This window comes from Panthera pardus, unplaced genomic scaffold (assembly GCF_024362965.1).
Source record: "Panthera pardus isolate Hobbes unplaced genomic scaffold, ASM2436296v1 HiC_scaffold_22, whole genome shotgun sequence".
In the NCBI taxonomy this organism is placed as follows: Eukaryota; Metazoa; Chordata; class Mammalia; order Carnivora; family Felidae; genus Panthera; species Panthera pardus.
This window is the reverse complement of record NW_026526788.1, coordinates 49,049,035-49,170,930: the sequence shown is the minus strand read 5'-3', so window position 1 is coordinate 49,170,930 and position 121,896 is coordinate 49,049,035. Positions and strand designations below refer to the sequence as shown.

General features: G+C 51.4%; 1 protein-coding gene across 6 annotated transcripts; it reads right to left on the bottom strand.

Annotated features, from left to right (window-relative positions):
* Window positions 1-3,508: 3,508 nt before the first annotated feature.
* RASGEF1A (RasGEF domain family member 1A) lies at window positions 3,509-90,103 on the bottom strand. 6 transcript variants are annotated; one of them, XM_019445009.2, is made up of 13 exons: window positions 89,990-90,103; window positions 15,771-15,971; window positions 13,167-13,289; window positions 10,895-11,032; window positions 9,806-10,027; window positions 9,181-9,255; window positions 8,746-8,838; window positions 8,184-8,286; window positions 8,017-8,096; window positions 7,081-7,272; window positions 6,155-6,278; window positions 5,662-5,734; window positions 3,509-5,356 (listed from the first exon to the last, which is right to left on the bottom strand). In XM_019445009.2, exons 2-13 carry the CDS (start codon window positions 15,963-15,965, stop codon window positions 5,332-5,334), a joined length of 1,443 nt encoding a protein of 480 aa, XP_019300554.1. In that variant the 5' UTR covers window positions 15,966-15,971; window positions 89,990-90,103; the 3' UTR covers window positions 3,509-5,331. The 6 variants fall into 6 exon arrangements, with proteins under 6 accessions (XP_019300554.1, XP_019300555.1, XP_019300557.1 ...); XM_019445010.2 differs by lacking the exon at window positions 89,990-90,103 and adding an exon at window positions 45,265-45,365; XM_019445012.2 differs by lacking the exon at window positions 89,990-90,103 and adding an exon at window positions 41,227-41,299.
* Window positions 90,104-121,896: the final 31,793 nt, after the last annotated feature.

The following is a 121,896-nucleotide window of genomic DNA, read 5'->3' as shown; positions in this document are numbered from 1 at the left end:
TTTTTACCTGTTTTTAAATTGCCTTTTTTTTTTTTTTTTAAATTGATTGGTAGGAGTTACTTCTGTATTCTGGATCAAGTCTTTTGTCAGGTTTATGTATTGCAAATACCTTCCCCGAGGCAGGGGACTGTTTTCATTCTCTTAATGTTATCTGTTAGTAAACAAAAGCTGTTAATTTTAATGTCCATTTTATCATTTTTCTTTCTTTTATAGCCAGTGATTTTGGTATCCAATTTAAGAAACCTTTGCCTGCTCCAAAGTAAAGAAGAAATTTTCCTGTTTTCTTTTAGATGCTTTATTAAGATTGCTTATAACTTCCCTTCTCATCTTTGTTGCGCCATTCATACTTAGATCTATGATGCATCTAGAAATAATTTATGTATATAGTGTGGGAGTCAAGAGTCAATCTTTAAAATTTCAGTGAAGGTCTGCTGATAGCAAACTCCATTTTGGTTCATAAATATCTTTATCTCATTTAAAAAATATTTTTTGAAGAGTATAGAATTCTAGGTTGGGAATTTTTTTTTAGCACATTGATGTTATTCTGCTGTCTTCTGGCTTCAGTTATTTCCCTCATAAGTAAGTTATCAGCTTAAGGTTGATACTCCTTTGAAAGTAATCAACTTTTTTTTCCTGGCTGCCTTCAGGATCTCCTCTTTATCTCTGTTCTGTATCACTATGATATGTGTGTTTGTAGGGTTTTGGGGGTTTTTTTGTTTGTTTTTGGTTTTTTTTTTCTGATCCTGCTTGAGATTCTTTGGGCCCCTTGGATTATTATTGTCTTTTATCAGTTCTGAAAGATATTCAGCTATTATATTTCATTGTCTTTACCTCATTCTTTCAAAAGCTCCAATAACATGTTAGACCTATTGTTATATTCTCCGTGCCCTTTATGTCTCTTGTTTCATATTTTCCAATCTTACACTCTCGTAATTTCTTCAGAATTGTGACCAACAAATTTGGAGAAGAGCCTCTATTCGTTCTTTAAGAAATGAAAATGAATTTTTTAAATCCCATGTTTTTTATATACTTGACAACACTGTTTCCTCAACAGTGTTGCTTAAGATCCGTACGTAAGAGTTTGGGGTATGTTAAGATAGATATTTAGGGGAGAGGGGTTGGTAGCCCTTCACCTTCCTCACATTATCATGACTTCCTTTCTGGGAATAAAAACAGAAATCGTGTTGGTATGATATAAGGTCACTAGCCTGTATGTGGGTAATAGGTTTTTCATTTAGAAAGTAGTTCAGAATCCCCAATTTGTGGGATTTTTCCTCATATATGTATATACTGATTAAATTTAACACAAGTGACTTTTCAGTAATGTTAGAATATATTAACCAGAACATCAGTTGTCCCTTTGAGAAGGTCACTTATAATTCTTGTGTCACTTTTCCCAGGAGATTCTGCTCTGTGGGAGAAGTGGGGTTCAGTTTCATCAGGGGTGCCACTGCAAGTACCCAGCTAACACTGACTGCTTCTAATGAACCAGGCACTGCACTTTCTGCCGTGTAACATTACAACAACCCCATGAGACAGTATTGTAATTTCATGTCAATCTTAAGAAAATGGAAGCTTTAAAAGACAAACAACTTTTCCAAGTATGCCCTGCTGAGAACTGGAAACTAGGATTCGAATCCTAATAGTTTAACTTTTGATTCCTTGCTCTTATGCTTATCCTGTCTTGCCTCCCTGGAGAACAGGACATTATTTTTATATATAGGTGTAATGGGTATATATTTCACAAATAATCTTTGTTTTGTCACAGAAGTCTCTATGGCCTTAGGAGAGATCCTTAGCTTATTTCCTGTCACATGATGCTGTAACATAGACTTGTTCTTGAAATGTGTGTGTGAAGTGAAAGGCAGCATTCAGTCGTCATATGGTGGTGGTAGGAGCTGCACACCTTGCTGATCGCTGGCCACACAGCTACACAAGTGGCTCCTACTCAGAAAGCCAAGACTCATGGGCAAGACGGATGCCAATGGTATAAGGTGAGAAAACAGATGGGGCCCGGAGGAGCACAGAGCACCACTCACCCTACAGAGAAGCTGTAAGGGGACTCTGGAAGAATGTGTGCGAGCACAGGACCATAGTACATTAAAGGACGTGCACTAGTGACGTGGAGGTTTGATGTGTGCAAAGCAGAGTGCACTGGGGGAAGTGGGCTGTACCTGGGAAAGGTAGGCTGTGAGGATCAGCAGAGGAGCTTCCCAAACACTCTGGACTCCCCAACCCCGTTTTCCCCTTTAGCGAGCCTGCAGAGGGACTGTGAGATCGGTTTGACCAAGTGCCCAGTGCTGCTAATGCTGCTGTCAAAGAGCCACACCTTGAGAAGCATGCCCTAGGGGGACTACTCTGTGGGTGCAGGAGCACCACAGCTAGCCAAGAGAGCTCGCCATGCACTTCCAGCTCAAGCTCCACGGCCAAGACACACACTGAAGGATGTGCTGCCCCTTCTTCAGCTGAGGTAGGTAGAAACGTTCAAAAATGACTTTACCAGGAAATGAAGAATTCCATTGAATCATAAAGACTGAAAAAGTGTCATTTCCCCAAAACTCACTTGTGCATCCTCATAGGTGTCCTCATTGCTCTACAAACACCTAAGCACCTATTGTGTGCTGTCCATAGGCCACTGGAAGGACAGCAGGTGACAAAGCCCCACAGGCCTAGCGTTCAGTACAGTGGCCACTAGGTGTTTACACCTCAAATTAGAAATTCCATTCCTCAGTTGTATTGGCCACATCTCAGTGCACAGATGTAACCAGCAGCAATGCAGGTAGAGAGCACGCCCATCACAGAAAGGTTTCTGTTGGGCAGATGACAGACACTGTACACGTTGAAAAATGAGCCCGAGTTAGCTCTGAGGGAACAGGGTAAGGTTCAGCGAACTGTAGAGCAGACCTCGTCCAGCCTGGGCATTGTTGACAGAGTGGCAGTGGGATAGGCTGGAGAGGGACAGGTGGGAGTTTGGCTTCCATTCCGGTGTCTCAATGCTTTTCTTTCAATTCCACAAACTCTCATGTGCCTTTCAACAAATCCCTTTTCTTTAGTAGTCTTGAAGGTGACTCATCACAACAGAAAGAGCCCCCATCTAGAACTGCATTCTGCAAACTGTTCTACAGAAAGATGTCAGCAGGTGCCCCCAACTTCCCTTGCCCCAGCAGAGCCCCACAGAGCCCACTGACAGTTCTGACTAGTCCTGTAGTAAAGGAGCATTTACAGTCTTACATGGGTTAAGTTTGCCAAACTTTTAGGACCATGTGATACAATCAACTAGTGATACAGTTTTGGATCTTTCCTTGAGGAAAGCAGGACCAGAACACAACTCTTCTACAACCTGGTCTTGTTTTGCATTATTTATTTGAAGCCCTTTGTCAGAATGTGTTGTGTAGGTGGGAGACCCTTGCTCCTTCTTTGAAGGGCCGTATAGGACCTAGACATCCTCACACCTCTTTGTCAGCAGCCAAGCCATCAGGCCTCACCAGCTACACGCAGAGAGCAGGCATGCAAGGGGAGCAACATGTTCTTTTATTGATGCAAGTACGTCCAGTCACACCAACAACTGACATCCTGTGTTACGGTACAGCTTTGTACTCAGAGTTCATCTCAAAATACCAAAACATCATAAGGTGTGTATCAAATCAGGAAAATAAAGTAGCAAACATAGACACTGTATCAGGTAGGTACTAGGACTGATGACCCCGTGGAGTGCACACTGACATGAAAGCTCCTTAACTCGCAAGACAAAGTGTTCTAACGTTGTATTCCAAATATATATTCTCAAGTTTTTAGCCTTTCTGTATCTCAAATACATAAACAAAGCAATATGTACTACCAAGATACAATATGTACTATCTAGAACATCTGAAAAGTGCAAAAACACTGTGACAATACAGTGTAAATAATCTTGTTCCACCCAGGGCTGAGGGCGACGTCCATATCGGATTGGGGAGCCACCCCTTCCTGAGGCCTCACCTCCACATCTCCAGGCTCTCCTAGGAGCTTTGGGAATTAGCAACTAACTGACCCATCCTCACTTGGGCATCTCGGCTGCAGGCTCCTGGGAAGCCAGGCATACGGAGAGAAACAAGGGTGAGTAGTTCTGAATCTGCTTGTGCAGAATGAAAGCCCTGCTGTGAGGGAGAGAGAGTCAGAGCAGATGGCCCACCTCTGGCTTTTGAGGGATCAGGACTTGCCCTCCCATAGCCAGAAAGACAGAAAATGGAGTGTACTCAAGTTTGGGTATGGAAAATACCTCCAAATGCTGGGCAGTTTTCTGTGAGTGGGCTCCAGCAGTCTGGTCTGGCTAATATTCTGTTTCAGATTCCCTTAGGGGAGCCCCCCACCCAGAGGGAAGGAGGAGGCAGTCTGCTAGAATACCGCTTTGTAAGTTGCTTCTTTTCATTTTGTACTGGAGTTTCAGGAACTGCTTTAAATGTCCCTATCCTCAAGTCTACTTTGTACCCTCTTCATTACAGCTCAGTGTACCTTTCCGTTATAGCCTGGGAAACAGACAATTCCACCACACCCTCCCCCCTTACATTTATTTTAGATTTTCTCTTTTCCTAAAATGTAGTTGAAGAACAATTTGCCAGACATATTCCAATGGAAATATGCTGCCAGATATCCCCCTGCCCCTCCCCGACCCCCTAAATCCCTGATAAAGGAAAATGAAAATGTAAACTTTGGAAAGCCTGTACTCAGGGTTTGCTTCTAGAAGTATGCAAATGAGGCCCCTTGGCCAGCCAAGCCCTTCTTGCTAGAACCTCTCTGGCCTAGGTTTTGAGGGCAGGTACTTTGTGGCCCAGGGCAGAGCTTTCCTGGCATTTCCCTGGCACTGGCTGGCTGAGGGCTAAAAGAATAGAGTGGGAGACCAGCCCTCCAGTACTCTCTAAGGCACTAACCCCGACATCAGAGACACTGGCTGGAAGGGCGTCCAAGCAGGCAGGGCTCACATTGGTTTTGGCTGGGTTTTTTTTTTTTTAATATTTTTTCGTAAGATGTTAATAATCAAAAGTAGAAAATAAAAATCTACATTTCATTAGAATAAGATGTTATCATGGATGCCATCTCCCATGATACTCTTTCCCCACCCTCCCCGAAGCAGGGCCCTGCCCTGTTATTTAAAATAAACAAACAAAAAAACTTTTGTAAGTGCCAAAGGTTGATGCATGAAATAATTACTTTTTTTTTTTTTTTTTTCATAAAAGTTATATACAAAATGGACCCCAACCAGTGAGGCCTCCTCATCTCAACCCTTATCAATCAAGATTAAAACTCAGTGCATGTGTGTGCTTCGTCCCGCGTCTGCAGGCTGCATCCGTGCCTTCAGGCTCTGTTAAGGAGAGTCGTCCTAAAGGTAAGCAGGGCACAGAGAAATGGTCAGGTGGTTGGCAGGCCCTTCCCCTGAGCAGGCAGAAGGCAGGCCACGCTATTTGGGGACGGCCTGGATTCAAAGATCCGGCCAAGAGGGGAAGCGTCAGCGACACTCAGACCCAAGTCCTCAGCCTCCCACCGACTGGCAGCCTGTGTAGAGACACCCCTGGCTGCCTTTCAGAAGGGCAGATCCATCACGCTCCCCAGTCCTCTCCCTTCCAGCAGACTTGGGCACGGGACTGGTCTCGGGGGCTCACAGGCCCGTCCTGGGGGTTCTCCTACCTGAGAGTCTTCCAGCTATCCTTCTCCATGTGGTTTTCAGGACCTTCACTTTCAAAGGAGGCGATGAAGAGAGCTGAGAGAAGAAGCCCCTCAGAACCCACGTCCACATGCAGTCAGTCTGCCTACCACACCAGTTGTCCCTTCCTTTCTAGAGGTACAACTGGGCCTGGAAGGGACAGTGACTTCTGGTCTGGACCTGTCCACAGGTCTCTGCTCCCTGGGGTTCTAGAGCTCGCAGCTTGGCGACTGAGAAGCTTCCTGGTTATGCAACACTATCAGGGGGCTTCCAGAGCCACATCTCTCCTTGTTCTCATCCTGTCACCTACCCACAGCCCACCCTCACGTACTCAGCCCTGTGGGCTCAGCTTCCCCTGTGATCAGGCCTGCCTCCCAGGGCAACCCCCCATGAGAGGAGAGGCCCTGGACGTGGGGAGTCAGGTGACATGTACAGTGCAGGGAGGTGGATGTGCTGCCCTGGGGAGCCGGGCCTCACCTTCCTCGCTGTAGATGGGTGCCGTGAGCAGGTAGTTCTGAATCTTCTTGTCCTTCTCGAAGGGACACTCTACCTGAGTCCATGTCATGAACTCATGGATCTGTCTGGAGATTTCCCAAAATTTCTGAAGGCACAGAAGACCAACTGGATGTTCATTTGTCACCTTAAGCTTGAAATCCTTGGTTTGGGCAGGGGATGTAGGTTCCGGTTTCATTCTGTGCCCCAGCAAGATGGGACGGTGACCCTGCTCAGCTGACTTTGTGGCCACGGCAGCACTTTATGCAGCATCAGAGCCAGTAAGTGTCCCCAAGACCACTCGGTCCTGCACTTTGCCTAGGCCCGAGGCTGCAGCAGGGTCTGTGCCTCCCCCGTGCAAGACCCCAAGAGGGCCCCATCGGGGACTCCAGGCTGAGGCAGGTATGCCAGCCATGCACAGCACCACCAACCTGAACGTGTCATGATCTCATTCTCTGGGGAGCTGTAGGGGAAACGGGGCTGTCCAGTACTTACCTCACACAGGTAAGGGGTAGGAAAGAATTGTGGATTCTTACACAGGCCCCCATAACCTTTGTCCTACCTTCCCACCATTGGCCAGCTACCCTTGGTTTCCATCTGGAATTCTGCTGCCTCCTCCCTGCTCAAGTACCTTCTTGCCTAAAGCCTTCCTCACTCCCAAACCCCCAGAAGTAGCCCCTTCTGTGTCTCCCTGGTGGGGTCAGTGTTGGGGCCACCCTTATACTTCACAAACAGCACACATAACCCACCCTGGAGCTTTCAGTCCTAAAGGCCTTTCCGCAAAGGGCCACTGCTTTTCAGCTCTAGTAGCAGATTCTACCCGCCCTAGGATAAGGCTGAGAGGTCTGTTCTGCCCGGTGTTGGGACAGTCTGGCCCCCCTCCCCTCAGGCCACAAGGGTGCTGAGCTCACCTTAAAGTTAACATGCCCATTGGGCAAGTGATTGGTATGGATTTTGTGCAGGAAGTAAATGTCCTTAACGAAAAGGTTGAATACAGGGATAACAATCTTCTCTCTGCTGCTGTTGGCCATCTGGGACCTTTGCGTGGCCCCCTGCAGGGCAGTGCGGTAGTTGCAGAAGTTGCTGGATGGGTCCATGTGGTGCTGTGGGCAGACAGGAGGACCTGGTTGGCTGTGTTCTCCCTGTACCCCTGACTTGTTCAGAATGCCCCTTCGCAGAGCAGGAAACAGCGATGGGGAAGGCATTTCCCTGCTGGGCAGCCCTGGACCGTCACCAGAAGAGACCTCCTTTCTGGGAGTGAGCACCTGGCTGAGTACTGGGTTTGGATCCAAACATGAGGAAAGTTACAGAGAAGTCTCACAGCTCACACACACCTCTTCCCTGCCCTGCTAAGCCTGGGTCTCACTTCTTTCCTTTCAAAACCTTCCTTTGCCCTTCTACTTGGACCAACACCTCCCAAAACTGACGAGCTCTGTAGGACACATTTGCAGAAAGCAGATTCTGTGATCAAATACTTCAGGGAAGGCTGCAGGTGAACCTACCCACTCTTGGGCCACCCGGATGATCCAGGACCGCAGGAACTCAAGCCAGGAAAAGGCCAGCCTCTGCTTCGTCAGCATCACCCAACACCCCAGCAACACCCTGGGACCCACTTTTGTCAAACTCTTTCCTAACCACTCTCTAGAACTTGCCTTAGGCAATGCCAGTTCTGCCTAAAGTTCCAAGGGCCGAGGCGAGCTTCAGCTACCCACCTCCTAGAGCAGCCAGGCCAGCTCAACATGCCCTACACCAGATGGCACTGTGGGCAGTGGGTTCTGAGCAAGGGGGCAGAGTGGATGAGGCTCACCCCTCCTCAGGCCAATGTAGGACATGGCTGAGGTGCTTACCTCCAAGACGTCAAACTTGGCCGTCTTGACTTTGGACCATGTTTTCTTCAGCCTCGCCACAGGACTGAGGTTCATGCCAGCTGCAGGGAACAGCAGGTGGAGTCAGGGTGGGGTTAGGTAGGCCATGCAGAAGCTGGATAGGAAGCCCCTGGGGCCTGGCCACTCACAGATGATGGCCATCATGGAGTTGAAATTCCCGATGTTGAAGCACTCCCGGGCCACATCAATAAAGAACTCTAGCATGCGGGTCCGGTGCTTCTTCTTCACCACCTGGAGAGCAGCCAAACAGCTTCAGGGTGAGCCCCCTACAGGAGTAACCCCCCAACCAGTCCCTGAAGAGCAGCCTAGACAGGAGCTACACTGGGCCCTCAGAGCTGTCAGACCCAGGGCTGGGGAGATGCTCATTGGCTGCAGAGGCAGGAAACGCAGCTGTAGCATTTTCGGTGCTGGGCACAGGGGCAGGAGTGCAGTCTGAGAGTACTAAGGGAGTCCCAGATAAACTCACAGAACATGCCAGGTACACTCCATGGATGGGTGTCTCATAATTACTGTGAGATTGGCTGGAGGGTAGGGGGGAACAGGGATGTTGGTGCCCCAGCAATGGAGACGTCTGTCTCCACTTTCAAAGTTTTATCATCTCAGGGGTGTAGAAGTCAGAGCCTCAGGAAGCACTGTGGGTCCAGAGAAGGGACAGTGTCACCCCACCCATATGGGCCCTGCAGCACTTACCCGGCACACCTCGGTGGCCACTAGCATGCTAAGGCAGTTGAACCAGTTGTCATAGGCCTCCAGGCTATAGGTCTTGGTCAGGTCCCCTCGGCACTGGGAGAAACACAACAGGTCACAGGGAACCTGAGGACCCTGCCAGCAGGTGCTGCCCCAGCCCTAACCCCAGAAATGAGCAGGAACCATGGCCAAAAGAGACAAAGTGATGGTGGGGTGTGGGCAGCTGACAGGTCCAGGTCTCCCAGGATGCCCCATCCCCAGGCTCCTGGGAACAGTGGCCCCCTTCCAGTATACAGCACCCTGAATAGCTGTCTGCTGACCCCTTGGGGCAGGCACCAGGCCACACCCCTAACATTTGGTTGTAAGGCCCCCACCCTGCATAGGTATAGGTGCTAGGCCCACCCTAAGGCCACCACAGAGCACACAGCAGCCCCTCACCCGGTGCTTGTCCCGAGAGTCCATGTGGCTGACGATCTGCATCAGGTCCTCAGGGTGAATGCTGCTGACCCTCTCCTAGGATGGGCGAGGAGGTAGCACAGGAGGGGTGATGAACCTGCCATTCTCCGGCAGGCCCCACACTCGGGGTATAGGCCATGTTTAGAGTACCTGTGAAGACCTTTCTGCAGGGGTGCACTGCAGGCCCTCCTTGATCAGAGCACCCAGCCAGTGGCAGGCCCTGAAATGCACCCCAGGGGTCTGCAAGACCCTCCCCTCCCAGGGCTTCATGGGATGAGGTGGAAGTCTTGGGGGCAGTGGCTCCTAGGTGCAGGGTACCTTCTCAGCCCAGGGCATAGGCAAGATGAGGTGACAGGGCAGGGGAACAGGCCCTCCCCCTCTAAGCCTTTCACCTCCTGGGCCAGTCCCCATCATCCCAGCCCCTCCCCTATACGTGGGGTTGCTGTGATCCCAGGGACCCAGGAGCTGACAAGTGAGCTTCACCTGACACCCCAGTCTGACCAGCAGGGGAGGCCCTGCAGCACTATGTTGAGAAAGATGCTGGGGGTCCAGCATTGGTGAGTGCACCCCCGCCCCCATGCCAGGCAGGGCACAATGAAGCACTGACCAGCTCGATATGAGTCAGCTGCTGGGCCAGCACCAGGGGGTCACAGCACACACCCAGGATGTCCTTCTGAGTGGCTGGCGGCTTAGTCTTGAGGACAGACCCTTTGTCCATCGCCGGTGAGCGAAGCTTGTCCCGCAGCTCCTGAAGCTGGCTCCGGGCAGCCAGCGACAGCAGCAGGCTCTGTGTCATTTGGGCAATGGCCTTCTTCACTGTGCCATTCTCCTATGGAGGTCAGGGGACAACAAAGGTGCAGGTGTGGGCCGGCAAGGCCACCACCTCTCCAGAGAAACCCATTTCCTCTCCAGGGATGTGCCCGACTTTGAATGCACTTCCCTACTAAAACCTGCCATGAGTGTTTGGGCTTTTGAAGGTAGAATGGAACACAGTGTGGGCTTCTCTGAGTACCGTTGAGGAGGGTGGCTCAGCTGGCTGTCCTGTGGGGATGGGAACGGAGGGCCAGGGCAGGGCCAGAGGTAGTCTTCTGGGTCTGAAAACCATGGTTTTCCTAATGCTCTCTAGCTGAAATACTTTTGGCCTCCCCACAGCAGGGAGGAGAGCATCTGGAAGGGCTTCCTCCAGGACCAGGAACCTTTGTTCTCTGGGTGGGAGCAGCCCCCCGAACTCTCCCTGGGCTTTCTGAGCCCTCCAGCCAGACAGAAACTGCTGAGCACACAGAGCACTTTCATTGTGGAGGCCCAGCCAGCCAGGTTTCCTGTCTCCACAGAAGGCCAGGAGGGAGCTGGGAGCCAGAGATGTAGACAGGCTCTTAAAACCTCTTACTAGGTCCCCACTCCACTCACCCCAAGCCCAGGAAAGGTGGGGCCTGGGCTCATTCCAGCCCGTCACTCGGGACACAGGATTTCCCACATGCAGAAGATGCCAAGGGCAAGTCTGGCCCATTGCTGGACAGCTGAGCAGTCTTGTGGGGAGGGGCAAAAATGGAGCCATCCAGCAGTTGTCTTGGGAGGGTGACCGCATAGAGGACCACATACAGAGCTGTCCCTGAAGACCTATCCTCCTGTGAGAGTAGACCCCCCTTCCCCAGACACATACCCAAGGGGTTCTGCCAGGGTCTAAGGAAGACCTCACCTCATCACACTGCGTGACCCGGTGGGTAATGGCCTTCAGTTCAGCCATGGCCTTCTCATCCTGGAAGTCGTAGGGGAAGGCTTCTGTCCACTCCTTTAACAGCTGCACAATCTTGGCTGAGAAGGACTTCAGCTTGGCCTGGGGTGGCAGGGTGTAAAGTCACCCTCCAGAGTGGGCACAAGATGACCAGTGGTACAAGCCTCCCCATCTCCCCCAGGTCTGCAACACCCCCACCCCCATTATCCCTCGTGGGACCTGCTCCCCAGCCCCATGCTGGGGCGAGGGTTCTAGAGAAGGACATCCCCACTCTGTCTACCTGTGGCTGTGTTGTACCTGCTTGGTTTCATATTCCCCCTTACGTCAGCATTCTTTTTCACTTAAATTTATTTTCAAAAAACTTGTCCTCTCATAACCATGACATAGAAAACTAGTTTCCTTTGCTGTAATTAGAAGTTAGCCATTTAAAATGACAACAATGAAAACCAAGGAAAATTATTAAAAATCAGAGACTCTCAGGGCACCTGGGTGACTCAGTCGGTTGGGCATCCAACTCTTGATTTCTGCTCGAGTCATGATCTCATAGTGTGTGGGTTCAAGCCCCGCATCGGGCTCTGTACTGGCAGCGCGGAGCCTGCTTGGGGCTTTGTCTCCCTCTCTCTCTACCCCTCCCCCACTTGCTCTGTATCTCTCTCTCAAAAACAAAAATAAAATTTTTTTTTTTAAATGAGAGATTCTTGCCTGCCCCCTCTCAGTTAGCAACAGGTTGGCAAGTGCCGGGAAGGGGTGCAGACACTCAGAGGCATCCCTCTCTGGACCTCCTATCCTTAAAGATGGGCTGGGCACCCCTGCCGTCACCCTGGGTCCACACACCGGTAAGCCCTGAGGAGGATGTGCCAAATGCTTGGCCGCAGTATCCCAGCGGGTCTTCAGGGTCCAGCCCCACACTGTCCCCCACACACACATGTGTCCACACCCCTCCTGTGCCCACCACAGCTCCCCAGCACTGACCAGCTCCCTGCCTGCCCAACCTGGACTGTTCTAGCTGCCCTGTGGGCCTCTCACCACCCTCCACCCCCACTTCTTCTTGCCCACATCTGCCCCCACCCCTGCTGAGCTGCCTCCAACCTGCCTGATTCTGGCCATGTCCCCAGCTGGTCCCCTAGTGATGGCTTCCCATGCCTTGGGGAGCCTCTCCCAGCTGGCCCCTCACTCCCTGCAGCCACTCCTCCTGGCCAGAGTCCAGTGCAGACGGCATCCAGGAGGCCTTGCTGATACTTCCCCAGAGGACCACACCCCACACTCAGCAGGAGCTAGAGCCTTGAAGCCCCTCAGAGGCCCTGCGGTGCATGTCACCATGAACACAGGCTGGCGGGTTCATGCCAGGCTCCTCTTAAGCTTCTGTCTCCATGCTGACCTTCAGCCTATAATTTCATCCAGCCACCCCGCTTGGACTTATTTCCACCTGTCTCTTCAGGAGCCTTTCCTAACCCTCAGGCTGTGCTCAGTGCCTGTCTTCCTGTATCCAGGGACTCCAGGAGCGCATCCCCGCATCCCTCCAACAAGGAGACTCGGTTCACAGGCCTGGGCTGCACACCTGCAGGGGCAGGTGGCCTAGCCTGGTAGAGGGAAGGTAGAGGGGAAAGTCACCAGCAAACAGGGATGGGACATGCTCTGCCACAGCCCAGACTAGGCTCTGCCAGCTCTCTGATGGCACACTGACCACCTGGTCTTCTGCACCGGACCCTGGGCTTCTAAAAGTCTCATCTGAAGCACATGCCCCCAGGGACAGCCTGTGGTTTCTTGACTATCCCGGCTGCCCAAAGCCTGGCTCAAGAAGAGACAGCAGGGGCAGAGAGCCCCATTTGAGTCACTGCAAACCACTCTGAGCAGGAGTCAGCCTGCGAGTGCTGCCACCTGACCCCCACCCCGGAGGGGTCAGTGACCCAGGTCCCACTGCGGCCTTTCTTCCAGCGGGGGGTCCCGGCACTGACCAGGATTGCTGGCAGAGCTGTCTGCCGTGGCTCTCTCCTGGAAAGGGGTGTGAGTGCCCACCAAAAGCAGTTACTTTCAGCATCCCATGAGGAGTACCCGGCTCTGTGTGCACCCCATGCCGAATGGGGCGCCATGCCCCAGGCGCATGCACCCCATGCTCCTCTGCCAAGGAGGCCAGAGACCAGCCAATCTGCCCCATCAGGGAGGGCCCCCTGCTGGGCTCAGCCAGACCTGACCTGCCAGAAGCACGGAGACAGGCAGTACCCATCTGCTCCTTTACCTTCTCAGACCCGGTCTCCAGCTGCTGCCTCTGCTCCAGGCAGATCTGCCCCACGCGGGCCAGCAGGTCATGAGGGGGGATGAAGACCCGGGAGCTCAAGAGAAATGTAAAGATGTATGTCCTCTGAAGAAGAGACAGGGAGAGGGGATGAAGAGGAGGTCAGGCCTGTGCCGCCCCCTCCAGCTATGGTCACAGCCTGTCTAGCCACCTGCCGGGCCCAACAGCACCATCCAGCAGCCATGCCTTCTCCTGCATGGTTTACTCCACCTTGAACGTCCTTCCTTTTCTCTCACTGCCACCCAAATTCCTGCCTCCCTTGCAAGGCACAGATCAAACCCCACTTCCCTGCAGCTCCTGGAGGCTTCCCCAGACAAGCTCAGCTCCCAGCAGTCTTGCTCTGCTGGGATTCTCCCCCACCCTCCGTCCTACCCCACGGTGGGAGCTAACACCCAAACCTGGATGTTGGTGGGACTCTCCCAGCCTGTGTGAGCCCATTGCCCAGCCCACAGGGCCTCCAGGGTCAGTCTCCAAGCCTTCTTATCCAGATCCTTACTGGTCTTGCCAATGGCGGGCAGAGTGGGGCATTTTTGGACCCAGCACCCAGCGTCAGGGACTGTCAAAAGCCCCTGTGCTAACAACCAGCTCTGGGCCTTATGTCCACCTGCTGTACCACAGCCCCTCTGGCCCACATCCATGTGCCCTTGTCCCTGGGCTGTGTGGTACAGTTTCTGAAGGGCCCTCATGATCTGGACTAAAAGGTGTCAGGGAACAGGGCCCAGGGCCAAGGGTTCTCTGAGGCCTTTTGTCTGACATGGGTCAGCACCTGGGAGACCTTCATACTGGCTCCTGCCTGCAGACAGGTTGGACCTAGGAGTGGGGCAAGATGCTTGAAGCTCTTCTGGGGACTCTACCCCTACATGGGTGCTGCAGGCTGGGGGGCCTGGGACCCTTTGCCCTCACCCTGGGCCCAGGGGCAGGTCTTCCTTGTTCCAGCCCAAAGCAAGTGGGCCATGTTTGCTGGGAAGCGCAGGCCTTGCAGATCAGGCCTCAAGGCCTCAGGTCCTCACTGCCCCCCTGCAGCCTTCAGATGCCACTTGAGGAGATCCTCCTGGGAACAGCAGGGGTTCCTCCAACCCCCAACAGACTTCCCATGCCCTGTCCCCAGGCTGTGTAGCATGGGTGCTCAGGGATCCCAGCTGCGTGGTGGCCCCCTTCTAAACAGATGGCTCAGAAGTGTGATGTCACCCAGGCATCACACCTTGGAGTTCCTAGCCAAGGCAAGAAGAGAACCCAGGGAGGAGCTGTGCATTTCCAAGGAGCACAGAGACTCGCTGGTGTGTGTGTGCATCCCCAGCTGCCCACATGCACAGGAGAGGGGGACAGTGGGGGGAGGGAGGGAACCCAGGAGCTTGGCAGAGAAGCTGATGCCCAGCTGGACTCTGCCGGCCCTATCTCTGCACTTGCACCCCTTTACTCTCTCCTGGAAAGCGGGGTGATCCCAGGGCATAGTGTCTGGGGGAGAACACTGGGTAACAGCTGAGGAGGCCCCTCGGGACACACCTAAAAGAGAAGTAGCTCCTCCCACAAGGCCACAGAACAGTTCTGGGGTTGGAGGTGCCAGCCCCTGGGAGGCTGATGCTCTGCCCTAGGCTTCTTCAGGAGACCTGACCCTCAGCTGCAGTGTCTGCACCACCAATTCCAGCCCCAGCCCAGCTTTGGGAGGGTTTTCAAGCAGCATGGAGTAGACAGCCCCAGGAGGAAGGTAGGAGGCCTGACGTGTTGGGGGGGTTGTGCCAGGAGCACCCAGAAACTGAGTTGGCTCCAGCACCATTGGATAAAAGCTGGAGAGTGGATGGGGGCAATTCCTCCCCGACCCTCCCATGCAAGCCTGTGTCAGACGCCAAGGCCAGCAAGCACAGCTCTGTCCTCAGGAGGGAGGGGGCACCTGGAAGGGGACTGTTGCAGCCTGGCCCTCCAAAGGGAGCAGGCAGGCCCAAGACCACTGCTGCTAAGAGACGTGACCTCTCAGAGGCAAAAGGGAAGCCACACATGACAAGGGAACTCTTTCTGCCTGTTCTAAGAATGTACCAGTGGCATCTTGAAATGAAGAGGGGGATCCGAATTGTAGTGGAAGGCCAGTCCTGCCCACGCAGGCATGTGCCGTGGGGTCTGCATGCTGGCTGGGCATCGCGGGGCTGTCCCTCTTTATTCTGGACCATGGCATTTCATGCACAAAACAAACTTCCCAGCTGGGTGGACCCTCACCAGGACCCCAAGGCTCCAGTCTTACTCCTTAGACTCTTCCCTAAGGACCCTGTTCAGAACTCTGACCCCTGTTCCACCCCTTGTGTATCTGCTTCCTTGTGCCACCAAGGCTATCTCCCAGCTGCCTGGGGTCAGCAGGGACATCCCTGCAGATTCCTCTCCCCTGCAGGGGCAGGAGGGCAGAGCAGGAGGTAGGGCTGAGACTCCCTGATGGCCTGGCTCTCCCCTGTTGCTCTGTCCAGCTCTGTCTGGGCCTCCCTTCCCATCCCCGAAGCAGCTGCCCCTGGAACCTAGGTGACCCCGAACAGTCCCACCCATCTCCAGGCCCCAGGCACTTACATCCGGGTAATAGTCCACTGTGGGGACCAGGTGCTCCATCAAAGCCTCTAGGGACCCAGAGATGAGGCGTCCCTCTTGGAAGACGAGGTCCCCGGAGCTGCTGGCCCCACTTCCTCGCTCCCCCATGCCGGGCAGCACCTGTCCACTACAGCTGGGCCCAAGTATGCTGGAGAAGACGACGGACGTCTGGGGCATAGTTTCCTGGGAGAGAAGAAAGAGGCGTCACAGGCCTGGTCACCCGCAGCCTGAGTGCAGGTGCACAGTGAGAGCCCCAGCAGGGCCAGGAGGGGCACCCCACCCAAGGGTGGGCATTGAATGGCAGCTCAGATGGGCAGGCAGATTCCTCAGCAGCCCTACATTCACTGAGTGTCTGAGAAATATTTCTTGAACACCTGCTCCACGCATACCAGGTCTCATTCCTAGAACCTAGACACACAGAACCCTGCCTCCTGGGGTCACATCCCAGTGGAAGAAGAGAAACTATGGAGAAAAACAATGCCCGTAGGAGAAGGATCTGGAGCATTTCAGGGTGGTCACGGCAGCCTCAGGTAAGATGGTGTTAGTCATGCAGCCGCCCGGAATAAGAAAGGAACATTCTAGGTATAAGAGACAGCAGGTGCAAAGGTCCTGAGGCCAGTGTGTGTGGAGGGAAGGAGCAGGGAGAGTGGTCTGAGTAACAAGCCAGACCCTGCACAGTGTGGGCCAGGGGGCCATGTCTATTCCTCTGAGACAGGAGGCATGGAAGCTCTGAGCACAAGAATGACTTGACTCAGGGTGAATGTCACTATTTCTGCTATGCGGAGACCCAGCAAGGAAAGGATTGGAAAACCAACTGGTGGGTTTTGCCATAACCCAGGGAGGGATTGCTCAGGTCAGGGGGTAGCAGAGGAGGGGAGCAGGGTCAACTCCAAATGCTGCAAAAAATGGTCTCAGGCCTGAGTGATTGATCAGCACGGGAAAGGACGTGAGAGTGGGGTTTGGAGAAAGATCTGGAACTTCATTTTGACATGCTACATGTGAAGTGCCCATTAGATGCACATGTCAGACAGCAGTCTTGGGGGTGCTCAGTGGTCCCACAGTGGCCTGGCCTGTTATGGCCAGGAGGCTGAGGGTGCCCACCTCACCCTGCAGCAGAGCCTCTTAGTGGAAGTCCTCAGGAGGTCTACAAGAGTCTGCAGCCCTCCTGGGCCTCAGTTTCCCCTTGCCCAGGGGGCGGCACCTGGGAGGTGCTGCGTGGGGATCAGAGTGAGGAGCGTTTGCCAGCCTGAGGCCTCCGAAGCTAGTGCCCACGAGTCTACTCTCCCTCCTGCCGGCCAGAGTAGCCTGCCCTGCTAGCTTGACCAGCCTCATCCTCTCCCCACTTAGAGGGCAGGCTAGGCTGGAATAGAGCAGGGCCTTCCTGCGCCCTCTCCCACGTCGGGAGAGCACTGGCAAGCAGGCACCACCACCCCAGCACCTCCATCCCCAGGCCACCACGCTGCCCTGCCTCCCAGGGGCGGAGGCTACCTCCTCGTGCTTAGGGGCCTGGGAAGTGCACACACTCTCCTTGGGCTCCCGCAGCCCTGAGCACTCACCTTGCTCCTGCTGCTGGGCTGCTCCCAGCCCTAGCCTGCTTTCTGACTCAACCTGGGGCAGGCTTCTGAGCCACTGTGGCCTCAGTTTCCCCACTGTGCAGAGCAAACAGTAGCCCTGATTATTTTACTGCCATGAGAGGGGCAGTGAGGTGTCTACACAAGCAGATCTGACTTCCAGGCCACAGCACATCAGCTGTGCTTCACGTGAGAGAAAAGGGGCACTCGGCCCAGATGACCTGGCTTCCCTGCCACACACACCTGAAGGTTGCCTTGGAAGTCTCACAAAAATCCTTCGTAAGGAGAGTAAGAACTCAAGGAAAGCCCCTGAGGTTGAGGTGTCCGTGGTCCCCAGGCTCAGCTGCCTCACTTGGGGATGGGGTTTCAGACTCACAGAACACTCTCCTCAACACGTTAGAATTCAGATTCTCAGGCCCTGCCAAGTCAGAAACTCAGGGATGGCCCTTGATCTGTACCTTGACAAGCTGTCTGAGGGGTTTCTGAGGCTGCCCGAGTCAGTCAGAGAGCTACTGACTTGGGTAAACCCTTCATTTTTCAGATAATGAAATAGTGGGAAGAACTCAACTGAGGAAATCCTAAGAGTCCCAAGTGCAGCCAAGGTGTCACCACCTCCAGGAAGCCTCCCTGGGTTAATCCCTAGACTGCTGACTGCAGGACTGATCATTTGCTTTCGTGCTCTCCTGCCTAGCCAGAACCCAGCCCATTAACCATTTGTGGGATAGAATGACAATGGTGGGCTCCCCAGCAATCCTTATCAAAATAACACCAGCATTCTTCACAGAGCTAGAACAAACAATCCTAAAATTTGTATGGAACCAGAAAAGACCCCAAATAGCCAAAGCAATCTTGAAAAAGAAAACCAAAGCTGGAGGCATCACAATTCCAGACTTCAAGCTGTATTGCAAAGCTGTCATCATCAAGACAGTATAGTACTGGCACAAAAACAGACACTCAGATCAAAGGAACAGAATAGAGAGCCCAGAAATGGACCCACAAACATATGGCCAACTAACCTTTGACAAAGCAGGAAAGAATCTCCAATGGCACAAAGACAGTCTCTTCAGCGAATGGTGCTGGGAAAACTGGACAGCGATGCAGAAAAATGAACCTGGACCACTTTCTTACACCATACATGAAAATAAATTCAAAATGGATGAAAGACCTAAATGTAAGACAGGAAGCCATCAAAATCCTAGAGGAGAAAGCAGGCAAAAACCTCTTTGACCTTGACTGAAGCAACTTCTTACTCGACACGTCTCCGGAGGCAAGGGAAACAAAAGCAAAAATGAACTATTGGGACCTCATCAAAATTAAAAGCCTCTGCACAGCAAAGGAAACAATCAGCAAAACTAAAAGGCAACGAATGGAATGGAAGAAGATATTTGCAAACGACATATCAGATAAAGGGTTAGTATCCAAAATCTATAAAGAACTTACCAAACTCAACACCCAAAAAACAAATAATCCAGTGAAGAAGTCAGCAAAAGACGTGAATAGACATTTCTCCAAAGAAGACATCCAGATGGCCAACCGACACATGAAAAAATGCTCAACATCACTCATCATCAATCAAAACCACAATGAGATACCACCTCACACCAGTCAGAATGGCTAACATGAACAAGTCAGGCAACAGCAGATGTTGGTGAGGATGTGGAGAAAGAGGATCTCTTTTGCCCTGCTGATGGGAATGCAAACTGGGACAGCCACTCTGGAAAACAGTATGGAGGTTCCTCAAAAAACTAAAAATAGAACTACCCTACAACCCAGCAATTGCACTACTAGGCATTTATCCACGGGATACAGGTGTGCTGTTTCGAAGGGACACATGCACCCCCATGTTTATAGCAGCACTATCTACAATAGCCAAAGGATGGAGAGAGTCCAAATGTCCATCGATGGGCGAATGGATAAAGAAGATGTGGTATATATATATATATATACAATGGAGTATTACTCGGCAATCAAAAAGAATGAAATCTTGTCATCTGCACCTATGTGGATGGAACTAGAGGGTATTAGAGCAAAATTAGAGAAAGACAAATATATGACTTCACTCATATGAGGACTCTAAGATACAAAACAGACGAACGTAAGGAAAGGGAATATAATAATATAATATAAAAACAGGGAGGGGGACACAACATAAGAGACTCTTAAATATGGAGAACAAACAGAGGGTTACTGGAGGGGTTATGGGAGGCGGGATGGGCTCAATGGGTAAGGGGCATTAAGGAAGCTACACCTGAAATCATTGTTGCACTATAGGCTAACTAATTTGGATGTAAATTTAAAAATAAATAATTTAAAAAAAATTTTAAGTATATTTTCAAAGCACAATTTTGCTACAAAACATGAAAAAAAAAAAAAAGTGGGCTCCCCAGGCACCCTGACGCCCTCAGCTGCTCTTCTGTGCCATTGCTGGCTCCCAAGGGGACCTAAGTGCCAATCCTTCACCTGAGGCCCATGCACTATGGGGGGTCTTCCCCAAGATCACACAGTTCCGGGTTCAAAAGGTGACCCAACAATGGTAACCTTGGTGAGTTGGGCCCCAAGATTCTTGGTCACAGAGATGGCGTTTTCCTGAGCCGCCAGCCCCTCCCACCTTGGGGGCAGCAGGGTCTCCGGTCAGGACGGGCTATGGGCAGGCATGCTCAAGTACTCCACTAACTCTCACGGCTGGTGCCAGATCCGACACAAAGCAAGGCCACCCTGTGTCCAGCCTGCAGGGAGACCCACCCCAGTGCTAGGGAGGCTGCCTCGAGCCAGCCTGGGGACTCAGCACCACCCCCTGCTGCCCAAGATGGACCAGCAAGCCAAGGAGGCCAGGGTGCTGAGCTCTCTGCTGGACAGCAGTCCACAGCTGCACCCTGGGGAGCCTCAGCACTCACTGTCACTATGGACAGGTAAGGGACAGAAGTTCAGGGTGGTCACCTGCCCCAGGAGGGTGGGTCCCAGTCCATGTGTCCCAGGCAGCCGCTGGACTCTGCTTCCCCCCGACCCTGGCCAGCCCAGGAATTATCACACCGTTGCTCCCCCAGGGCTCCCTGCCCTCATGGGGGCCTCAGTCCTCCAGTGACTGCATCCCACCCACGTCCCGCCCATCACAGCCCAGAAGGCCACAGGAAGGAGCAGCCAGGAGGGCCCCATCTCTTCGGCTTGGGGTGGTGGCCCTTCCTGCAGCATCTGGGCTGAGGACCCCATAACTGGACTCCCCAACTACACAAGATCCCATATTGCTCATTTTTCAATGACATCAATATAAGTGTACGTAAATGCACAGAAACATGTGGCCGTCCATGACCACACTAGTTACAGAGTTTACTGCAAGGGAGCTGGACAAGGAGGAGACTTCCACCTTCCTTCTACACATTTGTAAACTATTTGGTAACTTTTCTAAATGGCACATCTATTTTGTCAGTGTTAAAGCAACTTTGTTTTTCAGTACAAAGAGGCTGAGTTTTGAGATCAGCAGTTTTCATAAAGGCATGTTAAAGAGGCTGGGCCTGTGAATGGAAGCGGTCACTGCCGCGGGGCACCTTCCAGGCAGGGCCCACAGGGGCTGCGTGGGATGGCCCCAGCGCCTACCCTGCCCTGGGACCCGCCCAGAGACGCTGCCTGGGGCTGGGTCTCCATGACCTGGTGTCCTGCCCACGTGTCCTCCTCTGTCCTCTCCTCTGTGCCCTGAGTCCGTGGGCCTCTCAGAGCCCCTTCTCTGCCCCCACTCAGTCCCTAGCGGAGCCTCCCCCACCAGCCTTGGGCACTGAGGGGGTTCTGGGCTCTGTGCCGAGTGGGCAGGGATTTAGGGCACCCTCAAGTTTGAATCCCACTCTTCAACGGCCAGCTCCTGGCCCCTGGACAAGTGTCCCTAGCCTCAATTTCTCCAGCCATTAAATGGGGATGAGGGCGACCCCTGCCGAGCCCCCTGCTCAGTTCTGCCGGCCACCCCCACCTGGCCCCGTGGTCCCTTCTGTTCTTGCCCATGGGCTCCTCCTCCCAATCCCAGCACCAGCAGGCATCGCGATCACTGGCCACACCCCTGTGTGTCCTCCGCACCCCTCCTCGGGAAAGGGCCCGAGTGGAGCCTCCAGGATACCTGGGCTCCTGTCTCAGTGGGGAACACACAGCAAGCGCAACCATAATAAGAAACGATACGCTCTGACTACCTCACACGAGCCATCAGGGACACTAATGCCAGCACCAAGTCAGCTCATTAATCCTCACAAGCCTCACAAAACCCGTTATTCTCCATCTGCGGCAGAAGAGGACAAGGCACAGAGAGACTAAGCAACTGGCGCAGGTCACACAGCTGGATTGCCGCAGGGCCAGGATGGCAACGAAGGCAGTCAAGGGGACCCGAATCTGAGCCTGGCTCGGCCACTTGCAGCTTGTCAGGATCCTCGACCTCCCAGAGCCTTAATCTGCCCACCTGTGGAATGGGCAGAGGGTGCACTACTTCAGAGATTTGCTGGGAGGATGAAATGGGCACTTGGGTAAAGCATCGCACAGCAGACATGGGATCACCTCCCCATCCCGGAGGAGCCACCTCCCCAGATATGCCTACTCAGCACCCCACACAGGCCATGTGGGTCGTCTGGGACAAAGGAGCACTGGATTCTTGTAGACACGCAGGCCCCCAGAGAGCCCGGGCCTACACGGATGCTCGAGAGCGGGTGCCAGCGCGTCAGCACCACCGGGGGGCTTGTGGGAGTGCGCTCATCCTGAGCCAGAACTCACCCTTTCTCGGGAGATTTAGATCCTCTTCTAAAGTATCGCCGCTGCTTCGAGTGGGGCTCAACCAGCAGGACCTTCACCTGGCGGCTCACTAAGATGTAGGACCTGGAATCCCAGCCCAGGCCTGCCGGCTCAAGGCTACGGTTTGTTTTGGTTTTTTTTAATTTTTTTTTAACGTTTTATTTATTTTTGAGACAGAGAGAGACAGAGCATGAACGGGGGAGGGGCAGAGAGAGAGGGAGACACAGAATCGGAAGCAGGCTCCAGGCGGGGCTCGAACTCACAGACCGCGAGATCGCGACCTGAGCTGAAGTTGGACGCTCAACCGACTGAGCCACCCAGGCGCCCCTCAAGGCTACGTTCCTGAGGACACACTTGTCCCTTTGAGAGCGTTAGCCTGCAGGTGAGCCAGCTTCCCCTAGGTCAGTGCTGCGGCTGGACACCAGAACCACGCGGGTCTTTAAAAAAAACACTTCGCCCAGCCCACCCTCCGCCCCAACGATACAGATTTAACTGGCCTGGGGTACGGTCCACGCACTGGCGGTTTTTCAGAGTTTTCCAGGTGAATATGGGAGCAGGAGGCACAGGGAGCCCCTCTTCCACCTCTGCTGCCCGTGGCTATGTCCAGACGTGGCTGGAGGCTGTGGACACTGGGAGGAGAGCTCTGGAAGCTTCCTGAGGCCAGGCCCCGGGGGTGGGGAGGATGGAGCTGGGCCCGGCCAGCTTTCCACACCAGCTTCCTCCACACCAGCTTCCTCCACACCAGCTTCCTCCACACCAGCTTCCTCCACACCAGCTTCCTCCACACCAGCTTCCTCCACACCAGCTTCCTCCACACCAGCTTCCTCCACACCAGCTCTAGGTCCTGAGACTGGAACCCGCACCTCTGCTCCCAGTCAGCTGGGGCCAACCCGGACTCACACCCAGCCTCCTCCGACTCTCTGCAGCCCCTCCTCTGTTCAGGCAGGAAGGCGAGCACCTTCTAGTTATAGCCGCGCTCAGCTCCCCGTGAGGCAGGTGAAAGCGGTTCACCATCTCCTGGAAGCTGGGCCTTGAGAGCTTCCCACCTACCTCACAGGGCCAGGTGGGCACAAGGGCAGGCCCACGTGCACAGGTACCCAGGTGCTCCTGCTCAGGGGAGACCCGGCCCTGAGTTTAGAGACAGCAGCCACGTGCCAGCGCTTGCCCATTCCATGCCTGGTTTTAGCTGGCTCTCTGGGGGCACCATCTATGGAGGAGGGGAGTCCTGCCTGCCTCTGGGCCCCAAGTCTCAAGGGTGCCAGGGTGCCAGGGGAGAGGCCAGGCCACTGCCCCTCCCGGGCAGAGTGGCACTTTGGGGGCTGGCGTGGGATGGGGGCAGCAGGGCGGAGAGGCAGAGTCCGAGGGCCCCTTCGCTACCTGCCAGCGGCAGTGTCCCGCAGGCTGGCCGTAGGTGAGGTGGGCCAGGCGGGCAAAGCGCTGGGGCAAAGCATCTGGCCCGGCCCAGCTCCATCCTCCCCGCCCCTCCCCCGGGGCCTGGCCTCAGGAAGCTTCTTCCATCTTCCTGCCCTTTCCCACCACGCCCCCTACCACTTTGTTCCATCCAGCACATCTGTGGCTGCTCCCCAAACAGGAAGTGACTACAGAGGGGCCCCGGAGCTGCCGCTGCTTCAGGGCTCACACCTGCTGCCCCTCCACGGTCCAGTAAGGGACACGACCTTGGGGGACCCCCAGCCCCCTGCAACTCCATCCCTAGAATGCTCCTTGTCTGCACCCCCGCCCACACCCACCAGCGTCCTTTCATGTGGGCTCAGGTCTGGGACTACAGTGCCAGAGTCCAGAGTGGAGTCGGGAGGCACACACTGTCTCAACGACAATGGGGAAGCCTCTGAGCTGCGCTGAGCCTCAGTTTCCTCCCCTGTCGATTCGGTGTGTAGTTTCTTGTTCCAGGTCCCTGGCAGGGCAGTGGTGAGGGCCATGGAGGCTCAGAGGAAAGGAAGGAAGGAGGCTCAAAGGAGGAAATGGCAGCTACCATCCTGTGAGTGGCACCTGATGCCACTGTGGGCCACCACATCTGTGCTTTGCCTCGATGACACCGGAGTGGCCCAGCGCTGGCTGCCATGGCTTCGAACCCACTCCCTCTGGCCTGGGGCCTCACGGCCATCAGCAGACCACACGCCTCCTGCCCTAGGCTGTGGGCTCGCGCTGAGGCCATGCGCTGTGGATCCATCCAGGCCCTGTGAACAGCTCAGAAGCCAGGGTGTAGCCAGGTTACCCCCCCAGGGGCGAACTTGGACCAATGGGACATGGGAGGCAGAGGTAAGCTCCCCTTCCTTACCCCAGATGGACTGTTTGAGATACAGAAGCCTCACAGAGGCTCCCCAAAGACATCAGTGAGACCGACTCCTACAGGAAGGCATCCCGCATCCATTCACCCCCTCCATCGCTCGTGCTTCCCTGGGACCACACTCCCCACTAAGTGCTGGCACATCCGCTCTGGCTCAGGCTCTGATCTCTACGGAAGCCGGGCTTGGAGGAGAGCATCTGTTTGTCTTGTTCCTGCGCCTCCTTCCCATGCCTACAATAGGCACACGCCTGTGGCCGACTGTCAGATGAGGACACCGGCCTCTGAACTTCACAGCGAGGGTGTGGGAGTGCAGGAGGGGAGAGCGCATGGAACACGGCTTCCAGCCCAGAGCAAGTGCTCACGCACCAGGCAGTCAGAGTCCAGAAAGTAAACGCTGTTGTCTGGGTTCTGCTCAGCCTGGCTGAGGACTGCTTGCACGTGGTCCTCGATCCCTGGGTACCTTCCCACAGCGCAGTCTGGAGCTCTGCGTCAGTGCACCTCAGCCAAAGTACTCAGCTCCTGAGTACTCGCAGCTGCCCCGCGTGTCGCGCACACACACGCACACGTTCTAAGGAACACACTGACAAAAGCATCGGCAGCGTGGATGCTGCCTGGACGGAGGGCCCAGGAGAAGACAGAAGCACAGTGAGCGGGGCAGACGGTCTCAGAGACCTCGAGAGAATAAGTGGCAAGAACGCAGGCAGCCCCAGGGCCACGAGAGACCTGGCAGAGATGGGGAAAGGGTTTTGAGGGGCTTTCTGTAGAAGATTATGAATCAAATTCCCTTTTGCAGCCTCCTAAGAGACGTTAGCTAGAGATCTGAATGCCACTCGCTGCCACAGTGCTTTTCAATATGGCCCTAGCAGCAAACTCGGGCCTTGAGGGCTCCACGCCCCTCCATCGGGCAGCAAAACAAAGGAGGGCATCTGTTTCCAGCCACACGAGTGCAAAAGCCAGATGCGCCCTGGGAGGGACGCACACATCATACCTTCTGTGACCTGGGACACAGATGATCTTCTCCAGCTGGGCACAAGATGGCCTTCCCAGACCCTGCACCCCACTCACATCTCCCCCCGACCTCTCCCGGCCCCTGGGAGCTGCAGCTCTGACGGAGGCCCAGAACCTGTTGTGAGCACCCAAATTGCCCATCGCTCCTCGCCTCCATATGCTGTCATGTCTGCCCAGGCCTGGGTAAGGGCTACACTCCTTCCTGAGTGCCTTTCCTGCTTTCTGTACTGAGATGCCCAGCAAGGTCCGGGGGAACGGGGGTGGGGGGGGGGTCACACTGCCCAATGGTCTTGTAAAACACTCCCACAGCTGATGAGCTGATGTCACAAACAATTTACTTGAACATACTTGAGTAAGGAATATAAGTGACATTGACTCTAGAGAAACATCCAGTTGCTGCAGTAACCGTATGCAGAGGTGTCCGTGTTTGCAACTGTCCCGGCAGTGCTGTGCACCTTCTGGAGGTGTTCTCATGCCCAGGGTCTGCTCTCATCCGAACTGGCCTTCATCCCTGGCCTCTCAGCCCCGGAGGGAGCCTCCAGTTCACTGCCTCATCCCACAGGGGCTTTACCCTCCCAGCTCTGGGCAGGAAGGGACTCAGGGCGGCCAGGTGGGGGCAGGAGCCTCATCACAGGAGGGGCCATGGCCTGTCCCACCGCTGGGCGCCCTGGGGCTCTCAGGCCTCCTGGCCTCTGATATCCAGCTACCTGCTCCCAACACCAGCTCTGCCCCACAAGGCATCTTCTGGGAAAGAGGAGGCAGGGCTCAACCCCGACCCAGGGCTTTTGCAGGAAACAAGCACTTCCTGCAGCCCAAGAGGGGCCTAACAGAAGACCGCCAAAGATAACTGGCTACCCTCAGCCACAGCCAACTTCGCCCCAGTCGATAGTGGGGACGGCAGCCCGTGGAGGGGACGGTATCCTGCATAACAGGACAGGAACAGTGTCAGGCCTCCATTCAACTCTGAAGGAGAAGAACTGGGGCAGGTTCCCAGGGCAGTCAGAACTTTAGGACCTCTTCCAGATCCTGGAGCCTGCAACTCTTGAAATTTCTGAGAAACACAGAAGCAAAAACAAGCTTTCTTTTGACTAACCTTGTTGTACTTCAAGTGTTTGTCATCGGGACTTGGAGGCCGGCCACATGCCGGGCATCACGTGTCTCACTTGATGCAATGCCCCCTAACCCGGTGGGGCGGGGCAGGGGGTGGGGGTGGGGCAGCACAGAGACACCCATTTCTCAGATGAGGACACTGAGTTCACAGCACTTCTATAATGTTGCTCAGGTAGGCAGCGGCGAGTATGTCTGTCCCACAGCCCTGTTCCTTCTCAGGACTGTCACTTCTGCTCACCAGTGTCCCTGTCTGGGGCATGACCCCCTGAGCATCAGATGTAGGCTGAGGCCCTCACCCCGGACACATGGATAAATGCACATTCCCACAGCATCCTGCATATAATTCCAGGGATTGATGGGTTCCCAGAAGCTCATCTATGGATGCAAAGTTAAGAATCGCAGCTTCCTGGAAAATGGGGACAAAAATGGCCTTCAGGGCCCATCCTGCACGAGTCCCCAGGGATCTGCCAGGAGGTGGAAGAGGGACCCCGATCGGCCCTTGCCTCTGCCAGGCTTTGCAAGGGGTGCTGCTTTTGGAGGCAGCACATGGGCTTCTATTTTTTAACCTACTCAACAAAAATGAAGCCTATTTTTAGCTCAGCAAGCTGCAGGGCATCACAATTAGCAACTGAAAATTACACATCTTGCCAGTCTCCCCTCTTTTGGCTGGAGGAGAAAGAGAGAGAGAGACAGAGAGACAGAGAGAGACTGGGTGGGGGAAGAGAAAGTGCTCCTGGAGGGAGCTGGGTCCAGCCTGTGATCCCACAATGGTGGGCCACTTAACCAAGAGGGTAGGATTTGGCAGAGATTTCAGAACGAGTGTATTCATGGAGCTATCTTGGGTTACATCCTGGCTCCAGAAAAATCCAGCCTTAGTGGGAGCAGGCAGGAGCCCCACTGGCACTCAGAGGCCGCATCTGGGGAGAAAACCATGCTGGCTACTTGGACAAGGGCCAGCAACAGCCAGGGCTGGGGAGGAGCACCATGGACCCCATCACCCTTCTAGGGCTGTCTGGTTCTCTGAAATCATTTGCACTGGGGTGGGGGAGGAGGTGAGGTATTCCACAGAGCCCTTCCTCCTTGCCCATCCACCCACCCATCCATCCATCCATCTACACAGCCAGCCAGCCAGCCAGCCAGCCACCCACCCACCCACAAACGTTAACGAGGACCTGCCTAGACATTGTAGACCCACCAATGAAGGAAACAAGGCTCTCTGTCCCCACTAAGCCCCCCGGAGCAGGCTGTGGCTGCCATGCATGATGATCCATATCTGTGGCTGTGATATTAGAGGTCAGCCGGGGATCAGTGCTCTGGAAGAGAAGAGGGTCAGGAGTGTGGGGACAGAGCAGATGGTAACCTATCCGGGCGGAGAGACAGGCCTCCCTGAGGAGGTGAGGTCTGAGCAGACTTGAAGGAGACTTCTGGAAAGGGAAGAGCACTGTGAGCAGAGGGAAGGGCTGGTGCCAAGGCCTCTGGAGCCTTCCATCTCACTTGCCCCCTGGAGAGTCTTCCCTGGAGCATGTCCTCCTTGCTCATTTCCAAACAAATACTTCCTGATCATCTATCTTTCAGCCATGCAGGGCTGCCGTGGGCGGGGTGCCCTCCCTGCCTTCTCCACTGCCTATGTGGGTCTCCAGGGAGACTCTTCTGGCCTTTGTCCAGGATGAGGCACCCCTTCCAGGAGGCCCTCCTGGGATCCGAAAGTGACCCCCCCTTGGGGCACAGACCAGGGAGAGGAATTGGCTGAGGGGACCTTCACTTTACACAGCAGGGAATTCTAAGCAGGAGGTTGCAAGGCAAATCTGTGAATGAAACGCTTGTTTCAGTGCATGCCCCCACCCCGCCCCCAACCACTTCTACAGGATTCCCGGTGCATATGAAAACCTTCCGGTAAACCTTGAGTGGGTCCTTGGCAGCCGTGAAGATTTTGGCCTACTCTTTGGACCCTCACAAGTCACACCGCCTAAGTGGGGGGCCAGCAGTGGGAGGGGGCTACCCCTGCCAAGAGAAGGCCGTCAGGATGCTGAAGGTGGCCTGGATTCTCCAGAACGCTGTGACTCTAAGTTATTAACTTACGAATCTGCCTGCTGGGGGTGGGGGAAGAGTAGGAAGCTGTGTGTTCGGTGAGTGAACCAAGGGGCCCAACTCACCTATTGGCTCTGTCGCCCACTGGGGAGGGGCGAAGGGAGTGGGGAGAGGTCCAGGAGCCCTCCTGGTGAGGACAGAGGCTCAGGGACTCACATGCGTTGTGTCTCCATATTCTGTGCCTTGAGGCCACAGCCAGCATCTTGGGGCCTCCTCCCTTCCCCAGCAAAACTAAGGCCTCACCCCCAACTCAAGCAGGACAGGTCAGGTGGCAGAGGCAGTGCCTCCTTCATTTCCCCCATCTTAATCTTAATCTTAATCTTAATCTTCCCTATCCTGCCATCCTGCTGTCTCCCAACTAGTATCACAGACCAGAAAATGGCAGCAAAAGCGGGAGGGCCAGCAGTGGGCAGGTCACTTCACCGTGGCCTCTGGAGTCCTATCTTCATTGCTGGGTGCTGGGGGAGGGGGAGAGACCTGCAGGGCCTTCCCTCCCCCCACCTCCTGGATCCCACTAACTGGCCGGAAAACCCTAGTGGGAGAGCCCAGACTAGCTGGGGGAGCTGCGTGCCAGACCCTTGGGCTGGCGGAGGTGGGGGGTGGTTGGGGGCTGGAAGCCCAGAGGGCGTAGCGCCCACAGCCAGGGAGTGAGAAGCGGTGGGGGGTCTGAAGGGAGACAGGGGGAAGAGGGGTGCCTGCCCCAAGCGCAGCCACCTCCCTTCTCCAGGCCTCCCTCCTCTCCCCACTTCTCCGATAACACCTGTTATTCATGACAAGCTCAGTGTCCCCGCCTCTGCACCTCCCCTTCCCACTCCAGTGCCTTGGAGCTGGAGCTGCACCCCTGCACTGGGCATTCAAACCGTCTCAGGCAGTCTCCATCCCCACTAGGGGCCACGTGGCACTGGCAGCTGCCCAGGGACCTGCCAGTGGCCACAGGTCCCTCGGGGCATCATCTGCAAAGGGCACAGGTCACACCTGCTTGAGAGAGTCTGTGTTTGCAGCCCACAGTCACTTCCAGAGATTCTGGTGGGTGCAAGAGCTTCCAGGAGCCAGGACCCTGAAAGCCATACGTCGTCCCAGCCCCCCAATAACCCCAGGCCTGCCCTCTGGCTTAGGGGGTTGGATCCTGGGCCACTGGGGAGCAGACCTGCTACCCATTCGTCTCTGGCTCCCCCAGCCCCAGGAATGAAGGACCACCCACCACAGCAGAAGGGCGTGAGCAGCCTCCAGCCCGAATTCAGGTACTCCTAAGGCAGGAACCTCCCTCCTGGGGGCTGTCCTCCCCTCCTCAAACCCCAGCCCTTAGATCTCCCTAACTTGGAGTTGATATGTGTCTCCCTTAAGCACCAGAGAGCTCTGGTCCTGTCCGCTGGGGCCACACGCTGCAGATACTTGGGGTCTGGCTGCAAGCATGAGCTGGGGGTCCAGGACACTGGCAGCTGGAGCCCCACCCTCCTCTGTAAAACACCGGCACCTCCAGCACCTGTTTCAACAGGTGGTAGCAAGCGCGCCATGAGGCCACCATGCTCGGGACATGCTCAGTACTCGCCGGTTTGGGTGGACTTGTCAGTTACCCGCTTCCTTCCTGACACAGATTGTGGGTGGGGCCTGGTGCTGACCTCTCCCTGATCTCACCTCTCCCTCTCACCTCCTCATGCCCAGGTCAGCCAGTAGGCCCCCTCCTGCACACAGGAAGAAAGTGGAGAGAAGCTACCCCCTGCTTCCAGGCAGGCAGACCCATTGACTTGGCTGCGCTGCCCTGCCCTGGCCTGAGGGGGCTCTGAGCTGGATCTGGCCTCGGGGAGGCTGCTTGGCCCCTGCCCAGGGTGGGAAGTGGCAGGGGTGACACGCCCCTGTGGACAGGTCCTCATCCCTCCTCCCTCTGCACCCCCATGGACTTTCTATCACGGAAGTCCTTGGGAGGACATGGCCTGCCCCCTCCCCGCAACTCGGGCCAGGGAGCACCCTGCAGCTCCCACCTCTGGATCCTCCCAGCCGGGTGGGCATCTGGAGCTCCTGGAGGACAACGAGTGACATTCCTTACATAAACCAAGCTTCAAGAAATCACCTTCACAGATGCCCTGAGGAAGGGCTATATTTACCTCGGCGGACCCTCTGGGCCTGGCAGGGCGGTCCTGGGGCCCTGGGGCCCGGTGGAGGCCTGCAGGCCGGACCCCTGCCAGGAGGTGGCTGCCATGGGAACCAGAGCGAGGCAGCACCTCGCGGGGCGCCTCCTCGACAAAGGCCCGGCCTAGGGAGCGATGCTGATAATTAAAGCTTTGTTACGGACGGACGCATGATTCATTTTTCTCCCTCCGGATTCCTTCCTAGCACCAAATACTATTCGAATTGACTGAAAGAATCTTGCCGTCTCCTCTTCACACTCCAAAGTACAAATTCCGCCGAGCCCGGCTGTTTTCCTCATTTTTTTCCTCCTTCTTTTCTCCCTTTCTGTCCAGTCAGCTTCTTCTGGTGGCTGCTCAAGGGACAGAATGTCATTGTCCACCAATAACCGTCCCATTATTGAGGCCGGAGAGGCCCAAGGACAGAGCAGGTAGGATTTCAGAGAATCCCTGCCCTTTCCCGCAGGGCGGCGGCTGGCATGCTGGCCTCCCACTCAGGCCACTCGGGCCCCGCGTTCCCCGCCCCTTCCCCTCTGGCATCCCTCCCTCTTGAGCCAACTCCACCGGATTCCACAGGGGTCACCCCAGCACTTCTGCACATGGGCGGGCGACTTGGCCTCCTGGAGGCTGAGTGGGGCACAGGCTGGGACAGGAGAGAATGCAAACGGAGATAAACTTGGGAGCCAGTCCTGTCATGTCTGGGAGCCCACTCAATGTGCCCCGAAGGAGGAGGGCTGGGGGACCAGGTCACAGACCCCCACCTCACCTGAAATCACCCTCTAGGGCCCCCTTTCTATGTGGAGGGTCCACTTGCAGGGCTGCTACTCAGAGCCTGCATAGTCACTAGAGAGAGCTCCGGCCATCAGGCAGGAAGAGCCCCGGCTCCAGGAGGGAATGGGACAGTGAGGGAACTGCATCAGAGTTGGGGGTCTTTGAGAGGCAGGGAGTCTGGGCCCCTCAGAATGGATGGGTGCGGTGGGGTACAGGCCACGGCTCAGACCTTTCAGGAGTGAGTGCCAGCCTCCACCTCCGAGGCTGCCTGGGGTTGCTGGGGTATGGAAAAAAAAGAACACACAGTTCCTTTATTTTTAAATGACATCTAATTAGGCTGAGCAATGATTTTCCTTTGTGTTTAAAAACAAATAAAAATCAATTTTCTTTGCTTGAATTGTCATCCTCTGGGCAAACGTCCAGAGTGACGCCCCTGGGACCCCGCTGCGCTCCAGGAGCAGGAGGGTTCTGTGCCCCAGCCTCTCTGGTGGGCCAGGGAACCACGGCCTTGGCCAGGGGCCACAGCATCTCAGAAAGACCAAGGCACATGTCTTGACCCTCCAACAAAAAGCTCCCACTTCCTGTGTCCACTCCCTGGACACAGCAGCTTTCCCGCCACACACCCTGTGTCCCCTAGGCTGGGGGCTCATGACCAAGTAGCCAGAACCTGGCCAGCCCCCAGGAGTAGGAGTGGCACCGCTGCCTCTATCCGTCCCCAGGGCAGCACGCTTGCCCACACAAGGCACTTGCTGCTAGCCAGGCAGCCACTGTCCCATTCTCCAGATGAAGGAACAAAGGCTGAAAGGGTGTAAGTCATCAGCCCAGACCTTACAGATCCAAAGTGGAGGGCTGAGATTTGAAGCTTGGTGGGTGTAACCACCACGATCCGGCATAAACCCTAGAGCCACCTGCATGGGCTCAGGAGAAGGGAGAGCAGGTGCACGACAAAGGCAGGTGGGAGCCAGCCAGGCCCCTGCGAGATGGACACCGCCCGGCCCACATGGAGCCACCTGCTTGGAGTGTGCACAAAGGGGCCCGATGAACTCAGCACCGCGGTGGTGTCGGCAGCGGGGAGGGTGCCAGGCCAGGGCCCAAGGGCCAGCCACAAATGTGCCCCCAGAGTCTCCAGACAGAAATGTACAGGTGACAGAATGTTGTGGACACAACGCAACAGCCGAATATTAATAAACAAAGGATGAACCAAAAGTCTACCCGCTTGATTAAAAAACTTCCCTAAAACATGTTTTTGCTAAAGAAGGAATGAAAACTCCAATTACAGGGGCTCCTAGGTGACTTAGTTAAGCACCCAACTCTTGATTTCGGCTCAGATCATGATCTCACGGTTGTGAGACTGAGCCCCACGTCTTGGGATTCTCTCTCTCTCCCTCTCTCTCTCAAAAATAAATAAATAAAAGCTTTAAAAAAAAAAAAAACCCTCCAATTACAGATACATTAGAGAAATAACCCTTATAAAAAAAAAAAACTCCTCATGAAATTTGTTATGTCCAAAGCTACACTCGGAGAAAAATTCATACACTTCAATATATTTTAAGTAAACAAGAAACAACGAAAATGAACTAAGATTCAAAAAGAGCTTCTCAACAAGCAGAGCCTGCAGCAAAGTAAACTGGAAGAAGGAATTACTAAAAGCATATTTAACGAAAGAGAGTGGAATTTGCTGGTTGAATTTAATAGCTGATTTTCTTTAGAAACCACAAAATAAAAAGGTAAACCTCTGGCAGTTCTAATCAACAAAAGGGTGCAAGAAAGGGAGGGAGGAAGGAAAGCAGGAGGTGGGGGCGGCGGGGAGAGAGGAAATCTAAAATGCAGCTCCTAAGAATGAAAACGGGAATCTGGCCACAGACAGGGACAAGAAACTTTAAAAGAATCGACTCTATAAATCTGTGCTAAAAGATCCGAAAGCATTTTGAGCTGGGATATTATTTAGAAAATATAAATAACCAAAATAGACTAAAAACGCTTAAAACCCCAAAAGACCAATAACCATGGTGCAAATTAAGGTAAGCTGACAGCCAACCAGACCTTAGGGAAAAATTAAACCAACTCCTAGCTGAGACAGTTTCCAAAATGAATTATTTCAAGCCTTGGAGAATAAGATAATTTTATACGATATTTAAAGTATTTCAACTACACAATTCATATTGAAAGACTTTCCTATTCATTTTACGAAGCTGACACAACCATGATTTATAAATGTGACAAATATGTCCTGTAATAGAAAGTACATATAAATTCTTACTTATGAATATAGATGAAAAATACCCTAAGCAACTTATCAGTCGAATGAACCTAGAAGCATTTTAAAGCACAATTGACTCTGACCCAGTGGGATTTATTCCAGAAACATGAGGATGATTTAGCTCAGAAAAGCTAGTAAGTCAACACATTAATAGGTCCAAGGAGGAAAGGAATTTGATGATCTTGCTAGATACAGGAAAGCTTTCAATGAAATTTAATATCCATTCTTGGTGAACACTCTTGGCAATTAATGCAGAGGAGCATACTGTTCATGATGAAGAGTATCTATTGAAATTTAGGGCCAATTTCAGACTTAGTAAAAACATTAGAGGCCTTCTCATTAAAATGAAGATCAAGCCAAGGACAACTGCGATTATTTAATGTTGCTTTGGATCTTTCAGAAAACACAATAAGATAAGAAAATAAATAAAAGATACATTAGAAAGGAAGAGGCAGAATGCTCCTTATGTGCAGGTAATATGATTAATCTCTTAGGTTTTCTAGGAAGCCACACTGAAAATCTGTTCAAACTAATAAGAGTGTTCAACTACCAATTACTTAACATACATTTTTAAAAAATAGTTTGCCTATCTACCTCTCCCTGGTGCAAGTGTCCCTAACCCCAAAGATATCCTCACTCAGTCTATTTGGAGCAGGTGCTGTGACATTCGTTCCAACGGCAGCAGTAGGGAGAGGTGTGTGTGAGCACGCCCAGGTGCCCTGGGACCCGCCAGCTCAGCAGGTGTCCCAGCCTTTGGCCAGGGACACAATGTCCACCCAAGTCAGCCGCCTGGCCCACAGCCTGCTTTCCTGGCCACACACCCATGACACTGCACCATTGTGCCCTCTGGGCTGGGCGCTGCCTGTTTCCACCCTCCTCTGGGACCGTGCCAGCCCTCTTCTTTTTTTTTTTTTAATTTTTTTTTTAATGTTTATTTATTATTTTTGAGACAGAGAGAGACAGAGCACAAGCAGGGGAGGGGCAGAGAGAGAGGGAGACACAGAATCTGAAACAGGCTCCAGGTTCTGAGCTGTCAGCACAGAGCCCGACGCGGGGCTCGAACTCACGAACTGTGAGATCATGACCTGAGCCGAAGTCGGACGCTTAACCGACTGAGCCACCCAGGCGCCCCCTGCCAGCCCTCTTCTAAGGATGTTGCTCACAGCCCTGCTACTCACAGGAAGTCCAGGCTCTGTGATGAATGTCAGCTCCTCCTGCCTCCTGGTGCTGCTGCAGCCTTAGACCTTGAAGCCTCGGCTTCCACTTGTGTCGCTAGTACAGCGACCTCCTGAGGGTTAAGGGAGACCCATGAGCTGGCCCCCAAGTCCTCTGACTCATACCTGCCAGCCCCACCTCAGGCAGGGGTGGCTAGTACGGCAGCCACACTGACATTTGGGAAATGCCGTGGGCTTGGCCCCAGCCAGGCAGGCGGGTGTGAGCAGGATGGCGAGGGCAGGGTTATTCCACCGGAGGCAGAGGTGCAGGGCAGTGGGTTTGTCAGAGAAACCCTGCCTATGACAAGGAGGCCACAGGGCCAGAAGCTGCAGGACTGCAGAGAGGGGAGGGCAAAGAACCCCAGTAAAGGCCCCTGGCTGCCCTCCTTCTCCTGAGATCCCAAGACCCCGGTGCCTTCGGCCATACGCTCCCACCCGACTGCTCACCCCACGGCCCCTCAACCTATCTGCCTCTGGGATCCCCCACAGGGACCAACCGGCCCTGAACCTGGCACAGTGGAGGCATCCTGGTCTGGGAGCCAGTTCTGCCCCTGACCTCCGGGCTGAACTCAGGTAAGCCAGGACCCCGTGGGCCTCAGTTTCCGCATGTGTAAAACAAGGAGACAGAACTAAGTAGTCTCCACAGGCCATTTCCAGCCTTCATATTTGTTCCTTCCTTCCCTCACTTAGTCAGTCAACAAACATCCATGAAGTCCTACTGACCTGGGCTGCACCCTTGGAAATGGAAGAACCCACGGACCTCAGCATCTGCCAGGGCAGACAGATGTAACACCACAGAGCAGTACGAGCAACTCAGGACCAGGGTCCGTGCCAGATACCAAGGAAGCACAAGGGTCGGGGGACTAACTCTGTAGAAAGAGGTTAAGGAGGGCTTCCTGGAGGAGGTGATTTTGAGAGGGGCTTCCAAGGATGACCAGAGGTTTTCCAGCAGCTTAGGAGAAGAGCAAGGAGATACAACTGCTCTCCTGACCGACACAGCCCTCCTCTGCTCACTCACCAGTGGCTGCCCTGGAGGGTGAGGTCCAAGAAGCCCCGAGGTACGGAGGGTGCAGACAGCTTCCACAGATACAGCTCCAACACAGGCTGTGTCATTCCTGAGCAAAACCCTACCCATTCCCCCCAGCAGCCCTCCGTACAGCCCAGCCATTGAAGACAGCACCACTGTGGTCCTGTGCTTGGTGGGTACAGGACCTGCCAGCAGTGCTGAACCCAGTGCTCTTGCACCCTGGCCAGCCCCCTGGCCCACAGCAGCCAGGTCAACACAAGATTCTGCAGCTCCCTCAGTCCGTCCTGCTGCCCCTGGTGAAGTTCACACAAAGGGTCCCCGGCCCAGCAGGCAGGCCCAGCAAGACGGTGGTGTGGTGCCTGGGGCAGCATGGGCCCAGGACCAGGCTGTCCTGAGCCAGCAGGCACAGGGGTAGCAGTGTGGCCAGGGGGCAGCAAGGGACCCACAGGGTAGGGCAAGCTGGGGCTCCAAATTAGCACTCTGCGCCAGACCTCTGCCCACGCGCTCTCTCTCTCTCGCCTGCCCACCCCATTGCTAGGTGACCTCTCCCCAGGGGATGTCAAACTGTTGCTGCCTCTTGCCCACCCCCCACCATTCCACCTGCATCCCTTCCCACCTTTCGCTGAGACCAATGCCCTCCTTCCTGGAGTCAGCCTGCCTCTCCCCGTCTCCAGCACCACATCTCAGCCACGAGCAAGGCCTCTTGCTCTAATTCAGAGTGTGTCCGGATCGGCCCTTCTCTCCCCCACCCCTGCCTCCCTGGTCTGAGCTCCTGGGCCACTGTGCTGGCCCCACTGTCCTCTCCCTCTCACCTGCTCTGCTCCTGACATCCAGCCTCTTGTCGGCCTCTGGACACGCAGGCCTCTTCAAAGCCCCGCCTGGTGTTGTCCTGGTGTGCCCCTCCACTCCCATTGCCATCTACCTCCTTCCCTGCCCTCTGTCAGGTCCTCATGCACACGTCACACATGCAGAGACCTCCCCTAACTGTCCTACCCAAGGTACACACAGCACCCCCTCAGTGGTGGTCCCTACACTGGGCCCTACCTGCCAGGCCAAGCAGGCTTGTCACTATTGGTCCTAGTGAGACTGAGTGAGGCCACATGACTCGTCCGGCTCAAGAGCAGCAAGGAGAAGTGACAGGTGGCGGTCTGTGCTGGGGCATTAAAATACTAGTGCCGGAGACCGTCTCCCCCTCTGCCACGGAACCTGTCAGCCTGAGGCCTTGAGTGAAGAAGGCTTGGAGCAGAGTCCAATTTGCATTGTGTTGTTAAAAGCCACTAGATTCCGTGGGTTTTTTTTTGTTTGTTTGTTTCTGCAGATAACCTAAACTATTCTGACTGATGTTCCCGCCCTAGATCCTATTCCTCTTTCTTGCTTCACTTTTTCTCTTTATCACTTAGCCACCATGCAACATTCCATATTGTATTTAAGTTTTTCCTAAGTTTATTTTTTTTAAGAAATCTCTACACCCGAACACGGGGCTTGAACCCATGACCCCGAGATCAAGAGTTGCACACTCTTCTAACCGAGCCAGCCAGGTGCCACTCACATTGCATTTATTGACGGGGCTTTCTCCCCATCCTCAAGCGCTAGAAGGTGAGCTCTATGAGGACAGTGACTGTCGTGTGTTTGTTCCCCTGCTGAAGTCACAGTACCCGCACACAAGTGTTTAATCAATTCACCAAATAGGTGAATTAACGAAGCAACAAATGAGTCCCGTATCTTTGGCACAGCCAGGGCCGGCCAGCTCAGCTGAGGCCCTCTTCCGTGCCCTCACCCACACTGGGCCTGAGCTCCCAGGTCTGTGCGGTCTCAGCTACACGCTGAGGGGGCTTGGGACAGCGACAGCACCCTGTACCTGAATCACACCGCCAGTCCATCTCAAAGGGTGGCTTCCAACAAAGAGCCACAGAAATGCATCACATTGCCTCATGCTCAGGATTAAGTCTCAGTTCCCTACCTGAGCCATCCAGAAAGGAAGCTGCCCCTCACCTTGGAGCCCATGCTCCTTGAAGCCCCTCCCCCAGCCCCAGCTCAGTCTCCTTAAATACGCAGGCATTCATGTGCCCACACAGGCACAACCCTGCCCCCATACACACCTCTCCCTCCTCCTCTCCCGCTCTCACTCCCCATATATAAACATGCCTGCATTTTCGCATACTCTCACTCTCGCCCACACATGGCACACACACAGACACACCTCCCACGTACCCACTTCATCACAGACCTCCTCCTCTCCCCCACCTCCTCCAGGGCAAACAGGTGGTTCTGTGCCCGTCAAGCCTGGGAAAGGATCCAGGGTCGTCCTGGCTCTAACAAGCCTGCCTGCCAGTCCCAGGGCAGCCATCCCGCTCCTTGCCTTGCTGCCGGGGGGTGCTGTCTCCTGCCTCTCTGGCCCTGTTCACACCACAGGGGCCCCCACTAGGTTTGCAGGAACCCCCCAGCCATAGATGACCATTGGCATCAGCAAGCCATACCCGAAAGAGGGCAGCGGCAGCCTGAGCCACCCATGGGTTCCGAGCCCTGGGCGCCGCCCACCTGGCAGCAGGTGCCCCACTGCGGACACGCAGAGGGAGTGGTTCCCAAGGGCAGCCTCCTTCTGAGCCGAGCCAGGCCACAGATGTTCCGGATGGTCTCACTAGTTGCCGAAGGTCAGCGCCTCTTCCCGAGCTCTCGGCGGCGCAAGAACCCCCTGCCCCCGGTCTTGCTGCAACCAAGGGGTTGCCTTGCGTGCTCACCCACGTCGCCGCCTCGCGACCCGCTGCCCCGCACCTGCCACGTGCCGCATCCCTACCTGGGGCTCCAGAAACATCCTGGCTGCCTACACCGCGCGCCGTGCCCTGGCGCTGCAAGCGCCCCGCGTGCGGCCGCTCCTCTCCTCGAGCGCCCGGGAAGCTCCCGCCCCCCGACCCCGCCCGCGGGCTTCTCCATACCCGCTGCCCTCCGGCTCGCAGCCTCCCGAGGGGCGGGGCGGGGCGGGGCCAGGGGCGGGGAAAGCGGAGGGGCTGGGTGGGGCCGAGGACCTCTTGGCCCGGCCAAAAACGGGGCGGAACCTGGGCCGCGGGCGGGGCCGGGAGGGCGGGGGCGTCGGGAGTGGGGCGTGGCGCGGCGCGGCGGGACTGGGAAGGGGAGAGGGCCCGAGCGGCGGGTTGCCGCTGGGAGGGTGGTGGGGAAGGGACAGGGGTAGGGGCACCGCGAGGGGCGCGGCGAGGGCAGCTCGCGCGGGCCCGGCTCTGGGTTTCGGGCGCGGAGCGAGGCATCAGTCGGGCGGCCGCACCAGCGCGTCGGTGCTGGGTGGCGCCGGTGTGCCACCGCGCGAAGCGGTGCTCTGTGGGTCCAGACTCCGTGCGGGACGCGAGCAGTGTTGGTGAGATGCCGCTCCCGGGAGGCCCCACTGGAACCCCATCTCCTCCCTTTGAGCCTCTCCGCGACCTTTGCGACCTCACCTCATCGTAGATATTCACTACAGAGCTAAGGCAGGTGCTCGGCCAGCACTTGGCTTGAGTGCTTCCCCTGACGGGGCGCTCACTCTGGCCCCAAGCGGCACACGTAACTCTGTTCTTCCATTTCCTTGCGTGAACACAGGGGACACGGCAGCTGCTTTTGTGGGAGGACTAATCTGAAACACGGTTTAGGGTTGGGCCTGGCACATGGCAGATTCAGGCGTCATTCCACCCCCAGAAGCCACAGCGTTCGGAAGAAATCCTGTCAGGTGACAGGTCACCCCCTCCACCGTGTGCCTGCCGTGGACCCCAACCCAGGCTCTCAGAATCTGTATGGAAAAGATGGACTGAGCAGAGAGCACCCTTCCTGGGAGATCTGGAACTGGAGAGCCCAGAGGCTGAGTTGGGAGACCAAGCTGGGGTGGGACTCTGAGGGAGTCACCACTAGAGAGGAACAGGGACATTCTCAGCTTGCACGTTATAGAGAGGAGGAGGGGATGCTCAGAGAGAGGCTGACACAAGCCCAACAGGGCTCATGAGGAAGCCCGGGGGCACAGATGGGCAGAGGTGACCCTGTCTGTGTCCAGACCAGTCCCTGGATGTCTACCCTTTGCCCAGTGAGACAGCCATCTCTCCTCCCACTACCCCTTCTTCTTTGCCTGCTCTCTTAGCAGTCCCAAGATTGGCCACCAGGCTGAGTGCCGGTGGACAGTTATTTCTGTCTTGTTTAATTAGGGGCTGTGCAGGGTCCACTCGGTGAGTGCAAGAGTTTGGAAACAGGTGTCTTTCTCTTGGAGCTCTGCCCACCGCCCCCTCATTTTCTCCGCTAGGACTGGAGCCCAGCACCCACTGCTCTAGCACCTGCACGGTAACTACAGCCTGGTGTGGCTCCTGTGGGCGGGCAATGGGGGCGGGGAGGAGCACCAGGCAGCGAAGGCCAGGGCCACAGACCACTGGCGCACCAGCCCTCCAAGCTTTCACACCGTCCTTTCCCCCTGATGCTTCTGCATCCCATTTCAGGCCAGCTGGAGGATACGGAGTTCATGGTGGCCTCTGCAGGGGACTTGTAGCACAAGCACCAGCCTGGGCTTTTAGGTCCTGGGCCTGTCTGGCCACCTCACCCCTTCAGATGGCTTCAGAGCACCAAGAGGGTGAGGCCTAGGTTCTCGCCCTGGGGAAGCCTGCCAGACACCCTGTGGTCCTCAGCTCTAGCCCACAACCCTGCCTGACATCTGGGCCCTAAGCTGGCCACGGTATTGTCTCAGGATGTCCATGTGGGCAGTTAACACCCCTGCTGCCACCTGCACCCAGAGCAGGCCTTCTCCTCTGCTGCTCTAGATGGTACAGCCCAGAGGAGGTGGCTGAACTGATACCCAGCCCCACGGCACCTTCTTATAGTCACAGAGCCATTTCCCCTAGGTGCTCACTCACAGATTTCACCTGCATCCCCAAGGACCTCAATAAAGTAGATGCTTCCCCGGGAGGAAGGAGGGCCCCTCTGCCCATTGTCTCCACAATGGGAATGTCCTTGCAGACACAGAGGACACTTTCTCCTTTGCTCACAGGTGTGACATCAGCATTCTGTGTGTGCCTGGGCTGCATTTATATCCTTCCTGGTGCCCAAAGAGGCAGGGAGATGGGCATGCCAGGGCTGATGCCTGCTGGAGTGTTCCCTTGCTTGAAGCTGTGGGCGGGGCTGGATGCAGGGAGCAAGATCTTGTAGGGAGGGCTTGTGGGGACTGACAGAAAGATCTTGTTACCTTGCCAGATTTGGCTTTAAACGTGGAGAATGAGCCAGGTGCGGTGTGGCAAGTAGACCTTTGCTGGAGGCTTCTGGAAAGACAAAGCACACAGAAGAGAGGCCCCAGATGATGTGGATATGGGCCGGACATGAGGCCAAGAACAGCACGTCAATCCTGGGACCATGAGAGGCTGCTCCGAGGATGGCAGAGCAAAGAGCAGAGCAGCCTGAGTCTGGGATGATGCTGACCCTGGACGTGCTCACAAGTGCTGACAACTGGGACAGATGGGACAGCTGGACAGGAGCCCATTGCAACAGGTTCCTAATCAGTGTCCCCGCTTCCACCCACGCTTGCTCAGCACAGTGGCCCAAGGCGAAGGGACTTGTTAAATCCTGAGTCAGGTCCAGTCCTCTCCTGCCCAGAACCCCCATGAAATGCAAGCCAGAGTCCCGGTGACCTGGTGACCTGCCCCCATCTGAGACCTGCCACCTTCCACTCACCACTCGCTCACTCTGTACCGGTCCCCACAGGCCTGCCCGCCCTCCCTCTGCCTGCAGTGCTCTTCCTGTAGGTCCTTACAGACACGTCACCTCCTCGGTGACATATTTACAGTGTTTAACCTCCACCCCCGCACCTCCTCCCCCACTGAACTTTTCTCCTCACTTTACTGTAGTCCACACATCCTTTCCACTTCCTTATTTGTTAGTCTCCTCTAGGGAGAGAATTCGGGCTCCGTGAGTTCAGAGCCTTTGTCTGTTTTACTCACTGCTGTGCCCCAGTGACTGTGACGTTTGTGCATGGGGGCACCTGGCCCTGATCCGTTGAATAAATGTGTCTCTGTGTATGACTGTGTATATATGTGCAGATGTAGATGTAGATATCCAGCACGGGCCTTGTACCCAGAATATATAAAGAACTCATACAAATCAAAAAAAAGTCAAGAGACCCAATTTTTAAAAAACGGGCGAGAGAGTCGAAGAAGCATTTCACGAGAAAGGATCTCCAAAATGGTGATGAACGTAAGAAAAAGGAAATGACACTCCACTACACTCGTCATCGGGGAAGGAACATAAAAACCACAGTGTGACATTACCGTATACCCACCAGAATGGCTCAAGTGAAAGGACAGAAAAGGCCAAGTGCCGGTGAGACCGTGACCCAATGGAAACTCCCAGTCACTGGCAGCAGCAGCAAGACCAGGTAGAGCCACATGGGAAGACGGTCCGATAGCGCCTGGGAAAGCCAGGCGCACGCAGGCCCAGGACTTCCTCCCTGCGTGTAGCCCCACCAGAAATGCTTACACACTCACACCAAAGGCACATCCAGGAGCGTTTAGAGCAGCGCTGTTCACGATGGCTCCCAACTGCGAAGCAGGCTGCCCTCCAAGTGAGCTGTGGCGTACTCATCCGGCGGAGCCCCCCCCCCCCCCCCCCGGCAAAGAGCTTGACAAAGTCAACCACCCACAAGGACCAGTCCCACCACATCACGTGCAGCTAAAAAATCGAGGCACGAAAGAACATCTAATCAGGATCCCATGCATATCAAGCTCCGAGGGGGCTGCTGGGGCTGGTGCCAGTCACCCATGTCTTCATCCCACGAAAACTCACCAGAGCCGCACACTTATGACTCATGCGCTTTTCTGTATGTACATTCTACTTCCAAATTATTTATGTTGCAAAAGTTGAGAAAGAGAAAAATAATAAATGCAGGTCAGGCAGAAGCCACCTGAGCTCAGGGACCTTCTGAGTCTACTGTGGGTCACACCCGAAAGAAGCTGACTTGAGAGAAGGTGCATTTCAGGGACACTGGGGCCTTGGCCTCCCTCTCCTCATCTGCCCAAGACCAAAGGCCCCTCTGTTGAAAACACTTGCTCCCTTCTTTTCAAAGGGATGTTGGTTTGGGAAGATGAAAGGTGGCCTAAATTGGGTGGGCTGATCTTGCAGAACAGAGGAAGCAGGATCCCAAGTGCCTCCACGGGATTGTTGATAAGGACACAAAGACCTTGCAGAGGCTAAGACCTCAAAGGCTTGGGCTCCAGCATTGGGGGAGGCCCAGCTGCCAGTAGGCGCGGGTACAAGTCTGTATGACACCTGTGGGATCACGCAGGAGCAAGCACTGAGAGTGAGGGAACAGACGAAGGTCGGGCTCTGCTTCCTGCACTGACTCCCCTCCCCCTGCCCCTTCATCCTCCAGGGCAGCTGTACAGGCAGAGCTCCAGCTCCAATCCTCAGCGTGAGGGGGGGCAAGGCATGTGACTCTCTCAGTTACAAAGCAGGGTTCGTGACACTCAACTACCAGGGTGGTTGGTAAAACACAAAGCAAAACAAACCAAGCACTTCCAGAAACTTCTAGAAACTTCTAGTTCCAAGGGCTCACACTGTGCAGAGGCTCTATGCCTCCCCTGGGAGATGGCCTGGGCTGTCTACACTCAGAAGCCCTTGCTAAGAGCATTTAACAGGAACCCGCATGACACAGTGTGGCCTGTGGACCCGTCAGCTCTCTTAGAGTGGCCACTGGTCTCCCTGTGGAGTTCAGACGCAAACACACCCATAAGCTCCATGGCAGTTGTGCCCAACACCCCGGGAGGGGAAGGGAGTGCCAATTCTCTTCAGCTGCTGACCCTATCCCCAAGGAACCTGGACAGGTTGGGCACTATTTGATGTCCCCTGGGGAAGCCACTCAGACCTCTGCATTTCCCTAAAACCATCCCATTAACACTCCCTTTTGAAGAATAATATTCTAAGCAAACAAATCACTAATGGATTTAGGCACCACTGAAGCAAAAGGTGTGGGGGTAGGGTTGGGGAGGACAGCTAACCCTTCTGATGTCCCCTCAAACAGAGGTAACGGCTCTGCCTAAATAAATGACACCCCACCCCTACCCCAGGCAGGAACCTCCCAGGCCCCTCCCTACAGCCTGCCTTTGTCCTTGGACTGTGGCCCTCCCCTTGGTCCTGACCTGATAGCAGATTGAGGGAGAGCTGCCCACCTGCCCTGAGGCTGTGTTACTAACAGTGCAGTACAGGTGTAACCCAGCATGTAACTAACTGTAACCCAGGGCTCCCATCCCCTCCCCTCTGCCCAGCCCTTCCTGCCCGCTGCATGCCTGCCCTTGCCCCTGCCCCCTCCCCACGCACAGGGATCCATGATGGCAGGAGTTCAGAGGGGTGAGGTGAGCTACGTGGGGACCTGATGCCAGGGATGGGCATCACCCTTGGGGGTGGTGCTGGGGTCCCCGGGGGCTTCCTCACCTCTGTACACCTCTCTACCTCAACACCCACTTTGGGGAAACAGGATGTTTGTTACCTGGAAGGGCCCAGAGAACCCTTGCCACTGAAAGGCCCCCAAGGGCTAGAGGCCCTGGTGCACCTCCCTCCACTCGGCCTGGCTCCCACTCACCCTCCGATCCACTCTGCCAGTGTCCTGGGTCTGCATCTGGAGGGCGCAACTCCCCAGGGGGCCTGGGGGCTGGGAAGGGCCTGGGGGCCCCTAGGGCAGAGGCTGGGGGGACACAGAGATCCTGGTTCTCCGGAGGGGACCCTGCTCCTGCAAAGAGAGAGCACTCGCCCTTTGGAGAGAGGGCTGGGGTGGCTAAGAACAGTCTGTGCTCCTAGCCTGGCCTCCGCTTCCGGAGAAGGAGAAAACACAGGTAGGAGGGTCCTCTCTCCATCCCGGTGAGGTACCTCGGTGGGACCCAGGCCATCTGCGGAAGGAGGGAGGGAAAGAGGCAGGCCTGGCTGTGAGCACCTGTGGGTCCTGTCCTCCCAGGGAAGGGGTGGGAGTCAGTTCCCAGCAGTGCCCCCAGCCTGGGCATGCTCCCCGGGTCCCGCTGTCCCTTCGCACTGAGTCTCCCCGAGTCCTGGCTGGCAGCGATGGGCGGAGCACGGACCACAGCCTGCCACACAGATCGGATCCCCAGGCAGAGGTGGAGTGAGCCACCACAGGACTAGAGGCCTGCTAGAGGCCACACGCTGGCCCTTTCCCTCATCCCACAAAAGACCTCTGAGGGGTCATACTCAAGATTCCTGCTCATGAAGAAATAGATTAATTTCTTACCAGCCAGGCTTCCCTTTGGGTGACACTCGCTGGCCGGGCCAGCTTACGGAATGAGGTGGTTCTCCTGTCTCTGCGTGACACCAGCGGCTACCATTTATCTCCTGAGAACACAGGAGCGATAACACGTCCCTGAGGAAAGGCGGGGATAGAAGCACCCCCGAAAGGAAGCCCAGACGTGCCCCCTTGACCAGTGCCAGCGGTGGCGGGAGCTGCAGAGGAAGCCGTCTGCTCTCCGCCGTCGGGTTCCCGCCAGGCCAGAGCGGCAAGGCCCTACCTGCCAGCTGCACCCCAAGAGCGTCCATTCCTCCGGCCTGGATGTTCAGCCCCGCCGAGAGGCCACCCCTGACGTTGAGGGGCCTGGTTCCATAATGGACGGTGGTTGTCGTCAGAGAACATTTCCTTTGCTGAGGGGATACAGCCTCTAGGTTTGGCAGCCATGCTGCCAGAAAGCTGACCCTGGAGCCGTCACAGGGAGGTCGGGTCTGAGGTGAGACTTCTGGATCCTGCAGCGTCCTGGGGCTGGCGGGGACAGAGACCCTGAGGATGGGCCCTCCAGAGCTGCGGGACTTCGGGCTGGGCAGTCCTCTGGCCTTGGGGGAGAAAACAGGCCACTCCGTCCGGGACAGTGGTTTGTCTCTGGGCGGTGGGGAAGTCGGAAGTACCCGGGACTCATGGCGAGCTGCCCACGGACTGTGATGTCATTAGCAGACAGTCCTTGACCAGGTCATAGCTTCCGTGAGCCTCAGTCCGTCCCCCCCGCCAACTCTGACTGAACATGACATTCTTTCTTTCTCACCAGATGGAGCTAAGAGCCAAATCTGATTTGGGTGGACCCCGGTTCTCATGCAGCCCTTTGGCCGAGAAGGCTCTACGAGTGCCCCCGGGGAGGGCAGTGAGGGCAGGACGTGTGGATGGCACAATTGGCCCAGTGGGAGGGGGGCATCTGGTGAACACCAAATCAGGACAAGGTGGGGGGAAGGCGCAAGGGCAGAGGGAGGGGCCACTTGGTCTAGCGTTTCCCCTTACTCCATCCTCCAGGGAGGCAGCAGAGGCCCAGAGATGCGCCCTGTTCCAATGCAGGAGCTGGGAATCCATCCGCAACAGAAGGCCCCGGGGGAGCGTGAGTGCGGGACGGCCCAGACCACTGTCCTCTGCATCTGTCACGGGGCGTCACTCCCACCCTCTTCCTCTGACCTTGCCGTCACACCTGCCCCAGCCCTGTCAGTCACCATGATGACGGCACGGAGCAGGGGCCCCTCGGGGGAGCTGCTATCTGGGTTTGCACCAACCCATAAAGCAACGCAGTTTGGACACAGCCTCTGCACGACTCACAGGTGAGAAGATGGGGCCCAGGGCAAAGCTGGGACCTGCTCCAGGCTGCAAAGCGGGGTGCTGCCAACAGGGGGCCAGCCTGTCTCCCGAGACTCTTGTGCCCCCCCTCTCCGCCGGCAGTGCTCCCTGCTGGGCTGCGGGAGAGCAGGGTTCCAGGGTCAACACCAGGCGACACTGGGCTCTCTACACAGGGCTTTTCAGTGTCTTGTAGATCCAAGAAGGGCTGGGAATTCTAGTCCTTGCCATGCCTTTGTGAGAATTACAAAAAAGCACCGCTTGCTCCAGGAGGGCAGGGTCATAAGCAGAAAGCGAGCTGGCTCTCAGCCCGCTCACCCCTGGGCCTGTCACCCTTGTGTGGCAGCCGTGTTCTGGATTAGCAGCGGATAGAGCATTTCTCAAAGGTATTTGGCCACAGAACTGCTTCCTCCCAAATGTTCCAGGAGACCCTGTGGCAACCGAGGGAGACCCTTCTAATGCCCACCCCCCCCATGCTGGCGGGCCACTCTGGGATGCCTGCCCACCCAGCCCTGGTCCCAGTGAGGGTCTGCAACACTGGCCCTGACCCCGTGTCTGCCGCCACCAAGTCCAGCCTCCTGGGTCAGCACTGCCCGGGAGGAGGGCCCTGGCAGGCAGGAAACTGTTAATGTGCATCCCTCTTCAATCTTCTGAGACTCAGAATCTGTACCTGCACAAATGCGTTCCTTTGGGAAATGCCTTACGGCGCCACAGAGGATTCCTAATGTCTTTTCACACAAGGCTTCCAAGAATCTGTCTGTTTGCTTCCACCTCCTGGAGGCCAAGAGGATGAGATATCTCCCGCAGCTCTTCCCCCTCCGCTAGCTCTGCAGGCCTGGGGTCCACCCCAGCCCTCCCCATCCCAGGACCCAATGGCAGGCTACCAAGGAGCTGTCGCAGACGCAGGGACAGGAGAAAAGGCAGGAATGCAGGGCTGGGAGGTCCCTCCAGACAGATGCTCTTAGACCCGAACAAATCCTCGCAGAACTTGCAGAAGAGGCACCCGCCAGGCCCAGTCCCCAGAGATCCCGCCTCCAGGGGTCAGTGGGCACTGGCTGCTCCTAGAGACAGCATCAGAACCTGGATTGGAGACCAGGGCCATGGGACTGAGGAGCAATGCACAGAGGGGACAGCCAGAAGTCATTCACAGAGAGGAGGGCAGGGATACAGGGCAGCAGAACCCAGGGAGATTCAGGGGGCTGGGGGTGAGGGTGGGGAGGTCCGGGAGGAGGGTGCTGGGCTACCGAGGCAGGCAGGGGCTGGGGAAGGTGACCTCCCCAGATGAAATAGGTCATGACATAAACCACGCACTCATAAGGAGCCTAATGAAAGTATCTGTGGGCGTGGCGAGGGCAGGGGGTGTCAGGGAAAGAGTGAGACCTTCCCCCCCCCCCCCGCAAAGCTCTCAACACCCACCCCATCATCTACACGGAGGACTGCCTTGAAAACAGGCCAGCACCCCGTGAGACGAGGACAAGGCATGAATGTCCTTGTGCACCCTGCAGGGAGCCTCAACCTCCCATCCCCAAAGAGGGGGAGGGGCTCAGGCTCCCGCACATGAAGAAGCAGGAAAACCCATCAACAAGGAGCAAATTGCTTCATGGCAACAAAAGGCCCTGAGTAATCAATTTTCACCAGTGAAATCTGCAAAATTAATGTTAAAGGTAATACAGAGTGTTAGCCCATGTGACAGGGAAGGCCAGGGTAGGAAAAGGACAGAAGTGGATGACGGAGATGGGCTTCCACAAGGCACCTCACATGAGAAAAGCCACTTCTCGACAGCGGGCCGGGTTTAAAGCACAACACATCCACATGTGTGTTTGTGCACACTCGTGCACGTGACTTTGTGGGGACGTGTATGTGCATGTATTTGCACGCGTATGCTTTGTGCACAAGTGTGCACATGGGTTGTGTGAGCACACGTGTGCACATGTGTGCACGTGTGCTTATAAAACAGACTGGCACACACACCCTGAAAGGTTAATCAGGGTGTGTGCCCACACTGGCCACTGCTCCTCTTCTCTTCATATATCCTCATTAAGTGCTTCCCAAATTTTCTCCAGAGAATATGAACGGCTCTGTCATCAGCTGAACACAACGCGAGTTCTTTTTCTAAAACCGAGACTCAAAGCTCAAGCTCGCTCCCTGACAGGCTCCTGGAGAAGGGAGACTTCCTTCAGCCAGCCGGGGTATAACCAAGGCTTGGAGGGTGCCCAGGGCGGACAGGGGTGGGGAGCATCCTGGCTGGGTATCAGGAAAGGCTGCATCGGGCAGCACGGCTGCATGGGAGCAGCACCATCTAGACTCATGGGTCTCCGGAGGGGCAGTCTGTCCTCTCTGTCATAAAGAACCTGGAAGAGTTTGGCACGCCGCCTCGCCCCTGGGCGTGTGTGCTCAGCAGTGATCATCACTGCATCCACACATCCCGCTAGCTTCTCCTTCCAGCTGGCCAACCAGAAGGTTCTACTTGTGGCAGGCAGGGACACGCTGTGGGAGCTGATCGGGGGCAGGCAAGTGGGCCTCTGAGCCAGCCTGACAAGAGCCCTCCTCTCTACACACGCGGGTTTTCACCGTCCTGGGGACGTGTCTGCTTGATTCTTACCTCTGCTGACAGCACAGAGCCCGACTCGGGGCTCGATCTCCCGGTTTGTGAGATCATGACCCGAGCCAAAACCAAGAATCAGATGCTTAACCAACTGAGCCACCCAGGTGCCCCTTCACTTACTCATTTTTAGAAAGTTAACGAACATTTCCTTGTGCCGAGTTCTCAGAGACGAGGTCACCGCTCTCAGGGTTTATTCTCGGGGCCATGGGAGCAGGGCATGGTAAACATGTAAACAAATGAACAAGATAGAGCTGGTGACAAGAAAGGCAATAACACAGAGCCTGTGGGTCATAGGAGGCCTCCCTGGGAGGAGAGCCTGGGGCAGAGATCCTGACGCTGGATTGGAGCCGTTCTGTAAAGGTACCAGGGGGCATGCCGGGCAGCAGGTGCAAAGGCCCCAAAGCTAGAAAGAGCTCGGTGCATCCAATACATGGAAAAACCAGTGTGGGAGCCTATAAGAGAGACACCTGGACACTTATGGCTGTCCTGGCAATTCCCCAGAAGCTCAGCAGAGTGGCTGAGTCTGGGGCCGGGGTGGGGTGGGGGGCCATGCTAGCTGGGAAGCTCTCGCGTCTTCTGTTATGGAAAGCCTGGCAGGGTTCTGACACTCCCACCTGAGGCCCCGAGTGGCCCCAGGACAGCCGAGGTGTCAGCTTTAACCCATTTGGGGCTGACCTGGCAGCAGCTATTTTTCAGCTGGATGGAAGCTTCGCTGTTTAGACCCAGCCTAGCCATCTGTGTGCAGCATAAGGGCTGCCCGTCATTTGGCGTCATTACGGTGTCTTTGGTGTCTGTCCTCCAGGGCTGAGGCCAGACCTAGCCCCTGCCCTCCTCCAGGGGTCGTGAGGATCCCCTGCAGTGGAGGGCTGACTTTTCTGATCAAGCCTTTATTTCTTAAAAGGGGGAAAGGAGGGGCGCCTGGGTGGCTCCGTCAGTTAAGCATCTGACTCCAGATTTCAGCTCAGGTCATGGTCTCATTTGTGAGATCGAGCCCCATATCGGGCTCTGTGGTGACAGCACGGAGCCTGCTTGGAATTCTCTCTCCCTCTCTCTCTCTCTCTGCCTTCCCCCCCCCCCCAAAATAAATAAGTAAACATTTGAAATGGAGGGACTGCATGAGCCAGGTGCCCAGGGTGGATGGCAGGGACAGTGAGGGATGAGCCAGGAAGACTGTTCTAGGTGAAAAAGGGAGGGGGCCCGGACTGTGAGTGTGTGCAGAACCAGAAGAAATAGGAGTGGCCCATGTAGGCTGCTCCTTCTAGAAGTGCAAAGAAGAAGTTGGAGGACAGCTCAAGAAGGGTGTGGGGTCAGGGAGACTGTGGGAGGAGACCGCCGGTAGGAGGTGGGGACAGAGAGACTGTAGTGGGGGAGGATGGAGGAGACAGAGCAAGGGGGCAAGGCCACAGGGCATGACAGGTCAGGGTCAGCTCCAAGCACTGGTCCACACAATGGCCGGAGGCTCCATCCAAGGGGAAGGGCGAAGTGGAAAAGCAGACCAGGAGTCCCCAGGGACTGGGAGCCAGGAGGGACTCCAGGAGCATGAGGGGTCTGGGAAGGAGGCTGGGGGCTGGCCATGCACGGGGGGAAACTAAGGGCCCCCTAAGACAGAAGGAGTCCTCTCCTCATTTGCTGACAGCTCGGAGTCCCCCAGGCCAGGCTGGACCTGAGCATCACCCCACCCTCACCACACACACACACACACACACACACACACACACACGAGGGGATCTCAAATGTGAGCTCTCTGGCAGCCTCCTCTGGGACTGTGGGCAGTAGCCAGGTGACCTTGTGGAGAGGAGAGGGCCCAGCCCTCTGATCTGGCCCTACCACACCTTCTCTGGGCATCCCTAAGACGTGGCAAGTCCCCCTGTTCCTGGAACAACCACATGAGGAGCCTGACCTAGATGTGTTTGTGAGGAGAACAGCACTTTACAGTTGTACAGCTCTTTTCAGGCCTCCGGGGCTGTCCCCACGGAGCATGGAGGGTGTGGGGTCTGGCTCTCACAGTGACCGGGGCCTCTCTGGGAACGATACCCAGGATGACCCCCACCTGGCTGGCCCGAGGGGGCCCAGAGGGCAGGCAACCTCAGCCTCCACCCGGCCCAGCCCCGTCCCCAGGCAGGGAAACTGAGGACAGAGAGGGCACAGGAGATGAAGGCAGCACCACGCCTTCCCCTCGGAGGGCCCAGGCCGGCCATCTTCACGGTGGGGTCAGCGTGGACACCAGAACAGGGCACCGTGGACACCTAGCAGGCAGGGAAGAGGGACTGGGCCTGCGGTCCACGAGTGCTGCTACCCTGGAACCAGAGGCCGGGGATGCAGAGAGGGCCCTACTGGGGGCCCTAACGACGGAGGGCCAGGCAGCGGACGCGGCAGCAGCATTAGCACAGCCAAACCTTCCCACCTGGAAACCACAAGCGTGTGAAGTGGGTGTGCTGTCCCCTGGGAGACTTCAGCATGGAGAGGGTAGCGGGCCAGCGCCCAAGCATCTCAGCCACCCCTGCCAGGCTCATCAGACCTGCCTGGAGTGCCAGCTCCACCTTTCTGCTTCCCAGCCTTCAGACGTCATCCTGCAGAATCAGAGGGGGCCAGCTGCAGGGCCTTGAGAGGTTACCAGTCCAGTTGGGGAAACGGAGGCTCACACAGGGGCAGGGCTCGCCCAAGGCTCCACAACAAGCCTGGGCCTTAGACCAGCTTTGGGGGGTGCAGTCCACTGCTTGAATACAGATCCCTGGGCCACGCAGCCACCTGTCCCAGGGTTCTACGGTTGCTGGGCTGGCCCCTTGTCCCTTCATCTTGTGCCAGGAGGAACTCTTTATGGATTCCAATGTCTGTTTGTTCTTCTTGCAAAAGCATTTTTGAAATATTGAGATAGCCAAAGTCCACAAAAGCCATGCTTGCATTTCCAAAGTCATAGTGCAAAGCATTTGGACTCCGTCCAAGAAGAAAATGCCAGCAGCCCAGGGGCCAGTCCCTGTGGGTGCGAGGAAGGGTCCAGGGAACAGGCAGACCCTGGCTTGGGGTCCAGAGGAGAGAGGCAGGGACTCTCAGTAATCTTGGGACATCTTTCTGGGAGTGAGGGATGACACAGATATGGGAACACAGTGGTTCCCTTGATTCCAAGAGAAAGAAGGAATATGTAGTCCCAAGCTCCCTTCCTGCCATCCATAACTGTGGATTTTGAGATGTGAGGAAGAAGCAAGGATTCTCAACCCTGATTCACACCCCATCCTAATGGTCTCTGCCTCCTTTCCCCACCCCTTTCTTTTAAAGTTTATTTATTTGTCTTAAGAGAGACAGAGACAGAGAGGGGAAGGGCAGAGAGAGAAGGAGAAAGAGAATCCCAAGTAGACTCTTTGCTGTCAGTGCAGAGCCGGACTCGGGCCTTGATCTCATGAACATGAGATCATGACCTGAGCTGAAATCAAGAGCCAGATGCTTAACCAACTGAGCCACCCAGACACCCCACCTCCATTTTAATAAGATGTAACTGCTCACAGCTGAGCCTCAGCCTGGTCCCAAGCCCAGACGCCCGATACCAGGGCCAGGGTGCCTGGCCCCACCCAGCCCCACAGGAGTCCTTGGGGACCTCGCCCGCATGCTTAACCCCCAGCTACTAAGACATTTCCCTGTACACACATGACCCAGGTCTGCCACAGTCACTCTCTTGGAGGAGAATGCAGGCTTCTAGAATCCCTTGGCAAAGGCACATGGAGACCCACCCCTCGTGCACTGTGGGCAGCGATCTGGACCCAATGCAGCCCCTGAGCTGGGTGGGGAGGGGGAGCCGTGGGGGGAGCAGAGGCTGAACAGGCAGAGGTGTGCTGGGGCCTGATGCAGGTACATTTGAGCTCCACGTTCAGAAAAGGTTTTAACCACAGTAGAACATATGGTCTCCTACGCTTGAGCTTCTCTGTTTACTTCACTCACTTCAAATATTTTGGATAGTTACATTGCATTTTTTGACAGTTTACTTATACTTTATTATAGGTTTGAGGAAGAGTTTGGGTCCCTCCTCTGATTTCCTTGCCCGTTGTCCTGTCTGCACACCTACAAATAGTCCTTCAAAGGTTCTGCAACCCTGAAGAGGCTTGGGGCCACCGTGAAGGTCCCGGGGGCTCTCCCCTAGCCCTCTCTGTTTGGGTGGTGAGAGCCTGTCTGTGATGGAAAGGGAGGCCCTGACAGCCACTTGGGCATCTGAGCAGGGGAGGAGCACTGGGGGACCCTGAAGGAGCGTCCAGAGGGAGGCTGGTTGGACTGACAGGTGTGTGAGCAGGTCGTGAGCCTCTGGGAGTTGTTGCCTCCTCCCCGGGGAGGGCTGCGGCTGTCTGCCGATGAGTGTCTGTGCACAGCCAGAGTCTATCTTGCGCGGGAGAGAATAATGCCCCAGGCTGGTAGAAAGGGACTCGGTGCCAACTGGACATGAGGTGACCTCTGTGTGCACAAGCCTACTCCCGCGCAGACACAAACGTTCCTGGTAGGGCTCTCTCTCTGTCTCAGAATCACTGGCTCTTGGAAGGATGCTGTTGTACCCTTTCCTCTTGCCCCAGACAGCTGTGATCCCCTGACCAGCGGCCCCAGTTCCTAGCCCTCCCTATCTGTGTGGTGGCCCAGGGCCAGGACTGGACAGGACTGGGACTCCTCCTTCAGAGGAGACCCAGTGAAGTCAGAGAGCTGAGACCAGAGTGCATGCCCTTTCCCCTCTGGGGACCCGCACCCGTCCTGAGGACCCTGTGGGAGGGAGAGTGGTGGGCGTGGCCTGCAGAGAAGTGTTCTTCATTCTTCCAGCCAGCACCAACCGTACAGAAGGCTATACAAGAAAAAGTAAGTCCTCTCTCACCCCAGGCTCCAGGCCGTCCCCAGAGACATCCGCTGTTAACAGTGTCTTTGTGTCACCTTCCAGAATCACTGTGTTCATGAAATCATTTACATGGGCATACAGGGTTCTTTTTCTGGACCACAGGGCTCCCACTTCAGGGAATGTTTTCAACCTGCTCTTTTCTCTGGGCAACTCCTCAGGTTCTGTATTAGTTGCAGGACGTTCTGTCGGGTGGCTGGGCTGTCACATGCATGATAGATCCCCTAGCAAAAGGCATTCAAGTGGGGTGTGGTCACCACAAAATTCCCACATGTAGCATCCTTGGTCAAGGGTCTTCATTAAAAAATGTGACCATATCTGATAAACTCCTAAGATGGGATGTGTCAGATCAAAGATGATGTGCCTTTTAAATTAAAGAGACATCACAGAAGTGCTCTCAAAGGATGGCCAAGTGTCAGTGAAACTGTAGAGTAAGCACCTTTGAGAATTCTCTCCTCATAAAACCTAGGAAAACCAGCCAAAATGATCAGAATCAACATTTTTAGAACTCTGTAAATTAATCAGGGGCTTGGAGAAAACCAGGAAGCATTTATTCACAAAAAAACGACTGAATCTCACTAAGAATTGTAAGCTTTGTGGCGTTTAATTTGCCTTAGTCACATCCTCCACTCATTAGCTCCCTATGCCTTGAAAAACAAGACCCCACACTTGTCATGAAAATCAGCAGCCTGGAAGCCTCTGGGGAGTGCAGAACAGCGCCTCATTCCCAGAAAACCGTCATTATTTGACCCCACTGGTGGTTCCCTGGAAGATCCCATTTGCGAGGACGTCTGCATTTGACCTCAGACCTCACTCTGTACAAAAAGCCTATTCCCCTGGGATGACTGTCACAAACAATTACAGGCATTTAACTTCACAGCTGCCTGAGGCAGTGAAGAGTAGTTGGAGCAAACAGTAGACTAACTCAAAAGCTTAAAAGACAAAGCTCAGTAATGAGAGGACCATAGGGGCTTTAAGGAGTTGCATTGTATTCCTGGGAATCCAGAAGGCCACATGCAGGTCCAGGCATGCGCGCATCATGCTTAGGTAAGCCCTGGGGAGGCCCTCTGCTCTCACTCCGGCTGACTTTGAGGCTCTGTGCAAGCAGGAAGTGAAGGCTACAGCAGAGCCGTCAGCTGCCTGGCTGTGAGTTGAAGGTGTTCCCCAACGTGCACACAGAGGCCTTGGGTAGAGACTGGGAGACTTATTAGTTCCAGGCACATAAAGAAATCTCTGTCCAATCATTAAATGATAACCAAGCTAACCAAAAAGAAACTATAGTGGCCACTCTCCAGAATTAACTCAGAAAAGTCACTGAAGAAACAACAGTGACTTCAACGAACAGCAATAGCAGTAAACCCTGAAGACCAGTGAGAATCTGATTTCCACAGGCGCCACATTAAATTATTTAGAATATCCAGTTTGCAACAAAAAAGTACAAGACGTACAAGAAAATATGGCCCATGGGCAAAAAAGCATCCACTAACAACTGTCCCTGGGGAATTCCAGACATTGGACTTTTTTTTTTTTAAGTTTACTTGTTTTGAGAGAGAGAGCGAGAACAAGCAGGGGAGAGTCAGAAAGAAGGAGAGACAGAATCCCAAGCAGGCTCCACACCATCATCACAGAGCCTGATGCAGGGCTTGAACTCACAAAACTGTGAGACAAGATCAAGAGTCAGAAGCTTAATCAACTACGCTACCCAGGCGCACCTGACTTCTTTTTTTTTTTTTTTTTTAAGTAATCCCTACCTCTAAAATGGCACTCAAACTCATAATCCCAAGACGGAGAGTCACACGTTTTTTCAACTGAGCTAGCCAGGCACCCCCAGACATTTGATTTATTAAACAAAAACTTTAAAGAGGCCATTTAAAATGTATTCAAAGAAATTAAGTAAGGCAACTTACAGAATGAGTAAAAATATTTGCAAAGCACACATCTGATAAGGGGTTAATGTCCAAAATATATAAGAAACTCATACTACTGAATAGCTAAATAAACACATACTTACATACGTACATATGTAAAACACAAACAATCCAATCTAAGATGGGCAAAGGACCTGAATAGACACTTTCCCAAAGAAGATATTCAAACAGCCAACAGGTGTATGAAAAGGTACTCAATATCACTAATCACTGGGAAAATGCAAATCAAATTCACAATGAGATCACCTCACACCTGTTAGAATGGCTACCATCAAAAAGATGAGAGGTAACAAATGTTGGCGAGGATGTAGAGAAAAGGGAACCCTTACACACTTTTGGTGGGAGTGTAAATTCGTGTAGCCAATATGAAAGCCAGGATGGAGGTTCCTCAAGAAATTCAAACTAGAACTACCATATGACCCAGCAATTCCACTTCTGAGTATATATTCAAAGGAAACAAAAACATTACGCCAAAATGGTACCTGCACCCGTGTATCCGGCAGCATTATTTACAACAGCCAAGATGTGGAAACAACTTACATGGCCGTCACTGAATGAATAAAGAAAATGTGAATAGAATAATATTCAGCCATAAAAAAAGAAAGAAATTCTGACATTTGCAACAACATGGATGGAACTTGAAAGCATTATGCTAAGTGAAATAAGTCATGCAGAGAAAGAAAAAGAGTATACAATCTCACTTTTATGTGGAATTTAAAACAACCAAACTCATAGAAACAGAGATCAGGTTTGGGGTTTCCAAAGGCAGGAGGTGGGGGGGGGGGGGTTGGGGTATCAGGTGAAAGTGGTCAAAAGTTACAAATTCCCAGTAAATAAACAAATTCTGGGGTGCCTGGCTCAGTTGGTTGAGCCACCGACTTCAGCTCAGGTCATGACCTCATGGTTCATGGGTTTGAGCCCTGTGTTGGCCTCCATGCTGGCAGTGTGGAGCTTGCTTGGGGTTCTCTCACTCCCTCTCTCTCTGCCTCTCCCCTGCTCATGCTCTCTCTCTCTCTCTCAAAATAAACTTAAAACAAAATAAGTTCTGAGGACGTAATGTACCACATGATGAATATAATTAACAATACTGGGGCACTTGGATGGCTCAGCTGGTTGAGCGTTCAGCTTCAGCTCAGGTCATGATCTCATGGTTCATGAGTTTGAGCCCCATGTCGGGCTCTGTGCTGACAGCTCAGAGCCTGGAGCCTGCTTTGGATTCTGTGTCTCTGTCTCTCTCTACCCCTCCCCTACTCTTGCTCTGTTTCTCTCTCTCTCTCTCAACAAGTAAATAAACATTTAAAAAAGTTTAATTAACAATACTGTATAGCATATTCAAAAGTTGCTAAGAGAGTATCTTAAAAGTTCTTACCACAAGGAAAAGATTTTGCAATTATGTGAAGTGATAGATGTTAACTAAACTTATTGTGGCAATCACTTTGAAATATATACATATATCAAATCATTATGTTGTACATCTTAAAATTATACAATTTATATGTCAATTATATCTCAATAAAACTAGGGAAAAAAGAATTAAAAAAAGAAATTAAAGAAACCATGTCTAAATAATTAAGGAAAAGTATGGAAACAGTTTCACCAAATGGAGAATATCAATAAAAGATTTCAAATTATATATATGTATATATGTAATTATATATAATATATAATATATAATTATATATATAATTATTTATATATATACATATATAATATAAATTTTTATATTGAAAACTATAACAACTAAAATAAAAAATTTAACTAGAAGGGGTCAACAGCAGATTTGAACAGATAAAAAAAAGAAAAAGAAAGAAAGAATCAGTGAACCTGAAGATAGGTCAATAGATGTCATCTAGTCTGAGGAACAGAAACTAAAACATTAAGAAAAATAAAAAGAGCCTCAGATACCATCATGCATACCAACATATGTATAATGGGAGTCCCAGAAAGTGAGCCGGCGGGTGGGAGGGGGGGTGGAGCAGTAAGAATATTGGAAGTATCAGTGGCTGAAACTTCCCAGATTTGATTAAAAACATTAATCTACACATCCAAAAAGCTCAACAAACTCCAAGTAGGTTTCCCATCAGAAACCATGGAGGGCAGAAAGCAGTGGGATAACGTATATAAAGTACTGAAAGAAAAAAGATGTCAACCAACAAATCTTTATGCAGTACAATTATCTTTCAAAAATGAAGGAGAAATTGTCCAGATAAATAAAAACAGAGAACTCATCACTTGGATAACTAACCTACAATAACTACTAGAATCTCAAATCTATATGCAAAAACAAAGAGCACTAGTAATAGTAACTATATAGGTAAATATAGAAGACAGTATAAGTGTACTTGATGCTTATAACTCTGAATTAAAAGAAAACTCAGCAGTCAATAATTATAAATACTAGTTGATGAGTACACAAATCTAAATATGTAAATTTTATGACAATAAGAGCACAAAGGAGAAGAAAGGTAACAGAGCTGCAGAAAAGCAAAGTTTTTATATGCTACTGACATTAAGTTAGTATTAATCTGAAGTACATTGTTATAAATTAAGATGATAATGGTAATCTTCCAAGCAACAACTAAGGTAAAAACTCAAAAATAGATAATAAAAGAAATGACATGAGAATTAAAATGGTACTACAAAATATCTATTCAACACAAAAGAAGGCAACAAGGGAGGAACGGAAGAACAAAAATGACAAATTTGAAAATGAAAAACAAATAGCAAACCCTATCTTACCAGCAATTACATTAAATGTAAATGAATTAAACATTCCAGTTAAAAGTCAGAGATTGGCAAAATGAGTTTAAAACATAATTCAACAATGTGCTTCCTACAAGAGGCACACTTTACATTCAAAGACAAATAGGTTGAAAGTGAAAGAATGGCAAAGATATTCTGTGTAAACAATAACCAAAAGAAAGCTAGAAAGGCTATATCAGACAACATAGAATTTATGAGACAGAATAGACTTTAAGAAAAAATCGTTACTAGATATGTGAAAAAAAGATGTTTGTATGATTCTTTCATGCTTGGCAAGTTGAGAATAGTATTTCAATAAGTGTGTTTCTATAATACATGTTAGAAAAGTATTTAAATACATATGCAAAATATGTTTCTAAGAATGCCACTATCTCAGAAAATTCAGAAGGGTGTAATTTAATTAGGTGTATGTGTTGCCAGTTGGTATTGTATACAGAAAAACTGATTAAACAGACAAGTAAAAAAAAAAAAAAAAAGACATTTCTAAGTATGTTCCAGGCTTGTCAAGATGAGAACAGTTTTATTTCTGTGAAGAGATGTGCTTACAGGTCTGTAGTGCATGTAGAGATGTGTTAAAAGTCACTAATATAAAAGAGGTTTCTAGAGTGCCACTTGCTCAGAAAGTTGAGAACACTTTTATTTTATTTTGGTATATAGATGTTATGCCAATCTCTAACCAACCACAGCATTGTTTTAAGACTCCTGGTGAAAAAAAAAAAAGCATCCATATTAAGAAGCTATTTCTAAGATTGCTATTTACTCACTATGTTGAACTGTGTTGTATCAGTTTTTGGATGTGATAGTAATTCTGTAATAAATGTACAGCTGTGTATGAAGACATATAAAATAGATATTTCTAAGACTGCTAAAAAATTGTTACTAGCAATGAAAAAGGAGATTATATAATGATAAAAGGGTCAATCCATAAGAGGATATAATAATTATAAATATATGCACCTAACAACAGAGCCCCAAAATTTAAGAAGGAAAAACTGATAGAACTGAGGGGGAAAATAGACACTTAAGCAAAACTAGTATTCAACTTCAATACCTTGCTTTCAGTAATGAATAAAACAACTAAACAGTAGATCAGTAAGGAAACAGAAAACTTGAACAATACTATAAATCAACCAGACAAAAGAATATATATTCTCCTCAAATATGCACGGAATAGTCTCCAAAACAGACCATATGTTAGGCCATAAAACAAGTCTTAATAAATTTAAAAGAGCTGAAATCATACAAAGTATGTTCTGTAACCACAATGGAATAGCAGAGGTCAATAACATTTAAAAAACTGGGAAATTCACAAATATGTAGAAATTACACAATATGCTCCTAAATAACCACAGGGAAAAGAAGAAATCACAAGGAAGATTTTTAAATGCTTTAAGATAAATGTAAACAATTCCATCCACAATAGCATCAAAAAGAATAAAATACTTAGGAGTAAATTTAACAAAAGCAGTGCAAGACTTGTACACTGAAAACTATAGCACATATTTGGAAGAGATTGATTTAGTCTTAAATAAATAGAAGGACATCCCATGTTCATGAACTGGAAGATAATATTAAGACGACAACACTCCCCAAAGTGATCTTCAGAGTCAATGTGATCACTTTCACAATTCTAGCTGCTGGGGTTTTGTTATTGTTGTTGTTTTGTTTTGTTTTTGTTTTTGCAGAAATTGATAACTTGTTCCTAAAATTCGCATGGAAATGCAAGGGATCTAGAACAGCTAAAGCAATCTTTAAAAAGAAGAAAAAAGTTGGAAGACTCACACTTCCCCCATTAAAAACTTAATGCAAAGCTAAAGTAATCAAGTCAGTGTGATACTGGCACAAAGATAGGCATATAGACCAAGAGAACAGGTTGAGAATCCAAAAACAAACCCATATATCTATGTTCAATTGATTTTCGACAAGGGTGGCAGGGCAATTCATTGGGAAAAGAATAGTCTTTTCAACAAATGGTGCTGAGACAACTGAATAGCCACATGCAAAAGAATGAAGTTGAGTCCACAGAGTCGGTGGAGCATGTAACTCTTGATGCTTGGGAGGGTGGCTTGCCCTGGGGAGGTAGCAGTGCACGGAACGAGAAAGGGAAGACTATGGACTATATTAAGGATGGGATTTGCTCATTGATCAGATATGGGTTTTGAGAGAAAGAGAAATCAAAGATGCCATCACAACTTTAGACCTGAGAAATGGTAATAAAACGTACAGATTTATAAGCGCGCCTTTTACAAGAAGAAATTCTCCTGACTTCTAGTTCAAGATGGTGAAGCAGGGGTGCCTGGGTGGCTCAGCCGGTGAAGCATCGGACTCTTGATTTTGGCTCAGGTCATGATCCCAGGGTTGTGGGATTGTGGGATCGAGCCCCACATTGGGCTCTGCACTGAGTGTGGATCCTGTTTGGGATTCTCTCTCTCTCTCTCTCTCTCTCTCTCTCTCTCCCTCTCTCTCTCTCCCCTCCCTCCCCATGCGCCCATGTTATAAATAAATAAATAAATAAATAAATAAATAAATAAATAAATATTTTTTAAAAAATGGTGGACAGAGAATGTGCACTTGCCTTTCACCCTTCCCAACTTCCATGAGCTAAAAGAACACAGAGGAAAAGGTGTGGAAGAGGGTGGGTCACTGATGGACCAGAGTGACTCACGCTTTTGGAAAACGGAAGGCAGGTGGGGGGTGGGTGGTAAACAAAATCACACAAAAGCCTGAACAGGAAGCCCCACCTTTCGGAAGAAAAGTGGGCATACAGACCAAAGGCCATGTGGAGGTCTGCCCGAGGGAGGACTCACCTCGCCCTCCCACCACAGGACATGGACAGGTCATTACTGGGCCTGGAGGCAGGGACAGACCCCCGTGTGGAGAGCTGCCTTCTTCTTCTTTCTTTTTTTTAAGATTTTATTTTTTTAGGTAATCTTTACATCCAACATGGGACTCCAACTTACAAGATCTAGAGTCACATGCTCCATCGACTGGGCCAGCCAAGCGCCCCAGGAGAGCTGTTTTCTAAGCCGGCCTTCAGTGTGGCGCCAGGTGCCCTGTGTGAAGCCCTCAAAGCTCAGGCACTGTGGGGGGTTGGGCGGGGGGGGGGGGGTTGCTGCTGACAGCCAGTCCCGAACACCCCAACTTGCCTTAGAGCAAAGTGCTGACTCATCCTGTCTCACTGCTCAGTGTCTGCCTAGGGATTCCACGCAGGAGGCGAGACTCTGTGGAATACAGTCTGACCCCAAGACAGCAGAGGAAGTGCTCAGCCACCCCCCAGACCCCTGCCTTAAAACAGACAGACAGCCCCAAGTTCAGGAGGCACAAACAGGCATGAAGAGCAGGACGAACAGCATGAAAGCAAAAGGCCAAAGGGCCAAGGGAAGAACAGATCCCAGAGGAAACGCACACTTTAGGCAACAAAAGAAATCTTAAAGGAAACAATTGTAAAAAAGCTACAAAGACCCCCGCCCCCGCCCTATGTCCAGTGGGTCACCTGCTCCCCGTAGTTTTACTTGCTCTGTATTTCCCATGTCTGACCACGTCTGCCTGTCCATCCCCGCTGACAACCTAATCCAACCGGCCATCTCTCTCCTCAGACAACCTCGGCCCGGTGGTCCCTGTTTTCACTGCTACCCCCCTTTCCGGCCCCTCCCCAACTGCTAAGCCCTCTACAGATACCCAACTTCTTAAAACATTTCACTGGCTTCCCACTGCTTCACGGAGGACAAAACCTGGTGACATGGCTGGCAAGGTGCAGGCTCACCTTGACCCCATCCCCACTGCTGCTGGGTGGCTCTGCTCCCCACCCCCCCCCTCCACCCCCCCCACCAAACTCTGCACAGGCTGTTCCCTCTGTTCAGAGCGCTCTTCCTGCCTGGCCTGCCCCCGCACCTTCTCCCTGCCAGGGCTCACAGATCAGGAGCCTCCGCAGCCATGCTATTCCTGGGATCATCCCATGACTGTCTCCTTTACCTGACTCTCAGCCATCTTCGCCACCTCCTTTCAAACACAGCTAGTTTCCTAGGACCTATTTGGTATCATTTTGGGTTTCTTTCACCACTAAAGAAAGTTTGAAACCACCTGCCAGACACCTGGTCACCTCCCAATTTAGAAGAGGCACTCAGGGCAACAGGCTGAGCCTGCAGGGAGGCCCCTGGCCTGAGTCCTGCCTCTGGTGGGGTGGGGGGTGGGGGTGCTCTGTGGAGCGGGAGACAGCAAGCACCTCTTCTCGGCAGGAAGGAAGGACAGAGCACCTGAGAACAGGTTCCAGAGGTGGATGGAATTCTGCCTTCTCTGCTCTCAGGCTACAGGCCGTGGGCTCAGCCTTCCCTTGGACTGTTACAGATTTTTGCTGTGAATAAACCTTCTTTACAGTGAGGCAGAAGTCACATTAACAAGTCACTCTCCATGCCCAGGAATCTGGGCTCAACATTCCCAGGGAGCACTGAGGCCAAGGACCTTGGGCAGAGATCCCTGGTGGGGTGGGGTGGGGAGGGGGGTAGGAGACCTCATCCTAAGAGTGCGGGGCCGTGTCAGGGTCAGGAGCTGCTACTGAGGCACTGGGCTCCAGGGTCTGAGAGTTCCTTAATCAGGACAATGCTCCTGCAGATGTTTCAATTTATGCATTTAAATGCCACTTTTAAAGCAAGATTATTCACTGCCCTCTTCAGGTAGAGTCCCCAAGGGAGGCGGCACAACTCTCGCAGCAGAGCCAGGCAGCCTGGCGAGGTCCCCAGCTCGGCATCCCCCACTTAGGGAGCTGGCACAAACCTTTCGCCTCTCTGAACCTCAGTCTCCTCTTCTAAAAACTGCAGTGTGTGATATACAGCCAGGAGGGCAGTCGCAGCTCCCTGGCCGGTACCCTTTCCCGGCACTGCACGTCTACAGATGGGGTGACCCGAGTTTGGGGGGCCACCACAGCACCAAGCCGCTTTGACAATTCCTGGCTGGGTGATGCAGAGATTGGCCCCCAGTTCAGTGCACTCTGTCACCAACCACGAAGAGACAACTTTGTCCAGTGGACCAAGGATCGTCCCATTTCTGCCTGTTGTCTGACATAATTCACTCCCCAAAAGTGTCTCCCATCACCACCCCCTCCCCAACCAGACTGCTAAAAATGGATCTCTGGGCTCCACCCCCAGACTGACTAAACCAGTCTCTGGGGATGTGGCCTGGGAATTTACGCTTCCTGCCAGCGTGAGGGGGATTGTAATGTGCAGTCAGGTTTGAGAACCACTGGGTGTGGGGTGTACGTGCTGCAGGGGAGGGTGGGCCAGATACCCCAGGAGGGGTCCCTTCACTGTCTGCCCCTCACCCAGCCCCTAGGGCCGGCCAAAAACATTAAAGGCACCCGAGGGGCATCATGCCTTAGCTATTTTCCCACCTGCCACCTGGCCAAGCACAGCTTCCCATGGGGCAGGGGAAAGAGGGCGAGGCTAAGGCAGGGCGGTTCTTATGGGCCTGAGACACCTGGGTCCTTGGGCAAGAACCTGCTGGCAGGATCTGTGCTGGGTCAGGCAGTGGCTCCTGCAGCCTGTTGACCATCTGGAGGGACCAGGGTGAGGAGGGGCCTCTGCCCCAATTCGCAAAATAGGAATCGTTGGGGCCTGGGCACCCCACAGGGCAGTGCAAACTGTATTGCAAACAGCATAATGGGAGCACCTCTAGGGCGGCAAGACACAGAAGGCCGTGGTCACCCCTCTGACCCACAGGGGAAGGGCTGGGGAGGCGTCAGAAAGCCAAACATCCAACGGGAAGGGCTGTGGAAAGAGGCTGCTCTGGGGATTGGAGCCTGGCTTCACTCGCTCTGTGACCCCGTTTCTGAGACTCTGTCTCCCTTCCTGCCCCAGTCCCAGCACACAGCACAGATCAGCCAGCCGCAGCCACCTCAAGTGCTGGTGAGAAGCCAGCCGCCCAGCGAGCTCGAGCCCAGTGGCAGGTTCCCTCCCCAGCGTGGCGCGCAGCCGCTGCCGCCTGCCTGCACCTCCCCGGCCACCCCCTCGCCACTCTGTGATTTGAGCTTTACTAGGAGCTCCCCCGGAGGCACAGATGCCGGAGCAGGAACACACCCACACGTGTATTGAAAAGAAAAGAAAAAGCCACATGGATTGATTTGCTGTTCCTCATTTGCAACAGAGCAGGAGCGTGTGATGGGCACGGGCAGCCGTGAAAACTGAGATGTCGACCCAGAGCCCACAGCTGAGCCATCTCACCTCCAAACGTGGCCAGGAAAACAGCACAAGCCTGCTCGTTGTGGGGCCCCTGAGCAGACTGTGCAAGGTGCTGGCTGTGGTGGCTGGAGACCCCCGGTCCCACCAGGACTGTTGGGAATCTGTGCTGGTGCCTCGGCACTCCCGACATGAGTCGGTCCTGAGTCCCTGAGTCGGTCCTGCTCCTCCAGGGCGGGACCGTGAGGGTGGACAGGGCACTCCTGGACAAGGACAGAAGCTGTGCTCTGGCCCAGCTCTGCCGCTGGCTGGGTGGCCTGGACCAGCCCCCGGCCCTCATGAGTACCAGTTTCCTCTGTTAGCGCCGGGTTCATAGGGAGATAAGTGAAGGTGCCGTGCCCTGGGACGCCTGTGGGAACAGGCAGGCGGGGAGTCCCTGCCCGGGGTTGGGGGGGGGGGTGGTGACAGCACCCCTGAGGACACACAGGAGGAGCACTGAGCTCCCGCCCGACCCTGGCCATGGGGTGTGGTACCAGAGTTCTAAATGAGGACACCGGGGGCACCTGTCCCCACCAATGCTGGGAGATCCCAGGATGGAGACTTGCCCAGGTCAGACCCCCAAGAACAGACAGAGCATCCCTCCCCGGTGTGTGCATGGTGATGCCCAACCCCAACACCTTCCCTAGCGGGGAACACCTCCAGATCGAAACCCAAGATGAGCAGAGCTGACTCTCCCCGAGCCACGCCTGGTGAAGACAGAGAAATTCAGCCCTGGGAGTGGAGGGCTTTGACACAGGGGTGGGGGGTGGGGGGTGGGGGCAGGCAGCACACACAGACAAGCAATTGTGGGAGCGAAGGAGACAGGAGTTCCCTGGATTCAGACCCTTCAGAGCACACACTAAGGGCCCACAGTGCTCTTTCTTTCTAGAAGGTCTGTTCTCCCCTCTCCTGCCCTAAGCTTGGGGGCTTTGGTAGCACTAGGGGAGGCTTGTTCTGGGCTGGGCTGCAAAGACAGCCTGAATGGAGTAGGTGACTGAGCGAGCTTGTCCGTGGCCGCGTGCCCACAGGCGTGTCTTCCTGCCTGCCATCTGGCCCGCGGCAGAGGTGGCCGGGCTGGGGCTCTCTGGCTGCCCTGACAGAAGCCCTGGGGACCCCTTCCACCCCCATCACAGTCCCTGCGTGGCTGCTTCCCCTGCATTCTGACCACGAGTCTTCAAAACCCTGGTGGAGCTTCCACTGCGTGGAAGCAAATGCCTGGCCCCCGACTCCCCTCACAGAGCACACGCCCCCTTCCCACAAGACCTCACAAGGTCACCAGGAGCCTGATCATGGGAAAGACCACTGCCTCTCCTCTAGAGTCCACCCCTAGACATGGAGGCTGGGCTGCAGGAGAGCCCCAACCAGGTCTGCCCTGGGCCGTGATTGCCTAAGGCCCCTCTTAGAGAGGCTTCTCTGATGCCCACCGAAGGCCCCCAACATTGGGTGTGGTCCCCAAAGATGCCCATACCCTGAACCCCATAACTGTGAATGCGACAAAAGGGACTTTTTGCAAAAGGACTACATTGCCAAAGGGACTTCGCAGATGGGATTAAATTACGGCTCTTGAGAGGCGCCTGGGTGGCTCAGTCGGTTGAGCGTCTGACTTCAGCTCAGGTCACTATCTCGCGGTCCGTGGGTTCGAGCCCTGCATCGGGCTCTGGGCTGATGGCTCAGAGCCTGGAGCCTGCTTCCGATTCTGTGTCTCCCTCTCTCTCTGCCCCTCCCCCGTTCATGCTGTGTCTCTCTCTGTCTCAAAAATAAATTTTAAAAAAACGGTAAAAAAAAAAAAATTACGGCTCTTGAGAGGGGGAGAGCATCCCGGATCGCGCAGGTGGGCCCAGTCTAATCACACAAGTACAGAAAACTGGGGAGCCTTCCCAGCTGTGGTCAGAGAAAGAGGTGTAACAATGATGCAGGGTCAGAGAGATGGATCCAACACCCCACTGCCGGCTCTGAGACGCGGGGAGCCACGCGCGAGGCCTAGGGGCTGAGGGACCCCCAGCCTCCAGCCAGCAGGGAATGGGGAGCTCACTCTACAGCACATGGAAGGAACACCTGGGTGGGCAGGACACGATCCCCCTCCAGAGCCTCCAGGGAGGAAGAGCAGTGGGGGCACCTTGACCTTAGCCCACTGAGCCTGTGCTGGCCTCTGACCCACAGCGCGGTAAGATGATGAGCGTGAGTTATCGAAGCCACTAAGTTTGCAGCGATTTGTTAGGGCAACCACCCTGCACGGGTCCCAGGGCCGCCAACTCTGCTTCAGAGCCCCAGAATGTGGGTCAGACAGCACCAGGAGCAGGGCCTGGGTCTGGCACCTGCTTCCCTACCCTGCAGGGCTGCCGTGAGGACCGAGTAAGACATGCGTGCCGGGCCCGGGCATGTGTTCACACACACTGGGAGGTGGCGAGCAGAAATGTCTCCCATGATCCCAGCCACGAGGGATCCGAGGAGGAAGTGGGCTGGACAAAAGTACCCAATGAGGGGTGCCCAGGAGCCGGAGGGGATGCAGAGAGGGCAGGGGGTCTGGAGGAATGCCCTCAGAGCCTCTTAAGCACCTCACTGTGACAATGGTACCAAGATAGCTGTGAGGGGCCAGACGTCTCCTGCACGCCAGGGGTCACCAGCTCCTGCCCCGTGGCCCTGCCACAGCGCCCACTGTGGTCCACAGACCTACCTGCCTGGTCCCTCCTCCCCGCTCCTCTCCATCTCCTGGCTCACGGTGGCGCTGCCAGCCATGGTCCCAGCTCCCTCCCTCTCTCATTCATCTACTCCAGTCCCATTGGCTTGGACGGCCTGGAACTGACACCTTCACACTCAGGTCACACACACACGGGGTCCCCTGGGCCCCGTGGTGCAGGAATAGGGGAGCGGTACGCCACAGGCCCGATGGGCACCCTGCTCAACAGTGGCTCTGGTGGTACTCCTCCAAAAGGCTGTGTCTACTGAGCAGAGTGTCTGTGGCCACAGCAAGTCTGGAACCACTGCTGTAGCTCAAGGTCACTGCAGGGTGAGCCTCAGGCAGGGGTCCTCCCTGGAGTCCCCAAAATCACGGCTAAAAGGAGTGACCAAAGGAGGCAGCCTCTTCACGGCATGCGAGCAATGACACGAGTGACACTTGGCACATCCCCGTGGGGTCTGACCATGCGGGACCCCTGCACCCACTGCAGGCTTCTGAACCTCAGCAGCCCTGGCCACAGAGCACAGCAGGGAAAGTTGGGGGTTTTCCTCCTGGGCAGAGGCCACCGAATTCCCAGGCATTTGGAGAGGAAACCGGGAGGCTCTGGGGTTTCCAGCACCTTCCTGGGAAGTCCCCTCCACCGTGGCCTGGTGACTGCCCTGCACAGTGGAGCCCCACCCAGCTCAACAGAGGCCCTCGGGCGTGGCTGGGGTGGAAATGCCAGGGAGGAACATGAGTGGGGATGCAGGAAAACCCTCCCAAAGTCACTCACTGTCCTGCCGCAGGCTCCACCTAAGAACCAACATCTGCTGGCACCCTCTCCCCTCCCCCCTGCCTTGGCTCACTCCTCTGCTGGCCACCTGCTCAGTATTGCTCCTTCCCGCCCCGCCCACTGCCACCCCTCTTGCCTCGACTGCCTCTCTGGTCTGGACCCCTCCAGGGATGTCCGGAACAGTCACACAGCACGGGGAGCTGACCCCAGTCCTGATCCAGTCTCAGAGCTACACTTTTGTCCAATTTGTCCAAAGGCCTGGGACAGTCTGGGGAGACCTGTCACCCTCACCTTCTCTTAGATTGCAAGCTCCTGGGGGCGGGGGGTGGCTCCTCATGGAGCCTCCTGTGCCCTACAGCCCCACTTACAGGCACCCTGTGTGCCCTTGAGGACTGAATGGGCCCAGGATTGAAGCATCACATCTTTGTCATTTACTCTCCACATAACTCCCGTGAGTGCCACTGGCCCGTTTTACAGGAGTGCAAACGGAGGTCAGAGATGTGGAACAGTCTATCCAAGGACAGAAGACACTGGTCAGGGTCAAAGTAGAAATAAAGCCCAGACTCCCACATCAGGAGAACCCTGCAGCCCGGTGCTGGGGGAGGGGGCACCCAGTTTCTGGCTCAAGCCCATCTGGTGGTAGGGGGTGAAGCCACTCCTGGGAGCCCCACCACCCTTGGCTTCTCTGGGAAGACAGCCCTGGAGGGAGAATCTGGAGTTCTGTCTGTCCACTGAAGGTGAGCCCGGAGGGGGCTGGGGCATCGGCATGGCCTGGGCCCCTTCTTTCTCCTCTGGTTGCCAAGCAGCACTAGAAGCTATCTCCTGTGTGTGAATTAGGGAGGCCCTTCTGGCCTGCCTTCGTTCTCTCCCCTTCCTCACACCCCTGCCCCTTCCACCAGACTATTTACCCTAGAGGCTGTGTACCGTGTGCCCTGTCGCGGGAAGCACTGCAGAAAGAGGCCCTGCGGTGACCCACCGCGCACCTGACTGCAGGGAGCCTGCTGCCGCTGACCGTCATGGCCAGGCCAGGCTGGGATGCCCGTGCCGCGCTCCCCTACACTCAGCCGGTGGGCCGGGGCTCACCCACTCCCGGACCTGGACTCTGAGAGACTGAGTTGGGCCCGTGTGGGCCTGGAGCCGGGAGCCCTGGGGGCCCCACGCCAGGTGGGAGAGCTGGGAATGAGGACAGGCCCCAGAGCACCCAGGCCCCCCGCGATGTGCTGCATCACCTTGCCCTGGAACACAGCTTATAGGTCACCTCCTTTTACGGAGGAGGCGTCTGAGACCCAGAAACGGCAGCAGCGTGTGCAAGGCGGGAGGTGGCAAAGCCGGGCTCCAGTGCCCTCACCGCCTGCGTGATTCCTAAGCCTTCCACCGGAGGGGATCATGTGAGAAGGTGGTCTCCCCGATTCCTGGCCCCCAAGCTTTGACATGAGGGAGAGGGAGGAGGGCCCAGGCCTGCGCAAGTGCTCAGAGCTGGGGAGTCAGGGTCTGGGCGTTCGGGCACCTGGGGGAGATGAGACCTACAGCCCAGCAGCCCCAGGCAGGAAGCACCTCTGACACAAGGCATGTCTGACCAGGGCCCCCACCTGGCATCACTAACACCCCCCACCGCCCCTGTCCTGAGGAGGCCCCAAACCTCAAAAGGCCACAGGGCCCCTTGTCAGCAAGAGCTGAGCAGGCCAAGGGAGAACGATGGCAAGAGAGGGCAGCTGACCAACTGGCATGGGGGGCTCAGGGAGACAGTTTCGGGGGTCTAGCTAGGCAGTGTGCACTGGGCCTCTGCGTACCCTGGGAGAGCCAGGAGAGCCTCAGCCTGGCCGTCTGCCTCACAGATGGGGAAACTGAGGCTGGAAGTGTCACACTGTTCGTTCTGGGCCCGGCCAGGCTAGGGGCCTGGGCTCTGGGCTCACCCTGGTAGCCCAGACTGTGGCTCCCACCATGCTGTGGGAACAGGAAAAGGAAAGGAATGTCTGGCCACCTTACCCCACCCAGCAAAGGCAGCCAGAGAAATCGCCTGGGGCGCTACTCCACAGGCCAGCTCTACTGCGGTGGTGTGGGCAAACTCAGAAGCCAGACCTGCCAGGGGTGGCCACGGGGCCTCTGAGCCACAGCAGGATGCACACAGAGCCCAGGCCTCCACTGGTACCACACTGATGGAGAAACCACAATGGAACCCAGCAGCCCTGGCAACAGGCCTGGATGTTTGAGTGGACAGTCCCTGGCCTGCAGAGAACCTACTGTCACCCTCAGTGTGGATCCAGCGTGTCACCCTTTCCTGGATCCATTTCCTGCATCCGACCAGGAAGGCCCCTTCCTTCTCCCCGCCCCTGGGCCTCATAGGCCCTGGAGGAGGAATGAGGACAGGCCTCCGCCGTCTGTAGTAATGTCCCACAGGCACCTCTGAATGGGGCACTGAGGGCCCAAGGCCCACCAAGGGGCCCCATGACTCCTGAAGTGAGTTCCAACTCGAGGCCCCACACCCGGGCCTGTCCTCCCCTGCAGCACCCCTTTCTCCTCTGCAGGCAGCACTGCATCCTGGAGCCCGCCTGCACCCCCTTAACCTCTCAGTTTCCTCACCTGTAAAATGGGGGCGGGAACTGCCCTGTCCCTCAGGGTTGATGGGACTAGACCAGTTGCCGCAGGTGAGATGCCCGCAGCGCCCACAGAACATCGTGAGGCACAGGCATCACCACCATGACGTCCTCCACCTGCACCTCCACGTGCCTGCCCCCAAGGAGTGTATCTGAGCCCCCAGGGCCCACAGCCCACGTCTGCACCTCCAGAGTGGGTGGGAGGGCAGGCCCACCAGCTTGTCTACGGGGTCTCTGGGCTCTAGGCAGGGTGGGGGGAGGGAAGAGGGGTTGCAGGGACCCTGCAGATGTTCCCTCTCCTTCTTCCTCTGACTCACAGCAAAGGTCCCAGAGGTCAGCCTCGTCTGGGCTTGAGCTTCCTCAACTTGGGCTTGGCATTCTGTTCCCCCGTGAGAGGGGTGAGGCAGGGACAGGGGAGGAAGGTGGAAGTCAGGAGGGGCGCAGTCCAGGGCGTGGTGTCCAGCGGGAAGTGGGAGCCAGGATGGGACACAGCTGCAGAGTGTAAGGGAAGCAGTGCAGAAACAGAGGCTGCAGCCCAGCCAGGGTCAGGGCAGGGCAGGGCCCAGCCCGGGCAGAGCTCATCACGACCAAGGTGGGCCTTAGTCCAGAGACACGGAGTCTTGCCAGGACATCAGCTCCAGGCCCAGGAACTGCAGGGGGCCAGGGCACAGGCTCCCAGGAACTTGGCCTGGGGAGCGGACCAGAGGGCAGAGCGAGGGTCTTAGGTACAGAGCCAGGGCGATGGCCTAGCTGGAGATGGGGAGGGGATACGTTAGCCCGCCATCAGTCAGCGGATAAGAAAAACGCAGAGGGGTGGGACAGAGGGTGGGCAGGGGCAGGGAAGAGAGAAAGCATGCACGGTAGATTGGAAACCACTTGAAGGGGCACTGTGGGTGACAGAAGGGAGGGGTGAAGGGAAAAGGCTGGGAGAGCAGCAGGCTTGGGGCTCCCGGGACAGTGAGCCCAGCTACGTGAGTGAATGAATGCAGAGGGGTTTCACAGCATCAGTTGTACCCTCCCTCACCTGGGACGTCCCCCTGACCAGGAAGGGTCAGAGGCTCCTGTCCCCCCACCCTTCCTGGGCTAAGTCTCTCACCATGTCTCCCAGGACCCTGGGGAGGGTAAGAGCTTGGAGGCTCAATGGGAGGACAGGGGAGGGGCGGGAAAGATCCACCCTCTGAGCTCTCACAGTGACAGCCTGTCCTGGGGACCTTTCTTCCACACCCTGACCCCTGGCACTTAGTGAAGGGCTCCCCGATGTGCTCCGGGTCAGGCGAGCGAAAGGCAGGTACTGCAGCCTGGGCCACGTGAGTAGAAAAGTCTCTGGATGCGTCGTCTCCCCAGTGATCTCCCTGGACTTTATGGGGTGCTGTCTACTCACAAACAGCCCCCCACCCACCAGATCCAACACAACCTTGGCGCTCTGCCCAGCGGAAGGAGGACAGCCAGGCTGCGGGCACGGAGGCCACACCATGGAACCTGCCGCCCCCCTGAGGCATGTCCAGCACCACGTGCCCCATGCTGCGGGCGGGGTCCCAGACTCCCTGACACCACTCCTGGAGCTTTGGCCATCGCTGCTTCTGTGGCTGCCCTGCCAGGGAGACCCCATACACCATCCCCAGAGCACGGGTCTCTCTTCCCCGGTCTCTTCCCCGGGGAGGCCGTAGAGATTCTGTCCACTCTGTTCCCCTTCGGAAGCTTCAGAAACCATACGAACACATTACAGTTCCAGCAAATCCCACGGTAAGGACATCAATTTGACTTCTTCAATGACTAAATGTTTTCCTGTGTACTTCTGGGGGAGGGAGGAGGGAGAGGGAACCCCCAGGCCGTGCACTTGCTCCTGAAGGGCTCCCTTGTGTTGCGCCTGATGAGAGGGCCTGGGACAGTGGGGACCGCCACAATGGGTCTGAGTCCCAGTTCTGAGCCTCACTGCTGCGTGACTTTTGTTGGGTTTCTCAGCCTCTCTGAGCCTACTTTGTGTTTCTGTAGAGAAAACCACTATCTTAGGGGCTCTGTGAGAATGAAAAGATCTCATATGAAAAAGCCCCCAAATATGACGCCCTTACCTCCCATCCCACCCCCTCCCTTACCCCAAGTCAGGGATTCTTTGTCAAATGATATGTTTAAAGAAAGGCTCTGCCAGGTACAATCTCTCTCTAATGCAACGGCTCTTTCACCTGGATGTTTGCCCTGGGCTGGGAGAGAGATGCCAACAAGAGACGTCAGCACCCCCAGTGTCCTGGAAACCTTTCCAAGCTCCCAAGTTCCTGAATGCCAGTTACGGGAAGTCTGATTCATCTGTGCTCTGAGTAACTGGGTCCAGTGACTCCCGAGTAATTGAGCTGAATGTGTGTGGGAGTGACAGGCAGGGGTACCTCTGGAAGTGAGCTCCCCCACGTCCTGGCCCTGGGCCAGCCACTAACCTCCCCTAGAGGGTTTTAGATAAAAGTACAGACCTCAGCCCCTGAGGGCCATCCCAAAAGTGCAGTCAGCCCTGGTCTGGGAGTGGGGGGGGGGGTGGTGGCGGGAATTTCTGCTGTGACTGAGGCTGAGTCAGCTGAATGCTACTGGGCAGCTCTCTAGAAACCAAAGTAAATATGATGAATAGAAAAGCTCCCATTTTGTGTTGAACTCAAAGGTCCCCACACTGTGGTACCAGGTCCCAGCATGGTGAGCAACCAGGGCCCAAATGGACAGAACATTGTGGGCTAACCCTAGTGGGTCAGCATCTGGGAGTGGGCTTGACATTCGCTCAGGAGGGCTCAGTGGGCTCAGAACCACAGGCTGTGGCCTGGGAAGTTTTCAAAACCAAGAGGAAGGATCTTATCTTGTCCTGGCCAGAACCCCTTGGGCTGGGCTGTTTGCTCTTAAGAAGCAGTTCTCAGGTTTCCGAGGGCATCAGAATCCCCTAGAGAGCTTGTCAAAACGCACATTGCAGCCCCCTCCCCTAGAGTATCTGATTCAGGAGGTCTGGGAAAGGGCCTGAAAATCTGCATTTCTAAAAAAAATCTCCAAGGGGATGTTAATGCTGCTGGTCCTAGGATCCGATCCCACTTTTGAGAACAGATGATCTAAAATTATAGCTGGGAGAGGGCCGGGGAAGCAGAAGCAAGAAGGCACTGCACTCTGAGCCTGGTGCCCCACGAGACCCAGCCAGGGGCAGACTCAGGGTCAGCTGGAACCCAGGCCAGGTGAGGCAGGGCTAGGAAGCAGGAGGCTCAAGATGAAGGCCACACTATGTGGGAGAAGTGCCCTAGCCTTCGAGGAAGCCGTGGGCTTACTGCCCCCTTGCCCGGCGCGCCCCACACTCCACGATGGGGCCGGGGGCGGGGGTAGTGGTGCTGGCTAGGACCTTCCAGAAACTTGCTTCCTCCTGGTGTTTGGGCCCCTCTCTCCTGGCCTTGTTCATTGCCCACAAAACTGCACCCCTCCAGACACCCAGCACAGTGTAGATTCAGCAGGCCGGGCAGCTGCCCACGTGCCCACCTCTGTGGCCCCAGGGCTGCACCATCAGGGAGGCGGCTTCTGTGGATTCACTCATTTAACAGACGTCCGCTGGGTGCCTGGGGTGGGCACCACCTGGGAACACCGGCTCTGCAGGGAGGGGAGGGGAGAGGGAGCCACCTGAACACTCTGAACCCTTAATTCACGCACAACTAAACCCTTGCTGTTAGAAGCCCCCGCTTTAAGCCTCGCACTGCCAGGCAACAATACCAGGCTGTGAAGGGCCTCCAGCAAGAGAGGGCCAAGAAGGGATTTCAGGAGTGGATTCTGCTCCTGATGTGCTCTTCTGGCCAGTGAAGTCTATTCACTGCCCCTGCTCCCCCCCAGCATCAACCCACCCCCAGGGGTCCTTATCAGAACCCAAAGGCAGGCACAGCAGCTCAGGGACAGAGCTCAGATCCCCAGAAGTCAGCACGGACACATCAGGAAGCCGAGCTTGGGTCTCGAGCTCAGGCACTTACAGAGCTGGTCCTTCCCATAGGCCCTGCCCTCCCACAGGCCTGGGTCTGTGCCTCGAGGGGCTGCCCTGGACCGGCTCCTGAGGCCCTTCTTCATCGCCCAGCTCCTCTCTGTACCCTCTGTGAGCCCTGCCTCCCCAGGGCTCCAGGTACAGCATCTCCCCCAGCTAGGGACTCCCATGTCATGAGGGTGCCCCTTGTCTGACATCCCTGATATTCTCAACCATGCGAAAGCGATAGACCTGGGCCTGTCGGGCCCTTCAGCTTCCCCTCCAACCCTCTCTCCTGATGCAGAGATGGCTCACATCATGGCCCAGGGAGAGGACAAGACAAATGGGGTGCTCTTCTCCCCATGTCCCAGGGAGGCTCATGCACACATCCTCTTTACCAGCCTCCGAAACATGCAGGCATCTCTGCTACACTAAGATCCAGCAATCTGGGAAGAAAGCCTCACCTGCTGTAAGGTCGCCCCTCGACATTATCAGGACCGAAGAGAAAACCAGGTGGGGCTGGCCACCCCCCCCCCCCCGCCCCCGCCCCCCGTGGGTTGTGACGTCACAACCAGGAAATCGGCCAGCTGCATTGACAACCACAGGAAATACACACGGCTAACAAGGACATGCTCAATCCAGCAGATAAAGCAATATTACAGTAAATACAGGGTTACAGCTGAAAAAAAATGGCATAACCAACTTGATGAAAAAGGGTGTGACGGGCTAAGGCTGTTGAGTTAGGGAGACAAGCACAGGTTGCAACATCAGAAGGAACCATGTATTGGCAAAGGAAAGAATCTAGCACTTACCCTGCCTTTTTTTCTGAAATCATTTTGGGGTAACCAAATCACCATGGTTGATGAGAGAATGTTCTTTCTAGAAGAACCCCACAAATGCACTGGGAAAGAACAATTAGAAAGGTACCGTGGTGCAGCCCTTGACGGGATACTTGACTCTGGTTGTGGTTGTTGATGGTTGAAACTGTCAGGAGAACGGAACGGAGGCAGGAGGATGAGAGCCCATCTCCCCCATGTTCATGCCCACTGCAACCGGACCTGATGCGACAGACTCCTGTGAGGTACAGGGCAGCACCCTGAAGTATTCTTGCCAAAAGAACGTGCAAGCCCATAAAATGAAGTTGTCCGAGCTAAATTCCAGTGTAGAGAAAGTACTAGGAGTGGAGGAGCTCGTTAAATGACACTGCAAGAAAGCAAAGAGACGAGTCTCGAAAATAGGACATTCCACAGACACAGACTCAAGTTTCTGCAGTGAGCCAATGGCTTAAGGAAAGGTGATGGCGGCGGCGGGGCGGGGGTGGGAGTGGGGGGGCAGTTGTAGGGCTGGGAAGGAAGGGCTGCTTCAGATTAAAGAAGTTTTACGAGGAGCACCTGGGTGGCTCAGTCGGTGAAGCGTCGACTCTTGATTTTTAGCTCAGGTCATGATCTCACAGTTTGTGAGATTGAGCCCCGAGTTGGGCTCTGTGCTGACAGCATGGAGCCTGCTTGGGAGTCTCTCTCTCTCTGTCCCCCCAATCCAACTTGCATGCACGCATGTGAGCCTTCTCTCAAAATAAATAAACTTAAAAAAAAAAGAGCCTTATAAAAAATAAAAACCAAATGCCACACGTGGATTTAATTTGGTTGCTAATTTTACAACCAACTGCAAAAGAGCATTTTTAAGACAATTAAGGAAAACTGAGTATGTGCTGGGCGTTAGATGACAGCAACGAATTGCTATTAATTTTGTTATTTGTGATAATGACTGCACGGTTCTATTTGCAAGTGGCCTTGTTTGTTTCGGAGATCCACACCGGAGGATACAGGGAAAATTACAGAGGTCAGGGGTTTGATTGAAATACTTCAGTTCAAAGGAAAAAGAGAAAGAGCAAAAGAAAAGAAAGAAGGAGGGGGGGAAGGAAAAATGAGTAAGTGAAGCAAGCTGGTAAAATCCGAACTGCTGAATCTGGGTAATGAGAATATGGGTGTGCGTGATTCTATTCTCTTTACTGTTCAGTGTGTTTGAAAATGCCTGATAACGGCGAAACTTAAAACATGGTATCAGCACGTGAAAATACAGTCAGAGCACTGAAGCAAACAAGAAAGTCTTGAAATAACCCCAAATACATACGGCAGGTTAGTATACGAATAAAGGTGATATTTCAAACCGGTGAAGAAAAGGGTAATTGTTTCATCAGTGGTGTTGGGCAAATGAGTGGTCATCTGGAAAAAAAATAAAATAAAATTGGCATCCTACCAGACAAATCAAATACTCACATTTGAAAAACAAAACCATAAGCCTATGAGAGGAACACGTGAGAGAATTTCTTTATGGTTTCATAGTACAGAGGTTGTTCTGCTAGCCTGAAAATGACTGATAGGCAACATTTTTGACCTATGGAAACTATAATTTAACACGGTTCAAACATAATATGTACATTACGGACTACATACATTTTTTTATTTTTTTTTTATTTTTTTAATGTTTATTTATTTTTGAGACAGAGACAGGGTATGAACAGGGGAGGGGCAGAGAAAGAGGGAGACACAGAATCTGAAACAGGCTCCAGGCTCTGAGCTGTCAGCACAGAGCCCAATGCGGGGCTTGAACCCACGAACCGTGAGATCATGACCTGAGCCGAAGTCGGACGCTTAACCGACTGAGCCACCCAGGTGCCCCATGGACTACATACATTTTTTAGATTCTGCGTGGTGAAAGTCCTAACAAACAAAATGAAAATACAGTAAGTGGAGGAAAAAGATTTGCAACTCATATTCTAAGTGTCAGTTTTCCCAATATATAGAAAGCTTCTGTGAATGAGTAAGAAAAATGCCACCGGCCCAACAGAAATACCATGTTAAGAATTCAAACATCAGTTCCTCAAAAAGAGAACGCAGGTGAATCTTATCCATTTGAAAAGATGCTCAATCTCATTCATTTCTCAGTGGGAGAAATGCTAACTAACATTGCAACAAGAGCCACTTCTCACCTATCAGATTGGCAAAGATAAGGGCGTGGAGAAACAGGTGTTTGCACACTTCTCCCACAGACGTATAAATTACTGTGGCTGTGGAAGACAGTCGAGCAAAATCTATCAAAGTTACAACTGCACCTCCATTTCACCCTGCTATTCTGTTCCGAGGGGTTTATCCCACAAATACGCTCACACCTGGAGCAAAATGATATCCAGGCAAGGATGTCTGCTGCGAGTTCTGCTTAAGAGTGGACACCATCGGAATGGCTACTTCTCAGGGCTGCTGGATGAATGCGTCACTGTGCATCCACTAGCGGAAGGCCACACAGATGTTAAAAACAGCAAGGCCACTCTATGCGCACTGAGATGGGGCTCCCAGATGCCCTGTGAAGCAAGAGAAGTGGAACGGGGCACATGGCCTGACGTGCTGCTGCCGTGAGCATAACAAGGAATGATGCACTGGGCATGCGTATGGACCAGACCTGTCGGGAGGAGACTCGAAACAGATAACAAGGTCTCTATCTGTAGCAGCTGGCAGGGATGGAAGGAAGCATGCTCCACATGGACTCTTTTTACTTCTTCTTTTTTTTTAATGCTTATTTATTTATTTAAATAAATAAATAAATAAATAAATAGAGAGAGGGAAAGAGAGAATCCCAAGCCGGCTCCACGCTGTCAGTGCAGAGCCCGACGTGGGACTCGATCTCACGAAACGTGAGATCGTGACGTGAGCCGAAATCAAGAGGCAGGCACTCAACCGACTGAGCCACCCAGGCGCCCCTGGACCCTTTTTGCTTTGTGACTGTTAGTGACATAAGTACAACATCAAACTTTGTAAACTGAGGAGAGGGAAGGGGAGCCCTAGGAGGAGGCTAAACAGGAATCCCGGGAAAGAAAGAGTGGGGGAGAGGGAAAGGGTAAAGAAGAAGGTGAGGTACGGCAGGTCAGGGACCCACAGTGACCTTTCCAGAGTTCCCACACACACACACACACACACACACACACGGCCACACACAGGCCATCTCTCTGCTTCCAAACTCCATGTGAATACATCCCCCACTGGGCTCCCTCCTGGGGCAGGTTCGGGGCTGAGGACAGCTGGTGTGGAGGGGTGGTTGCCCTCTATGGGAGCCATCCACGTGTGCATAAGGCTAAGCTGCAGAGGAGGCATGAGACTCCAGAAAGCCACAAGTCTACTGGCCCACCCCAGAGTGACACGTCATCATTGGCCCACAGTCACCGCCTGCCACGGACTGCGTCCTCCGGCTTTCTTGGCTTCCTGGGCAGGGTGACACATGTCCATCTCGGGGCCCGGGGTCAACTGTTCTGTCTCTAAGGAGCCCCTGCCTCCAGATGTCCATGGGGCTCAAGCCCTACCTTCCAGTGAGGCTGCCTTAATCATTCTGTCCTAAACGGAAGTCCCCCACACTCCCTCCCACCTCCCCCCAGTACCTTCCAACTATCTGTTCTGTTCATTTCCTACCTGTTTCTGGATTCTGTCTGCACTCCCAGAACCTGGATGGGGTCTGGCACGCTGGTTCTCCACATGCACTCAGTGGAGGGGATGATGGTCGGACATCTCCCCACATTCCTTTGGTTTGACATTGGCTTTCCCCAAGTCCCTCTCAGGTGAGGGGTGAAGGGCGGGCAGCACGTCAGAGCAGGGCTTTCACATGGCTCCACAGGTCACGTGATGTGGTGAGGAGGGGCAGGCCCGGGCTATCAGGGCTGGGGTGGGGCTCTCAGCCCCTTGGAGCCTCGCTGCTACACAGGTGACAATTTCCACACCCACCTTGGGCCCACTTGTGTCTAATGGCCCCTCCACGTCTACCTCGCCTGATGGCACCCGGGGCCCTACACTCCTCCAAGCCTCAGTCTCCACCTCTGAGCTATTTGGCCTGCAGACCCTTCGAGCATCAGTGTCCTACGAAGCAATGTTCTTCTGCCGAGGCCTCCTCACCTCCCTTGCCCTGGCCGTGAGTGCACAGAGCACTGGGCAGTGACAGGCTCCCAACTCCAGCATGCCCTCCTCATCTGAAGCAAGCCTGGGACATAGACATTATCATTCTCCAACACCAGTCCTTGGTGTCTGTCGGATTAGGCTGTATTTATTATTTTTATCCCTGCAATAAAATGCCTGTTTGCAGTCAGGGTTCTTCTTCTTCACTGGGTCCTCCTGGGGGACTCAGGGGCCTTGCTCCGGTCATCCCTCCTGGGACTCATGGGGCCACAGCCTGCCCTTCTTCCACGGTCCAGGGCCTGGCAAACTGGGCAGTCAGCATTTCTGGCCAAGGCACGTGGCTGCAGCCTGGCGAGGGTGGCAGGCTAGGGCCAGGACACGAGGACTTCCAACATCACAGCTGTAGAGGCTCAGGAATTCCCCGTGAGGGGAACACTCGCGATCCTAGGCGAAAGCTGCATCCATTACAGGTAAGCGGAGAGCTGCCGGGGGTGTGCCGGGGACAGGTGGGCATATGTGCACAGAAGCACTCTCACAGAGGCCTGCCTGACCCTGAGCTACCCAGGGCCCTGGGCCCTGGAAACCCTGCTCCAGTCAACCCCTCGCTGCAAGATGTGGTAACTGAGGTGCAATTCAGTTTAATTCGACCCAGCATCACCTGAGTAGGTGGGTATGGGGGTGTCTAATCCCGCGGTGAGAGATTCACGGGTGGGGGCGCCCACTGCTGGCATTGCCAGGTAGGCCTGTTCTGTCAGGAGGCCTGAGGGGAGGGGCAGGGCGGAAACATCCTCCTGGGAGGGCAGCAGAGGGGTGAGGTCAGGGCTCAATCAGGCCTCTCCCTGCCCCTGCTCTGCCTCATCCTCCTGGCCAACCTGGGGCCTGGTGCCCTCAGCTTTTCTGCGAGCTCCCCACCCAGGAAGCCACCTGCTACACCGTGTGTGACGCCGTAAGCGGTCTGGGCAGGCCAAACCTGGCAGGGAGCCACAGAGGGCCCCAGCCGGTGTGGGGTGGGCTGCCAAGCTAGCGGGGCAACTGGACCCGGCATCTCACTGGCCGGGCCCACAGCCCATCCTTGTGCCCACCACACTCACACTGGCCCTCACCGTCTACCCACTTGCTCAGCCTCTCCACGCCTCTCTCCAGTCTGCCCTGTGTGCTGCCACCCCTGAGCTGGGCTGTGAGAAGCCTGGAAAAGTTCACGGGCCCTCCTGCTGCAGGACATGCCTGAGTGGGGACCCCAGGGAGTGGACTAGCCCCAGGCAGGACAGCTGGGAGCGGGCAGTAAGGCCCCACACTCCCAGGCCAGGGTTCCTCCCCCAACACTATCCTCACCAGCCCACGGCCAGGCCCCTCTCTCAAGTCCGAGGGGCTCTGGACAGCCCTCGGTCTCAGGTTCTCCCATCCCTGGCCTGCTCAGCCTCCTGCCATCAGGCCCAGGACTGACAACCAGGCTGACTGACGGTCAGTCCTTCTCTGGACAAAGTGACAGAGATCCTCCCTGCGCCAGCACAGCACTCAGTCCTGGGGCCCAGCAGTGAGCAGCACAGAGCAGAAGACTCGGACACGTGTGGATACACCCCAGCAGAATGAGACCTCATGGCAAGGTGGCCAGTGCTCTGAGAGCCAGGCCACAGGATGCCACAGGCAAAAGCGCACCAGACCCAAGGTTGCATCTTGAGGCCCACCCACCCCCGCCCCGGGGACCAGAGGGGACTGTGGGAAGAGCAGGGAGCTTCCGGCCTGGAAGCGGAAATGGTGCTGCCTGGGGTGGTGCTTCTGGGGCCCAGATTGCCAGGCCGTCCTAACAGCCTGGGGCACCCGTCTCCCAGGGTTCCCAGCACGCTGCACAGTTCGTATCTGCAACCCTCTCCGGAGGACAGGAAGGACCAACAATGAAAAGCTGACCAGCACAGGGGCCCAGAGTCCAACTCCCTGCCTCACAGTGAGACAAGTCTAGTGCAGTCTACACTCCGGAGTTCCCCCCCCAGGGTTAGGCTGAGGCAAGGCTCTGCCTGAAATGGCACCTGTGCCCGGCCTCTTCCCCTTTCCTACCTTGCTTATTCACCTCCTTAAGGTATCTCTCAAGAGCATACCCTCTACATCCCTTGCATCCAAATCCCTGTCTCAGGCTGGGGAGGCTGACCTAAGCCATGCCCTTCCAAGGCATGGATGACGTGAGTGGAAGCAGGCAAAGCCCCCAGAAGAGCGCCTGGCATGCAGGACACGCTCAGAAGCTAGCCACTGCTGTCACAAGTGCCTGGCTCTCCACAGCCCAGAGGAAGAGCCTCCCAGTGGCCCCAGAAAGTGGCAAAACTTCCTGCTGGGAGCCCTGTCCAAGCTGAGACCTGAGGTGTGTGCACGTTCAGGGAAGCATGGGGGCAGGAGGTGGTCACGGTCAAAGGCAGGAAAAGCAGCAAGGGCCAGCTCAGGGCCTGGACACCAAGAGAGGTGGCAGGAAGGCACCGAAAAATGAAAGGAAACACCAAGGAAGCACATTACCCACTCTCCAAAGTGTTCCTTGGCACAGAAGAAAGACCTGGGTTCAAATTCTGCCTCTGCCCTCTCTCCAGACAAGAAGGTCATCAACAAAACCAGTATAATGGTGCCAGCATCAAAAAAAAAAAAAAAAAATGGACATTAGATTAAGTCACTTGTTAGTGAAACACAGAGCAGAGCCCTTGGGACAGAGAGCTGGTCAGGGACCCCTTCCTGGTGCTTGCATGTGAATGTGTATACACATATATGCACATGCACACACACACAGACCCCACACACGTGCCCTGCATACCAAAGTCTGAGCACAGACAGGTAATCCAAGAGCTCTGGCCCCCACCACACTGCCTGTGCTTCTCTCCTCTCTCCACCCATGACCTTGGACCATTCCTCACACTGGCATTTCCTCTTCCTCCCTTAACAGTGCCCCGTCACCTCACAAAACAGCCGTTCTTCCAAATCTCAGCCCAACCATACACGTGCCTGGCATCCTCCCCTCCTGGGCTGTGACTGGCGGTGACCTGGAGCTGCACCCTGGCGGCCACCCTGGCCAGAGAGCACGCTTTAAAACCCCTGGTCTCTGCAAGATCACAGGCAGGACGGCCCCCCTGGCCCCAGCCTGGCCTGAGTGCGAGGAGAAGCGGGGAGATTTCGCGCTTCCCTCAGGCACCCCTGCAGCGGGCAGGAGCCCAGGCCACCGGCTCCCTGCCTCCCAGGCGCTGCTTCCCATCCCCGGGGCCAAGGAGGAGGCACCCGTTTGTGGACTTCTCAAACACCCTGGGCCCTCCAGACAGGGTCAGCTGGTGGTGGCAAGTGACACGTTTGCAGTGCCCCTATGGCTGTGTCCCACAAGTATCCCTCATTATGTTTGTATCATTGAATTTCATTATCGGCTAATTTCTATTACTATTTCTTCTTGGGTCCACTGTGTATACATGTGTTTTCAACTTTCCAACTATTAGACTTTATTAGAGTTATGTTTTGTTGTGAATTTCTATCATAACTGCATTGTAAGAAAAAAACATGGTCTGAATCACAGTGTTTTCTGGATATTCCTTGAGGTGTTTTTATGGCTAGTTTGCAGACAGTTGACCTTGTGGTTCTGCAAATACCTGTGACCACGTCAGCCCTGCATCGCTGGGGGCGTGGTCCCGGTGGTGACGCACCGTTGTGGGTGGCTCCCCTAGGCCCCGCCCCCACGCGTAACCCCACCCCCAACCCCGTAACACATGCATTCTTGGAAGTGATCTGGCGGCACTGGCCTTTCCCAGAGCAACAGCTTGGACTCTGGCCAACCCTGCTCGCTGTCAGTCCCCCTCCTAAATCCTTGAGAAACCTCACTTTGCTGACCCAGCAGAGAGGGACCCGGAGACTAGGTGCTCCCAGGTGCTCCCAGGTCACCCACACCAGCGACCTCTCACAGGAACACTCACAGACTCGCTCACCTTCCTGGAGCTGAGCTGGGCTCCCAGGCCAGAGGAGGGAGGCACACAGGTAATGGGAGGCCCCTTCACGTAGTGGGGTGCCTTGCAGGAAGGACCCTGGCCATCCGGGGGCAGGGTGGAAATGACATGGTCTCACCCGGGGACGGTCCTGATTTTCTGCTCCCAGCCTCATTCGCCCAGCAGGGGCCACCCACTACTAATACCAACAATAATAAAATGAATAATTGACAGCCTCCTGCCTGCTCTGAGTGATTAACTCCTGAAAGCAACGGAGACTCGCCTAGGAACTCCATGAGCTTCTTCTGTGTGAGCTTCCAAATTCCATCCAATCCTAACCCCCAAGCTGGTTCACAGGGCAGCCTCCCCCCTGCATTGCTCTCCCTCAGCTCTGAGAGCAGAGACCTAGGTCCCAGCAAGCAGGACCGACCCTCCTAGTCACCACAGCCTGGACTGCAACGCTCCAGGCTGTCACCCAGCGGTGCATGTCGTCACCTCATTTAATCAAGACCATAGCCTCAGAGGAGGACCCGGAAACCCAAATGTGCACATGTCACAGTGGGAAGGGGTTTGGACACAGAACCAGTCTTCAGGAAGTCCTAGGCAGGGAAAGTTTGGGCTTCCGAGCCTGGGTTTCTACAGCAACAAAATAGGGATCCTCACCCCAGAAAGTGCCTGGTGCTGGGGCTGGCACATCCCCCCACACCCCAAGTCAGAAGCCTCCCTGGGTTTGCCCCAGTGACCCAGCTGTGGCTGGGATTCAGGCCACACCCAGATGGAATCCAGACACTTCATGAAATCCACAGGGGAAGGGTCTGAGTACAAGAGGCCCAGAGATTCCCACAGGTAGAGGGTCCAGGGAGGGGTTCATGCAGTTCAGGCAGCCTTGGTGGGGGGTGGGGAAACTGGTTCAGCTAATAAACCCATCAGAACAGGCACACCCTCTCCCAGCCCCCTCAGCTTCTGGGTGAGCCAGCCTCCTCTACCAAAGCTACTCTTTGTTAACAGTGTTGCCATGGCAACGGGATCCAGGGAGAACTCCCTTCAAGGTAGAGTCTGAGGGTGACACTTGGAGAAACGGAAGTGGTGGTGACAACAGGCAGGGGTCTGGCCTCCCAGCCCTACCCCCACCGCTCCTTCCTGAACCTGTCTGGCTCCCCAGAGACCACCCTTGTCTGTCCCAGAGCTTTGGGTCTGCTCCCCTCTCCTCTACCTGAGGGGGAACAGCAACATGGTCCAGGCCGGGCCCCCCATGCACACGTTCCCAGACACATCTGCGTGTCTCTGCCCCACCACGCACAGCGGCTCACAGACTTTCACATATATCCAGGGAAGGCTTGCTGAGTCTGCCGGCCCAGCCACCATCTCAGAGCTGGGGGGCCAACTGGAGACAACAGGCCAAGGGTACACTTGACTCCAAGAGATCAACGACGGACAATTACACGGGGGCAACGTGCTGCAGAGGCCCAGGGCACCCTGCACAGCACACCCCGGCAGGAGGGCACCCCCAAGGAAGGCTGGGGATAGGGAGACCCACTTGGGAACAGAAGGTTCAGAGCATGTTTACGAAGAGAACATTAAAAGGTCACCTGGCTGTGGTGTAGGGACAGAGGTCGCTGCAGTTGTCCAGGGCCGAGTGGGGCAGCCTGACCTGTGGAGGCAGAGGTGGGCAGGGGAAGGGGGTGGGAGAGGGGTCTGGGGTGGGTGGCACAGACTGGCTGACCACTCAGGGTGAGGGCCAACCTGGCAGAGGCAAGAGGGAGGCCCTGGCCATCTCGCCGGCTCAGATGGGGATCCTGGGGCAGGTGAGGTTCAGGGGCACAATGACAATGGTCATCTGAGAGGGATCCAGCAGGCACGGGCTGGAACACTGACAGAACCCGGCTGGGCCGATATGAGTTAGAATGGGGTCGGCACCGAGGAGGGAACAGGAGCCACAGCTGGGGAGGAGACGGTATAGGTCTGGGCCCTGAGGAACAGGACGAGTGAGTGGCCCCAGGAGAGGAGGGGAAGCCTGCAGCGAGGTCTGCAGGGCCGCAGGGCCCAGGGGGACAAACGCCTGGGAGCAGGGGCAGTGAACACCAGCAAGGCCAGAGATGTCCACAGGCACCTGAAGACCATTTCTCAGAGTGAAGAGGGCGCTCCAGATTGCAGTGGGCTGGGAGTGAGTGGGAGGTGAGGATGTGGCGTGAGCAAGCAGAGAACACCGCTTCAGAGCCAGCCTACTCGCAGGGGAGGAGAGAAGGGGGAAAATAGCTGGAGGGGGAGACAGCAGAGAGCAGTTTGCTATTGTATTTAAGCTGGAAGAAGCTTTATGAAAGTAACATCACCTTGGACGCCATCATCTGTCAACCAGGGCAGCAGCACCTCACCTGTGAGGCAGTGATACCAGAGCTGGACAAATGGAACGAAGTGTCCCGTCCCCCCCCCCCGCCCCAGCGCCTAATGCCTTGCCCTCTGGGCTGGTTTCTTGCCTCAGTGTGTGGCCCCTGGGCGAAATGAGGTGCTCCTGAAGAGTCAGGGAGACTCAATGAAGCCCAGATCCAAGGCTTTCCTTGAGCTGGTGCTTGCCTACTGCTCCCTGAACTCACCCTGCATGACAACCCCACAGCCGCTCAGAAGGGACATGGCAGGCTTTGAGCTCCCACCGCCAGCACCACCCAGGGCAGCACAGCCCGCAGCCCGTCCCCGCAGACCCAGCCTTCGCGCTCATGGGGAGAGGGGTGAGAGGCTCCTTTCTCCTGTGCTATGTCCACATCCCGGCCTCACTGCATGGATCCTGAGGAGTTGTCCTATCAGATATGTGAGGTGGGTAGAAGCTTCCCCAGCCACGATCACTGGGGGTTGCCGTGAACCATACTCCGGGGCACCTATGCGGTTCTTAGGAAATGCCTCTGCAGCAGACGAGACCATTCAGACACCCAAGGCCATCTGACCGTCCTCCCTCAGTCAGGGTCAGTGACAGGCAGCAATCACACGGCCACCCCCTTGGCAGGTATCAGTGTGGTTGCAAACACTCGTACCATTGACTAAACATTGTCACGAGCCCCTCTGAAGCCCATCCCCAGAGGTGAATCCCCAAGACCCTCCACTCCCCAGGATGAGCCCTGCTCCTCTGTACCTGTCCCCTTGAACAGCCAGGACATGCTGGGGCTTTCTGGCTTTTCCTTCCATGGTTCCCACCATGTCACTGCCAGGCTGACGTTTGCTGACCTTCCAAACCCTGCTCCAAGGCTGTCAGACTGGGACTTCCCATGTCCCCAGTGTAGGGACATTCTGAATGGATCCGTAGCCCACTCTATGCCAGACCAGGCCTCCCCTGTGTTCACTCTCTGCCACATAAACACAGAGCCCCACCGCCCCAGGCTCTGTGCCCAGAAAGAGGTGAGAAGGGCATATACTCTGAATGAAGGGCAGGGCATCCTCCCCAGATCCCTACAGGTCAGGGGGCCCTGACGTGTGACCCGTGGGTGTCACAGGCCCTCCCCCCATGGCCATGGGCCTGGCAGCTTCCCCGCCTGATGTCACTTCAGCACCCCGTGATGACGGCCCCCCCCTCCCTTCTACCCTGCTCCCTCTTCAGATTCTGTCTGGAAGACAAGTTGCTAAGTAAACACTCATCCACAGGAGGGAGGTGGGCAAGCGAGGGCAAAGGAACTGAGAGGCAGCCCGGAGTGGGTGGGAGTTACAGGCAGCAGATTTCTGCTCAACATTTGGAAGCTCTGAGAGACAAACAGCCAGAGCGGACCAGGGCTGAAGCAGATGGCCTCAGGAGGGAAAGAGGGAGGGAGGAGGAGTCCCAGCAGGGGGCAGCCGGGGGCGCGTGCTCTGGACTGGGAACAACACTGTGATGACCAATGACCACCTGGACAGGTCCTGATCTGCATCCCCGCCCTCTCTCCCACCATGGCCCTGGGATCTGCCCCCAGCAGGCCCCATGGGGGGGGGAGAGGGCGGGGGGGGGCCCCTCTTCTGGGGTCAGATCATGCAGAAATGCCCATCCTACCCCAGCCTATGCCAGTGCCCCCACTTCCGAGGACAGTGGTTGGACTTCAAACGGCTCCCCCACCCCCCCCCCCCAGCCCTGCACCTTCACTTGGCCTATTTGACAAATTCGGTTTCTGTGAAACACGTGGCTTGAGAACAGGATTCTGTGGTTAAAAACCAAAGATCAGCCAAAGCTATTCCAATACTGCCCATTCAGCCCATCATTCTGCAGACGGGGAGACAGGTGTACTCGGCAGCTCTCAGGCCATCTACTCAGCCCCCTACTATTCTCCTCTGGAGGACCCAGTGGATGGACTAGTGGCCCAGCCTAAGGGGGCCGCTTGTGGTGGAATGCCCTCCCCACTCAGCCGGGCCCCCCCGCCACTGGCCTCACTCAGGACGGCCGAGCACTAATGCCGGTGGTGCCCGCATTTCTCCCTCCGCCCCCTCTGCCTGCGGTTGCTAAGTTACACCAAAAACCCTCCGCTCTGTGTGAACTGTTCCATTTCCACAATTTGCCAGGTGGAAGGGAGCCATCAGGCTGGCAGTTCAAGGATGACTCCCAGAGAAAAACAAACTTACTGGCTGGCTTTCAGGCCCCCATGGAATACCTGGGGACACCTGCTTGTGCTCCCAAACCCAGGGGCCATGTGCAAGAGGACACAGCTGCCCTACGAGGGTATCGGCATGTGGGTCTCTACTGCTCACTCCCTTCTCAGGGGCAGGGCATGTGACTTCTGCTGCCGCCTCCCACCCAGCCATGACCACCCAGAGGGCTGTTGGTCACTATGACCCATGTCCCTCACAACAAATAAAAGCTAGATGGGCCCAGAACCCACCCGCGTGCCCGGAGCCAAGGCCCTCCACTTCCTCCCATTCTGGATCCCCTCCTCCTATTCTGGGCTGGGGTCCTGAGGTTCCAATGCAAAGTGTCCCTGGATGCGGGAGGGGAAATTCCCCTAAAAGTCATTGAAGCCATTTACAGATGGGGAAGCTGAGTCCCGGAGAGGCCTGCAGCCTGCCCATAGTTCAGAAGTCCAGACCTATGGCCTCCCAACTCCCTAGTTCTCTGCTCGCAACAGGAGCTGCTGCTTTGCACTCTAGGCCTCCTACTGGGGAGAGAAGAGCCTGGACCCAGGCCAGGCTGTGCTGGGTGAGACTGTGTCCCGAGGGAGGTGGAAGACCCCCCCCCCCCCCGAGGGGCAGAGCAGACCACTGCCTCTTTAAGGTTCCCCTGCATGCCAGCCTGACTCTATATGTCCTGGGCTCCTAGGGCAGGTGGCCATCTGGGCCCTGCCCTTGCTCTAGAGGGTGGGAGAAGAATGATAGCAGTGGGGAGGGTGAAGGAGATGGGGCTCACAGCTCCAACCCCTGAACGAGGGTGCCCCGGACACCACCGCATCTCAGCCCCCAGGTGGCTCCCAAGAGGCAGGCAACCTGCCTGTAAATATCCACCAGCTCCAGCGCTGAGAAGCAGCTAGAGATGCAGGGGGCAAGGGCCTGCTGCGTGCCCTCCCCAGACAGCAGGAGACCCCTCCCCGCTCACACACACACACACACCGACTAGAACCAGCTGCACCTTGCCCCAGGCCCGTGCTGGGGCAACGAGAGCACGGTCCTTGAAATGACCCTTGCCCACGGTGCAGAGAGGAGCATCTCGCCCCGGTCGTCTCCCTTCAAATGCTGAGCTCACGCCCCAATTCCTCGCCAAACAGCAAGGGCGTGAGATGCCACCGCGGGGCCCAGAATACAGACAAGCAAATGGAAACTTCCAACTGCGCAGCCCCGAGCTCCTCAGATTTCCCAGCCCCCTCCCCCACGCCAGGCCCGGGGCAGCGGACCTGCCAGCCCGTGCCCACGCCCGCCTGCGGAGTGCACTCCCGCCACGCCCAGGCAGAGATCGCCCGGTGCCCCGCAGGCGCTGGGGACCGGGGGTCCTGGAGCTGTCCAGCCCGGGGCAGAGTTCTCGGCAACTCCGCGCTGGGCTCCCGCACGCCCTCCTCCACGCGCGTCCCACGACCCGTGCGGGGAGCCTGTGCCCCGGCCACGCGACGGTCGCGCCGGGCAGGACCCGGGGCCCGCGAACGCCCCGCCCGCGCCGGCGGCCGAAGGGGACGGCCCGCGGGAGGGACCGAGGGACTGAGGATGGGCGCCCGCTGCCTACCTCGGTCCGGGCCGGCGTAGCTCCCGCGCAGCCCTCGCGCCGCAGTCGGGCCCCGAGCAGCGCGCGGCCGGCGCCGGCGGCGGCTCATGCTCGGAGCCCGGGCCCGCGGCACCCGCCCACCCGCGGCCGCCCCCGCGCTGCGCCAGCTGCGGGCAGAGCGGCTCCCTCCGCAGCCGGCGCCGGGGAGCGCGAGCGAGCGAGCGCGGAGCGAGCACGGAGCGGGCACGGAGCGGGCACGGAACGGGCACGGAGCGGGCGGGCGCGAGAGCGCGGGGAGCGGGCGGGCGCGGGGCGAGGGTGCGGGGCGGGCGCGTGGAGAGGGAAGTGCAGAACCAAGGTGGAAGGAGAGGTAAAGCGCGTGGCCAGGGCGCAAGGCGCAAGGCGCAGGGCGGGGTCGGGGATGGATGGGGGCCTAGAGAGAGCGCGGGGAGAGGGCGTGCCAGCCTTCATTTTTGAAAGGACAATTCAACAAACAACCCCAAAGGTGATGTGGCCGCCTAATGTGAAAGCAGCTTTAGGGACCCCCTAGAGCTGCCAAATTTTTGGCTTCTGAAACCACTTCCGTGGGCGAATCCTGGTCCCTTTGATTATTTTAACCATCACAATTACCCTATCAGGTTGGTGTTGGTTTTGTTCCCATTGCACAGATGAGTAAACTGATGGTCAGGCAAGTGAAATGACCCTGCAGAATCAGGCATGCAAAGCAAGGCTCCAGAACCACTCTGAGAGATTCCAGAGTCCCCGTATCTCCAAAACCACTATGAGGAAGATGGGGGGTTCGTCCGGCGTGAAGCTTCCTGTTCTCTGAACAGGCATCTTCCTTCCCTGGCAACAACCTCGGGGGTCAGGAGTGACCCTTACAAGCAGCCCAGACTCAAATGAAAGTGGAACAGGTGTAGGGCCAGGAAGCCCACAGGATGAAGGGGTTTGGGTGGAAGAACTGATGAAGTACCCCATAGCACCCCTTGGAGAAGCTGAGGACCTTTCTTAGTCCTATACATTCAGTTTGTGTTTATGGGGTGCCTATTGTATGCTGGGTGCCACTCTGAGCCCGGGGATACAGTTGTGAATCTCCCTGTCGGTTGAAGTTCGCGTTCTTGTGGGAAGCAGGCAGTAAATAAAAGCACAAGAATATATTTCATATGTCAGATGATGCAGATGCTCTGGAGGAAAGCATGGCAGAGAGAGGGTTTAGGGAGTCCAATTTGTGGAGTTAGTTATTTGATTGTGCAGATCAGGGACGTCTTTGCTGAAGGGGTGACATCTGAGCCAAGACCTGACTGAAGCAAGCCAAGCTGAATCCAAAGAATGAACATCTGAGGGAAAAGGAACAACCACAAGTGCAAAGGCCCTGAGATGAGACTATGCTTTGGGCATGTGCAAACAATAACTTAGGAGACAGAGTGGTGTGCAAATGAGCTACGAGTGTGGTAGAGAGTGGGATATCATGAGGTGCCAGGGTGACTAGATCACGGAGAACCTGGTTGGCCATTGACCCATCGTGGCTTTGACTCAATGCCAAGCTGGTGGAGGGTTTTGCAGACTAATGTTATGGTCCGGCTCTTCTTTACAAAAACATTTTATTATGGAAAATTTTAAACACTTACAAAAGTGGGAGCTAAGAAGCCCAGGGGCCCATCATTGGCAATTATCAATACATGGCAAATTTTGTTTCATCTATACTCCCACCCACCCCTATATTTGTTTAAGTGAGCATTTGTTATTAAGTGAACATTTATAACCTTTTTAAGTAAAATGTACATACGTGATAGTAAACAAATCACAAATTTGTGCTCAATTGATTTTCAATGAGAATATTAATAACCATCTGTACCTTGGAAGATTCTAAATTAGTTTCATTTTCTTTAATAGAAATAGGGCCATGAAGATTATCCAGTTCTTCCACTTTTGATAAATTGTCTTTTTGAAATATTTTTAATTTGGCTAAATTTTCAGATTTACTGACAAGTTGTTTATAACATCCTCCTATTATCCCTCAGATATCTGTAGAATATGTAGTGATGTACCACATTTCATTAGGATATTGGGAATCTTTGTTTCCTCTTTCTTTTCTTGATCAGTCTTGCTAGAGTTTTATGAATTTTATAATCTTTTTCAAAGAAAAGTTTTGACTTTGTTTTCTCTATTGTGCCTTCTATTTCATTGATCATTATGTTTGTTTTATTTGTTTTATTATGTCTGTATTTCTGCTTTGGGGGGAGATATTTACTGCCTTTTTTCCCCCCTTAAGTTGGAAGCTAGGCTCATTGATTTTCAACATTCTTTTTTATTATATGCATTAAAATTTTTTTTGATGTTTATTTTTGAGAGAGACAGAATGAGAATGTGGGAGGGGCAGAGAGAGAGAGAGAGAGACAGACAGAATCCAAAGCAGGCTCCAGGCTCTGAGCTGTCAGCATAGAGCCCTACGCGGGGCTCAAACTCAAAGTGTGAGATCATGACCTGAGCCAAAGTCAGACCATTAACCGACTGAGCCACCCAGGCACCCCTTTATTATGTGCATTTAAACCTATATATTTCCTTTTAAGCACTGCTTTACTATCTCAAGTTTTAAAATTTTTTATTATCAATTAGCTCAAGATATTTTTTAATTTCCATTTTGAGTTCTCTTTTGGCCTATGAGTTATTTGGAAGGGTGTTGGTTAGTTTCCAAATATTAGGTTTTCTAGCTATCTTCCTATTCTTGAGTTCTAATTTAATTACACAACAGGCAGTGGATGTACCCTGATGATTTCAATTCTCTGAAATCTATGCATTTATGCCCAGAATACATTCTATTTTGGTAAATGTCCCCTATGCCCTTGAAAAGAATGACTATTCGGTATATATCATTTAGGTCACGTTGGTTAATCAAGTCCAAATCTATATTGTTACTGAATGTAATTCGTATTCTGCCAGTTTTTGAGACAAACTGGAAACAACCTAAAAGTCCTTCAGTGAGTGAATGGATAAACTGTGGCACATCCATACAGTGGAACGGTACTCAACAACAACATGAATGATTCTCAGAAGCATTATGTGGAGTGAAAGAAGCCAGACTCAAGAGTATTCAAACTGTATGATTCCATTTCCAGGACTTCTAGAAAATGCAGAATTGTAAAGATAGAGAACAGATCAGCAGTCCCCAGGAGTTGGGGGGATGAGGGGTAAGGAAGATTAACTTCAGCATGGGGAAAATATTAGGGACCATGAACGTGTGTCTGTATCTTGATTTGTGCTGGTGGTCACGTGACTGTGCGTTTGTCAAGACTTAAAGTTACTGTACACCAGAAAGAGTAAATTCCACTGTCTGTCAATTCAAAAGTAACTTTCGGTCTCCAATATAATTAGATGCTTCTCGTGACTGCCTTGTCATCTCTTTTTTGTTTAGGTGCTGTCCACAAGTTTTTGGTTTTCTCCTCCCTTTTGCTATATCTGTTGTTCTGGAGGGAATCAGAATGACTCATTACCACCAGTGAATATAGTGTTGCCACTGTTGCCGCCGAATGGGAGGTCTGTAGGCTACACAGGGGAATTGGAGGGAACAGCTAAAGGCTGCTGCAAGAGTCAAGTGATGCATGGTGGTTGCTTAGAACAGGGCAGTCATGCTCATGGTAACGAGAAATGTTTGCATCTTGGCCTGTGCTACAGATAAAGCCAGAAGTACTTGGGTCAGAGAAAAAGAGAAGAGCCCACCATCCTTTTGCCCCAAGCAGTCTCGTGGCTGTGCTGGGGAGCACATCCCAAGGTGCATTTGCATAGCTGGACACTGGTAGTACTCTGAGTGCTGCTCTATTTGGGCTGGCTTTGGGGTAGAGGAGTTTCTGCGGGTTATGGGAGCTGAAACACATACATCCATGACAATTCAGCCACCCACTGTTCCTGTTACACCCAGACATTGTCTTCCCTTGAATGTGTCCCCTTCAAGACGCTCATCACAACAACGGCGCTGGCTTTACAGCTTTTTACTTCCATGGAGTCCAGGCCAGCTATTGCACTAGGCCCTTCAGCAATCTGATCCCCCATCCAAACCAGATCTTCCCAGAATTTCAGCTTTCTCCCTCCTGACGTCACTTGCCTTCTTTTTAGCCTTATTTCCATACAACAGGTTTTCAATTGTTCCCTTGCCAATACCCTGGATTTTCTTGCTCCTTTGACCTTCATATCTCCCACCTGGCAAAACTCCAGTGACAGATAAATCCAACACTGCCTTCTCCAGATGTCCCCTCAGGTACCTAAGAGCTGCTAGAGGCAGTCATACAGCCCTGCTATCACTCTAAATTCACAATAAATTCATCAGTGGAACTGAGAACTCAACACTGCTCAATCATCCTCCGATAGTTCTTTCTTTCCTTTTCTTAACTTGTGAGTATGTACGTTACATATACAGGAGACTGTACGAAATGTATATGTACAGTTTCAGAAATCATCACAATGAGAATACCAATGGAACCAGGACTTAGGTTGAGAAATAGGGCACTGCCAGCACATGGGAAGTGCCTTTTGTGTCCTTTCCCAATTGCTTGCCTACATATCCTTTCCCTACCACCACCCCCCAGAGGCAATCATTACCCTGATATTTATTTCCTTGACCCTGTTTAAGCTTTTATCCCTAGATAAGTACGCCTTTTTTTGAACCTTTGTGAAGAGAATCATACTCTGTTTAGTCACTTACTTGTATCATCAATATTATGTGAGTTCCACCATGTTGATGAGGGTAGTTTGCTTATTCATGTTGACTGCTGTTTGGTATTTTGTTATATTTATTTGGTCTACATTAGTTGATGTTTAGGGAGCTAACATATTTTTGCTATTATTCATTCATTCACTGAACAAATATTTCTTGAGCACCTACTATGTGCTAGGCACTACTTTAGCAATTAGGACAAAATTGGTAAAATTTTCAAAAAAGCTAAAATTCCCTTCCCACAGGGGTATCCTAGGAGCAGATGACTACAATAAACATTTTTTAAAAGATAAATTATATTGTATGTTAAAAATGAGAAGTGCTGCAGTGTCTGGGTGGCTCACTTGGGTTAAGCATCCAGTTTTGGCCCATGATCTTGCAGTTCGTGGGTTTGAGCCTTGTGTTGGGCTCTGTGCTGACAGCTCAGAGCCTGGGGCCTGCTTCGGATTCTGTGTCTCCCTCTCTCTCTCTGCCCCTCCCCTGCTTGCACTCGGTCTCTCTCTCTCTCAAAAATAAATAAACATTAAATTTTTTTTAAATGAGAAGTGCTAATTAAGAACGAAAGCAGGGGAAAACGTGAAAAGTACCAAGGTTAGAGGTTGCAATTCTATATTTCCCACTGAGTTCACATCTAAGCCAGGAATTGAAGGGGTTGAAGATGGTGCCATGTGGCCATCTGGGATGAAGTGTTCCTGCAGAGGGAGGAGCCAGTATACCCATTTCAAGGTAGGACTAATACAGACGGTCTGTGCAATGCACTTCTGGTACTAACTACACAGTTAAGCCAAACTTCACAGGTTAAGGCCACAGTCCCCATGAGACTGCAATAACTTCAGACACAAGCTGCAAGCTTGGGGGTCCCCAGGCCACCCAACTTTTGACCAATTGGCTACAAATTTAGAGGTTCCCATTACCCTCTCAAGTTTGATAATTCACTAGAAGAAGTCACAGAATTTGGGTAAGCACAGTACTCATGATTACAATCCTACCATAACAAAATGGATTCACATCAGGACTAGCCAAAAAAGGAGTCTCATAGGGCAAGATCTGGGAGGATCCCAAACACAAAGTTTCCATGTCCTCTCTACACAGAGTCAGTATGTGTCACCTTACTAGCATGGAGTATTGTTAATCAGGGAAGTTCACTGGAGCTTCTGTGTTCAGAGTTTTATTTCTGTGTCCAGGGTTTTATTACATAAGCATGATTGGATTATCCATTGCCCATGTGGTTCAGTCTCCAACCTCCTCACCTCCCCAGAAGTTGGACTGATGTCATGTGACTCAAGGTCCCAACCCTCTAATCACATGATTGGTCTTTGTGGTATGACTAGCCTCTATCCTGAGTCACCTTGTTAGATTAAACTCAGCTGTGGTCTGAATAACATGAATAAAAAAGATACTCCTATCACTCAGGAAATTCCAAAGATTTAGAGTCTCCCTCCCAGGAATCAGGGGACAAAGGCCAGTCAAATTCTTTACCATACATCCTGTGTGGCTAGAAAAGAGTGAGCAACTCCAAGAATAAAAAGGAGATGCAATCAGAGAGCTACTAGGACTAGATCCCTTTGATTATCCCAGTACCTGTTTCATGGTGCTTAGGAGCAAGAGTTCTCTTAGGTGTAGGCTGGATTTACAATTGCTGGTTCTTGGGAAATGCACATGTTCAACCCTACTGGGAAATATCCAATTGTTTTCTAAAGTGGTTACGCTCCTACCAGCAGTGTATAGAGTTTTATTGTTCCAATCTATGGTACACAGAATAATGGCCCCCAGAAATCTATGTCCTAATCCCACAAATGAGGGAACATGTTTCAGTACATAATAAAAGGGACTTTGCAGATGTAATTAGTTAAAGATCTTGACTTGGGGAGATTGGACAGGGAGGAACATAATCACAAGGGCCTTTATAAGAGAGAGAAAGGAGGGAGCACCTGGGTGGCTCAGTCAGTTAAGTGGGTTAAGTTTCCAACTTTCACTCAGTTCACAATCTCACGTTCGAGCCCCGCATCAGGCTCTGTGCTGACAGCTCGGAGCCTGGAGCCTGCTTCAGATTCTATGTCTCCCTCTCTCTCTCTCTCTGCACTTCCCCACTCACTATCTCTCTCTCTCTGTCTCTCAAAAATAAATAAACATTAAAAAATTTTTTTAAAGAGAGAGACAGGAGGGTCAAAGTCATAGAAGGAGATGTGATGATAGAAACAGAGGTCAGAAAGAGTGAGAGATTTGAGGATGCTACACTACTGACTTTGAAGATGGAGAAAGGAACTGCAAGCTAAGGAATGTAGGCAGCCTATGGAAGCTGGAAAAGTCAGGGAAACAGATTCTCTCTTGCAGCCTTCAGAAGAAACCAACACGCCAACACCTTAAATTTATCCCAGTGAGACTGATGCTTGGATTTCTAACCTCTAGAACTATCAGATAGTAAATCTGTGTCATTTTAAGCCAAAATATGTGACAGTTTGTTACAACAGCAATAGGAAACTAATATGTAATCCTTGCCAATACTTCATTAAATGTTTACTTCTCAATTTTTTTCCAATCTGTTGGTTGTATAGTATCATCTCTTTGTGGATTTTTTTATTTTCCTGATGATAAATGATAACAAACATCTTTTCAGATGTCTATTAGTCATTTGGGTTTACTTTTTAGTAAAATGCCTATTCAAGGTTTTTGCTCAGTTTTCTATTGATTGTTCTTTTTCTTATTGATTTAGAAGCTTTCTATATATTCTAGGTGCTAGTGCAATGAGATTTAAATCTGTTATATTTTGGGAAATGTCCTGTTATTTGGACGATCTTATCCCCATTTGTGCCTATTGTTACTCCCTTCATGCTGTCTTTTGATGGAAAGAATGTCTTAATTTGTGTAGTGGAGTCCCATTTAGACTCTTTCCTTTTATGGTTTGAGTTTTTCAATCTACTTATCTCTAAATTCTCCAAACATTCCCAGAAATTTCAAGTCCTCCAGACCTTTCCCAACCTCCAGGCTTCTATTTCCCTCCCTGACAATGATGATTCTTCCTCCTTTACCTCATAGGGAAATTCAAAACCATCATCAGGAACTGTCTCAACTACCACCAAATTTATACATTTGTCTGCACCCATTCTTCCCTCCCTCCTGTCATAATGGAGAACACAACCCCTTTCTCTCACAGGTCACTCTTTTGTCCTCTGCCCTAGATGCCGTCCCTTCCTACCTCCTCTTTAATACTGTGCATTCAAATACACCTTCTTTCATTTCTCCCTTTAATGTCCTCCATATAAACATCTAACCTTCTTAATTTTCAAAAAATACCTGGGACCCCCACTATGCCTCCTAGGTCTCATCCTGCCTTCTCTTCCCATTCAGAGCCAGGATTCTCAGCTGGATTGTCTCCTCTGATCTGCCTGTACTTCTGTGGCATAATAAGAAATATATATTTGGTCTTTGTCCCCAATTCCTGACACAGAGCTCCTAAATATCTTGGAATTTCCTGAGTGATAGAAGCATCTTTTGTTCTAATAAGATGACTCTTGGCAGGCCCCTAGATAGCTTCAGAATGGAGGCTGGTTGCCAGAATGACCAAACCTTGATTTGAAGCCTGGAACTTTCAGCCCCACCCCCCAACCTCCAGTGAAAATGAAAGGAAAATTGGATGCATATATTAAAAAAGAAGGACTTAAAATCAATCATTCAAGATTCTCCCTTGGAAAACTAGGAAAAGAAGAGCAAGTCAAATCCAAGTAAGTCAAAGAAGAGAAGTAATCAAAATTAGAGCAGATCAATAGAGAAAATCAATGAAACAAAAAAATAGTTCTTTGAAAATATCAGTAAAATGGATAAGCTTCTATCTAGGGGAAGAAATAGAGTGGACACAAATTACTAACATCAGAAATGAAAGAGGGGACAATAAATTATATTTTTAAAAAAGAAATGAAAGAGGGACATCACTACAGATCCTATGGACATTAAAAGAATAATAGAGAAATATTATAAACAACTCTATCTCTACAAATTTGATAACCTAGATGAAACAGACCAATTCTCTGAAAAACATAATGTGCCAAAACTCACACAAAGGAGAAATACACAATCTGAATAGGTGCAAACCTATTAAAGAAATTGAATCAATAATTTATAACCTTACAAAACAGAAAACACCAGGTTCAGATGGGTTTACTGATGGAATCTACCAAACATTCAAGAAAGAATTATACAATTCTCTACAATCTAATCCAGAAAATGGAAGGGAATATTTTCTTTAACTCATTCTGCGAGGCCAGCATTACCCTAAGACAAAAGCCAAAGACAATATAAGCAAAGATTCAACTATTTAAGAAAACATAATCTATGCCCATCCTTAGCAGGGGCCATGGAAACGACACTAGGAACAAAATTCTGAAGTCTGGAAATGTGTGAAAGGACCGCTGATCACTTTCTGCAGTGGGAGCTACCGCTCTGCCCCCAGCATGTGGCCTTTACCAGACAAGACCAAAATTTACCTGACATTTGAATTATGTCTGCATATTAGCCATTAGTAAAGCTGGATTTCTCTATTTTAGATAAATAGATATATTGGGGCACCTGGGTGGCTCAGTGGGTTAAGCATCCAGCTCTTGATTTCAGCTCAGGTCATGATCATGGGATAGAGTCCTGCATCAGGCTCCAGCTCGGTTCAGAGTCTTCTTGGGATTCTGTCTCTCTACCCCTCCCCCACTTGTTTCCTCCCTTTTCAAAATAAACAAATAAACTGAAGAAGAAAAAAAAATTTGTAGATACATACATACATATACACACATACATACATACATTCATACATACATACATGCATGCATACATATAAATGGGTCATCTTGCTTACCCAACAGTGGAAACCACTTCTATATTCAGAAAATAATATTTACCTATTAAGTACCAGCCCTGTGCTGAGTCCATAATGTGGATTATTGTATTTAATTCTCATAGCTCTATGAAGTGGACCCTAATATAACCTTCACTGAAGTTCAGAGATAACCAAATAACTTCTCCAAGATCACCCAGTTATTGAGGATTAGATAAAAATCCAGACATTGATAACCCTGATCAGAGCCATTGCTCTTAACCATATTTATTATGACAACCATATTTGGGGCAGTATCCTCATTCTTTGCTTCGTGCAGCAACCTTTTTTTGTTGTATACAAATCAAGCACAACCTTATGCTCCACCTTTACCATGACTCCTATTAGGAGAATGGAATCCAGATGTGCCCCCAGCTGCCCTTGCCTTCAGATCCTGGATCTACAAATGGTATGATCTTGGGGCTCTGTCAGGAGTCAAGTCAGCCTTTCTTTCTATTTGGTCTTATCCCATTTTTTTTTCTGGAAAACTACCTTAAATACCTGAATTTCTGATTTGGAAATGCCACACTTCCACTTCTATCATTGACGCATGCTTTTCCTATTTCTCTATTCTGTTATTGGTCATTTCAGTAGAAATTTGTAAAGAAGTTAGAGTTGCATACAAATGTAGCCATTTTATCTGGGAGTCTGTTGCATCAAGCACAAAAATAAAGTATTTTTTCCTGCCTCTAGAGCATAATTATGGGCAAGTTTTCTGAACTGAGACATTCTATCTCATCTGAGCTAAGAATTCATACCTTAAGCTATTCCACAGTATGTACCTTTGCCAAATTAGCAGGGCCAGGAGGAGCTGAAAGGTAAGGAAGTGTGGGGGTGGGGGGCGGGACTGGGGGGGGAGCTTCAAAATGCCTCCAGGCTACACTTTTCTGTTCACCCCTCCTGGCCCCACAGTTTACAAAGTTCTTTCTATGGTCATGGTTTTCAGTGTGACCTTTGTGAGCTCCTGGGGAGTGGGAAGGAGGCTGAGTGTGAGACCTCAGAGCCCCCAGTTCCAACTTCATCCAAGCAGCTTTATGTGTATTTATGCTAAAAACATGACCTGACTCTTGGGCAGGATACTATAAGCATGATTGAACCAGGATGTCCTTGTGAGAGGCACATGGGGGCTTCTGAAGTTCAGTCCTTATCCTAAGGCAGGATGTCTTATGGAGGAGCCAAAAGGACCCTGCCCCCAGGAGGTGGTGCAGAGTCCAGCCCTATCTACCCCCAAGGCCAGGGTTCAATTTTCTCTTAAAGATGTCCAATTTCTCTAATTTCACAGAAGATTGGGTATTAAAACAAAAACACTTTACTACATAGAAAGGAAGCATACAGCATCAAAACAACACTTATTTGAGGCAATGGCCAAGACTGATACCCCTGCCCTCTGGAGAGCTTCTGCCTGTGATGGAGGAGTGCCCCACTACAGCTGCTTCCGCTCTAGATACCGTGGCCTGCTGGCCACTGCCCTATAAGCAAGCAGCAGGTTGTGCATGCTCTGCTGCTCCCAAGGCCAATCAGCACCTCAGCACCTGCTTCTGAAACTGAGAAATGCAGGTGGTGTCAGTGGTGTCAGGCTTCAGGTACCATGGAGGCTCAGGAATTTACAACTCTGCAGCCAAATCCAGCTTCATACAAAGATTGGAAAGACCACTTCTGCCTTAGGTGTCCTTAGCAGCTGGCCACCAGGATGTGTGATGCTAGTCAGCACCAAGGACAGAGCCCAGGCCAGCTGGTGGTCAGGATAGAAGGGCCTCCTTACCCACATTAGGAAGGGTCAGGGTAGGGGTGTGCCCAAGTGCCCTGCAAATGCCACAGGCGGCTGGCATGCCCCTCCCTGTCATCACAATCAGAGTTATCTAGCTGCACTTTCTAAAGTATGAGGCACCAAGTCACTTAGGGGCTGGGAGGCCAAACATTAGGTGTGAATGGATGCCATAAGGGGACCGGATGTTGGGCAAACTCCCTGGAAAGAAATATGTGATATGTTCTCCAAAATGTCAAATTCTGCCTGATCACCACAGACTGATCTCATGGATTTGCATCCTGGCCAAAACATATTCTCTCTCCGGTTTGAATGCTCACACTGCTGATTCTGAGATGTTTTGCTTTCCAAGGGCCCTTGAGTTGGGAAAGAAAGTGCTTTTATGGGTCCAGAACTTTATATGGAGAAATCCTGACAGCAGTAAGAGCCACTAAAAGAGGAAGGAAGCCTCACTGGGATCACACTGCAGGTTCTAACATGGCTGCTGGGTTAAGCAAGGCTCCATTTGAATTGAAACTCCCCGTTCCCAGCACAACTGAGTGATGCAACATTGTTCCTCCTCTGTTCCTGAGGGGCTGCCCTCTACTGACCACTTCCTATACCCTGCATACGCTAATCTCTTCTCTCTTCTGATCCCCATAGCAACCTTGTGGGATGGGTACTGCTGCTTCTACCATTTTACAGACAAGAAACTGAGACTCAGAGTGGTGAGTCCAGGACTGTAACCCAGATCTGCCTCACATCAATGAACAGAACATGTAGAACAGAACAATGTCTCTGTTCTGTACTACATGGATCCAAGGGCAGAGAATTCCTGGGGCAATGAATCTGGAGTAAAGAATACACCACAACTGAGCTACATAGCCTTCCTTCTCTGGGTAGTCAAAGGCCATTTAGATTTGGGGGTCAGACAACAAATGTCATTGCTTGGTGCTAGGCTTAGAAGGTCTCTGCTCCTGAATCCAAGAGTCTGGCAGGAAGGCCAACAATGCACAAATAATCATGTACTGTCAATCTCCCAGTGTCTATTTTCACCTACTCAATGAAGGCATAACAATCATGTCTGTCTCACAGCATTCCTCCGCCCAAGGGAGGAATTCCACTAAAAGGTGTCTGGCCCAACATACATGCTCAGTAAATACGACCTCCTTCCTGGCTGCATACTGGGGACCTGTGAATTGAACCTATTCCTTCTGGCCCTGAGTCCCTGGCAGCAGGTCTCCACCTGGGGACTGTGAAGGTGGAACAGCTCCTGCATGGTGGCATCACAGTGGATCTGCTATCCTGGGGGTGGAGTGCAGGGGATCTTCCCCATAGCTTCTCCCCAGTCACTTCCCTTTCCTTCACTCCTATGCTGCTGTAGGTCAGTTTGTGAGCATCCCTGTCCCCATGATTCTCTTCTTTGGAAGCCCAAGGTACCTCTCAGTAAGGGAATTGCTTGGAGCCCACAGAGCATGGGAGTCTGGAGGGAAGGTCTGGTGTCCCATACTGAGAGGCAAAGGAAGATATCAGGGATACCTACACTAGAAGCAGAAAGGGCTGTGGCCCCAGAGGGCTTGGAGGCAGCCATAGCTAATTTCCATCCCAGATCTGCCACTTACTGCCACTTGTACCCTGCAAGCAGCAGTTGCCACATCAGTAAAGTAGAATAAGCTGAGGCCCCTTCTTCAGATAAAGTAGAAGGTAACACATGGAAGACACCAGGAAAGTGCCCAGCACACGACAGTGGAACAGAGGTTGACAACACACACACATACCCCCCCAGAATGTGCTAAACTAGTCCAGCAGGGCAAGCTCTCCAAGACTGGAGACTGGTTTGAATAATGGAAACATTCATTTGAGAGTAATAAATGCTTGGATGCTGATAGCATTTCTCAGGAAGTATAGTCAGTGCCCTGTCTCCCACATAGCACACTGGGCCTCCTTGGAAGAAAGGTATGGTTGGTCTTGAAGATGAAGGGCATGGAGCCCTGTAGGCCACATTGCCTGTTTCTCTCACCTCCCAGACTCCTGACCCAGAATATGTCAGGACACCAATGGTGTGTGGATGCCCCCTTCTCCACTCCTTTCTCCCCTAAAAAGGGGAGAGCCACACACAGAGGGAGTTATGTTCCCACCAGTTGAGCACTCCTTTCTGGAAATTGATGTGTTTGTTAAAATCCAACTTCCATCTCTCCTCACAAATTAAATGACTCTTCTCATTTGGATATAAAAAAAAAACCCTAATGTAGATAAAAAGTTCCTATGTAGGTGCTGCTGTTAACAATAATTGTCTTTTTTAATGTTATTTATTTTGAGAGAGACAGAAACAGAGCATAATTAGGGGAGAGGCAGAGAGAGAGGGAGAAACAGAATCCAAAGCAGTCTCCAGGCTCTGAGTTGTCAGCACAGAGCCTGACACGGGGTTTGAATTCACAAGCCGTGAGATCATGACTTGAGCTAAAGTTGGAGGCTTAACCCACTGAACCACCCAGGTGCTCCAACAATATTTGTTTTTAATCTAAACCGATTATAAATGATTAGAAAGTTTTCTCCATTCTTCTGATATATCTGCTTCTAAATGTCAGCTTCAAGAAAGCAGATAATGGGCTCTGGGTTGGGAGGGCCCATAAGCTAAAGACTTCCTAGAGAAGAGGGGAGAAGAAGTGTTTGAAAGAGGAAACAAGAGGATTTTCAAAGGACCAGGGCTGGATAATGTTGCCGCATCCTTTATGCATGGTGCCATGCCCTCAGCACATGCTCATTAAATAAATGAATGAGTGAATTAATGCATAGAAAAAAACAGGCACAAAAATGGGAAATGCAAGGAAAGATTCATGTTCACTTAGTTGGACAAGATGGCCACTCGGGTCTTGTTACATTCATAAACTGTGGGGAAAATAGGCAGCCATTTTACAAAGGAGGAGACTAAGCCCTGAAAAGTTGGGAAACTTGCTCCAAGTCAATGGCAGGGATTAGGCAGAGTCCAGACCACCCAGCTACAGGCCCAGCCCATCCATTGTGAGGCTTTACCTGGTCTTGAGTTGTTCATAGCCAGACCCCACCCATTCTTCTAGGTTGGACCAGAGGTGCTTCCTCTGGTGACTAGGAGATTGGAACCACAGCAGCCTCTGATGGGGGTGGCCCATAAACCCCTGCCCAAGGGATGAGGGATGGGAAAATAGGTATTCTGGGCAGGCACCTTGGGCCTCATCCTGGGGCAGCAGTGTCTGTGCTGTGTGAGCTCACCGCAGTGGGTCTCTTGTCCTGATTTTCACACTACTGTATGCTCCCTACCATGACCAGCCCTCCTCAGTCAGGGGCAGTGAAGCAGCATCAGCCTCACCTCCCATGCTCTGGGGTCAAGCACGAAAAGGGGCTGGCATGGTGGAGTGATTGCTGTTCTCTCGACCTCTGCTGCTCTGCCTGCAGCATAGCTAATGGCTAGTAAAATAACACAGAAAACTAAAACTGAGGCTGAGAAAACAGAGAAGTAGAACAGAGGAGATAGATGAAGGAAGAGTGGAAAAGGAATAGGAAAAGATAAAGAAGAAGCAGAGATAACTACAGAAAAAGAATGAGTAAAACTGAAGAATAAAATCTGAAGAATAAAACAGTGTGTGGGTGCACCTATGTGTGCACATCCATGCTTGGGCACGTGGCGTGCAATGCATGTCTATGTGGTTGCATATACATGAAGCAGAGGTAGGGAGGCTATGTGTGACACTTCATGTGTGAGCAGAAATACCCATGAGCACCTCCAAGTTGAACATGAGTATCAATCACATGGCCACCACCATGGGCTTGGACATCCATCATGGTGGGCACTGCCAGCAAAGGCAATGAAACTTGTTGGAATCTCTGGAGTTCTTTAGGGGTGGAGCCAGGCTGGGAAGGTGTTTGGCCTTTTCTGCTTCTGTAAATTCCCATAGAGTCTGGCCACGTACCAGTCAGGGTCTCAGAGCCATAGACAGGCCAGCATGGTGCAGACACTTTCCAAATTTGCTTGCAGTGAGGTGACGATGGCAGTCTTGGACACTGAAGGCACCTCAACGCACAGAGGCTGTCCAAAATGTGTTCTTTCCATGTTCACCTTCTAAGAAAGGAATGTCTGTGGTACAGATGAGAAGATGAAACCAATGAGGTCAGTTTTCCAGTCCTTGTGGCCATTAAGTTATACAATAACAAAATATCTCTTTTAGGAAATCATATCAGGAGAAGACTAAAAGGTGGGTTTTGTTGGAGGCTCTGAAAGAAGGAATCACAAGAACAGAGGGGCCTGGGCTACTGGGGGGTAAGGGTTTGGGATTTGGGGGGGCAATGTGTGGGGGGGTTAGGCCCTCTGTCATCCTCCTTCACTTGCCCCAAGACAAAGGCAGTAGGTGACTTGGGCTTCAGAGGTCAGACAGAGCCTGGCCAACTCCCAAAAGAACAAGTAACCCTTTTCCAGGAAGCTTCACCACTGGGACTCACAACTGACTGCTGGGATTACACATGTTCCTTTGAGGGGGGCGCTGCAGGAAGTAATAGAACATTCCTATGTGGGTAAACAGGAAATGGCAAAGACAAGAATGAGCATAACCATATGTCCCTATAATTTAACACACACACCCAAGGAAAACAAACACAAAAGAGGAAGCCAATGCATCCAATGGTAACCAACATTTAAAGACCTAGAATTAATTGAGAAAACAGAATAAACTTTAGAATAAGTATAAATTAGTATCCACAATGAGTGAATAAAAAGCCAGAAAAATATTTAATTACAAATCTTGAAGGCATCCAGATTGGAAATGAAGAAGTAAAACTATCCCTGTTGGCAAACAACATAATCTAGTATATAGAAAATCCTAGAGAACACACACACACACACACACACACACACACACACACACACACAAATTATTAGAGCTAATAAATGAGTTCAGCAAGATTGCAGGGTACAAGATCAGTGTACAAAAATCACTTGTATTTCTCTACACCAGATAAGAACAACCTGAAAGTAACATTAAGAAAATAAGCCTGTGTTAGTTTGCTAGAGCTGCCATAACAACATTCCACAAACTGGGTGGTTTAAGCAGAAATTTATTGTTTCATAGTTCTGGAAGCTAGAGGTCCCATATTAAAAGTGTTGGAAGGATTGAATTCTTCTAGGAGCTGTGAGGGAAGAATCTGTTCCAGGTCTGTCTCCTAGCTTCTGGTAGTTCCTTGCTTTGTAGCAGCAGAACTTCAGTCTTCACTTGGTGTTCTCACTGTGTATATCTGCATACTGATTTCTGCTTCTTATAAAGATATCAGTTTTACTGGATTAGGGCCCACTTTAATATTCTCATTTTAACTTGATTACCTCTGTAGAGACTAACTCTGAATCAGGTCACATTCTAGGATACTGATGGTTAGGACTTCAACATATGGATTTTGGGGAGATACAACTTGACCCGTAACAAATTCCACTTACAATAGTTTCAAAAATAATAAAAATACTTATAAATAATGTTAACAAAAGAAGTGTAAGACTTGTACACTGAAAACTATAAGCATAATTGTAATAAATTAAAGAAAACTTAAATAAATGGAAAGATTCTGTTTATGATTAGAAGACTAAATATTATTAAGATGGCGATACACCCCAAACTGACCTACAGATTAAAGCAATGTCTATCAAAATCCCAGATGAATTCTTTGACGAAATTGACAAGCTGATCCTAAATTCTTATGAAAATTCACGGAGCCCAAAATAACTAAAACAATATTGAAGAAAAAAAAAGAACAAAGTTGGAAGACTCATACTTCCTAATTTCAAAACTTACTACAAAGCTACAGTAATCAAGATTGTGTGGTATTAGCACAAAGACAGATATCTAGATCAATGGAATGGAATTGAAAGTCCAAAAATAAACCCTTATATATATGAGCAATTGATTTTGGAAGGTTACCAAAATGATTCAGTGGAGAAAAGAATAGTCTTGTCAACAAATGGTGTTGGAACAACTGAACATTTATCATACAAAAGAATGGAGTTGGATCCCTACCTCAAACCATATATAAATATTAATTGAAAATAGACCTAAAACTTATATGTAAGAGCTAAAACTATACAGCTTTTAGAAGAAAACAGATGTAAGTATTACGACTTTGGATTAAACAATGGTTTCTTAGATATGAGCACAAGCAACCAAAGATAAAATAGATAAGTTAGACTTCATCAAAATCTAAAACTTCTATACTTCAAAAGACAGATTAAGAAAATTAAAAGTCAAGCCACAGCCTAGAAGAAAATATGTTTAAATCTTATACCTGATTTTTAAAAAGTGTATCTGGATTATATAAAGATCACTTACAACTCAGTAAATAATATTTTTAAAAGTCAAACAATCTATTTTTTAAAATTGGAAGGTTTTATTCATTCTTTTTTTTTTAACTTTATTTATTTTTGAGAGAGAGAGAGAGAGAGAGAGAGAGGAGGAAGGGCAGAGAGAAAAGGAGAGAGGGAGAATCCCAATCAGGCTCCAGAGTGTGGAGCCCCATGTGGGGCTCAAACTCCTGAGCCATGAGATCATGACCTGAGTCAAAATCAAGAGTTGGACACTTAAATGACTTGGCTGCACAGGCGCCTGCAAATAACCTAATTTTAAAATGGGCAAAAGATTTGAAGAGATATTTCATCAAAGAATATATAGGAAGGGCTGATGTGCAAATGGAAAAACATTCAGCCTCTTTAGTTATTTAGGGATATGCAAATTAAAACCACAGTAAGATATCGTTTCCCAGCCACTAGGGTGGCTATAATCAAAAAGGCTGATTGGAGCGCCTAGGTGACTCAGTTGGTTAAGCATCCAACTTCAGCTCAGGTCATGATCTCACGGTTCATGAGTTCAAGTCCTGTGTCTGGCTCTGTGCTGACAGCTCAGAGCCAGGAGCCTGGTTCAGATTCTGTGTCTCCCTCTCTCTCTGCCCTTCCCCTGCTCATGCTCTGTCTCTGTCTCTCTCTCTCAAAAATTAAAAAAAAATAATAATAAACATTAAAAAAAAAAAAAGAAGTCTGACCATACCGACTGTTGATGAGAATGTGGGGAAACTAGAACACTCATACATTGCTGGTGAAATTTAAATGATGCTACTTTGGAAAAACATTTTGTCAGTTTCCTTAAAAGGTAAACATAAATTTACCATATAACCCAAGAAATTCCACACCTAGGTATCTACCCAAGAGAAATGAAAAGCTATCCCCACACAAAGATGTATATGCAAATGTTTATAGCAGCATTATTCACAGTAGCCAAAAGGTGGAAATAACCCAAATGTCCATCAACTGGAAAACCAAATGTAGTATATCCATACAAAGGAATATTGTTTGTCAATGAAAAGTAATGAGGTACAACATAGATGAACCTTAAAAACATTATGCAAAATGAAAGAAACCAGAGGCAAAAGACCAAACATCACATGACATACCTTTTGTGAAATGTCCAAAAAAGACAGACAAAATCTACAGACAGAAAGTAGATGAAGTTATTCCCTAGGACTGGGAATAGGAATAAACACTACTGAAGATGGGCATAAAGGATCTTTTCCAGTGATGGAAATGTTCAGAATTGAATTCTGGCAATGGTTGTACAACTCTTTAAGTTTATCAAAACTGAATGCGAACGCGCACACACACACCTAAGTGATAATCTCAGTGAAATTCCAGACTTCCAAAAATAAAGATACCTAAAACTTCCAGAGATTTAAAATGAAAGATTTCATCTGAAGAAACATAAATGTACATAAAGCTTCTTTTCCACAAATATGCAACTTATATGGAATAGTACCTTCAAAATCCTGAGTGAAAATAATTTTTTTATTTTTTTAAGTTTATTTATTTATTTTTTGAGAGAGACAGCTCAAGCAAGGGAACGGCAGAAAGAGGGGGAGAGAGACAGAAATCTGTCAGCACAGAGCCTAACGTGGGGCTTGAACTCACGGTTCATGGGATCATGACCTGAACCAACACCAAGAGTCTAACACTTAACCAACTGAACCCAGACGCCACAAGAATAATTTTTTAAGTTTATTTATTTTGAGAGAGTGCTCTCAACATAGTACTGAGAGTTCTAGTTAGAGCAATTAGTCGTGAAAAGGACAAAATAAGCGCCCAAATTGGAAAAAAAAAAAAAAAAGCAAAATTGTTTCTATTTGCAGACTTTTTATGTAGTTTATGTGCTGCTGAAGCAAGAACCAGACTCTCTATGTAGATAACCCAAAGGAAGTCACACACAAAAACTGTTAGAGCAAATAAATGATTCAGTCAAGTTATAGAGTATAAAACTGGTACACAAAAAAACAGTTGTATTTCTATATATGTGCAATGAGCAATCCAAAGGAATTTTTTAATTCCATTTACAATAGCATTGGAAAGAGTGAAATAATTAGAAATAATTTTAACGAAGAAACTTAAAGATTTATATACTGAAAACTACAAAATGTTGCTGAAAGGAGACTTAAATAAATGAGAAGACGTCTCATGTTCACTGATTGGAAGACTTAATTAATATTGTTAAGAAGACAATAGCATTCAAAATGATCTAAAGAATCAGTGTAATCTCAAAATCCCAATGGTGGTTTTTACAGAAATTTTAAAAATCCATCATAAAATTTATATGGACTATCAGGAGACACAAATAGACAAAACATCTTGAAAAAGAAGAACAAAGCTTGAGGTCTCACCGTTTCTGATTTCAAAATTTACTACAAAATCAACAGTAATCAAAACAATGTGGTATTGGCATAAAGACAGACATATAGACCAAGGGAAGAACATAGACAGCCCAGAAAAAAAATCCTTGCATACATGATCAAATGATTTTTGGAAAGGGTGCCAAAACCATCCAATGGGAAAGGATATAGTCTTTTCAACAAATTGTGCTGGGAAAACTGGATATCCACCTGCAAAAGAATGAAGTTGGACCTTCATCTAACATCATATATCAACATCAATTCAAAATGGATCAAAGACCTGGGACCCCCCCCAGGTGGCTCAGTCGGTTGAACCTCCAACATCAGCCCAGATCATGATCTCACGGTTTGTGAGTTCAAGCCCCACATCGGGCTCTCTACTGTCAAGGCAGAGCCTGCTTCTGATCCTCTGTTCCCCTCTCTCTCTCTGCCCCTCCCCCTCCCCCGCTCCTGCTCTCTCTCTCTCTCTCTCTCAAAAATAAATAAACTTTAAAAAATGGATCAAAGACCTAAAAATAAGAACTAAAACTATAAAACTCTCAGAAGGAAACATAGATGAAATTTTCATGACATTGGATGTGGCAATGATTTCTTGGATTAGATACCAAAAGCACAGTTTTGGAACCCTTATAGATTGCTGATGAGAATGTTAAAATGGTGCCACTGCTATGGGAAACAGTTTGGCAGTTCCTCAAAAAGCTAAACATGGATTTACTGTATGAGTCAGCACTTCCACTCCTAGGTATTGATACCTAGAAACAGGAACCCATACTGAAATAAATATTTGTATCCCACTGTTCATAGCAGCATTATTCCCGGTAGCCAAAAGGTGAAGACAACTTCAGTGCCATCAAAAAATGGATTAACAAACAAAATATATTATATACATACAATAAAATATTATCCAGCCATACAAAGGAGTGAAGCCCTGATACATAGCATGGATGAATTTTGAAAACACCATACTAAGTGAAATAGCCAGACACAAAAGTACAAATATTGTATGATTCCCCTATATCAGGCACCCTGAATAGGCAAATCCAGAGACTAAAAGTAGACTAAAGATTACCAGGGGCCGGGGAGAGGATGGAGAGTTTTTGTTTAATGGATACAGAGTTTCTTTCTGGGATGATGAAAAGGTTTTGGGAACAGATAGTGGTAATGGTTATATAACATTGTGAATGTAATTAATGTAATGTGATTGATGAATGGTACACTTTAAAATGGCAAATTTTATGTAATTTAATATAATGAAACCATTTATGTAATTTAATATAATGAAACCATTGAATTGTATATTCACATGTGTGAATTCTGTGTCATGTGAATTACGTATCAATAAAGTTATGTCTCACATGTAATATAATGAAACTAGATCCCTATCTTATACCACTCATAAAAATTAACTCAAAATGGATTAAAGACTTAGTTGTAAGGCCTAAACCCACAAAACTCCTAGAAGAAAACATGGAGGAAAAACTTGTTGGTGTGGGTCATGGCAATGATTTTTTGGATAGGACCCCTAAAGTAAGAGCAACAAAATAAAAAATAAACAAGTGGGACTACATCAAACCTATAAGCTGATGCACAGCAAAGGAAACAGTCAACAAAATGAAAAGGCAACCTACTGAATGGGAGAAAATATTTGCAAATCCTATATCTGATAAGCGTTAATCCAAAATATATAAAGAATTTGTAAAACTCAATGGCAAAAAAACAAATTTTCCTTTTATTTTTTAAATATTTATTTTTGAGAGAGAGAAAGAGAGAGCACACGAAAGAAGGGGAAGGGCAGAGAGAGAGAGGGAGACAGAGTATCCAAAGCATACTCTGTTGACAGCAAAAGGCCCGTTGTGGGGCTCGAACTCACGAACCATGAGATCATGACCTAAGCCAAAGCTGGAAGCTTAACCAACTGAGCCACCCAGGCACCCCTGGAAATTTTTCCAAAGAGGACATTCAAATGGCCTACAGGTACATGAAGAGATGCTCAACATCACTAATCATCAGGGAAATGTAAATCAAAACCACATGAATTATCACCTCACCTGTTAGAATGGCCATCATCAAAAAGAGAAGAGAGAGGAGCGCCTGGGTTGCTCAGTTGGTTGAATGTCCAACTCTTGATTTCGGCTCAGGTCATGATGTCACAGTTCATGGGATGGAGCCCCGCATGAGGCTGTACATTGACAGCACAGTGCCTGCTTGGGATTCTCTCTCTCTCCCTCTCTCTATGCCTCTCTCTCTCTCTCTCTCCCTCTCTCTCTCTCAGAAAATAAACAAATAAACATGGAAACATTAAAAAAAAGAGAGAGAAGAGACACATGTTACCAAAGATGTGGAGAAAAGGGAACTCTTATCCACTGTTCATGAAAATATGAACTAGTACAGCCACTATGAAAAGCAGGTTCCTCAAAAAATTAAAAATAGAACTACCGTATGATCTAGCAATTTCATTTCTGGGTATATATTTGACGGAAACAAAGTCACTATGCCGATGATATATCTGCACCCACCATGTTCATGACAACATTATTTATAATAGCCACGACATGGAAACAACCCAAGTGTCGATTGATGGATGAATGAATAAAGAAAATATGAGATATGGAGACATATATATAATATGGATAGATACAGGGACACATGGCTGGCTCAGTAGGTAGAACTTGCAACTCTTTATTTTTTTTTTAAGTTTTTTTTACTTATTTATTTTGAGAGAGAGAGAGAGCGAGGGAGGGACAGAGAGAGAGGGAGAGAGAATCCCAAGCAGGCTTCACATTGCCAGCACAGAGCCTGATGCAGGGCTTGAACCCACGAACCGCAAGATCACAATCTGAGCCAAAACCAAGAATTGGACACTTAACCCACTGAGCCACCCAGGCACCCTGAGCATGCAACTCTTGACCTTGGGATTATAAATTCAAGCCCCAGGTGGGGTCTAGAGATTACTTAAAAATAAAATCTCAAAAAATATAAAGAGATTGATATAATGAAATGATCAAAAAGAAGGAAAACCTACCATTTGAGACAACAGACAGAGACAAATACTATATGAGCTCTCTTATATGTGGAATCTCAAAAAATCAAACTTACAGAAAAAGAGATCAGATTTATGGTTGCTAGAGGCAGGGGATGTGGGTAGGGAATGGGGTGAAGGTGGTCAAAAGGCACAAACTTCTACTTATAAATAAACACTGGGCATATAATGCGCAATATGATGACAAAAGTTAACAGTGCTGTGTGGTATATACAAAAGTTGCTAAGAGAATAAATCCTAAGAGCTCTCATCACAAGGGGAAACTTTTTTTGTAACTCTAGAAGGCGATGGATGCTAACTAAACTTATTGTGGTAATCATTTTGCAAAATATATGTATGCCAAGCCATGCTGTACACTTTGAACTTACACAGTGTTGTGTGTTAATTATATTTCAAGAAAACTAGGAAAAAAGCTATTTAAAAAAACAGAGGGAAACATCAGGAAATATTAAAATAGCTCTCCTTATAGTGGGGATTTTTTATGCACTTACCTGAGAAATCAACAGATACAATTTTTAAAAATGGGTGATAGGTAGATACACAGACATTTTGGATTATTTCATTAAAAATCTTTCTATAAGCAATAGAATTAATCCTTTTAAAAAACAAAAATTTCCTGAGGTATAAACTTCTAAGTATTAAATCCAAAAGTATAATTTGAATAGCCCATATTTACTGGCTTCAAATGAGTAGTCCCCAAAATTACAAAATACTTTAAAATAACTCTTGGGCTGGGGGGACCTGGGTGGCTCAGTTGGTTAAGCATCTGACTTGAGCTCAGGTCACGATCTCATGGTTCATGAGTTCGAGCCCCACATTGGGCTCAGTGCTGACAGCTCAGAGCCTGGAGCCTGCTTCGGATTCTGTGTCTCCCTCTCCCTCTGCCCCTCCCCTGCTCATGTCCTGTCTCTCTCTGTCTCTCAAAAATGAATAAAAACATTTTAAAAATTAAAATAACTCTTGGGTTTAAAAGAACATCACAACAGAAATTACCAACCCCTGAGAAATGGATGACAAAGTATTCCACTTTTGAAACTTGCAAAATATTTTCAAAGCAGTATCCAAAGAAAATTTATAACCTTAAGTGCATTTATTAGAGAAAAAGAAAGATTAGAAATAAAGAACCACTATCTTAGTTCAAGAGCAGGAATGCCAACATCAAAATAAATCCAAGAAAAGTTAAATAAAGCCATTGAAAAAGAAGAAAGAAAGTAATGAAATAGAAACAAAACTTACAATGGTGAAAAACTCACACCAGTAACTGATAAAACCCAAAGCAGGGCTTCAGAATGTAGCAAATGCTGATTTGGACAGATGCTGGGTGGTTCTACTACATACACATTTGTGACTTGGGTACCACAACCTCGTCAAACTGACAAGGAGAAAATGAGAAAAAAACAAGACAGACAATGTCAGGAAAGATTAAAGAAGATAAAAGAAATCAAATAAATCAGAGTAGGCCAGTATGTACAATAAAAGGTTTTGAAGACATAGACATTATGGAGAAATTTATGGAGAAACGTGAATTATCAAAATAAGTGGGGAAAAAAACCCAATAAACTATAACGGCAAGGGAGGAAATGGACAAGAGAGTACAAGGTTTACCCTAAAATGCAGTGTCACTTTTTTCAGACAATGTGATTTTTTTACCTAGAAAATTGAACTAACAAACTTTAAGAATAATTAGGACAAGTGCCATTAGGTGGAGAGACCTGCTTGCCTATGCCAAGTCCTCCTATCTACTGGTAATGATGAATTGTAACATATAAGGGAAAATGTCATTCATAATAGCAACAGTGTTGTAGCACAGCTAGGGGTAAATGAAACAAAAATGTGCAGGACTTATATGGAGAAAATTATAAAATATAGTGTCTATAAATGTATTTCCATGAATAAATTGATACTCCATGATGTTGGTAGAAGATTAAATATGATACAAATGTCATCTTTCCCCCAGATTAGTGCAGAATTGAAATTCAGCATTAATCACAATCATATAAGATTTTCCCAATGAAATTCATGAGCAGATTCTTATATTGAAGGAGGAAATGTGCAAGAATAGTAAAGACAGTTATGAAAAAGGAAAGCCATGAGGTAGAAATTCTCTGAGATATATAAAAATATGTAATAAACTATTATAATTGAAAGAATATGTAAGAATAAACATATAGAATAGATATTCATTTTGAAAGAGGGTAGTGTCCTGAAACTGGCTCATGCATTTAGGAATTTAGTATATAAACTAGAAGAGTGTAAAAATATAGATTCAAAAAAATAGTAGTGGATTGACTATCCATTTGTAATATAATAATGGTAGGGGGCTACCTCCCCAATACCCAAACAAACCCAGATGATTTATCCCAACAAAATTATAAGAATCATTTGAAGGAAATATTTTAAAACACGTTTACAAGTGAAGAAAACATGATGGAATATATATTTTGAGGTAGGAAAGTCATTCTTAAGACACAAATCACAAAACCTGTAAAATAAATGATTGATACATTTGGCTACATTGAATTTAAAACAAAAACTTCCTCTACAATAAGAGATACTAGATGCAAATGCAGAAGACGAATTACAGTGTGAAGATAACACACACCACATCTTTAACAGGTAAGACTATAATAGGCAAAACAGTCCCCATGACACCAATAAGGAAAATTCAGTGACTCAGGGGTGTGAGGACTGAACAAGTAGGTCAAAGAAGAGGAAATAGAAATTGCCAAAAGACATGAAAAACATGTGCCACCCCAAGATTCAAGATCTATATTTTCACCCATCAACTTGGAAAAAGCTGTAAATACTGGAACTACTTAGTACTGATGAGGGTATAAACAGGTACAGCAATTCTGGAGGCCAAGTTGGCCATGTCTTCTAAAATGAAAATGTATAATCACATAGACCAAAAAATTCCACTTCCTGCCCATACGCATAAGCAGGCTATACAAAGATGTTTATTTAGGATTGTTTATAATAGCCAATGCAAATACATGAAACAAAATAACTAACCCAAATGTCTATCAACATGGAAATGTGTAAATAAATTATCACTATTCAGCAGTTTAGAAATGAGGTTGTCCTATATGCATTAATATGAGAAGTCCTCCCAAGATTATATTAAGTGGAGAAAGCATATTGCAAAAGCATGAATACATAGTTAACCATTTATGTTAACTTACAGATGAAATCTAATTATGCAAAAGCAAATTAAACAACAACAACAACCAAAAACACTGTCAGCAGGGATACCTACAACAATTACAATGTCATCTTTGGGGAGGGCTTTGGCTTGTGGGAGGGAGGGAGTGGCCATGCAGGAGGAATTTTGTGGCACTGTAAATTTCATTCTTGTAAATAACAGAAAATGTTCATGTATTATGGGTATAATTAGAAGATAATCAAGTGCAAATATAAAGGATTTGATTTGGTTTGAGGCAACGAACAGGTACATATGAAAGCACTTGCTGGGTCTTAGCGATGTTTAACACGGATTCCCTGCTTTCCCTGCTTTCCCTGATTTCCCAATCACAAAGGCTGGGGAGGTGGGGTGCGGGCAGAAGGAAGAGGAGAGAACTCAAGTTTCTGCCTAGTCACGGAAGGTACTGTATCCCCAGGACAGAGAATGAGTATGTGCGTGAGAGAGAGACAGAGAGAAGTGTTGATGTTCCCTTTCTGACTCTGAGACATCAATGGCCAGGTTTTTCCACATGATGCCATCCTCTGCACCATCAGGAGAATGGATACTGTGGCATTTCTGAAAATAACACCCCACTATCTCTTTCTGGATACTCTCCCATGCCACTGATCCCCATTGTTCAAGGTTTGATGCTGGTACTTTCTCCATCTTACCAGAAGGTGTCAGCAGAATGTTTCAGACACCAGCCAGGACTCATTTCTTCTCCAATGGTCCTTCGATGGTTTGTTAATGGAAACACTGAGGGGCTGAGGTTATCCAGTCAAGCTGGGGGGAGCGACATATGCAGGAAGCAATATTAATTTCAGGGTTGCCACCTAGGCAACAGTTAAGACTGTCAATGGAGAGACATGTCCTGATTTCTGAAATGTCGAGGTGTAAAAGTCTACATTTCAGAACTGATTAAATGTACTACTTCTCTCCCATCAACTTCAAACACCCAGTGAAGTCATTAATCTGTAGGGAACAGGGGCGGAGGGTGGGGCAGGAAAGGGTAGTGCAGTCCTCTTGTCACCCACCACCAATGTAGTGGAGGCAGCTCCAATCCAACTCTACAGATGTTCAGGGAGGTTAATTCCTCAGGGTTACACGGTCAATGAATGACAGAGCAGGGCTTGAACTCATGACCCGTGGCTCTGAATCCAGTGTTTGTTCTGTTACGCATCCAAGGGAGCTTGCTGGAGGAGGGGGCTTGGGGCTGGGCTTTGACCATACAGCATGCATCAGCCCCTGTAAACACCCGACGGGCCCAGCATGGTTCTCATTGTCCATAGGACCAGACGCTGTTGGGGCCAGGAGGGCATTGGCTGTGCTATGCTTTGGTTCTGTTTCAGCCCTGAACTGCTGGTGACCTTGCTCTGGACCTCCCGCCTGAGGCTGGAGTGCTGAAAGAGCATATTACACTCTCGTGTCTCTGAGGGCTCTCCCAACTCCTGGAGCTCTGATTTCCAGAAAGAAAACTGTGAGACCGTGAAGCCTCATTTCTATGCCAGTGGGCCCAAGGAGCCTGGTGGTAGTGCCTGGACCAAGGACTCCAGGCCTCGTCCTGCCTGAGGACTCTGGGCTTAGCGGGTAGTGAAAGACTGTGGATAAGGTTCATTGAACGGAACCCCACCCTATCAGGGGAAGTGGCCCCCACAGACCTCTGGATCCAGAAAATGCCTCCCGCCTTGGATGACTGAGCCCATTTCCTGAGAGCCCAAGATCAATGAGGGAGAAACTAGGGAGGGTGAAACAGGGTCCTTGCTAGCCAGGACAGGCAAGTCTTCCCTTGATCCTAGAGAAAGGCTCAAAGGGGAAACGTAGATGGGCTTCGCAGAGCTAAGGGCATTGCTCCAGATGGAGCAAGGCTGATCCACATGTGGGCCCCCGCATTCCTGTCCTGTGCGCCACCCCATTCCTATTCTGTGGGTTATCCTCTTCCCCTCCTGTCATTCCCACCTGTGGGCCATCCTGCCTGCCTCCTAAAGGCAACCCTGCCCCTTCCTGACCAGTCTGACTGGACTCCAGGAGAATTCGACCAGCCTCTGTGTGCCATCTCCCAGAGTAGCATGTGCCTCTCTGCCCGCCTTGGTAACAGCTGGCATTTCCTGTGGAACTCCCCAGGTCGCTCTGGCTCCACTCTGGTAGAGGTATGATGGTATGGGCTGGGAGATCAGAGGCTGGAGGCAGGGCACAGGGGCACCGGTCAGGGTGGGTGAGGTGGGCTGGATGCAGGGCAGAGCCACATGGAGAAGACCTCTCTCCTTGCCCCCAGCCCAGGCGTCTCCACAGGAGGGAGACCATCACATGGTCAGATACTGTTCGGGCTGGGACTGCTGCCGAAGCCTGCCTTCTGTTTGTCTAGCATTAATGAGAATATTATCTCCAAGAAGGGACACTCTCCTCGGCGGCACAGGGTGATCATGGGAGACATTTATCTCAGTAAATGTGAAGCCCGGCCATGGAGATCTGAATGGAAGGAACAGAGATTTCTGCTCCTTGTTAATTTCATGGTTGACTTAACTGTTTTTAAGTGATTATAGCGCTCGTGAAGATGTGCTTGAAATGCTCTTCTTTTTTTTTTTTTTTTTTTCCAGCCAATTCTTCTCTTTGTCCTGAAAGATTCAGACTCTTAGTTTGAAGCATAAGTTCCCTGCCTTAGGGCTTCCTGTGCATTGTGGTCTGTGGGAACATATTTATTTTGCCTGTTGTAGGAGGGAGAGCACTGAAGACAGCATAGTGATGATGATGATGATGACAATAACTGTCTGCATTCCCAGGCAGTTTTTATGACCAAGCTGCTGAGTGCTGTGTTCATGCACCATTTTGTTGAAATTCTCTCAACAGCTCAGGAGGCAGACACAGCCCCCTGGAATGTGAGCTCCATGAGGGCAGGACTTTTTTCTTTTCACCACTGCCTCCAAATATCTAGAACAAGGCCTAGCATACAACAGAATTCAATAAATATTTGTTTTACAAAAGGGATGCCATTATCGTCCACGGTTTTAAAATAACAAAACTGAGGCTGAGGAGATTAGCAGCCTTGCCCAACAAGGCCACACAGCTTATAGGAGGCAGAACCAGAGTGAGAACTCAGATCTCTGGGACCCAAAAGGTTGCAATCTGACTGTGAAGGTGGGGATAATTCAGCCTCTCCTCGATGGTCAACACAGGGGAGTGGTGTAAAAGCACTTTGGAAAGATATAGGAAGAACTTAACAGGATGGGCTACATAATTCTTAATGGATTGTGATTTAGGTTGCACGTGAATTTAGGAACTCTTACAGCAGTATTTTCCAAAAGTGGCCACACATGCACTTTTTTACAATGTCACACGGAATCTTGCCCTGTGTCCGTCAGGCACCTCAGCCTACACGAACTTGGCCAGAAGCCACAGGCACCTGATGAGCATTTGAAACATAGCAGGTTCAAACTGAAATGTGCTGTGAGTGTAAAATACACATCGCATTTGGAAAACTTTGTAAGAAGAAGAGGATATAAAATATCTTGTTGGGGCACCTGGGTGGCTCAGTCGGTTAAGCATCCAACTCTTGGTTTCAGCTCAGGTCATGATCTCAGTTCATGGAATAGAGTTGAGCTCCATTCGGAGTGTGGAGCCTGCTTGGGATGCTCTCTCTCCCTCTCTCTCTGCTCCTCTCCCTTCCCCCCATCAAAATAAATAAATAAACAAACACTTTTTTAAACTTTAACACAAATGAAGGGGCTGAGGCTTCGAAAGGCTCAACAAGGGGGTGACGAAGCAAGCACAGACCCTCCCACCTTGGCACACCGCCCGGTGCTGGCACATCTCACCTCACCTGCTTCTGGACTGAGGTTTCTTCCCCCCCCCCCCCCACCTATAACTTTCACCCATTTTAAGTGTGAATTGAATGATTTTTAGTTAATTTATAGAGTTAAGCAACCATCACCACAATCCACATTTAGAACATTCTATCACCCCATATGCAGTCCTTCTCCACTCCTACCCCATCCCCAGGCAACCACTAACCTACTTTGTCCCAGCACCACTTGTTAAAATGACTATCCTTTTCCTCCATTGAATTGCCTTGACATTTTTGTTGAAAACCAATTAACCATAAACGTAGGGGTTTATTTCTAGCCTCCCAAGTCTGTTCCATTGATATATAGGTCTGTCCACATGCCAGTACCACTCTGTTTTTTGTTTGTTTTTTACTGAAGCTTCACAGTAAGTTTTGAAGTCAGGAAATGTAAGCCCTCCAATTCTGTTCTTTTTCAGAATACTTTTGGCTGTTTTTGCCCTCAGGGATAGCTTGCCAATTTCTGGGGGGGAAAAAAAATCCTGCTGGGGTTTTGAAAAACACTGCATTGAATCTATAGCCACTTTGGAGAGAATTGCCACCTTGGTGATATTGCATCATCCAGTCCATGAACACAGACTCCCTGTATTTGTTTAGGTGCTCACAGGTTTCCCTCGGCACAGTGTCCATATCCTGGCTGCCTTGCACTCACGGCGGAAGAATTAAGCAGACTCAGGGGCTGGCGGGGAGAGGGAGCACATGCTCTCCCCACAAACACACACTGCAAAGTCACGTCACGATGAAATACCCTTACTGTGTCCCTGAAGAGCAGAGGAAAGCAATTTTTTAATACCTGATTCTAGTGAGTGGGCATTTACCTGCACCACTATAGTATAGGAACTCGCTAAACCGATTGGTATTACGATTATGAAACAGAAGCCAGGTTATGTTTGTTCCTTTGTCAAGAGAGCAGTTCAAAACAATTGTGCTCGCCCTCTAGTGGCTACATCCGGCACCATTGTGGCAGATGGGACCTGTCTAGGAGCCCTGTCAGGGGCCCCTGATGGGGCAGCTGACACGGGCCTCCTGTCATGAGTGGGAGGGAGGGACTAGGCAAATCACTATCTGTCTACTGCCTAGGAAGGGTAATCGGGACCCACCCCCTCCATGCTTCCTTCAGCCTCCTTGTCCCCTGCAGACACCTTTCTTCCCACATGCTCTGAGAATATTTCGAAATGCAATTCTACTACAGGACACCTCGAGTTTACCTGACAGCACCTTAACAAAGCGTGTTTACTGATCCCAGAACATTAGTGTGTAAAGGAAGAAACTAAATAACCATGAGGATGTCAACTATACCTCAATAAAGCTGGGATAAATAAATAAGGCAATCTGCTTAACCAGTTGTACCCTTAAAATACTATTGTTCATGTAAAATAACTTTTATTGTTTTTTACTATAAAATTATTTTTTGTTGGGGCACCTGGGTGGCTTGGTCGATTAATCATCAGACTTCTGCTCAGGTCATGATCTCACAGTTTGTGAGTTCAAGCCCCACATGGGGTTCTGTGCTGATGGCTGGGAGCCTGGAGCCTGCTTCAGATTCTGTCTCCCTCTCTCTCTCTGCTGCTCCCCTGCTCACACTCTTTCTCTCTCTCTCTCTCTCTCTCAAAACTAAACATTAAAAATATTTTTAAATAAAATTTTTGTTAAATAAAATTTGAAAAAATATCAAAAATTATAAAGAACAAAAAGTCATAATCCTACTACCTAGTAATAACCACTGTAAAATGCGCATATGCATTTATAGCATGTGTTTATATCCACTTGAAACCAAATATATATATATGCACTATAAAGGGTGTGTCTATGTATGTGTCTATGTGTATGAGTATTCATATATA

Bases quoted from the DNA above. Each gene is read 5' to 3' on its own strand.
- RASGEF1A (XM_019445008.2), bottom strand. The intron at 8,097-8,183 runs GTGAGTGGCCAG...TGTTCCCTGCAG, and splicing joins CTCCATGATGGCCATCATCT to CTGGCATGAACCTCAGTCCT. The intron at 5,735-6,154 runs GTGAGGCCCGGC...TTCTTCTCTCAG, and splicing joins ACCCATCTACAGCGAGGAAG to CTCTCTTCATCGCCTCCTTT.